The sequence below is a fragment of the Pituophis catenifer genome, unplaced genomic scaffold (assembly GCF_029215685.1).
Source record: "Pituophis catenifer annectens isolate HBS135680 unplaced genomic scaffold, rPitCat1.0.hap2 SCAF_2, whole genome shotgun sequence".
Classification (NCBI taxonomy): Eukaryota; Metazoa; Chordata; class Lepidosauria; order Squamata; family Colubridae; genus Pituophis; species Pituophis catenifer.
Window position 1 is genome coordinate 180,785,936 of NW_027256882.1, and position 144,179 is coordinate 180,930,114.

General features: G+C 38.9%; 5 protein-coding genes across 16 annotated transcripts; 2 read left to right on the forward strand and 3 right to left on the reverse strand.

The window, feature by feature from the left end:
- The first annotated feature begins 7,175 nt into the window (after window positions 1–7,175).
- On the forward strand, window positions 7,176–63,027 carry SMARCA4 (SWI/SNF related BAF chromatin remodeling complex subunit ATPase 4). Of its 5 annotated transcripts, XM_070938232.1 has the most exons (34): window positions 7,176–7,397; window positions 10,838–10,970; window positions 11,601–11,993; window positions 12,129–12,227; window positions 14,268–14,526; window positions 15,127–15,253; window positions 16,527–16,700; window positions 17,568–17,741; window positions 17,849–18,016; window positions 18,474–18,524; window positions 21,556–21,686; window positions 22,187–22,244; window positions 23,275–23,393; window positions 24,835–24,985; window positions 25,130–25,293; window positions 26,296–26,362; window positions 27,069–27,179; window positions 28,229–28,471; window positions 29,329–29,442; window positions 34,044–34,151; window positions 35,041–35,127; window positions 36,559–36,605; window positions 37,962–38,128; window positions 40,951–41,114; window positions 42,127–42,354; window positions 42,568–42,666; window positions 42,914–42,991; window positions 44,916–45,134; window positions 55,413–55,666; window positions 57,680–57,788; window positions 59,452–59,553; window positions 60,628–60,760; window positions 61,811–61,950; window positions 62,266–63,027. In XM_070938232.1, exons 1-34 carry the CDS (start codon window positions 7,176–7,178, stop codon window positions 62,296–62,298), a joined length of 4,926 nt encoding a protein of 1,641 aa, XP_070794333.1. In that variant the 3' UTR covers window positions 62,299–63,027. The 5 variants fall into 5 exon arrangements, with proteins under 5 accessions (XP_070794333.1, XP_070794334.1, XP_070794335.1 ...); XM_070938233.1 differs by lacking the exon at window positions 42,568–42,666 and having other exon boundaries at window positions 44,916–45,143; XM_070938234.1 differs by lacking the exon at window positions 42,568–42,666 and having other exon boundaries at window positions 44,916–45,143; window positions 57,683–57,788.
- A 175-nt stretch (window positions 63,028–63,202) lies between these two features.
- Window positions 63,203–68,813, reverse strand: DNASE2 (deoxyribonuclease 2, lysosomal). 2 transcript variants are annotated; one of them, XM_070938237.1, is made up of 7 exons: window positions 68,736–68,813; window positions 67,635–67,747; window positions 66,552–66,729; window positions 65,993–66,074; window positions 65,649–65,813; window positions 64,486–64,683; window positions 63,203–64,350 (listed from the first exon to the last, which is right to left on the reverse strand). In XM_070938237.1, the coding sequence occupies exons 2-7, from the start codon at window positions 67,727–67,729 to the stop codon at window positions 63,992–63,994; spliced, it is 1,077 nt and encodes a 358-aa protein (XP_070794338.1). In that variant the 5' UTR covers window positions 67,730–67,747; window positions 68,736–68,813; the 3' UTR covers window positions 63,203–63,991. The 2 variants fall into 2 exon arrangements, with proteins under 2 accessions (XP_070794338.1, XP_070794339.1); XM_070938238.1 differs by lacking the exon at window positions 68,736–68,813 and adding an exon at window positions 68,371–68,548.
- A 4,010-nt stretch (window positions 68,814–72,823) lies between these two features.
- LOC139312988 (protein KASH5-like) lies at window positions 72,824–95,966 on the reverse strand. Of its 4 annotated transcripts, XM_070938244.1 has the most exons (13): window positions 94,643–95,966; window positions 93,379–93,502; window positions 93,155–93,205; window positions 87,843–87,977; window positions 86,642–86,759; window positions 84,710–84,760; window positions 83,215–83,292; window positions 78,481–78,537; window positions 77,137–77,196; window positions 75,879–75,943; window positions 75,207–75,288; window positions 73,850–73,908; window positions 72,824–73,082 (listed from the first exon to the last, which is right to left on the reverse strand). In XM_070938244.1, the coding sequence occupies exons 2-13, from the start codon at window positions 93,426–93,428 to the stop codon at window positions 72,884–72,886; spliced, it is 1,005 nt and encodes a 334-aa protein (XP_070794345.1). In that variant the 5' UTR covers window positions 93,429–93,502; window positions 94,643–95,966; the 3' UTR covers window positions 72,824–72,883. The 4 variants fall into 4 exon arrangements, with proteins under 4 accessions (XP_070794345.1, XP_070794346.1, XP_070794347.1 ...); XM_070938245.1 differs by lacking the exon at window positions 93,155–93,205; XM_070938246.1 differs by lacking the exon at window positions 78,481–78,537.
- An 88-nt stretch (window positions 95,967–96,054) lies between these two features.
- KLF1 (KLF transcription factor 1) lies at window positions 96,055–101,364 on the reverse strand. Of its 4 annotated transcripts, none has more exons than XM_070938240.1 (4): window positions 101,295–101,364; window positions 101,026–101,134; window positions 97,690–98,539; window positions 96,055–97,324 (listed from the first exon to the last, which is right to left on the reverse strand). In XM_070938240.1, the coding sequence occupies exons 2-4, from the start codon at window positions 101,110–101,112 to the stop codon at window positions 97,149–97,151; spliced, it is 1,113 nt and encodes a 370-aa protein (XP_070794341.1). In that variant the 5' UTR covers window positions 101,113–101,134; window positions 101,295–101,364; the 3' UTR covers window positions 96,055–97,148. The 4 variants fall into 4 exon arrangements, with proteins under 4 accessions (XP_070794341.1, XP_070794343.1, XP_070794342.1 ...); XM_070938242.1 differs by lacking the exon at window positions 101,295–101,364 and adding an exon at window positions 99,090–99,130 and having other exon boundaries at window positions 101,026–101,111; XM_070938241.1 differs by lacking the exon at window positions 101,295–101,364 and adding an exon at window positions 99,090–99,136 and having other exon boundaries at window positions 101,026–101,108.
- A 9,660-nt stretch (window positions 101,365–111,024) lies between these two features.
- GCDH (glutaryl-CoA dehydrogenase) lies at window positions 111,025–123,914 on the forward strand. Its single transcript, XM_070938248.1, has 12 exons — window positions 111,025–111,146; window positions 111,655–111,769; window positions 111,925–111,960; window positions 113,020–113,163; window positions 114,849–114,911; window positions 115,845–116,015; window positions 119,397–119,526; window positions 119,846–120,062; window positions 120,632–120,735; window positions 121,614–121,739; window positions 122,951–123,111; window positions 123,241–123,914. The coding sequence occupies exons 2-12, from the start codon at window positions 111,667–111,669 to the stop codon at window positions 123,312–123,314; spliced, it is 1,329 nt and encodes a 442-aa protein (XP_070794349.1). The 5' UTR covers window positions 111,025–111,146; window positions 111,655–111,666; the 3' UTR covers window positions 123,315–123,914.
- The last annotated feature ends 20,265 nt before the right edge of the window (window positions 123,915–144,179 follow it).

Here is a 144,179-nt window from a genome sequence, read left to right on the forward strand (position 1 = left end):
GGAATCTCTAATCAATATTGGTATAGTCTGAAATAAAAATAACATTCTAGGTCAGGGGTGTCAAACTCAAGGCCCATGGACTGGATCCGGCCCATGGGGTAGTTGGATCTGGCCTGTGGGGCCACTCTGGAAACAACAAAGGACCAGCCTACGGTGCCTCTGCTAGCAAAAACGGAGCTCAGGAAGGCTGCGTGTGACCCTCCCGGGCCCCGTTTACAGCCGGGATGGCCTGCTGCAGCCCTTTGCCAGCAAAAATGTGTGCGTCCACCCTGAGCTCCGTTTTCGCTACCAGAGTGCTTCAGAAGGCTGACACGGCCGAAATGGGTCCAGGTGGGCCGTGTGCAGCCCCCCAAGCTCCGTTTTCACTGCAGAGGGTTTCAGGAGGCTGTCGCGGCTGAAAACAGGGCCGGGGGGGGAGGGGCAAAGTTAGCAAAACAAACTAAAAACTAAAAACAAAACAAAAAGAGAAATGTTTCCCCTTTTGCATTTGAGCATGCAAGAAAGGACAAGAAAGGAGAAAGGGAAAGAGGAAAGACAACGAAAAAGAAAAGGAAAGATTGGAAGAGAGCAAGGAAGGAAAAATAAGGAAAGAGGGAAAGGGAGGAGAATGAAGAGGGAAACAAAAAAGGAAGGAAGGAAGGGCAGAAGAAGGAAGGAAGGGAGATTATAATAAGAGTGAGGGAGGGATTGAGGGAAGTCCTGCCTTAGCACTTGGCCACCACAGGGTCAAACACAACCCTGATGCAGCCCTCAATGAAATCGAGTTTGACACCCCTGTTCTAGGTAAAACATTAATTTTAATTACTGAAATTCTTCCTATTAATGACAACTGTAACTTTTGCCATCTATTTAAATCCAGTTTTATCTCTTTCCATATTTTACATTATTATTTTTGTAAAGCTTAGCATTTCCCTCAGTAAGAGTAACCCCCAAGTACTGTACCTTTTTCATAACTTTAAAATTTTTAAATTCCAATTTAAATTCCAATTTTAAATTCCAATTATTTCTGATCTTCTACATTTATGTTCTTAGTCAGTATTGTCATCTTTGATTGATTTATTTTTAAATTCACCATTTCTCCAAACATTTTGATCTTCCTCATAACATATTCATTGATCTCTAGTGGGTCTTGTACAATCAATACCAAATCGTTGGCAAATGCATGTAATTTGTAATTATGTACTTTAATTTGTAGTCCTTTTGCTCTGTTATCTTGTCTAATAACTCTATTTAACAGTTTCAAACACTAGAATAAATAATAAAGGGGATAAAGGACACCCCTGTCTTGTTCCCTTTTGGATTTCACATGGTTTTGTAAAATCTCCGTTAACCAGGTTTCTGGAGGGTATAGATGGGACTTCAGATCCTGTATGAAGCCCAATCCAAAATCTATCTTTTCCACTACTTTAAACATAAAGGCCCAGTTTAAGTTGTCAATTTTTTTTTTTTTTTTGCATCCGGAAAGATTAATGCAACCTGTTTGTCACTACATTGTTAGAAATATTCAATTATATTCAGCATTATCTTACATTATCTTTTAGCTGTCTTTTAGCAAGAAACCACACTGTATATAATCCTGTAAAACTTTTTAAAGTCTTTCAGCTAGAGTCCAAAATTTCTGTTAATAAGCAAGACATTTGTCAAGTGATTTTTGCCCCATTTTATGAACTTTCTTGTCACAGTTGTTAAGTGAATCACTGCAGTTGTTAAGTTAGTAACATGGTTGTTAAGTGAATCCGGCGTCCCCATTGATTTTGCTTGTTAAAAATTCCAAAAGATGATCACATGACCCTAGGACACGGTAACCATCATAAATATGAGTCAGTTGCCAAGCATCTGAATTTTGATCACATGACCATGGGGATGCTGCAACAGTCGTGTGAAAAATAGTCACAAGTCACTTTTTTCAGTGCCCTTATATCTTTGAATGGTCCCTAAACAAAATGTTGTAAGTTGAAGGCTACCGGTAGTATATGTAACTGGCAGAGCAAAGGAAGCAAAACAAGGCTAGTCTTTCACCCTAGAGAGGTTACCATCTAAAATTGACAAGTGGGATGATATCAACTCTCTGTACTGTATTATCTGAGTGTGAAAATAAAGAGGCCACTGGAAAGACATTGGCTGGGAGAATGATTTGTACAAGGGATAAATGTGATAAATGAAGAGTGAATTATAGGAAGGACATTTCTTGCAAACTATTTCCAATCAACTTGTAGTGAATCCTTCTTACGTTGTAATTCCTTCCTTTTGAGGAAAGATTTTAAAAAAGAGACAAAGATGATATTGCAGTAGTATTCTTATTTTTAATTAATTTTTTTATTTTTCAATATAATAATTCCATCTTCAATTAAACAGTGTGTCGTCCGGGTACAGATATCTTTATAAAGTAATAATCAAAATTTACAGCAATATTCATTACTTTAACATTAATTCTATAGTATTAAAATGATAATATTAAACATAATAATCATAATATTTGCTTCTCTCTCTTAACATATCTTCTTTATTTCACTAATCTTGGTTAAAATGGTCTTTTGTTTCCCATTGATAAAATAAGTCCCATGTGAATGTAATATTCAGTTTGTTCTTTTTCCTTGATTGCTAGTGTTAGTCTATTCATTTCTGCACATTCTAATATTTTCCTAATCACATTTTCATCTGTGGGAATCTCTTCACTTTCCCAATTTTGTGCAAATACAATTCTAGCTGCAGTTAATATATGAATAATTAAATATGCATTCACTTTATTATATTTTTCAGGTAAAATCCCAAACAAGAATATTTCTGGCTTTAAGTCAATGTGCTGCTTTATCATTTTTTCCAACCATGTATGTATTTTTGTCCAATACTTTTTTGCCTTTGAACATGTCTACCACATACCCCTCCTGTGCGAGCTGCACTGGCTCCCAGTGGTCTTCCGGGTGCGACTCAAGGTGTTGGTTACCACTTTTAAAGCGCTCCATGGCATTGGACCTGGATACCTTCGAGACCGTCTTCTGCCACCAGTAGCCTCCCACCGGCCAGTCCGCTCCCACAGAGAGGGTCTCCTTAGGGTGCCATCGGCCAAATTATGTCAGCTGGCGACACCCAGGGGGAGGGCCTTCTCTGTGGGAGCCCCTGCCCTTTGGAATGAACTGCCCCCAGAAATTCGTAAGATCTCTGATCTCCGTGTATTTCGCTGTGCCCTCAAAACCTTGTTGTTTCGCCAGGCCGGGCTATCAATGTAAAGATTTTAATTGGTTTTAAATAAGGGATTTTAAATTTGGGGGTTTTATAATTGAGCCAATTATTTAATAATTTAAATTATTTTTAAATTTTGTCTGTCTTTGTGCTTTTAATCAGGCTGTACACCGCCCTGAGTCCTTCGGGAGAAGGGCGGTATAGAAATAAAATTAATAAATAAATAATAAATAAAATAATATGACCCAGGTATCTGGTGGCACTTCCAACATTTAGCTGGTTTAACTTTAAACATCTTTGCCAACCTCGCTGGTGCAAAATGCCATTTATAAAACATCTTATACAAATTTTCTTTATATGCAGTTGATATTGTTAATTTATAGTTCCTGTCCCACAGTTTCTGCCATTTAACACTATTGTATAGCCAAAGTTTTTTGCCCATACTATCATTGTCTCCTTCACGTGTTCCCTTTCCAATTTAATACCCGATAAGTAGCTATACATTTTCTTTATCAATTTTCTTTCACCCCCTGTTAATATCTTATCTAATTCTGTTGGTTCTTTATAAAATCCATATAATTTAACATCTTTCTCATATCTAGAATGTATCTGCACTTGTGAGTACCATGCCATATCAATCCCTTGATCGCTTAGTTCTTGTTTGGTTTTGAGCTCCCCCTTTTCATTCAATATATCTTTGTATCTAACAATATTTTCCATATTAAGAACATTTGGGTGAATCACTATTTCCATTGTTGAAAGCCAGACTGATATCCTCAAATAATGTTGTTCTCTAGTTTTTTCCCACACTAACAATAATGCATTCCTAATATAATGTCTTTGGAAATAACTATGTATTTTATTTTTCCCATACCACAAGAAGGCATGCCAGCCCAATTGCAAATCGTGCCCCTCCAAAGTCAGTAGTCTTGTATTCCTCAATACAATCCATTCTATATGGGTGAACCATATAAAACCGCAGCCTGGTAATACAATTCCCAATTTGGTAGCCCAAAGCCGCCTCTATTCTTTGCATCTTGCAGCATTTTTAAACTTATTCTTGCTTTTTTCCCTTGCCAAATATATCTTAATATTACTTTATTGAGTTCCTCAGTGTATTTTTTTTCCACTTTTATCGGAATGGTTTGCATTCCAAGCAAAATGGGACCTATTCTGATCACTCATCTTGGTGAGATGGTCTGCTTGGAACCAAAACTAAAAGAAACTTAACAAAAGTAGAAAGAAATGTAGCTGCCACTCTATTCTATATGTGGAATGTGAATAAACACAGGAATGTGTGGTTTCTTTCAAAATAATATTTAAGTGATGCATATAATATTATGTTTTTCTTCATATGAATATTACTTGTCTAGTCCAGTATAGATTCTTATTGGGTGTGCCTTTGAGTTAATCTTGACACGTGGCAGTTGCCTGCACAAGTCCTCACAATTTTTTTTACAAGAGTTTGGAAGCAGTTTGCCTTTACCTCTTTCCTTGGGCTGAGAGACAGTGACTCGCCCAAAGTCATCCAGCTAGCTGAAACTGGAACTCATAATCTAGTGGAACTGGAACTCATAGTCTAGTTTTTAGCTTGATTCGTTTAACTGGCTGTCAGTAGAGATACTAGAGCGGGGTGTCTAACTCGATTTCATTGAGGGCCCTATCAGGGCTGTGTTTGACTTGGGGGGGGTGGAGTAGGCATGGCCAGAATCGGCGTAGCCAGCTCGATGTCACGTGTGTCGGGGGCACCTGTGGTGGCCCGAGCACTCTGCCAGAGAAAATGGGCTCCTGAGCTCTGTTTTCATCTTCAACAGCTTCCTGCAACCCTCTGCCAATGAAAACATTTTCACCGGCAGAGGCACTGTGGGCCAGTCCTTCGCTTTTTCCAGAGCGGCCCCGCAGGTCAGATCTAAGCACTCCACAGGCCAGATCCGGCCCCCAGACCTTGAGTTTGACACCCCTGTACTATTTAAATTCACCCTTTCCCAACCAGATAACCTCCAGTTGTGTTAATTAACAACTCTCATCCTCCCTACTGCTAGAAGATGATAGAGTTTATTCAGTACTTCAAAGAAAGGATTGTCTTCTTTCTTTTTGGACTGATGTTGCAAATATATTTCAAATGGTATATGTGTATGTGTACTGTTACTCCCTATTTTGGGTTCATCAGGTTGAATGAACTGATTTTCAGAACTGTAATGTTGTAACCTTTAGTGTTGGGCATAATCCTGGACAGGCAGATGGTGACTGTTTCACAATTTGAAACTGACAGATTGCAGATATTTTGAATAGAAGAATAAGTACAGGTTTTTCCCCCCCAACAGAATTGGAATAGGTACTGGGAAGAGGCAGAGACCTCGCATCACTATACGGGACTGATGTTATGAATTAATTGACACATTGACTTTCCCAGGTACGTGAAAGCAAAGAATGCCCTGTTTCCAATTTTTTTAAATATAAATAGAAGGTATTTCAGTGATATATTTTGTGTAACATCAACAACTTAATGGGTTAAAATTGAAAAAAGTATTTATTAAAATAATGGAAAGAGCATATTTAGATAAAATTTTAAATGCTTAGATATCTAAATTTTAGATATAATGTAATTGATCTTAATTTGTTTCACTTGTTAGCCACTTTGAATGATTGAGATCACTCAATTTTTTACTCAAAAGGTTTTACTTTTTCTTATAAATACAAGCTAATCATTCTTTCACCTGAAGCTTTTGATTAAAATATAACATTTGGTCTATGTTTATGTTTTGGAATGGGATGTTTCTGGGCATGACTGCAAGTGGATTTTGGCCTGAATGAGAGAAAATGCAATAAGAAAACCAGGTAGAAATAGTAGAATGGAAATAAAGACCACCACCTAATGTTTTGGTGCAGTGGAACACTTTCGTTTAATATCCGAAAGAGATATATACCATGATTTCTTTTGCAATAACTTACGAAAAGTGTAAGCAGGAGCTTGCATTAACCATCATACAGTTCTGGCCTGTTGTATGCATCCCTGCAGGGAACTAGTCTCCAAGTATATCACAAAATATCCATTTCCATAAGCAGGCTGCCTTTAAGCAGAGGAAGCCTGCTGTTAGTGTAATATATGGAGGGACAATGTAATTCAGCTGCTGGAGTTCAGTTGTTCATGGAAATACAGCTCATTTTGGTTCCCTGGAATTTCCTTGGGTAGCCTGGGTGGGTTGGAATTTTTGTTAAGATTTAAAATTGTTAAATGTATATAAGACCACACTTTGCTCAGAAACAAGCAGAAGGAGATGACTTAAAGCATGGCATAAATAGCTTATTTTGGAATTATTTATCCACTTATAAGTGGATGATCCAATAGAAGTTAGTTAAAATTGAAGTAGTATTCAGTTAGAGAAATTTCTCTTCTTGCTTATATTTGGGAAGCATTTTGCTTTTTAATGCAAAATTAATTACTTTTTAGTTTATAAGTAAGTTACAATTTTTTTATTCTTATTTTTTTTTAATGTGCTTTATTTTTAACTCTTTGCAGTCTGTGATTGCAATAAACTCTTATGTTAAAAATATAGATAATGAAAAAGCTGGAAAAGTGTCTGGGTTACAATAAAACATTGGAATTTTCTGTATCTCTTTGCTGCCATCTTGTCATCCAGCTTCGTGCAGTTGTACTTTGAAATACACTGAATTTGCCATCAATAAATAGTAGATGATTTTTGAATTGATACTTGGGAGCTTGACAACACAGTCCTTTATTTTCCCCAATGTCCCAAGGATACTTATTTGAAAGGAGAGTAAGTTCAGTTCAATACTGTTCAATACAGTCCTTGAAAGATTTCAAATACTTATTTTTAGTGCTTTCTTTTCCCTGACAACAGGTGGTGGTATCTTTAGAAAAATCTATATTATGATTATTCCATACTGTTAATGATGATTGCATTTAATTAACAGATACTCCCCCTAATAATAAATTCTCTTTCACTAGGATATTATTTTGAACATCTCTGAAAATGTCTACTCCTGATCCTCCAATGGGAGGGACACCTCGTCCTGGGCCTTCTCCTGGGCCTGGTCCTTCTCCTGGTGCTATGCTGGGCCCTAGTCCTGGGCCATCCCCGGGTTCTGCACATAGTATGATGGGCCCCAGCCCAGGACCACCATCAGCAGGGCACTCTATACCACCACAAGGGCCTGGAGGTTATACTCAGGATAACATGCATCAGATGCATAAGGTAATCGAGGTTGATATTCTTTCATCTGTCTACATCTTCAACAAGATGAGTTTGCTTTACTCAAATAGAAAAGGAAATGGGGAGGATCAGTTACTTTATTATTATGAAATGTAGCACAGCAGAATGTTTTGTTTAGTGTTAAATTTCAACAAGGGGAGGAGGGAATGTTGTATTTCTGTGTTATATTTTATTCAGGAGTTTAGCTTGCTGTACATAGAACTCTCTCCTATTTTTCCTTCCAAAAATGTTATATGTAATAAAACATATACAATTAGTCCTCAATTTTGAGCCCAAAATTTCTGTGGCTAAGTGAGACATTTGTTAAATGAATTTTGCCCCATGTTGCAACCTTTCTTGCCACAGTTGTTAATTGAATCACTGCAATTGTTAAGTTAGTAACAATTATTACTAAGTGAATCTGGCTTCCCCGTTGATTTTGCTTATCCAAAGGTTGCAAAAGGGGATCATATGACCCCGGGACACTGCAACTGTCATAAGTATGAGTCAGTTGCCAAGCATCTGAATTTTGATTGCGTGACCATGGGGATGCTGCAATGGTTGTGTGAAAAACGGTTATAAGTCACCTTTTTCACTGCTGTTGTAACTTTGAACAGTCACTGAACATACTGTTGTAAGTTGAGGACTATTTGTAATAAGAGAAGGTGACAACCTTATTTTTTAAGATGTGCAACCAGCAACCAAGTAGAAGTCTTGTAGAATAGGAGACATTCATGCCTTTCCACAAAAAAGGATTTTGCAAAGAGAACAGTCTTCATTGGAATCATTTTCAAGGAGTAGCTGTGTTAGTTTTGTGTCGTGGAAGCAAGAAAATATTCTGCAGCACTGTGAGATTAACACATATATCACCACTTACATATATTATCACTTGTTTTGATGGATCACAGTCCAAGATAATGAGGCACAGGTAGTCCTCGACTTATGACCATAATTGGGACTTGAAAGTCTGTCACTAAGCAAGGCGGTTGTTATGTGAGCTGATTTTACAACTTTTACCATGGTAGTTAAGTGAATCATGGGCTTGTTTAGTGAATCCGACTTCCCCAATTAAAACCGCTTGTCAGACACTGGCTGGGAAGATTGCAGACGGCAATCATATGACCCTGGGATATTGCAACTGTCATAGATACATGCTGGTTCTAAGACCTGAATTTGTACAGCATGGAGTGCTGTGATTGTCGTAAATGCAAGGACTGGTTATAAGTCACTTTTCAGTACTATTATATTGAAAAATCATTAAATGAATGTCATAAGTCGAGGACTACCTGTAATAGGATTGTGAGTGTTACAAGTTGCTTTTGTTATATTACTTTGGACTATATTTTATTGATTTCTTTGGCTTCTATGCTACTCCATAGAAGCCAAAGAATGGTGATGCATCAGAGCAGTGATTGTCTTAAATATAGTTCTTAATAAGTTGCTCAGTGGTTTCAGAAATGCTACTCCATTTCTGAAACCACTGAGTAGCTTATTAAGAACTACATTTAAGACAATCACTGCTCTGATGCACCACCATTTTGGGGAGGGGGAGCCATTGTGATCTTTATTTGTTCCCAAATGCCTTTCTGAAGTTCTTTAAAATATATATATAATAGGGAGATAGTGTTCTGTGATAGAAACAAGAGCCATCACTGAGAAGGGTTGTACAGGTTTATGTTAGGGCAGTAAGAGTGAATATCATAATAATACTAGAAGCTATTAACAAAATGCCAAGCCAAATACTTTAACATCCTGTGAGAGATAATACTGGTCTTGGGATGCAAAGTTATATGAAACCAGCACACTAAAGGTGCACATATGTACCATATTTTGGACTATAAGACACATCTGGCTTTTGAGGAGGAAAACAAGAAAAAAAAATCTGCCTCTGCCTCCCAGCAATTTGACTCCTTGCAGCAAGCAGCAAACAGCCTGGTCAGATTCAGCACAGCCTGATTTAGCACTAGCAGCTGATTGGTGGTTGGATAGGCCTTCCAGAATACCACCGATTAGCTATTCCAGGCTGCGGGGATCACCGCTGCAATCTATTACCGCATCCACATGCCCCATTTCGGCCTCCAGGCATCCTGTTTTCGGGCTCCGTGCACCCTGTTTTCGGCCCAAAATGGAGCACGTGGAGGCGGCAATAGGCGGCGGTGATGGGCAACAATGATCTCCGCAGCCTGGAACAGCTGATTGGCGATATTCCGAGAGGCTGATCCAACTGCCAATCAGCTGCTTGTGCTAAATCAAGTTGTGCTGAAGCTGACCAGGCTGTTTGCTGTTTGCTGCAAGGAGGCAAATTGCTGGGAGGCAGAGGCCGAAGGGTGGGGGCTGGTGGGGAGGGGCTTCGTTAACATTTGATCTATAAGACGCACAGACATTTCTATTCATTTTTGGAGAGGAAAAGTGCATCTTATAGACCAAAATATACGGTAAATGAAATAATATATTTCCTGGAGTGAGAAAGGCAGAGGAAAGAGGTTGTATAAAATACATGTTTATAAATAAGGCCTTTGCCGTCTAGTAATGTGCTATTGAGAAGGTAGTCCAAAATCTCACATGCATGATATATACAGTGGTGGGATTCAAATAATTTAACAACTGGTTCTCTGCCCTAATGATTTCTTCCAACAACCAGTTCACCAAACTGCTCAGAAAGTTAACAACTGGTTCTCCCGAAGTGGTGCGAATTGGCTGAATCCCACCACTAGATATATACATATATCAATTTTCCACAATTTAGTATTTGTGAATTCTGGGAGCTAGATAGTGAGTGTATGTGCACAATGTATTAAATCACCCTGGTTGGTTAGTGTGAATGCCTCCTTATTGTCTTTTGCATGGCTCCTTAACCTAGTCAGCAGCTCTCTTGTGGTTTACTGTGACACGTTTATCACATGTCAGTGTAAACCATAAAAAGGATGCTGAGTGTAGTTACGAAGACATGGAGGACAAGAGTAAAAAATGTAACATGTATAATAACGAACTTTATTTAAAATATCACACAAATGTAATTTGAGTTGAATATGACTTGGATCTACAATATATTTTCATTTATATATTGGATTTATTTCATTCATTATGTGCCTTCAAATCTATGTCAACTCTTAATCACCATACAATCTTAAAAAATGTGTCCATTTCAAGTTTATTTAGCAACTGCTGATTAATAGTCAATACATTTATCATGTAAATATAAATAGGACATTAAAAGTATAATCTCATACATGTCAGCTAAGAAATAAATGCAGTTATGTTTAATGAGACTTACTTCTAAGGAAGAGGGCATGGCATTTGAGCTTGGTCTCTCTAGTTTATTTGAGTCTTGTTTAACTCTCGGGTCATCTGAGTATTTGCTGACTATTCTGTGGATATTTAGTTCTTCCATTGGAACAAATTTGTTTAGAGGAGTTCTTTATGTGGGCTTTGTATTATTGCAGCCAATGGATTCCATGCATGAAAAGGGAATATCTGAAGATCCTCGTTACAGTCAAATGAAGGGCATGGGAATGAGGGCTGGTGGGCACACAGGAATGGGACCCCCACCAAGTCCAATGGATCAGCATTCTCAAGGTATGGTATGCTTTCAGGATTTGTGTAAAGCACATTGCTGGTTAAATGTAGCATTTGTTCTACAATTAAATCCCCTTCTTCTACCCTTCTGGTTCTTCATAACTTAACTTCTACAAGAAGCTTTCTCTGTCTGTAAAGAATTTTTGTGTAATTTAGAGCCACATTTTCTAAGCCTGCAAGAAGGAGGTTCTCTCTGCTGTAAATACTGGCCCTCAACATATTGAAGGTAAGATTCAACCTGAGGAGTGGTTTCCTTATTCTCATAAGTAAAGTTATATCCTTTTGGAATGACTATATAGTCTTGTGAAAAAAAAAGTACACCCTCTTTGAGTTCTATGGTTTTGCATATCAGGACATAATAAAAATCATCTGGTCTTTAGCAGTTCTTAAAACTAGGTAAATACAACCTCAGATGAACAACACATGACATATTACTCCACGTCATCATTTATTTTACAAAAAGAAACCCAAAATATACCATCCTTCTACCAACCCTTGTCTACTAAAATGCAAGCAGGTGCTCCAGATAAAATTGATTTATCCTTGATTGTGGAAAGTACAAAGCAAATTAAGCTTTCTTTCTCTCTCCCATTTTCATTTCTTTTCTCCTTTTGTCTTGCCCTTTTTCAGGTTACCCTTCTCCACTTGGTGGTTCCGAGCATGCATCAAGTCCAGTTCCAGCTAATGGCCCTTCTTCTGGCCCCCAGATGCCATCTGGCCCTGGTGGAGTCCCATTAGATGGTACTGACCCCCAAGCATTAGGGCAGCAGAATCGAGGCCCAACTCCTTTTAACCAGAATCAGCTGCATCAATTGAGGGCTCAGATCATGGCCTACAAGATGCTTGCCAGAGGGCAGCCGTTGCCCGACCATCTTCACATGGCTGTGCAGGGAAAAAGGCCAATGCCTGGAATGCAGCAGCAAATGCCAACTCTACCTCCACCTTCTGTATCTGGAACAGGACCAGTGCAAGGACCAGGGCCTGCACCTGGACCAACACCTCCAAACTACAACAGACCTCATGGTGAGTTACGCTGAAGTCTTTGAGACCCATCTAGGGTGAGGTTCTCCTAGGTCTCTTCTGGGATGTCTTTCCTTTGCTTAGATCAGAGGAGTGAAAAGCTTAATGGTGTTCCTATTCTTTCCCATGACTTCACAGGTATGGGAGGGCCTAATATGCCCCCTCCTGGACCCTCAGGAGTTCCTCCAGGAATGCCTGGGCAGCCCCCTGGTGGACCACCCAAGCCCTGGCCGGAAGGTAAGGCTGTGGATTGGGGGACTTTTCATTGCTACATTGCTTCATTCGCATCTCAATTATTAAAGGCTTCCAAGCCTCAGCCTGGCTTTTGCTGTAAGAGGCTACCATGTCACCTTTTTTCAGTGATACCCATATGACTTTTAGTGCTTGAAAATATGTCACTAGTCTGAAAATTGCCACAAAAGTTACTGTGTTTGAGGACAGGTGTCTGTCAGCCTTGCAAAATAATCCAGGCCATAAGTACTTCTAGATCATTGGTTCTCAACCTTCCTAATACCGCGACCCTTTAATACAATTCCTCATGTTGTGGTGACCCCCAACCAGGGGTGGGTTCTAATTTTTTTTACTACCGGTTCTGTGGGCGTAGCTTACTTTGTGGGCTGGCTAGCTGGTCATGTGACCGGGTGGGCATGGCTATGTGTATAGGGACTACTCAGAGAGCTGAAAAAAGTCATTTCTGACAGGTCCTTGCACTTTTGACTGGTCCTCACACTTATGACCATCCTCACATTTATGCCCGTGCAGCATTCTTAACAACCATGTCACTCATTTTACAACTGCTTCTTTTCACCATGCTGATAAAATAGGGCAAAAAACGTAAAATATGAGGATAGTTGTAAATTCGAGATCTGGTCAAAAGTGTGAGGACCAGTCAAAAATAACTTTTTCAGCCCTCTGAGTAGTCCATATGCACAAAAGGACTACCCAGAGGGCTGAAAAAAATGATTTTTGACAGGTCCTCGCACTTTTGACCGGTCTTCGCACTTATGACTGGTCATCATTTATGCCCATTGTAGCATTCTTAACAACCGTGTCACTCATTTCACAACTGCTTCTCTTCACTATGGTGACAAGATAGGGCAAAAACGTAAAATGTGAGGACAGTCGTAAGTTCGAGGACTGGTCAAAAGTGCGAGGACCAGTCAGAAATAACTTTTTCAGCCCTCTGAGTAGTCCATATGCATAAAAGGATACAGCAATAGAGAGGGATGAAGGTAGGAGTGAGGGTAAGAGAGGGAGGAAGAGAGGAGGAGAAGGAGAAAGGAAGAGGAAGTAGGGAGGAGAAGAAGAGGGTGAGGAAGTAAGAAGGAAAGAAAAGAGAGAGGTGGTAGGTTTGAGGAGAAAGATTGCTGTACAATAAAAAAGATGAAAGGGAAGAAAGCCAACCCCAAACACATATAAAGATATTAAGATAAAGAATGAATTGTTAAACTTTAAAGAATAAAAGAGAACAAATATGAATAAATAACAATAATTAGAAACACACATACAAACATACAATGTATTTTCTTTGAACAGAGTATTTGGCCGGTTCATAAATTTAAACAGTGTTTAGTCATTTCAATTAAATTTACAATTTCTATATTTCCTTTTTGCCATATTTATTCCTCATCTATTTTTGTAAAAAACCAATATTACCCTTCATCCTCATCTCTAATCTTAATCAAATTCAATTTTTCCCTTCTATTCTATATTATACCCCTTCCCATTGTCATCTATTTCTATATCCATCCTCACATTGGTTAATTATGTAATATTACAGTTGTTTAATATAAATTCAACATTTTAATATAAATCACTTAGTTATATAACTACCTTTTTTGTATATTAATCAATATGAACATGGATATTCCAATTATTTCCATGCAATCCAATTTCTTACAAATCAATTAATTATATTTACCAATAATAATAAACCAAATAATTTCCCCCATATATTCCTCCAAACCACAACTTAACCATTTCTGCTTTCAATACAATATACAATTAATAGTATCTCAATTATTACAATTCCCTAGTTAAATAGAGCTTTTTTCTTTTGTGTTTTAAAATCTTGAACTCTCCTCTTTTTCCCTAAATTTCCCATTGTTTGCACCTACCTTTTTTCGTGAGGAAAAAGAAAAGAAATCTGCCTGCCTAATTTTCCAACGTTGCAGCAACAGCAAAGCCAACAGCCTGCTTTATTATTTTGCATATATGCCCCCAGGTTTGTATATGAAGGAACCCCACAAACATCTTCCTAACATTGTTCTTTAACAGGACCAATGGCAAATGCTGCAGCCCCTACTAGCACACCTCAGAAACTGATTCCTCCTCAGCCAACAGGCCGTCCTTCACCAGCACCCCCAGCGGTACCTCCAGCAGCATCCCCTGTCATGCCTCCCCAAACTCAGTCACCCGGGCAACCAGCCCAACCTGCCCCAATGGTGCAGTTCCATCAGAAGCAGAACCGTATCACTCCAATCCAGAAGCCAAGAGGACTTGATCCAGTTGAAATCCTTCAAGAGAGAGAATACCGGTAAAACTATGGCTTTCAATAGCAACATTGCTGGTTCTGCCCTGATAGGACATTTGGGTGACGTTAATTTGAATGAATGGTCTTGTTGATGTTATGGTTAGCTTTCATGTTAACTGTATTAAGTAACCAAGCTACAGGGAATAGGTAAATCCTGTTTGGCACCAAGACAGCATTATAAATTTAGCAATTTATTAAAAGCTATCTGGTTGCCGAGGGTAGATTCTATTACTTGGAACATAGCCTTTCTGCTGTATCTAAGAAAACTTGCTATGTATGTCCCTGGCTACATTCAGGGATTTTGGGGGCGGGGAGAGGGGGTTTGTTATTTTTAGTCTTTCATGGAACCCCCAAGTATTCAAGGAACCCCCAAGTCCTGAACTAGTGTCCCTTGTCTCACCTTTAGCTATTGGACATTAAATGTGACCTTCTCAAAGCAGTGCCCTTCAAATGCTTTGAATTAAAATTCCCATCATTCCTAAGGCACCGTATTGGGAACAAGTGTTTTCGGAGATCAGCACTGGATTTCTTGGATATCTTTTGTTTGATGTATACAATCCTTCACGCTGAAGCTCACTGGGTGTCCTAATCTCTTGTCTACAGCTTGCAGGCTCGCATTGCTCATAGAATCCAAGAACTTGAAAATCTTCCTGGGTCCCTGGCTGGAGATCTGCGAACCAAAGCAACCATTGAACTTAAAGCCCTACGACTGCTAAATTTCCAGAGACAGGTTGGTGATGCACTGCTGAAATTTTGTTACTCAGGACACCTTTGAATGCTGAAATTAAATCAGTCATCTCCAGAGTTAGCATATATTGTATATGCAGAATGAAGCTTATGCTTGAGTAGCTTCCTTTAAATAAAATTCTTATAGAAACTCTTAAAATGTTCTCCCCTTAATGGGGCTTACCTAAATAAGTGCCAAGCGGCTTTGCAGATAGTTCTTCTCGTGAGACTGAGTGATCCTGTATTTTCAGTTGCAGCGGAGTATTTTCAGTTTCACATGTCAGTGGACCATCCTCTTCGATCTCAGCCCTCTGAAATGATCCCTACTGAACGGGTGGGGTAATTTCACAGGCATTTGGAATATAGAAAACAACGGCATGCATAAAAAAATCATAGTGGCTTTGCTGGCCCAGAGGGTTTTGTGTTTCATTTTGTTCATTAAGCTTTTGGTACATTTTGACATGAGTAGATCTTCGCAGCAGCGTGAGTCTAGAAAAGCAAGGACAGAAGTGAAGTAGATTTTAATAAAGAAGCCCCTTTGCAACTCAAGCTAGAGAACATGTCTAGTCCTTCTGTAGTGGCTTTGGCTGGCTGGTTTCTCTGTAATAGCCTTCTTTTATTTATTTTATTAGATTTGTAAGGCCACCCAATCCAAATAATGTGCCTCTGAGAAAAGGAAAGTAAATTACATAAAATATACATAATATTTAAATGTAAATGTTCTTTTAGCCAGAGTACAGCGGTAGCGTATTAACAATGCCAGGTTTCACATAAATTGTCTGAGTGTTGTTTTAGGGACCGAATTGGAACTGAGACGTGTTCCTATTTCAACACTTTGCTACTTTTTGTTACTCTCTTTCCCCCACATACATTTTTAGAATCAGTTTTATATTTTTGTCTTATGTTGCTTGTCAGTACCCATTCTTGTTCTACTTTTCAGAAGGATAGTTCGATGGGTGTTGTGTTTTTCTTTTGCATCCAGGCAGAGTTCAGTACACTTAATTAGTTTAAATAGTTTAAACTATGGAAAAGCAACAGAAAAAATCTGTTCTCAGAGATGTGTCAGGTATAGTGAACTCTTTTTCAGAAGTATTCCTCATTATCTTTGGTGATGTAAAATACAGATGTTTAAATTTTAACATTGATTCCAATATTTGACAACAAACAGAGACAACATAAAATGTTTCAGTTAATGTATACAGTAAGCGAAGCATTTGATTGGACCACACTTTATTCTCAATTGGCATATACTTTTCTTTTAAAACTTTGTTCCACAGCTGCGACAAGAAGTTGTGGTCTGTATGAGAAGGGATACTGCCCTGGAAACAGCACTGAACGCTAAGGCATATAAGCGTAGCAAACGGCAATCCTTACGGGAAGCTCGCATCACTGAGAAGTTGGAAAAACAGCAGAAGATTGAACAAGAAAGAAAACGTCGGCAAAAACATCAGGTACCTATGGTTTCTACTTTAATTTGAAAAAGTGGCATTTATTCAGATAGCCTCAGCTTGCAACCACAGTTGGGACCACAGTTTCCATGGATTAAGCAAGGCAGTTGTTAAGTGAATCATGCCAGGTTTTACAAGCTTTTTTTGCCGCAGTTGTTAAGTGGCTCACTGAAGTTGTTAAATGTACCTTGCAGTTGTTAAGCAAATCTGGCTTCCCTCATTGACTTGTTGGTCACACATGGCAATTGCATGACCCTGGGATGCTGCAACCATTGTAAATTCAGGCTGGTGCTAAACTCCCAAATTTTGCTCATGTGACTGTAAGGATGTTGCTGAAGTCGTAAGTGTGAAGACCAATTGTAAGTCACTTTTTTCAATGCCATGGTAACTTTGAACAGTCGCTAAACAAATGGTTGTAAGTTAAGGACAACCTGTAATAGGATGCCAGAGTGGATAAATAATCAATGTAATATATTTATTATTAGCTTTTTAATAAATATATTATAATAAATACAGGATACGAAGATGTATATTTGGACAATAGCTAACCATTGTCAAATGTGGATGAGCTAAATGTGCCTTAGGCTGTGGCCAGTGAAACACCTTCCAAATCTTTGAATAAGGATTTAACACCAGCATACTGTGTAATTACTGATACCATGCTTGTGATACAAACAAGCTCTAATCCAGTGTAATCTCAGCAACTTTAAACTGCGTGGACCTCAGTTCCCAAAATTCCCCAGTCAGCCATGTTGGCTGGGGAATTCTGGGAGTTGAAAGCCACACAGCTTTAAAGTCGCTGAAGTTGAGAAACACTGCCCTAACCCATGCATGGCTCATTCATTAAGGCAATAATTGTTCTTTTTATAGGAGTACCTCAACAGCATTCTCCAGCATGCCAAGGATTTCAAAGAATACCATCGATCAGTCACCGGCAAGATTCAGAAGCTGACAAAGGCTGTGGCCACTTATCATGCAAATACAGAACGTGAACAAAAGAAGGAGAACGAGAGAATTGAGAAGGAGAGAATGCGCCGGTTGATGGTATGGATTTTTCATGTCCGTGTGTAGAATGAATCTGACTGATTGTTTACATGAATGCTCCCAGTATAATTTCAGAAAATTATAACTTGTGCCTGTGTATTTTACAGGCTGAGGATGAAGAAGGGTACCGAAAGCTTATTGATCAAAAGAAAGATAAACGCTTAGCCTACCTGCTTCAGCAGACAGATGAATATGTGGCCAACCTCACAGAACTGGTGAGACAGCACAAGGCTGCACAGGTGGCAAAGGAGAAGAAGAAGAAGAAGAAAAAGAAGGTAAGTGAGTTAAATCAACCTGTTCGGATCAGTGAAATCACTCAGAGGCAACCCCTGCGTAAATCTTTGATTTGAGATGTGTCCCATGTCAGTCTTCCAGCGGCTGAAATTTCTGCCACATTTAATAATACATCTTTTATGTTTTTATTTGTAAATGTTGGCACCAATTTGAGATGTCATTAAACTATGGTGTCTACTGATGCTGCATTGCCCACCTACAAAATTTATTAGAAAACTGAACCAGAGCACTTCCAAATGAAAATAATATATTTAAATAAACCTCTCTACATTAATGATATAGAAGTCCAAATATCTAAATTAATGCCAGAAAGAAAATGTTGGTTCTTTGTGCATTAAAACTGGAAAAAGTAACCTAAATGCCTTTCAAATACTTCTCTGTTATAAAATACTTATCTCCATTGTAATAGATGTTTTTCCTGATCTTCATTTCTTTTAGAAGGCTGAGGTTGCGGAAGGACAGACTCCAGCAATTGGACCTGATGGTGAAGTAAGATTCCCTCCTCCCAAACTAATTTAATTGTAGCTATAAAATTGTGTATGGATTTTATTGCACAATGAGTACCTGCTTTCTTATGGTAGGGAAACTGCTTGTATTTGGACTAGCAAGTGGAATGGACTGATACAAGCAGCTGGCATTGAAGATTGCTTAGAGGCTACAATTGGTGGATCAAAATTTCACCAATTCGTGGATTCTCCTCAACGTTTCTTGTAGGAATACATCAGAGGTGGTATTCAGCTGGTTCAGACCAGTTCAGGTGAACTGGTAGCGGAAATTTTAACTGGTTCGCCAAACTGGCAAATACCACCTCTGGCTGGCCCTGCCTGGCCACCCTATATATGTTGCCTTTGCCATGCGGCCCAGTTAATTGCCTTGCCTCCACACCTCGCCCGCTCTGCTCACCAAAGGTAAGCATGCCGCCCGCTTGCCCTTCGCCTCGGGTCGGACTCGGGGATGCGCCATTCCCCGAGGCCCTGGAGCCTCTGCCCGGGTCGGGGAAGTGGTGCGCATACGTGGCAGCACTACATTGCCAGACCTGGCCAGGAGAATGGCCTACTGCACTGGAGGGACAGCATCACAGTAGAGCTGCTCGGAAGGTAGCTGTACTGCGGTGTCCCTTTAAGGTACTTCGACACGAGGGGGAGGGAGGGACCATAAAGGGGCAGGCCGCAGGAGCTGCCTTTTCTGCTAGTTCTGTGGGCATGGCTTGGTGGTGAATCATGTGACTGTGGGCATGGCCAACTCAATGTCATTCACAGCAAGTTGCCCCCCCCATGACCCACCACCACCAAGCCACGCCCACAGAACCAATAGTACAAAAATTTAAATCGCACTATGGGAATACATATTTTCTAGTCCAGTTTATATCATGAATATCCTGACAGTTAAAAATTACTGCATTCTGGCAAAAACTGTGATACTTCATTTACTCATCAGTATTATCAGCAAAAATAGTGGCTTCAACAAATAGGACTGCCCAGTTACACATTGCCAGATAGAAGGAAGGTAGTGTTCAATGTGTGAGTTTGGACCATTCATTCTCTCTCAATCTAGCCTACCTCACAACAGTGTTGTTACGGGGAAAAAACTAGAAGGAGAACTGTGGATGACACTGTGAATTCCTGGAACAAAGGTGATAGAAAAATCTAAGGAAGAAAGGAACATTTGCATATGTTTGCAAGTATCTACACATGCAAATAAAGACATTGATTGGAACAGAACCATAATATACTTAACTACCATAGGAACATTTTTGAAGCAGTCAGTCGTGCCCAATTAATCTGTTCTTTAAGTGCTAACAGGTTGGCTAAGGTTGGTGAAAGCTATGAGCCACTTTGATAAACAGCATGCCCAGGTTATCCTATGTACCAGCTTAGCCAGCCAATGTTTGTAATGTCTGTTCAGATGTATTGGCAAGTATTTGTCCTATGTTAAAGATAGATTCTTATTGAGGTCAACACTGTTGTCAAATTTGTAACCTGTGCTGCTGTCCCATTACTTTATCCATCCCGTATGGACAGTAAAAAAAAAAATCTTCAGGAAGGAAAGATGGAAGAGCCACATTGTGCCTTTGATTGCAAGTGTATTATTCTCCCACCTTCACAGGCATAAGCTCCCCTGGATCTAGTTTGCTCTGGTAATGTCATATTCTTAATACTTAAGACAAGTTCTAAAAATGACCGCTTATCATTTTGATAACTCCTCACTTAACAAAGATGTATTAAGGTTTGCACTCTGCTCCCAAATTTTACCAATATAATCTTGGGGTTGGAGACAGCTTCAGAGGACAAAAAGTGCTTACCTTTTGTTTGTTTGTTTACAATTAAGCAATGCCATTTTTTCCTCTGCTTCCTCTTATAGACACATTTTATTCTTTTAAAAATATTTTAACAGATATTTGGAAATATAGTATATAAAATAATACTGCATATAAAAATACCTATTGAGCACTTTTAAACCATTATTCAGTCCAGTCAATTTTGTAATAACAAAGCCACTGACAGTCTTATTTTGAGCATTGCAGCTTTTAATTAATTAAAAAAAAACTTTTAATTAATAAATAAATAACTGAATATGGTAGCTCATATTATTTAAAAAATCAGTCAGAATAAGCAATTAATAGAATTTTCTCTCTCAGAAAGTCTGGCTGTATTATAATGAACCAGGCAAACATTTGCTATGGAATAGGCAAAAATTTGGTATTTTAAAGCCTTATGTTAACAAAACCCAACTATTCTGATGTTGTATAAGTCCATATACAGAGTTATAATCAATAAATATGCCAACAAAACATTGTGCATCTGTTTTCTCCTATTATGAATTTCTCCTCACAGTAAATTTGATACTTATCTTCCACTGATAGTCCCACTGTTGCATATCAGTTGCCCTGTTTAAATTGTGCATCCATTTAATTGTTCAATCTCTGCTTCTGAATCATATTTTGGTAATAACTTATGAATAAATCCTAGCAGGTGTTCTGAATGTTCTGTTATAAACCTTTCCAATTCAGTCGTGGTTTCTGAAGGTTTCTTTTTCTTTTTGTCGTTCTTTTGAACTGAATGAGTGAAATTGCAGTTAATTGAAACGATTTAGGCATTTCTGACCAAGGACAAGTATCAAAAGATTACATTTTTATTTTATTAAAGATTAAATAAATCATTAAATAAATCTTGCAATCTATACCAGTTATTATTTCTCTACTGATGAAATGTTTTTGCATTCATTTAAAAAAAGCAAGGGATGATACATCTGATATACATTTTTTCTGTAGTCATTCAGTAATCACTAATAGAGAGTACAGTTTTGTTTGTACCTCACCGAAGATATTCATGCAAGCCTTCTGACAGTCCTTTTATGCAGTGGCAGTAACCTCGCCATACGGTTAACCATTATACAATCTTTTTTTTCCTTCCTCCTCCATTTCCTGAGGTCTAATATTAAATGAGATTAGAATTGTACTGCTTTAGAATCATATTTTATGTGAAAAATACATTTTAACATTTTTTTTTTATTTCTTCAGCCTTTAGATGAAACCAGCCAAATGAGTGACCTCCCTGTGAAAGTGATTCATGTTGAAAGTGGGAAAATTCTTACTGGCACAGATGCACCAAAGGCTGGACAGCTGGATACCTGGTTAGAAATGAATCCTGGGTAAGTTGCTTGCAGAATTCACTGTTATATTTTCCCTAAGAAAAGCGACATGCAATATGTATATTCTGTGCATTTTTTCCCCAAAAAATAATCATAGCAATGCAGTGAAGTGGGTGCCCTCAAGCTTGTGAAGACTGTAGCCTGTATGCGTTGCTAAAGAACTTGCTGAAGTTGCAATGGACTCTTTGTCTGGAGTCAAAGCAAGTTCACCTGTTATCAAAGCAAGCTAGCAGCTCAGATGAGTTGGGCTGAGAGAATGACTGGCCCAAGATCACCCAGCCAGCTTTCCTGACTAAGTTGGGACTAGAATTCATATTTTCCTGGTTTCTAGCCTAGTATCTTAACCATTAGACCGAACTGAATTCATCTTCCTTTTTCCTTCTTCCTTCATCTTTCTCCCAGTTTCCCAATGATTCTGAAGGAAGGAGTGATTCTAACTGACTTGGCTTGTCAGAGGTATTTCTCTATAATAATTCACAATGTCATAATTATTTAAATAGATATGAAGTAGCACCAAGATCTGACAGCGAAGAAAGCGGATCAGAGGAGGAAGAAGAGGTGAGGAGGAATGTTCTCTTGATCCATTTGATCTGTTTAGATCAAAATAAGACATATGTGCTATATTTGAAGCATTTTTTATCCTGAATTGAAAAGAATTTTGATAAGAACCATTTGATGTATTTTATCTAATCTTACCTATATTCAGATAGAGCCTTCTTGTCATCTTGTCTTGTCATCATGAAAACAGAACTTAACTAGCAGTTCCTACTTCCTATTAAATTTTGCTTTTTTCACTTAAGTATAGTGTAAATCAGCAGGATTAAACTGTATCTTCAATGAGTTATTCTTTTCCTTGCATTGTACCATTATAAGCGGAGATGCATGTGAAAAATTACATGGGAAAGGAGTAAAGAAGACACAATATTCTAGCAAACATAGCTGAACTTTAAGCAAAGACAGTGCAGGGAGCCAGTACTAATTGCCTATCTGTATTTCTAATCACAAAAAATAATTAGACACACACACACAATCTAAGATACATCCTTTTGTGTGAGGCGGAATGTAATGGTATAAATCCTTCTGCAGTCTCCTTTCTTAATTAAGACTATATTGTTTCTAATGCAGGCATTTAATGCCTTGTTATTATTTATGTAAAGTGTTTTCCCTTTTGTTTGGTTAATGGTTGTATAGTGAGGAGCTAAAAGTGACTTGAACTGTTCTCAGTTTTTACCCCAATCTTCATCCCAAAACAGCCTGAGAATTTTTTTGAGATCAGTTACAATTGGATGGTCCCTATTTCCGTCTAAAAATGTCACAAAAGAAAAAAAAGGAATGATGTGGAAAGAGAAGAAAATGCATATCCAGGGACAAAATGTTAGAAAATTCTTATAACAGACAGCTTAAAAAGAAACATTTTAAGGGAATGGATAGCCCTGGAGCCCCCCCTCCCCCTTTTTTTTTTTGCTGCTGCTGCTGCTGCTAACATCTTGAAGGGACTGAAGGAGAAGGCAAATGAGCAGAACTGATGGGGTGATCCTTCAGTGGCAAGTTATTATAAGTTACATTAAGTTATTTTGGTTTGTGGCAGGAGGAAGAGGAAGAACAGCCTCAGCCTGCTCAGTCTGCTCTGCCTGTAGAGGAGAAGAAAAAGATTCCAGATCCAGACAGTGATGATGTATCAGAAGTGGATGCAAGGCACATTATTGAGTAAGACTCATATAGTGGTGGGTTGTTGTTCTTTTTGTTTTTGGTCAGCTGCTTCTTTTGGCATTCTCTTTAAACAGAGGTAAAAAAGGAGGGTGGGTGCATATGGAACATCTCCCCTAAGTGAAGGAGGGCAGCTCACACTGGAAAAGGCCCATCTTCTGCCTTGGAAAAAGTAGGATTTGGAAGCCAATTAGGGGTTTGCATTCCCCTTGGTTCCCTAGGAGGAATAGTTCCTAGGGGATTATAGCCTGGCAAAATACAAAATAGCAGAAAAAGAAAGAGATAAGGTAGATGATTCTCTCTTTCCCTCCCTCCCTCTCTCTCCCTCCCCGCCCCCTCTCTCAGTCTCTATTGCAAAGGAGTAGCAAAATGGCTAAGCACAATTGCATAATTACTGTAGTAGGGTAGCTGTTAAGAAAGATGCTATACCAGGCATTGCTCTTCTTCTTCATCTTCATATTAATGCAAAAATAGATGCTGCTGTGGATCCTAGGTTCTGAAATTAGAACTATTCTTTATTATAGATGCCTTCTTTTGCTTGACAGCAATTCTCCTTAGCAATTAATAATAAATGAAAAGTTATGTAATTATACATAATAAAGGACTGTTGATTTGGGAAGGCTTGAAGAGAACAAGAAAAAAAATAGTCCATTCTGTCTGTCACTCTTTAATGGTTCCATGGTTACCATAAGGAGAACATGTGCCGCCTAGCAACAAGGACCAAGCTTTGCTTCCTTGAAGTGGAGCAGCTCTCACCAAGACCATCTGCATTCTCTGGTTCTTCCCCAGGCCTTTCTGCAAGAAAGAACTAGGAAGACTGTAGTAGACAGTGATGGGAAATATCCCCAACTTTAGGTATTATTCAGAGGTTCCAGGCACAATCAGTCTGGAACCGAGTAACTTCACTGGAGATTCCAGTCAGTCACTCAGCAGGAAAACAGATTCCTGAATGATCCTGAAAGAAAGAATCAATAGTGTAGTACAGTATTTAGCTGTTAACATTCCCCATTATGTTACTGACACCCCTTTTCCTTTCACAAAGCTAGAACTTTAGTCATATTCATCCCAAACCAGAGAGGACGAATCCAGAGCAGATCTGAGCTGCCAGTTGTCCAAAGGCCCAAAAAAAATTTTTCTAAGAAATTGAAGCCTCAGAACTAAAGTAGAGAATGTAAACCTCCATGGCTCTGCCCCTAAAATAGATAGTAGCGAGGAGGGATAATCTGTCAAGTGATTTTTTAAACTGTAAGTATTTCCAAAAAAACAGCATACTTACACAATCAAACCCTAAAAGATAAGTCAATCCTTGTGGGGTTTTTTCTGGTCTCCCACACATAGCAAGAATTAATCTCCTTTGAACTCGTCTAAGACAGCAATTATACCAGCAGTAAAATTAACACTCCCATTCTATCTTTCTGATTCCCTTAAAATCTTTTCTTAGAAATGCCAAGCAAGATGTTGATGATGAATATGGTGTGTCTCAGGCCCTGGCAAGGGGGTTGCAGTCTTACTATGCTGTGGCTCATGCAGTCACTGAAAGGGTGGACAAACAGTCATCCCTCATGGTGAACGGTGTCCTCAAACAGTATCAGGTAAGAGTCAAGAGAGCAGGTCCTTACTGTTTGGCTGAGCCTAGATGTTAAAATTCAGTCTTTTGAGCTGCTCTGTAGAACAAGGCCACCATTTTCTTTTTGTAGGCTCTCTAATGTTTTTGTGTTTCTTTTTCCTGTCCATAGATCAAAGGTTTAGAATGGCTGGTATCATTGTACAATAATAATCTCAATGGCATCCTGGCTGATGAAATGGGCCTGGGTAAGACAATCCAGACCATTGCTTTAATTACATACCTCATGGAGCACAAACGAATCAACGGACCGTTCCTCATTATAGTACCTCTGTCGTAAGTATATCTTGAAGACAGGTGGGCAACTTTGAGATATCTGTATCCGTGAAAAAGCACTGTTACTGTGTGCTGATTGAAGTGTTAGTGGGATGCAATTTAATAGGAAAAATAAATAAAGCTTTCGGAAGTCTGTGGTCCAAGCACATGTGAATGAAACATCCAGGGCAACAGAAGCAGTGTGTGATGTGCTGCAGTAACTGTTCCAGAGAGTGAGAAATAAAAAGATAACGAAGTATTTTTTATTATGAATGAGTAAATTTACAAGTTTGGTTCAGGCATTATACATGTTGGTATTCACTGTCTGGATGAGAAGCCTACCCTGACTTGTCTGCCCCATTCAAGTGTGTGTGGTTTTTTTTTAATGACTCAGTTTTAAAAGGGTGGTTAAAACTTTTGAGAAATAAAAATCTTTTGGACAAATGTTTTACTTGAGAAGAAACTTAACTACCAAAAATTGGCAACCAAAGATTTTAAATAACTTAAACATTTGTGTTTCATATAGATATTTAATGTATATTAATTTTGTAAGAGACTGAAATAGTTTAATTCATTTAGTTAAATGATAAAAACAGCTGCATGGGGAAAAAAGTATGGCACTGGTAGGTTCCACCTGATCAATCAGCAGATATGACTACAGTTTTGTGTTATACTTCTAAAAAGTTGCTTCTTTTTGGAAGAATGACAAATAATGGTGATGCCAATATTAACTTTAATGTTTACAGCTTTACAGAGTTTTTAGCTATTTCTTAAAATGATACAATGAACTTAGTTGTGTACATTAATTAATTAGTGAATTTTAAATTCTATAATTGTAAACCCTTTGTTTATTGATATTTGTTCATCTTGTTCCATCTTCTATTGAAATAAATTATTAACTTAAGATAAGTGCATAAAATTTGAGTGCACAGTTTTTAATCATTAAACATATGGTTTTAATTCTTGAAAGAAATCAGAAGATTTTTTTTATAAAATAGAATTTCCACTGTTTTTCTGTTTTAGAACTCTTTCAAATTGGGCCTATGAATTTGATAAGTGGGCTCCTTCTGTGGTTAAAGTCTCATATAAGGTAAATACCAAGATTGGGATTTTCATGTTCTTTCTCATGATCTGAAGTGCCATTTTTAGTGCTATCCTCTGTCCTTGGATGTATGGATAAAAGTATCTCATTGCTGTTATCACTCCTGTGTGTAAGGCCTGAATGTCTTCATCAGATCTTCCACCTCCAATCGCTTTTTAGTTCCTGACCTCTGCTTCCCTTTTCTCCTCAGATTTTCCTTTTCTTATTTTTCATGTTTCTGTTTCTCTTCAATTCTGGATGTTGCCTCTTAGCTTCTCAAACTGTTCAGCTAGCCCCACAAAGCTTATTCCTCTCTAGAAAACTGTCAAGCGCCCAGGAAATGAGATTCAGGCTGTTCAAATGTGTATGAAGATTTATTTCAAGCTTAAACTCTCTACAAGAATCTGGCCAACTGACGGTTAAGGGAAATGTGCTGGAGATAATAAGAGATGCATTCAAGGCTAGACTTACTGTAGATCTCTTGGGGTTGCGCAGGGACGTGTTTGACCCATCCCTCGAGCTCAGCCTGGTCTTCTACAAAAATCTGTGAAGTTTAATTCCATGGCCTTCTCTGGGCTACTGATTTGTTTACCTATCATGTGGAAAGTTTATAAAGTAGGTCAGTCAATTCATTTCATGGCCGTACATACAATAAACAGTATAGATTAAATGTCAAAACATATACTTAGTTTTTGTATGTGTGTGCTTTTTTTAGGGCTCTCCAGCTGCAAGACGGGCATTTGTACCTCAGCTTCGAAGTGGAAAGTTTAATGTTTTGCTTACTACATATGAATACATCATCAAAGATAAACACATTCTTGCAAAAGTGAGATTTCCCTGTTCCTATATGTTTTTATTTATGTGGTTCTATTTATAACTTTTTTTTCTTAAAAGGCAACTGAGAAGAAATTGATTTAGAACAGTGTTTTTCAAACTTGGCAGCTTTAGAATATGTGAACCTCAACTCCCATGCTGACTGAGGGAAAAAGTTGTAAACTTTTGACAAACACTGATTTAGAACAACAGAAAAATACCATAAATATATAAACATACAATCATAGAACAATGGCAGCCAGCAGTAAGAAAATAGCATTAATGTGCATTGTCTGTGAGTTATTCAGGCAAACAGTCCTAAATGTAAGTATATTTTATATGTACTTTTAAGATTAACCTAAGAAGTTGTGAAAACATTCTGAAAGAGATCAGTTCAAATGAATTCCAAGAGGAAAACATGGGCGTGTTTGTGTAATCATCAGGAATCAAGCAGATTTTATTTTTTTTACTTCAGACTATTCAGTTTGGGGCTGGAGGGTGGGAGGAGGCAGGAAGTAATAGAATGTGTGTATGTGTGTGTTGGAGGTGCTTCTGCTGATTTTCTGCAGGTTGCTTACTAGCATTCCAACAAATTTTCAAAGATTGGTTTGTAATAACTGATTCACAACTTCATGGCTGTGATTAAATTAAAGGAGCATGTGATATCTCAACTAAGCCTAGTTTTGGCAAACTGTGGAACTGTGGTTGTTTGCCAGTCTCAAAATCTACCAAATAATAAATGAATAATCTTTATGAGTTTGAGTTAAATGAATTATTCTAAAAATAGTGTTTCTTTATAGCCTGTATAAATGAAATGATTTTATTTTTCCTTATTTAATATTTTTGGTAGCATCTGTGATACAGAATAAATAAATTAATGGCATGTTGAGGACTGGCATTTCTCAGAATATATACTATTTACTTAATAACATTTTTAAGCCAAAATCAGTAACAACCTAACTCAGACAGTCTGTGTCTTTACACTGAGAATGTGTCCTGGAGAAAGAAGCTTGTATTCTGGAATTCAGGCAAATCCTTACAGCTGCCAACTTGTATTGTCAGATTCGTTGGAAGTACATGATTGTTGATGAAGGTCACCGGATGAAGAATCACCATTGCAAGCTAACCCAGGTTCTGAATACACACTACGTAGCCCCACGTCGTTTGCTGCTGACAGGAACTCCACTACAAAATAAGCTACCAGAATTATGGGCTCTGCTCAATTTCCTCCTTCCAACTATCTTCAAAAGTTGTAGCACGTTTGAACAGTGGTTTAATGCTCCATTTGCTATGACTGGAGAAAAGGTAAGTGCTGAAAGAAGCATCTAAATCTTTTCTTCAACCAAGGCCTTGTGAAGTTCTGCACAACCCTCCACTGAAGAACAGAATTTGCTTACTCTTTGTGGTGGATTCCCCAGTGTATCATAATAACCTATTGCACACAACTCTAAATAATCTGATTATAGTACTAAAGTATAGCATCGCCCAAATCTTGGGATTTTATGATTGATTTTTTTAAAAAAATGAGTTTTGTTTTTGAATAGATTGTTGATTTTTTTTCTGAGAAGACTACCCTCTTAAAGGATCAAATTTGAAAGGTGGAAATGTTCTTGAATTGTCTGAGCTCAAATGTCACCTGTCGCAATCTAAAGAATTTTAACGTTGCTGTTAACAAGATTGGATATTGGTTGTGCTAGTTACCCAAAGCAGCAGTATTTTAATCATTTTTTAAAGTATTAAACATGGATTTATTCTAGCCAAATAAAATGTTCCTTATATTTGAATTTAATAGTTTCTCAGATACAAACCCAAGTTTCTGTTTCACCTAGAATGCTAAACGAATTATGGGCAGAGTATATGTGTTTATCATACCTGTATTCCACCTGGTCCCAGTAAAGCCAACCAAAGCCAGCTGTATCGGTTGGAGCTGTTTGCTGGTACATTGGGCACTTACTCATATTATCCCATAGTTCTAATGTGGTTTGACACAACTTTTCTGTGAAATTAATTGGTCATTCATTGTTGTAGGCAATATGTTAAGTTTAGAAAGCTGGAGTGGAATCAATGAAATAATATTTTGTTTTTTATAAGTGTAGATATATAATTAATGAAAGATATTTTAAATATTGGTGTTTCCTTGAATTTGTTGTGTTTTGATACAGGTGGATTTGAATGAGGAAGAAACTATTCTAATTATCCGTCGTTTGCACAAAGTTTTGCGCCCCTTCCTACTGAGAAGGTTAAAGAAGGAAGTAGAAGCGCAGCTACCTGAAAAGGTAATTATATACACTGGAAAGAATCTGGAACCTGTTTGGCTCATGGAAAGTAGTGTTTTATCATTAAGTTGATCTTTTGAAATCTGATAGCTGCCACTTCATTTTCTTAGAAAAGATTCTGTTGGTCAGGAAAAGTGCCTGGTTGCTGTGATATTCAAGAAGGCACATGACTTAATAGAAGAGTTGATGTTCATTACTACTCAATGCCCATAAAAAAAGGCTTAGAATAGCAGTGCTGAGAAGGACATGAATCTGGAAGGATGAAGAATATTGCCACGCTAGATGGTTTGTTGGTTCTGGTGTTTATGTAAATGTGTGTGGGGGGGGGGACAAAGAGATTGCTGCTAAGGATGTCAGAGGTAAGCAGCCCCTTCATGTGCATTTGATTTCTCTGTCAGCAATCTTGGGCCTTTTTTTGCTGTCAAGTGTCTACATAGAATCCCAGTTAATAGTGGACCAAAAGAGCTAGAGCTCTGCCGATAAATGTTTGACCTCTCATTTTCAAGAAATGCTCTACTGCTTTTTCTGTATACACCTGCAAGAGATAGAGAAAGACTCGTTTCGGCTTTGATCTATATTTTGATAAGAGATTTAAGATGAAAAGACAAAAGTAGCTGATACTTATAACAACATCCCCCCCCCCAAATTTTAGATCTCTTCGACCATAGACATTAAAGGACATTACTATATATCAGAATACCAAAACACACTGCATGAAGTTGTCATGTGACAAACTAACCCGTATGTATTTGTATGCAGTGTTGCAACACACATACAAAAGAGGCAGAGTTTGCATTATGATATTACAAATATGTTTGTTATTTACCTCCGTAACCACCCACTCACCCCAAAACTCAAGATTTTTAAAGCAAATTCTCATCAAAAAACCCATTGTAACATTTAACAAGAATTGGGTTACCCTTAGTCCTATGAAAATAACCAACATTACCCAGATTGTTCACAGTGCCTAAAAGTTTGGTATCTTTTTTGAATAGTTTGATCCTCCAAATATGAAATATCATTTTTTAGTGATATTAGAGGAATTTCCAATCAGAAAATTTTGTATGATTCTGTAATTCTTGTTAAATGTTTGGGGGAAACATTATTTTTTCAATGTTCAAGTTCATAATTGTATTGGTCTGACATCTGCAATCCATATGTCATGTTATATAAAAATAAAATAGCAGAAATCCAACAGAATGGCTTCAAATAGATTGGCAACTAAGGTTTTTTGACCTTGTATGGAATCTCATTTTAGAAATGCCTGCAAGGATGATCAAATCAAGTGGATTTGGGATGACCAGCTACTATGGTCCATTGTGATTATTATGAAAATGGTGTCGTCTGCTGCTTGCACAGCTGCAAGAAATTAATCTGAATAGATTACACTTTCTAGAGGAAAAAGTAACTAAAGTGTCTCAAAATTGATGCACCTAAATCTTCTCAAGTTTTTTTTATTTTGCTTGCCCTGCTTCAGAATCAACTCAGAAACATCCTCTGCCATATTTGTCTAGGAGTTCACCAACAATACATTAATGTTTAAAATATTTTACTATACTATTTTACCTCAACCGATTTCAAAGCTACTCATAAAGCTTTTGTTGAATTCATTTTTATTATTTATTGCAGTAGTGGGTGCCCCTGGTCTGTTCCCAAATATCCATGGGGCTTACCATCTAGATCAGCGGTTCTCAACCTGGGGGTCGTGACCCCTTTGGGGGTCGAATGGCCATTTCACAGGGTCGCCAAAGCCCTCTCTTACCCCCCTCCCCATGCCTTCACTCACCCTCACTCTCTGCTCTGTTGGATTGCCAGCCGTTCGTTTACCCCGCCCACTCCCAATCTATTGCTGCCTCCGATTGCTAGAGGAAAAAAAACGGTTTAAATTCTTGCCGCGGGGCTTCAAAGGGCCGCCCTATAGCCAGTGGTGCAGCCAAACCGTTTGTTAAATTGCTGGCTTGCCCCGCCTCTCCGCACCACTATTTATTGCCAATAAATAGTGGTGGGCGAGGGGCAGGGGAGCCAGCAATTTAACAAATGGTTCGGTGTTTTTTTGTAATTTTATTGGCCCGCGGAGCTTCAGCATAGGCTAATTAGCCCTTGATTAGATCGGCTCCCGACCCTCAGCTGATTTGCTCTCAGCTGTTTTGCTCAGGGCTCTGCTGCTTGCTTGCAAAGAGTGCAGATTTTTCCCCCTAGCTATGCTGAAAAACGAAACTGGAAGTAAAGCAGGCTGTTGGCTTTGCTGTAACGTTGGAAAATTAGGCAGGCAGATTTCTTTTCTTGTTCCTCACCAAAAAAGGTAGGTGCAAACAATGGGAAATTTAGGGAAAAAGAGGAGAGTTCAAGATTTTAAAACACAAAAGAAAAAAAGCTCTATTTAACTAGGGAATTGTAATAATTGAGATACTATTAATATTATTTTTTTACAAAAATAGATGAGGAATAAATATGGCAAAAGGGAAATATAGAAATTGTAAATTTAATTGAAATGACTAAACACTGTTTAAATTTATGAACCGGCCAAATACTCTGTTCAAAGAAAATACATTGTATGTTTGTATATGTGTTTCTAATTATTGTTATTTATTCATATTTGTTCTCTTTTATTCTTTAAAGTTTAACAATTCATTCTTTATCTTAATATCTTTATATTTGTTTGGGGTTGGCTTTCTTCCCTTTCATCTTTTTTATTGTACAGCAATCTTTCTCCTCAAACCTACCACCTCTCTCTTTTCTTTCCTTCTTACTTTCTCTTCCTCCCCCTCTTCTTCTCCTCCCTACTTCCTCTTCCTTTCTCCTTCTCATCCTCTCTTCCTCCCTCTCTTACCCTCACTCCTACCTTCATCCCTCTCTATTGCTGTATCCTTTTATGCATATGGACTACTCAGAGGGCTGAAAAAGTTATTTCTGACTGGTCCTCGCACTTTTGACCAGACCTCGAACTTACGACTGTCCTCACATTTTATGTTTATGCCCTATCTTGTCACCATAGTGAAGAGAAGCAGTTGTGAAATGAGTGACACGGTTGTTAAGAATGCTACAATGGGCATAAATGATGACCAGTCATAAATGCGAAGACCGGTCAAAAGTGCGAGGACCTGTCAGAAATCACTTTTTTCAGCCCTCTGGGTAGTCCTTTTGTGCATATGGACTACTCAGAGGGCTGAAAAAGTTATTTCTGACTGGTCCTCGCACTTTTGACCAGTCCTCGAACTTACGACTGTCCTCACATTTTACGTTTTTGCCCTATCTTGTCACCATGGTGAAGAGAAGCAGTTGTGAAATGAGTGACATGGTTGTTAAGAATGCTGCACGGGCATAAATGTGAGGATGGTCATAAGTGTGAGGACCAGTCAAAAGTGCGAGGACCTGTCAGAAATGACCAGCTAGCCACACCCACCCAGTCACATGACCTCCAAGCCATGCCCATAAAATAAGCCACGCCCACAGAACCGGTAGTAAAAAAATTTAGAACCCACCCCTGGTTGGGGGTCACCACAACATGAGGAACTGTATTAAAGGGTCGTGGCATTAGGAAGGTTGAGAACCACTGATCTAGATTATGATCTCCTAGTTCAGCTTTTTCTCTCCTCCCTTCTCCCTGTCCTCTTTGCATGCAGTTTGGTCATTTCCCCCTGTGGAAACTTCTGTCACTCAATATTGCACAAGGGAAAGGATGTCACAATTTGAGAGAAACTAGAGACAGAAAAGTTAATTTTCCTTTTCTTAAACCCTATGTCCTACTTTAGAAGATACTTGAAAAAATAATGTTCAAGCCTAATTTTGGCATTAAGAATGAGTATTCATGTGAGCATACATGCATATCTTTATGAGTATTTTTAAGAAATGATCATAGAACTTCTCTATTTTACTTCTTCTTTGACCCCTCTATTAACCTGTAGCATCTACAAAGGTGGTCTTGAGGAATACGGCATTTAAGGTTGAAAAGGATGCTTATCCTGACTGAATGCATAATTAATTGACCTTCCTGACAAAATCTTTACAAATTGTCATCTAGATACCAGGATCCTATTCTCCACATCTACTCACACTGGAAAAAAATAAAATGAGAATAATTACAGATGTACAAAGGTGCCATATACAAAGCCAGTATATCAGGAGTGAAATCCAAAATTTTTCCCTACCAGTTCTGTGGGTGTGGCTTGGTGGGTGTGGCAGGGGAAGGATATTGCAAAATCTCCATCCTGCCCCACTCCAGGGGAAGGATACTGCAAAATCTCCATTCCCACCCCACTCTGAGGCCAGCCAGAAGTGGTATTTGCCGGTTCTCCGAACGACTCAAAATTTCCGCTACCGGTTCTCCAGAACCTGTTAGAACCTGCTGGATTTGACCCCTGCAGTACATTGATCCAATGTACATTTTCAGCTCTGCCTAAAAACTATGGAGATTTAATACATGCACAGTGTTCTACACAAAGCTGCATCCCTAACCAAATAAATTTTAAAGGTGCTGCTTAAATATGATCAAAAATTTGAAGAAGTGCTAAATGTCAACCACCAACATAATGTTGGATTCCATGCAGTATGAAAACAGTTTGCGTTTTAATGAATCCATGTGTCTTCTCTCTTCCAAACAGGTAGAATATGTTATTAAGTGTGATATGTCAGCATTACAAAGAGTGCTTTATAGGCACATGCAAGCAAAGGGAGTGCTGCTTACCGATGGATCTGAGAAAGACAAAAAGGTTTGGAGAGCGGATTTTTTACACTATTGTGAAAAAAGGGTGGCCATTCTTTTATTGGACTGATTTATTACATTCCTGAATTGGAATGCAATCTTCAGCATCCCTAACCAGTCAGATTACTTCTTTTTTGGAGCTCAGGACAGGACATAATGGCTGGCTTCAGCTAGTTCACAGGGGGACTCCACGTTAGGTAAACAGGCTTGTGATCCCAACCTGGAAAGGGGCAGCAGATAGGAAATGGAGCCAGCATGGAAGGTTTAATTTTCTAATATGTGGAGTGTTCTGTAGATAGTCGGAATGAGGCATAGTCAAGTGCAACCAAATATTTGGATTAGTAATAACACTCCATTGATGTACAAATCATTATATTGGATTTCTGATCATAACAGTATTTTAAAGCACAATGGTCAAAGCATTCATTTGCTCCCAAATTTGAAGCTGTATCCAAGTGGTTGGGTTCCCTGCTGTAGCATTCATTTTTTGAGATCTTCCATGAAATCCATTTCAAATGATGTTGCTGGATAGAGTGCGCAATATGATAAGAGATGGTTACCAGTAGAAGAAATTTGTGGACTTTAAAAAAAGTAAAGATAGATTTTTACACCTTCCTCAATACTTTATGTGCTTAGTTTATGTGTTGAGAACTTAAGCTGCACCCAAATAATAGCAAAACAAGACTAAACTAAAACAAGAAACTTCAGGGAAATGAAGCTTAATACATTGAATGTCCCATGTCTGGTTCCTTTTTCAGTGTCCTATTCATATAGCTATAACTATCCAACATTTGCTCTATGGTTTGAACAGTGTGGAAGAAACAGGCCCCTGACAATGTAGGTATGCTATAAATAGTTTGCCTACTTTGATATTTTTGACACTCTTTTTCTTGCAGGGCAAAGGTGGTACAAAAACTCTCATGAACACTATTATGCAGCTGCGGAAGATTTGCAACCATCCATATATGTTTCAGCATATAGAGGTAAAGATGTAGCATTGTTAAAGAGGAGACTAGCAAAGAGAAATGTGCTGGAGCAAATGTGTTGAAGGATGGGTTAATGGGAGCGTGTGTGGATAAATTACTGCCATGTCTATTTAACCATTTCCCAGACAGACCCAGCTCATAATCTGGGGGTTCCTCAAGCAGCAGATGGCAGTTGTGGCCAAGAGGACCTTTGCTCAATTTCATGTTATGCACCAGTTGTGCTCTTTCCTGGATCAAGAAACTCTTTTTTCAAACTCTCATGCCCTGGTCATCTCCCTTATGGACTACTACAATGTGCTCTACATGGGGCTACCTTGAAGAGTATCTGGAAGCTGCAGCTGATGCAGAATGTTGCCACACAAACAGTTTTGAGCATCCCAAGGGTTGTGCATGTAACACCTTTGCTGTGTGAACGACATTGGGTGCCAGTTTGCCTCTGGGTTCAATTCAAGATGTTGGTTATCATCATTAAATCCCTTCATGGCATAGGATCAGGCTACCTAGGAACTGTCTTGTCCCAATTACATTGGCCCACTCCACCTGGTCTCGCTGGGAAGGGCGTATTACAGACCCCGTTGCTTAAACAATTTCAACTGGCAAGGTCTGGGAAGAGAACCTCTGCTGTTGCTCTCACCCTATAGAACATCTTGCCCCCAGAGCTGAGACTCTTCTGGTCTTCTGGAAGAGCATGAAGACCGGGCTCTGCCAACTGGCATGGGAATCTAAGAGTGGTACGCAGTTGTATATGTTTTATTATTTTTGTTCCTGAAGCAAATAGCTCTCAAGGAATATTTTGTAGCAGTTGTCTATCCTTTTTCTCCTCACCCTGGCATCAAAAATGTAGACATTGTACTCTGTTGTCCAAAGTGATATATACAGAACTCTGCAAAGAAGAAGAGAAATCTTCAGTTTGTTTTATTAGCTGAAGCTTTCCAAAATGTCATAATTCATGACTTTCCCTCCTTCCTCCAGGTTTATTCCAAAATTAGAGAAGCTCACGGGTTAACATTTGGTTCCTCAATATAGTATTGTATTTAAAACCTCAAAATGTGTTGACTTCAATAGTTTCCTGTTAGTTTTTTTGGAGAGCACCCAGTAGAGGAAGGCTGATTGTGAAGAACTGTGCAACGTTATAAACCCTAAGTACTTGGAAGTTTGCATTCATGAAATAAGCAAGCAAAAATCTCCAGCTGCTTTGAAAATAAACTTAACTATAATTGAAACATCTGTTTATTTGAAAAACTGTTCAACTGTATTAATTTAAATGTTAAAAAGAATGGCTATCTTAGTTACTAGCCTAAGATGTGCTCTACAAGCCTTCCAGACTATTAACTATCAGAATGCCTTTTGAAGGCGAGAAAACCCTCTATTGTTATATTTGGCATCATTTCTTCATATTTATGTTGGTTTCCATACATTTTGTTACAGGAGTCCTTTTCTGAGCACTTAGGCTTCACTGGAGGCATTGTGCAAGGGTAAGTTGCATACTCTAAAACTTTGGGACTATGTCTGGGGTGTCAAACCGGCAGCCCACAGGCCGGATGTGTCACATGCAGGCCACCCCCCGCCCCAGTTCCACGAAGGGAAAGAATATAGGGAAACGTCACATGACAGCAACGTGACGCTGAGGGTTTGATACCCATGGACTATGTGTATGTTTTCTTTGTGAAGACTCAACAGTCTGAACCAATAATGATTTCACGCTTGGCTTCTTAAATTCCAGAGGCATCTCTTACCTGTTCTTGATGGACAATCCTGGCACTAGGACAATTTCTAATCATATGAATTACTGTTTGGGAATGTGATGCTTTTTAAGGTCTTGGGCTCCCTTAAAAGCTTCTCTGGATTTAATTAATTTAAGATCAGTACAGATAGTTCTCACTTACCGACCACTTGTTCAGCGACCATTCATAATTGCAATGGTGCTGAATGAGTGGTACAGTTCTCAAAGCTCCAGCCGCCCCAGTGCCCCTCAGTCACGTACTTGCAATTTGGGTGCTTGGCAAGGAGCTCGCATTTATGTTGATTGGCCATCATAAAGTGAGCTGGCAGTCACATGATTGCCATTTGTGACCTTCCCTGCTGGTTTTCCACAAACAGAGTCATTGGAAAAGGCTGGCAGGGAAGGTCACAAGTCACTCTGGTAATTCCCCTTTGCCTTCCTGCACTTGCACCCCATTGTACTGTCCATGCCCCACTCTTCCTGTGCTCGTGCCCCACTGTATCATCTATCCCTGAGGCCTTCCTATGCTCATGGAGCACCACATCATCCATCCCCCACCATTCTTGCACTTGCACACAGCATGTGCCATACCTCCCAAGCTCTCCTCCGGCCTCCCTCAAATTAAGTCTAGCCTGTATCAGCCCTTCCAGAGTCTCTCCTGGTCTCCCTCACTCCCTGGAGCATCCCTGAATTGTTTACCTGGGATTCCTTCCAATTTCCACTTAACAACCTGCAGATCTTGGGGTTACAGCATCAACCAAGACTGTTGAGATTGTTGTTGCTAAGCAATATGATGACATGACATGTTTTATTACCGCCCTCCTTAGCAATGGAAATTCCAGTTCCGGTTCTTATAACCTGACAGCTATCTGTAAGAATAGCTTCTATTCATAAGGCAACAGCAAAGGCCTGGTTTATTCATAAAAACAACTAGAATATCCTAGTTTTTCAAACTTAAGAATATAGGACTTCTGTGGTTTAAAAAGAAAAGAGAATTGTTCTGTATATATTTGATATAGAAGGGGAATCCTGAAGTTAAAACATGTGAATCTGGTTGTTTTGGTGAGGAGAAAAATCTTCCTTTTTCTCTTTCTCATGCATAACCTAGTCTTGATCTCTATCGAGCTTCTGGGAAATTTGAGCTTCTAGATCGTATTCTTCCCAAGTTGCGAGCTACCAACCACAAGGTATTGCTCTTCTGTCAGATGACCTCCCTCATGACCATAATGGAAGATTATTTTGCCTACCGTGGATTCAAATACCTCAGGCTAGATGGTAAGTTTGTCAGTAAGTTTTGGGCAAATTTTGTATTGGGAAGTAGCAATTTGACTTGATTACAGAGTTTGCTTGAAGAGTTACCTAAGTTATGAAGTTTTGAGCTTCATATAAAAAAAGTGGAGTATAATTTTCCTGCATCAAAGATAAATAAGTGTAGGTATGTTGTGCATACCTACATATCTACACATACATACATACATATGTATGTATGTACTGCATGTGCAAGTTGCCATGTTAAGCCACTGTGTTGGCAGTGGCCATGCACTAAGAATGCAGCCATTCTTTTTCATGTTCTTTTTGCACAAACATTTTCTCAGGCCTAAGGTCTGGATCATTTATGTGAAGAGCAGAATGTTCTTCTTCAGAGAAAAACAAGAGTGATATGGTAATGGCTACACCATTCAGTATGGGTGGAATCAAGCTGGGTGGTTCCTCACAGTGTTATTACATGCAAGCTGCTTAGAAGTGCTCTCTTAAGATGTAAATCCTTTAAAAAGGATTTAGTTGTTTTCTAGGTCCATACCTTTGCCCCATAAGGCCTCTCCTGGCAATATATTATAAGCCACATAAAAAAACATTGTACTTCCAATGTGAGTGTGGAGCTGCTTTTTAAAAGTAGAAATGGCTCATTCTCTTTCAATATGGGCAAAGGGAAATTCCCTTTAGTGCTGGTACAAGCCATTTGAAAACATGTGTCAGGTGTGCCCCAGTCAGGTCCCTTATGAAAGAAAGACCTTCAATTCCATTTTGGTGAAGTGATAAATTCTTTTACTAAAGGTTGCTGGCTGCAGTAAAGTCAGGCTAGAACTAAGTTTCCCATGTAAAAAGCAACAAATGTTTTTCTCTCATCCCAGTTCTCTCCCATAACCAGTTTGTCTTCAGCCAGTGAAGAACCGCATAGGTGTTTTGAGAAACGCTGAGATGTTTGGGGCAGTTCATGTTCCATTCAAGAGTACATGGCCTTGAGCGCTGGCACAAATTGATTCTGTGCTTCCTTGGTCTTCATCAAGCTGTAATCCCCCTCCCTATTTCCATTGCATCCCCACAAATGTTTATTGCCCATATTCTCTCCCGGTGTGCCCTCCCTGTGATGGCAGGATGCCAGTGTGATGCCAAGCCAAAGAAGGCAGACCTGACAGTATGTAATACTTGAGACTTAGAAATTATGAACTCTGATCCACCAGCTTTGCAGTGAGAGATCCAAACTTGAACTAAGGAGAAATTTCCTAACTGTGAGAGCTATTAAGGAATGTAACAGATTGATTCTTGAAGTTGTGAGGTTTTCATGGGAGGTTTTCAAACAAAGGTTGGATAGCCATTTATCCTGCATAGGCAGGAGGTTGGACTATAAAATCTCCAAGGTCCCTTCCAAACCTCTGATTCTGTGATACTTTTCCCATATTCTTTTAAACATTCTGAAATATGGAGCTCAAGCTTACAACAGTTGCCTGAGAATATTTTGTAAACAATTTCCCTTCCACATAAGTGACATTTGTATTAAGACATACCTGATTAGTGGTAGTTGTGGTGTTTGAAGGATGCATTTATTAAAAGAAATACAAATTGTTCTTTCCATTTCTTCAGTGGCCCATCAGGTTCTTTCATTTGGCTAACTTTTCCATTTTCAACTTGCCATTTTGTTGTCTCAAACCACCATATAATGTATGATCGTTTTTCCAATGACTATTTTTGTTAATGCTGTCCTGAAATTATAAATCTCTTTTGGATAAGAGATATTTTGAATCTATTTCTGATCCTAAAATAGCACTGATTGAATAGGAAGCCTGTCATATATTCTGGTAAGTATAATCTACAGTGACGTATTTGTGATCTAGTTCCAATAGATTAGTCCGGTTTAGCCAAGGCAAAAGTTCTTTCTCTCTTTTTAATTTTTCTTTTTCCACTCTCGATTAAGGTTTTGTTCTTTAATCCAGCTTTAATTTGCCCTTCTGTAAAGAAAGAGATCAAAAGTGGATACTGAACTTTTTCACTCTCCCCATAACACTTTGTGCAGAGGAATGAAAAGAGGCATTTATAGAGTAACTATAAATGGATGCCATGTAGTTTGAAGTATTTGCAGTCTAGTGTATTATGTAGCCCTGTGGCATAATCTGCTAAAGTTTGTGATTAAACTCCTAACATTGCTCAAAAATGATGGTCAGGTTATATTGAACTGACTACCAAGAAAAGCTTAGGAAAGAATAAACATTTTTATTTTAAAAAATATGCACTTCTTTTTTGTTGCCCACTTATGACTATAATTAACAGCCATAGTACTCTGAGAGATTCATTTGTTTCATGTGGTCATTACTGGCTTAGGTTGCTGATATCGAATGAAGGTCTAGATGTTAATTAATATTATGATCTGGGCATTATAGGCCTGTCCCAATAATTTTGGGAATGGCATAGAGGAAAATTCCTGGTATCTGTTAACTGCAGCTTCTCTTGAGTGTTCAGTTTTAGCTTATTCTTCAGCTGTTGTAAAGTTCAGAACTGAAAGGAAGCAAGTTTTATAAAGTAGTTAACAAAATGCAATTTCCATGTGTTATCATGATGATTCTGTCCAAACAGTGTCTTCCAATCCAAACCACCTGATTTATCCTTATAAATTCTCTTAATATTGTTAAGAATTGAATTCTTCAATTGTTATGTAACTTCTCCATAGGTAATAATTCTAAAATGTCATTTTTGTCAATTTTGTTGAAATATGTTTTTTCTCTATGACTTCTTCTGAGTTTTGGAATTTTTGTAATAGCTTTTATCCTGAAGTAAAATATTGTAGCACTAGGGGAAACCCTCTCTTTTCTGGGCTTTTAAAGGGACCACTAAAGCTGAAGATCGTGGCATGCTGCTGAAAACTTTCAATGAGCCAGGCTCTGAATATTTCATTTTTCTTCTGAGCACCCGAGCAGGGGGTTTGGGATTGAATCTGCAGTCTGCTGATACTGTGATTATTTTTGATAGTGATTGGAATCCTCACCAGGTAACAAAAATGTTTTTACTATGATTCATAGTAAAATATGGGAAAATATTTATAAATAGAGCATTAACCTTTAATGGTGAGATTAAAGTTTGTAATGCTACATATATAGTACTAATGCTAAAGAAAGGACTTTTTATATTTCATCAAGGGTTGTGGATTATAAATATAAAGCATATTTATTGTAGTTTGTAGTTTCAAGAATATCTGGATCTTTGGCATTCCCCTTCTGCCTACAATCTATAACGAGATTTCTGGCAAAATGGGTGATTACAGTTTTAAAATATTGTGATAAATAGTTCTTCTGTGCCCTTAGGAGAAAAACAAAAAAATGATCTCATCTGATAATAGATCACTTCAGGAGCTGATAGTATAAACTCTCATCCTAGTCTGGTCTTTCTTCAGGGCACAGCCTTAACTATCTTGAATCAAAGTTAAAGAGGAACCTTTAATTGCTAGTTAAAACCAAAATTGTACCCATGTGCCAAATCAAAGGACTGTCATGTGAAACCAAGAAATACTTATCAATTAAAATAATATCTCTGTGGGAGATGGATGGTAAAAAGTGTGAAATACAAACAAGCAAATGAGCAAGCAACCAAGCAATATAATAAGGATTATTACACCAATAAAGATTTAGAGACCAAGAGCATCCCTTGATGTTGCTGCTGTCCTCTAAACATTACCTGGATAACTCTGAATGATGGGTTACAGTACAGAGCATTTGTCTTCAGTTGGTAGGTTGGGACACTCCACCAGTTCAGAAGTCAGCCAGAGACCTAAAGAGCAGAGAGTTAGACAGAAGCATTTCCTCTGATCTATGGGATTAGAAATGGGTCTCCAGATGCTTGTTTTGGTCTTAAGGCATGAATGCTGCTTTTATAAAAAGGGAGAGCTATCCAGTTTTGGGCCCCACTGCTGGTACAACATCGTCCCTTCTGTCTTTAGGATGTAGCTGAAAGAAAGCTGAGCGTAGTTGGTGGACAGTGAGGAAGGTTTTTGTCTACCACTCTAGGACTTGCAGGCACAGGATCGAGCACATCGCATTGGGCAGCAAAATGAAGTGCGAGTGCTGCGCCTGTGCACTGTGAACAGTGTGGAAGAGAAGATACTTGCTGCAGCCAAGTACAAGCTGAATGTTGATCAGAAGGTGATCCAGGCTGGAATGTTTGACCAGAAGTCCTCCAGCCATGAAAGGCGAGCTTTCCTGCAGGCTATCTTAGAGCATGAGGAGCAAGATGAGGTAAGAGGCAACGAGGGGTGGCTTTCTCCTTCTCTTGTGCGTGACTGAGGAATGTGTTGCCTCGATCCTTGCTCTCTGTAATCCTGAGGCCAAGGGACTGTGGGCTGGAAGGAAGTGGCATGAACCCTTGTCACCCTAGGAAGTGAATTTGAGTGTCAGTAAAAGGTGCTAGATTGACAGCCCTGGAGACTGAACTCCTCTATCTATCCACAGACCAGATACAGCACGGGCAGCGGCAGTGGCAGCGCAAGCTTTCCCCACACTGCCTCAACCCTGTGCCTCAACTCCGACTCGGAGGAGCCACCTTTAAAGGTGAGAGGGGTAATTCAGTCGCCGCGCCCGTCCAAGTCCTTAGTCCTCACTGTTTTAAGAATGTCAACAAAATTGTCAACGCTGATGGGGAGCGTCTGCCACGTGGCTACTGTCCACTGAGACCACCAGATATATTTTCAGACAAGTAGCCAAATCAAACTTGAGATGGTAAAACAATCAGTATAAAACTCCAAACACACGAACTGCCATGCGGGAATTAAATGGGAAAAACTTTGAAATCTTTCAGGAAGAAGATGAAGTTCCAGATGATGAAACGGTTAACCAAATGATTGCCCGACATGAGGAAGAGTTTGATCTTTTTATGGTGAGAGTGGTTAATTTGCTTGTTGTATTTCATAAAGGTCAGGTTTATTCTTCTAAGTTCAGCCTATTACTTGAGGTACATTAAGTTAGCTAAATTTTGTTTAGGAAGTCAGTAGTAGATACACTCATGCCAGAGGAAAGCAGGGCATACATATGTGCTAAAGAGAGAGGAAATACATGTTTAAGAAACTTTTGCAGATCCTTTGGATTTCATAATACTTGAGAAAAATAGTTCCAGGGCATTAACAAAATATCACCTAGTTCAATATAAGTATCAGGTTCCTTCACATGCACACACACAAGAAGCTTGTTACTTTGTGCTGTTTTAAGGCTGTTTTGAGAACCATGGGAAGCCTCGTATTATTGGGGAAGAGAAGATTGTGGTTATTGATAAAAATGTCCTCTCAAAAAATGAAAGAGCAAGCAAGAACAAGCAAGATCCTGTCAAATCATGTATATTTCATATAGACACTTATGACTTGCTATGGAATTGGGACAAATAACACTCTACAGCTGTTTCACTTTAGGCTACCTCCAAATCTCTCCAAGTTGCAGTTTGCTTTCCTAGGAAAAATTCCCTCTTCTCTCACCCATTTCTGTCCCACCTCGTCCAATAGTTTTAAGTCCTTCTCCTTCCAAGTAGAGAAAGGAAGTTGGAAAAGGAGGGAAAACAGCAGCCCCCTATCTTCAGTGCTGGAGGAAAGTGAAGTCTCTTTGAGTCAGACTTGACTCTAAGGGGCTTATGGGCACATCCTTGTTGAGAAAAGTGAGCATTGATGCCAAACGTGAGTATCCCCTGCCTTCTTCTGTTTTAATTTCCCAGTCTAACCTGTATTCCTGAGAGACTGGTGGTCTCATCCAAGAACAACCAGATTGACTCTTGCTGTACTTACTGAGATGAGTCAACATCAATTACTTGCCTAACTATTTATACAGGAAGTGATGAGGGACATAGGCAAGCAGGCGTCGTCTTCTCCATTCTCAGCTATTGCATGGGGAAGAAAATACTAGCCAGACTGGGCAGCTTACTTTCCAAAAAAAAAAAAAAGTGTATTGTAGCATATTGAAATTGTATATATATCAATATAGCAGTGTTAATGTGAGACCAATACAGTTCTCTGCATTCTTGAAAAAAGTATACCTGCTTTCAAATCTGCTTTCACATAACTGTATAAATCTATTTCTTTAAGAAAAACCTTTGGAATATACTTGAAATAATATTTCAGGTTTCAGAAATCTATCAAACCAAGAAATCTGGAAAAAAATCTTACTCATTTTGGTGACGCCAATAAGATTACAGTCCATCTTCATCCTCTTAGATCTCAGGAACCACTTTTTAAATGAAAAGCCAGTTTGTTGTCCATAGTTTTGATTTATTTACATTTTCCCAGCCTGATAGTGAACTTCAAAGTGGGGCTAGATGGAAAGCACCAATGGGTCATTGCATTCTCTTTCTGATATTGTTGGGTTTTAGAGTCTAGAATAGAATAAAGTGGAAAACTGAAAAATTCTTCCATTCTATGAAAAAAGATAATCTCACTCTAAGGCAGAGATTGATGGATGGATTGATTGATTTTAAATATTTTCATATTCTGGCATGTTGCTTAGTAGTGATGAACATTTTACTCCATCATATCTGAATGTTGAAACAATATTATAGACTTTACTCTTCACAAAAAATTGTGTATTTAGTTATTCAAAATCTCTTAATAGTTTGTCAACTGATTTGCAAAATTAACTCCAAACATTTAAGATTGATGGTTTTCCTGTACCTGATAATTCCCCTCTAATTAAGATTGAAGGGACTTTGTTATGTTGAAACGGTAGACTTGCATCTGTTCCCAATAAATGACTATACTGAGCATAAACTTAGAAAATCCAGTGCAATACCACATGTAGTTTAAATTGCTGTTCTCCTTCTGCAGCGCATGGATTTGGATCGCAGGCGAGAGGAGGCCCGCAATCCTAAGCGAAAGCCGCGATTGATGGAAGAGGATGAGTTGCCCTCTTGGATAATTAAAGATGATGCAGAAGTAGAAAGACTAACCTGTGAGGAGGAGGAGGAGAAGATGTTTGGTAGAGGTTCCCGTCACCGTAAGGAAGTGGATTATAGTGATTCCCTGACTGAGAAGCAATGGCTCAAGGTATACATGGTACAGCATCGTTCTCCAATGATTTTCTCAAATTTTATTTCTACCTATCTCTGTGTTGTCTGTGTGTCTGAATGTTGAGAAAATACCCAACACAAGAAGTTTTGAGGACTAGCTGAGTTTACGCAACCAAATTTCAATTTGATCGTTCTTTTGACGATTTCTAGCCATGAAACTCTTCCACTGCTAATCCTTACTTTTTTGTATTAAATAGGATGGATTGTTTTAAAAGTACATTTCTTCAGTGCCATCCAAAACTTCTGTTGGGTATTATCAACTCAACCGTGTGGAACCATGTTGCTAAACTTAAATTCAATTGATCTCCTTGACAGATGTCAAACATTTCAGATGCAGAAAGCCTACTTACTATGCAGCTGAGTGTGCCCTCTTCTTGCCTGTCCCAGCAAACATTTCATCCTATTTGTTGCTGGGCAGTATCCAGAGATTGGATGTTCTCCGTCTTTGGCCATTAAGAGGCAGACTGGGGGTGGGGGATGGGGAGAAGAAGCTGTCCCTGAGCTAGACTAGGAGGCATCACCCTTCCTTCCGTGATCCAGTCACTACTACTGCAAGAGAAAAGGGGAGGCTTAGTTAACTGTGATCTTCTAGGACACTATTCATTTGTAAAATAACCCAAAGATTGTTGGTTTGTGCTTTACTTACACCCCGATCCTTCTGCTCTGTTTACCACCAAAGTGTGTTAAGAGGAGAGAGTGATGATTGAAGCTAATAAGAAGGATACGTATGCAAACATTCTCAAAATTTTGTGCTATAATTCATCTTTTGAGTCTTGGAGCTAGACAATCTTGTTCTTCTGTCTTATTATCAAATGTTATCCTGGTAAGGGCAGGCTTCCAAGCATTTATGTACACTTCTAAGGATAAACTACAGAAAGCATCCCTGCTTAATGTGCCTGCTCCACTCAGCACTTGTTCTTTGTTCCTGAGGTACTACATTCTTACTCATAGAGGGTATTAACTCATTCTTGCTGAAGTTCTGTAAACTGGACCACAGGAAAAACAGTGTCAAATTAAAAATTGGAATCTTTTTCATAGTAGTCACTAAGAAGACCTCATGTGAAAAATTATCTGTCTTAAGAAATCAAAGAAGTCAAAGTAATCTGCAGTTTGTTTCCTGGCATTTTTGTGCTAACTTCCTTTGTTGTCAGGGCAGAAATGTATAACTTCTATTATAACAATAGTTATACTTTTCAGTATAGTTCATACTTTTTCTGAGATAACAGCATAAGGCAACCTATAAAATAGCAGTTGCTTTTCTGCTTAGCTATGTAGGATACTTACCAAGTTTGTTGTGGTGATTATGATGATTTCATCAATAATGGCCATACTTTTACTAGACTCTTACCCAAGTCTAGGGCAGATATTTCAGCAAGCTTGCAACATATCAGGCAACTGAGCCTTATTTTCACTTCTATAGTTATTGTGGACATGAAACTGCTACATTGATGGTTTTATGAAGATCAGCATTCATTCAACTTCCTCATTCAAAAACATCTGATTCTGAAACGGATGCCTGTTTTGGTGAAGGAAAGGAGATTAATTGATGTTACAGAATTTGAAGCGATGGTTCCTAAATTGCTGGTCCCCATAAAACTATAACTATGTTGACAGATACAAGGCTACAAGACTGGGAATCCTGGATTTCGCCTTTACGCTTTCAAAATACACTTGGGCATTATAACTTCAATTCATACAAGATATAGAGTCATCCAGAATTCCTTAACTTTCCTATCCTTAGCAGAACAGCTTGGGCCTCTGTCAGCAGGAAGAGATCTACTTACTGGATTAATTTGGATTGGCAGTGAACTTAAAGCATTGCTGAAGATATATTTGAAAGTCTGGGCTTTTCTCTTTTTAGATTTTTAAAAAATAAATTTACATGTAGGCTCCAGTTTGTGGAAACAGCAGTTCCTTATATGGCTGAAAAAGCAATGAATATGCATTACAGATTTTTAAAAAATTATGGCCTTAATGCTACAAGATAGTTGCTGATTAAAAGAAAAGTCAACATACAACCAGCAGTTTTTATGGCTTCAGTTCAATATTTAAAATTAAAAGGCAATAATTACATTTGCTTCAATAATAATTTTTATGGAAAGAAGTTGACTTCTGCAATCAAACATGGAATATTCCAAATTAGTGTTTGTCAAGAAAATTGATTAATTTAAACTTGATGATATTACCAAATCAGCCTTTGAGCATTGAAGGTAGAGATCGTATGTGTGGGTTTATGGAGGGACACCCTGCCTATTCACTTCCTAAATACTAATTGGGAACAAGAAGAGCATCAACGGATCAAGATCAAGTCCTATCACAGGATTGTGTGATATTTGCAAATGACTTTCTGATACAGGAGAGAAGCTTCTTCGGGTGCCTTCTTACTGAGGCATTCAACACCTTTATTTAACCAATGAAATAATTCTAAGAACAGAGCCTAAAGCAAAATGGTGACATCATTTGTATGTAGGCAAAGCAATGGACTTCTTGAATCATTCCAGTGATTGGACCACTGCCCAGCAACAAATAGAAAAGAAAATTTGGTCTTAACTATTAATTTTCCTTCTGTTTTTTAATGGGCAGTAATCCAGCACTTGCCTGTTCTAGGATACCTGTTCACTATGGAGCCTGTTGGTGGTTGGGCTCCTTATTGCTAGGCTAAGAGTGACTGGTTGTCCAGAGGAAGAGGTGGTGACCTTTTAGTCCAGCCCATTTATATTTTCCTTAGCATCTGCCCCCATTGACTGGGCAGGGAATATGCCTTCTGTCTGGACTGCTACCTATCAAACAAGTAGAAACAAAGAAGGTAAGACCAAGTTTTCTGTTTTATGCCATGTTTGAGGGTGGCAGGGAGAAAGATAGCCTAGCCTTTTTTTGCTTCTACACAAAGATATGTCAAAAAGTAAAATGTTTTAGCAAAGGGTAATGGCGATCAACACTTTACCATAGAGACATAAAGTAAAATCAGAATGACCTGCCAAGCAAGGTTTTTGCCTCTACTTCTTTTATTGCAGATCTCTCTGTTATTTTTTGGTGGATCTAATGTGTTCATTTTTTAATCTAAAAATTGCACAAAAGTAGGCAAGTTAGATATAAAAGGTTAATCAGGTGCTAGTATTATGCTACTGTATTTCCCTGAAAATAAGACCCCATCTTATTTTCTTTTGGGCCCCAAAATAAGCACCAGGTCTTATTTATTTTTGAGGGATGTCTTACCTGCTTCCCTTAGGACCACCGCAACCAGGCCTCACATGCTTTGACACCTGTTGTACTGCTGCTCAATTTCTTCTGCAGCCGCTTGCAGCCAGACACCACATGACTCATCGCACCGGTGCTGCCATTTGTGTAGGTGCGTTGTGTGCACAAGCAATGGCACCGGCATGACATGCCACACGGCGTCCTGCCACGAATGGCGGCACCAACACAACAAGCCTCATGATGACCTGCCACAAGCGGCAGCACCAGCACAATGCGCCATGTGGTGGCTGGCCACAAGTGGTCACAATACCCGCAGAGAGCAGCGGTATTGGATATGGGGTGTGGGAGGCCTGGCTGCAGTGGTCCTAAGGTAAGTGGGTGTGGAAGACATGGGACAGCTCCATCCCCACACACCTGCCCTAGCTTGATTTTTACACATGCACTCATCCCACCTCGTACAAATAGATGGTGGGTGGGGCTTAACTAGGGCTTATTTTTGGCATAGGGCTTATATTAGGCACAGATGTGAAAATCGGGCTAGGGCTTGTTTTCAGGACTGGCCATATTTTCAGGGAAACACAGTATGTAGATTAATAAAAGGAAATTTAACCGGGGAGCAGGGGGACAACAGGAAGGGCTGTGAAATTGGAATAATGAGTGGGAGGAGCAGGTATGACGGGCGCAGGGGGTCATATCAAGTGTTGGAGGTGCGCATGCGCTGTCTCCGAGCGATTGCACACTCCGGCCCCCAATGTGTGACTCGTGTCCTGGGTTGTGTAGAGTCTCAGGCCCAGGGTCCGCGGCTGATGTTGTGTAATGCCAGGTCCGTGGTTAATAAAGCCCCCCTCATTTGTGATCTTATTTTGGAGGGGGGTGCGGACCTGGCAGGTATTACGGAGACCTGGTTGGGCCAGGAAGGGGGGGTCCCCCTCGTCGAGATGTGCCCGCCAGGTTTCCGTGCATTTCATCAGCCAAGGGCCCAGGGGAGGGGTGGGGGAGTGGCGGTGATTATTAGGAAAAGTCTTTGTCCGAGGGAGACCACTGTACCTCAGATAGCCGGATGTGAGTCCCTTTGTGTGAAGTGGGGCCGTGGGGTGCAGATGGGTTTGCTGACTACGTACCTGGCTCCCTGCCATGTGGCAGCGACCCTGCCCGAGTTACTCGACGTCGTTGCCGGGGTGGCAGTTGATACCCCCAGACTTATTGTCATGGGGGATTTCAACCTTCCATCCACGGGTGAGGCGTCAGAGGCGGCTCGGGAGTTCATGGCTTCCATGACGGCCATGGACCTGACCCAGTTAGTTCAAGGCCCCACTCACATAGGGGGACACACTCTGGACTTGATTTTTGTCTCTGGTCAGTGGTTGAATGATCTTGGTAGAGGGGACCTAGATATTAAACCCTTGTCATGGACAGATCATTCACTCCTTCAACTAGACTCTCCTACCGCCTTCCCCCGCTGCAGGGAGATGGAACCGACCAGATGGTTCCGTCCCAGGCGCCTGATGGACCCCGAAAAGTTCCTGACGGAGCTTGGGCCGTTTCCTGAGACTAACACACGACTCGACTGAAGAGCTGGTGGCCGCCTGGGAAAGGGCGGCCGCTGGAGCTTTGGACCGCGTCGTGCCTTTGCGGCCTCTGACCCGATGCCGATCTCAATTGGCACCTTGGTTCTCTGAGGAGCTGAGAGAGATGAAGCGTCGGAAAAGACGCCTAGAGAGCATTTGGAGGACTAGTCAATCCGATTCCGACCGGACACAGGTGAGGTCTTATATCAAGACCTACCTAGTGGCGATAAAAGCGGCAAAATCTAACCATTTTTCCGCTCTTATCGCATCTGCAGAGAACCGCCCAGCCGCCTTGTTTAGGGTGACCCACTCCCTTCTTCGGGGGGGAGTGCGGGAAGATCCCTTGCAGGGTCGTGCTGAGGATTTTGTGCAATTCCTGCACGATAAAGTCGCTCGGATTCGGGATGGCTTGGACTCCGACTGGATGAGTCCACGGGAGGAGACGAGGGCAGGTCTTGAGAATGTTATCTGGGAGGAGTTTGATCCTGTGACTCCCGAGGATATGGACAGGGTTCTGGGTAAGATTAGTGCCGCCATGTGTTTATTGGACCCATGTCCCTCCTGGTTGGTGCTGGCCTCCCGGGAGGTTACACAAGGCTGGCTCCAGGGGATTATAAGTGCTTCTCTGGGTGAGGGTGTCTTTCCTGCCGCCTTGAAAGAGGCGGTAGTGAGGCCCCTCCTCAAGAAGCCTTCCCTGGACCCGGCTGAATTAGCCAACTATCGTCCAGTCTCCAACCTTCGTTTTGTGGCGAAGGTTGTTGAGAGCGTGGTGGCACGACAGCTTCCCCAGCACCTGGATGAAGCTATCTATCTAGACCCGTACCAGTCGGGCTTCAGGCAGGGGTACAGCACAGAAACGGCATTGGTTGCGTTGGTGGATGATCTCTGGAGGGCTCGGGACAGGGGTTGCTCCTCTGTCCTAGTCCTATTAGACTTCTCAGCGGCTTTTGATACCATCGACCATGATATCATGCTGCAGCAGTTGAGGGGATTAGGAATAGGGGGCACCGTTCTGCGGTGGTTCTCCTCCTTCCTCTCCGACCGCCTGCAGTTTGTGTTGGCAGGTGGGCAGAGGTCGACCTCGAGGCATCTCGCATGGGGAGTGCCGCAAGGGTCGGTCCTCTCGCCCCTCCTGTTCAACATTTATGTGAAGCCGCTGGGTGAGATCATCTGTGGTTTTGGGTTGAAGTGTCATCTGTACGCTGATGATACTCAGCTGTACATCTCCACCCCAGACCACCCCAACGATGCCCTTGATGTGATGTCCTGCTGCCGGGAGGCCGTGCGGGTCTGGATGGGGAGGAACAGGCTCAGACTCAACCCCTCCAAGACCGAGTGGCTGTGGCTTCCGGCGCTCCAATATAGTCAGCAGGTGCCATCGCTGACTATTGGGGGTGAATCTTTGCCCCCCACAGAGAGGGCTCACAATCTGGGTGTCCTCCTGGACGCACGGCTGTCTTTAGAAGAGTATATGACGGCCGTGGCTAGGGGGGCCTTTTATCAGGTTCGCCTGATTCGCCAGTTGCAGCCCTTTCTGGACCAGGACGCCCTGCGCACGGTCACTCAAGCCCTTGTTACCTCCCGGTTGGACTATTGTAATGCTCTCTACATGGGGCTCCCCTTGAAGAACACTCGGAGGCTCCAACTGGTCCAGAATGCGGCCGCGCGGGTGGTTATGGGTGCAACTCGTTGCGCCCACGTGACACCCCTCCTGCGCAAGCTGCACTGGCTCCCAGTGGTCTTCCGGGTGCGATTCAAGGTGTTGGTTACCACCTTTAAAGCGCTCCATGGCATAGGACCCGGGTACCTTCGAGACCGACTTCTGCCACCAATAGCCTCCCACCGACCAGTCCGCTCCCACAGAGAGGGTCTCCTCAGGGTGCCATCGGCCAAATTATGTCGGCTGGCGACACCGAGGGGGAGGGCCTTCTCTGTGGGAGCCCCAGCCCTGTGGAATGAACTGCCCCCGGAAATACGTAAGATCTCCGACCTCCGGGTGTTTCGCTGTGCACTGAAGACCCTGTTGTTCCGCCAGGCCGGGCTATCAACATAATAATTTTAAATTGGGGTATTTTAAATTTCTGGGATTTTAATTGGAGCCTAATCTATTTAATGATTTTAAATTTTAAATTATTGTTTTGTTGTGTTTTTAAATAGGCTGTACACCGCCCTGAGTCCTTCGGGAGAAGGGCAGTATAGAAATAAAATTATTATTATTATTATTATTATTATTATTATTATTAATAATAATAATAATAATAAAAAAAAGGTTTTTTTTAAAGAAACAAGACACTTTCCACAAATTGGCAAAACTGTTAAAGAAATTAGGGGAACTGTAAATCTCTGAGTAACATTGTGGCTTTACTCTAACAAAAGAATACTAATAAGAGATGTAGCTAAGAGGAACAAAAGCATTTCCGATAACTGTATTGAATCATTACATAGGTTTTGCTGGGAGGATAACAACAATTGCCATAACAGAAAACAGAAAGTTAATCATTTTGTAGGAGGAAAATTATTCAGACTTGGTTTATTATATAACGGAACTGTGTGCCTAAATTTCCTTTCTCCAGTTCTGTTTCATGTACCAGTGAAGGTCCACACCGTGTTAAATCAAGAGCCTTGGCTTCTCTCTGCAATTTGGCAAATGCTGGCTGGCAAAAGGGGATTCAAACATTTGAATGGGGTGTTGCAAGAAGGCTCCACAAAGCAAATTCAGTGATGGCAGTCATCTCTAGCAAGGGCCTTGCTAACAGCTCCCATACCTACCTTTTATACATTATATGAATTACATGGTCTAAACCTCCTTTATGGCTTTTCCTTTTCTTTTAGCCCTGAGAATTCCTGCTTGCAAAAGTATTCAGCAACTCTGAATAGCTGAGCTATGAATTCAAAGAGAATTGTGTTCCCAAATGGACCACAATATGGTGCCCTGTGGGTTTCAGACTACAATTCTACAAGTTTTTGCTGTTGGAGAGGCTAGCTATTAATCAAAAATATCAAGAAGGTATCAGGCTGCCTCATTAACAATAGAGACTTGCGAGTGAAATTAGTTCTGCTTCAAAAGAAAGGAAAGCTTTTGTCATGTGATAGTCATGAGGAAGGAGGTTCTAGTTCTGTCCCACAGAGATATTTTTTTTAGACCCCAGCAAATTTTTATTGTTTTTCTGTTACCCTTATATAACTGGAGCCTTTAAAAGTATATGACACCTTCTGCAGGCCTAGGCAGCATCCTCGGGAGTAAACAATCAATATATACAGGACACTTCTCAAGATTCCAGTATAGCTCCAGCCTATTTATATTTTACTTCAGCATATGCCAGAACAGTATAGCCAATGGCACCAGCAGTATTTCACATCTTACAACTTTTCTGGCTATCCACAAATTAGTCACTAATAGACACAGAGACACCAGGAGAAAATGGAAGCTACGATTGTTCATAGTTCCTTGATTAATTACATCCCATTCTCCTTTCTCTGGAGGAGACTTTGGCTGAGCCAAGGGGTGAAATGCTGGGACATTGGATGGAACTAATGGATGGAACTAAATATCATGTAAAGCAGGAAGAGCTTTGCCCATTCTTGTATTTTTGTTCCAGTTGTAAGAGAAACACAATGACAAGAAGTTCTGTGTATGTCAGGTTTCTGCATTGCTCTGTGTATTAGCCCGTGTTGAAATATGTTACTTGTAGTTTAATGAAAGGGACTCGTTCCATTAATTCACGTATAAATTCACATTCTTACTGTTTTGAGGAATTGAGTAAATCAGAGATGTTGTAGCTGTCTCCCAAAGGCCAAGCCTTAAAAAAATAAAACAAAAAGAGATTTCTGAGCTAGTATTTGCTTACATTCACTCAAGAGTCTTCTCATTCTATTAGATTTATTCTTCACAATTTTCCAAATTTATCATACTCCATATAAGCCCCAAATAAATAACTACATTTCAGTTCTTTAACAGCTAGCATCATGATGTCCATGGACTAGTTTTTTCTAGGTCAGAAAACACCTCATGGTTGTACACGTGTGTTGCCTTGTTGCAGGGAGGGTGGCTGATGCTAGATGTAATGAAAAGGGACCCTGGAATTTCATGCTATAATTTCCATTTCTGTTCTCTTTGATCCCTCCAAACTAAACATAATTAAATAGATTGCTTCCTTTTTTGAAGCTGCCAAGAATAGTTCATTAATATATTGAGTCTAATATTATATATTTGTCCACCAATGATTCTCTCCTAGGCCTATATATTTCTTGGGCAAAAAGAAGCATGAGTCTTGAGGAACCTTGTAATATATCTCACTATCCAAGATCAGAAAATCAGAGCTGTCACCTATTCATTAAAAAGTGAGGTTTCAGTCATAAATTGAATGAGCCTTGAGTTTAAAACCCAGATGTTCAAAATGGAATGAACAATCATTGGACCTATTTACATATATATATCTTAATTAATTAAATTATCATTCCTTTTCCCATATCTATTTTCAGTATGCCATAATTCCCTATAGGTTAATCAACCAGTTTTCTGTTAGGGTCTGAACTAGCAGATTATGGATAGAATAGGAGCCAAACAATTATTTCAAAGAAAAAGTGTAGATAGTATAAAAATAGTGCTGGGATTAAGTGCTTCCTTCTTCCAGGCTCTTAGAAGTTTGATGCCACCAATTAAGAATTTAAGGAGTTAATGCTTTTTATTTCTATATTGCAATATTAAAAAATGGTCTTCTTGATTTCATTTTTTTTCATAAGGTACATATCAAGAGGTCCTGCAAAGCCATTTGAGGTCAGGAATCTGTTTGCTTTAAATATCATGTAAGGAACAAATAATGAACAAAGTACAGTAGAACCATGTTGGCAGGCCATTCTCCACGTAAAGACTTTCCATGATTTGCTGACATTACAGAGCTGTCGCAGTTTCAACTCTAGGTTCCTTTGCTCTGACTGTTGAGTAAGTGAGATCCTGTAGCCATGTATGACAATAAAAATGAAAGATGGGTAGTTTTACTTCTGAGTTTTCCTACTTCTGTTATACATGGCCTTCAGTCAACTTGCTTCTTTTCCTCTCTTACTGTGCAATCTGAAGCATAAAAATTTATGGCTAACGGGTGGTTAGTAGCCTCAGGTCTCCTTGCTGCTTTGGAAGAAATTGCAACAGAACTGGCAGGAAGGGGCATCCCCACAACCTGCTCTGCATGGTTTCTACAGAGTCTTCTGCCTGTTGGCCCTGTTTAACATGAGAAGAAAAGCTTGTAGGTAAGAGAACTAGCTTTCCTTCCCACCTTTTAGTGTTGCAGCCTTCCATGATCCATAACTGACTACACTGGGAAGTGATGCCTTTGGGGAAGCAGCCCATGTAGACATCCCATTCCTCACTGTGCTTAGGTGGCTCGGCTGTGTGTGAGTGTTCCCGTTCAGTCATTTCACAGTGTGCTGTTGTCCCACTGTTGTCCCACTTTCATTGTACCTGGCTGACTGACTGCTGCTCTTATCTATAGGCCATAGAAGAGGGTACCCTAGAGGAGATCGAAGAGGAGGTGCGTCAGAAGAAATCCTCCCGCAAGCGCAAGAGAGACGTGGATGTCAGTTCTTCCACCCCGACCACCAGCACTCGTAGCCGGGACAAAGACGATGACAGCAAAAAGCAGAAAAAGCGTGGCCGGCCTCCTGCTGAGAAGCTCTCCCCGAATCCACCCAACCTCACTAAGAAAATGAAGAAGATTGTTGATGCTGTGATTAAGTATAAAGACAGGTAACCGAAAGAAGAGATATTTCTCCTGTATAATTTTACACTTCATATCCTCAGCCATCAGTATTTCTCCTCTGGACAGATGCTTGTTTGGAAGTATCTAAATATTTATTGTTTCTGCTGCCTCTGGACTTTGAAGGGGAATCCAGCATGATGTGAAATACTGGGATTTATGTGAAAAACCGAGACCACAGGTGGTCCTCTGCTTACGATCACAATTGAGCCCAAAATTTCTGTTGCTAAGTGTGACAATTAAGTTAGTTTTGTCTCATTTTACGACCTTTCCTGCCACAGTTGTTAAGTGAATCACTGCAGTTGGTAACGCAATTGTTAAGTGAATCTGGATTCCCCATTGACTTTGCTTGTCAGAAGGTAGCAAAAGATGATCATGTGACCACAGGCCACTGCAACGGTCATAAATGTGAGTCAGTTGCCAAGCATCTGAATTTTGGTCATGTGACCATGGGGATGCTGCAATGGTTCTAACTGTGGAAAATAGTCATAAGTCATTGTTTTCAGTGCTGTTGTAACTTCAAATGGTCATTAAATGAACTGTTGTAAGTCGAGGACCAACTTCTACATGTCAGAGAGAGAGATATTGTTGAGAAGTGAAAAACTAGAATGGAGTGGTGTGAAGTGAGTATGAGCGTCATGCTGGAACAGTGAATATATTGGTTGCTTTATGAGAAAAGGTAAAGGTTTCCCCTGTCCGGTCATGTCTCATTCTAAGGGGCTTATCTCCGTTTCTTAGCAGAAGGAGCCAGTATTGTCCAAAGACATTTCTGTGGTTATGTGGCTACCATGACTATACGCCGAAGCGCACAATATGCTGTTACCTTCCCATTGAAGTGGTACCTATTTATCTACTTGCATTTGCGTGCTTTCGAACTGCTAGGTGGACAGGAATGGGAGCTCACCCCATAGTGTGGCATTCGGGTCCAGGCTGTCAGCTTTCCAGCTGATAAATTCAGTGTCTTTAACTACTGAGCTGCCACACCCCCTGCCATATGAGTACAAAAGCTCGATTTTTCACAGAGTCAGAGATGGTAGCAGCAAACCATTCACAATGTCTTCCATCCCCTGCATGAATCTTCTGCACAATGTCACTTTCCACTGAATTGGAACTGCAACTTCCAGAATTACTAGCCAGTTTGATGTCCCAGTATATCCCCAGTATATCTGGAGGGCATCATATTGGAAAAGGCTAACATAGACCCATTCTTCTTAAACTGCTCCCTGCCAGAGCCTCACAGCTCTGAATTACCATTATAGTAAACATAATTGTTGCCTAATTGTAGATAAAACTATTAAACTTGATAAACCTATGACAAGCAGGTCACTCCCCTCTCCTCTATTGTGAAACGAAGCTTTGGTTTTAACAGATATTGTTTCTCAGGTCTGATTCACCCCATTGAATCAGTGTTCAATGTTCAGTGTTGCTCTCCTCTATTTTGAAAAGATTTGTCCATTGCATGCCAAGGTTTCAAATTCCTCAGCTAATGTAATGCTTCAGAGCCACATCAGACAATATTTGTATGATTAAACTTTAATTCTGGGGGAGGAGAGCAATTTTCAGTAGGAAGATAGCATGCCAGAATATGATACCACACTTTTTCTCTCCAACCATAATCCCAATGAAATTAAAGTATTGAAGGAAGCAGGGGGTAAATTTCATTTTTCAATCAACTAAAAAAAACAACAACACCAATATGACATGAACTAGCAGGAGAAAACTATTTTCCTCAGATTCAGAGTTTGAAGTAGGTTTAGATTTAAATTTTCCTACACATTGTATAAATAAAAATTGATTTGCTGTGTTAATTTGTATATTAACCAATACACATTAATCCTGCAGCTACTAATCCAGCATATCAGCCATTAGTATATAAAACAAAACAGTCTTCATATTTCACTTCACTTCTCAGTCCATGACAGCCAGAGTAGATGCCACTGAACTGACCTGCTCTGGGAAAGACACGCCATGTTTTAGATGTTTTCCTTCATCTTGTCTTGTAGCAGCAGTGGACGTCAGCTTAGTGAAGTCTTCATTCAACTGCCTTCTCGAAAAGAGCTTCCAGAATATTATGAACTCATTCGCAAACCAGTGGATTTCAAGAAGATAAAGGTACTTTAGGAGTTATTTGTCTTTCTCTAATTCAGAGATGGGCCCAATGTTTGTTTATTTCTTTACTTGATTTATATCTCGTCTTTATTTGTGCAACTCAAGGCAGCATATAGAATGTTCATACCTATTTTCCTCACAACAACCACCTTTAAAGTAGATTGGGCTGAGAAAAGGACTGACCCAAAGTCACCTAGCTCTGCCTCCTATGCCTAAGGCGGGACTAGAAAGTTGCTACTTCAACACTTTAATACCAAAGTGGCTCTTGGTAACAGAAATGGTAAAATAAGCCTGTTGCCCATCTTAAGCAGGATGCAGCACCTTGGATTTGAATCAGATCGGGTACTTTTGCCTCATGTGAGAGAAAGCAGAGTGGCCTATAACCACAGCAGATTTCATTTCCCATACCCACTCAGCAGATGATATCTAGTCAGGTTGAGAAGACTGACTTGACATTGGTCATGTGATGGAAAACCCACCTACTGCAGTTTTCTGACAATATCACATGCCTATTTTTTGTCCCCTTCTTTAGAAGAACAGGCTGAGCCCAGTAGTTTAATGCCTACAACAAGGGTAGTGAACTGATTTCTCAGTGCAACGTAATTAACATGTGCCTCTGCAATTTCTAACTGTGGGATGCCCATCATTCTGCATTGTTTCGGAGAACACTTTCTGATGAAGCTAAGTGACTTGTGTTGCACATAACTATAACTTTAGTAAGGTATATATAGCCCATTTGAAACATGGAGATATTAGCCATCAATATTGCATTGTACCTTTTTATGTGTTATAGAGTATGTCTTAAATAGTTCTTAATATATTTTAATGCATTAAAGTGTATACATTCAAAGGATGCAACAGCATGCTGGTTTCCTGAACAGGATGGTGGAAGTCTTTGTGGTAGCTTGTAGTATCTCTGATTTACTGAATGAAGCCATTCTCAGTTAGCGAAGGTAACCTTTTTAAAACTTCCAATGAATCTTATTCACTTGTTTAGATAAATTTAGATTTTAAGTCTAATCGTCTTAATATAGAAATTTCAAAATGCCCTCTCTTTAACAACAGAAAGATTCATGAGCATGTTAGATCCCTTTGCATTTTAACCTTCTAAGATAGCATTACTTCATTTGAGGCTTTCAAACTAGTTACAGGACAAAGGGGATATAGTGTGGATTGCCAAAGATCCACCTAATCATCAATTGAGTGGCACAATTAGTGATTTCCCTTGAGGCCTTTTAAGGGGCCAAACATCAGATAGCCATCTTGCTCATCCAGTTGTTCATTTGTTCAACAATCAAGAGTTTCAGTCAATACTTCCACAAAATCAGTACTATTGAAATATTGTATAATTGTGTAAAAATATTGTATAATTGAATATAATTGTACAATGGATGTTGTTTCTACATGTCTTCTAAGTGAATTAACAGCACAGATGTCCTACAGAATCCATACTGATGTACTAACTATCTCTGTCCATGTTCCTAATTTTAAAAAAAATTGTTGAGGATAAACCCTTTTAGCTTTAAGAATTGCTCCTTTTTCTCCTCTCGATTGCTGAAAGATGCATACAGCTAAGGGCATCATCTCACTCTGATGACAAGTGAACGAAGGCAGGAGTAAAACATTGTTTTGTTTCTCCTCTGCTGCCCCCCCCTTTCACTTTTAGGAGCGTATCCGGAACCACAAATATCGCAGCCTGAATGATTTGGAGAAGGATGTCATGCTTCTATGTCAGAATGCTCAGACTTTCAATCTTGAAGGGTCACTGGTAAGATCTCCCTGCAGTTAGAGAATGTTCTTGACATTAAAAAAAATGTATGGTTCCCCCCATCTTGTGAATTGAACGAGTTCTCCTCTAGTTAAATAAATTAGGACAATTAAGATGTGTTTTGAGAGATGCCTAGTTTCCGTGCTGTGTAAGCAGACGGATTCAGTACAGAGAGTCCTCGACTTACACAACAGATTGTTTAGTGACCGTTTGATGTTACAATGGCCCTGAAAAAAGTGGCTTATGACCATTTTTCACACTTACGACCGTTGTAGCATCCCCAGGATCATGTGATTTACATTCAGATGTTTGACTCACATTTATGACAGTTGCAGTGTCCCAGGGTCATGTGATCCCTACTGATAAGTAGGGGAAGTCAATGGGGAAGCCAGATTATTTTAACAATTGTGCTACTAATTTAACAACTGCAGCAATTCACTTAACAAATATGGCAAGAAAAGTCGTAAAATGAGGCAATACTCACTTAACAAATTTCTCACTTAACAACATAAAATTTGGGATCAACTGGTTGTAAGTTGAGGACTGCCTGTAGTTTTTATAATACCATGGTTGTGGGCAGAATACATATAGCAAGAATTCCTTTGCAGAGGTATGACAAATCATTAGTCATAATTGATGGGTAAGAATTATCAGGAGATAATGAGTTTTATGAATCTCTTAAAGCTCTTTTCTATTATCTCTCACATCCATAACCAAGCTTTAGAAACTCCCTTCAATTTACCTGTAATATGTATCTGATGCTGTTTCAAATGCTACTGCAACCAATTGAGTAAATGGTCTTAGGGCAGCCACTTTTTTCCATTCTTCCCAATTTCAGTATGGAACACAAAGTTGTTGGAAGATTACAACAAGCTATATGATAGGAGCAGTAGACACTCAAAAGTGTTCTATAAATCCCCAGTAGGATTAAGAATGACCCTATTTTTTTAAACAAAACCTTCATAACAATTAAGGGCATGGACTGAGAATAAATATAGAATTTAGCCCAGTGGAATGAAAGGATTAGATCAATCACGGTTTCTGCATCTTCCTTTCTTCTATGGTTTCCTGCAGATTTATGAAGACTCAATTGTACTACAGTCTGTCTTTACTAGTGTGAGGCAAAAAATTGAAAAAGAAGAAGACAGCGAGGGAGAAGAGAGTGAAGAGGAGGAAGAGGGAGAAGAAGAAGGATCTGAATCAGAATGTGAGCTTCATGAACTTCATGGACACACCTGTGTCATTTTCTTGGTAGCAATACAGAAGTAATGTGCCTTTCCTGGGATACTTTTCAACTTCAGTGATAGAACTGTAGAGTTGGAAGGTACCTTAGAAGTCATTCAATCCCCTACTCAGGGCTAGCTCTATAAGAGAATCTCTGACAGGTGCCCATCCAACCTTCCATGAAGAGCTCATGTCCTATGGCACTGTTTTAGTAGCAGACAGCTTGTAATCAGGAGGTTCCTCCTGATATTTGCCTCAAATCTCCTTTCTTGCCGTTTTAACTTGTTGGTCCTCATTCTTTCCTATGGCTCAGTAGACAAGAAGATGGCTATTGTATCTTCCTTTAAGTCATATTTCTTTAAACTAAAGATATCCATTTTTCATAGGCTCGGTTTTCAAACATTTCACATCTTAGTGGCCTTTTTATGAACTTGCTCTAATTTGTCTCTTGGTGCTCAGAGCTGGATATAGTATTCCATGTTCCTGATATTTCTGAGTGCACATCCACTTGTGATGCTTTTTGGGTTTTGGAGATAGCCAGACCTGGCTAGGTACTTCTTGTTAAATATAAGGAAAAAGTACAAAAATTATGATGGGCAGATGAAAAGGTATCTGAAAGCCTGAAATTAGAGCCATCCGGAAAGGCTGACATTTTATAAAAAAAAGAGGAAAGGCTGACATTTAACAATTAGGATCCAGAGCTTGTAAGGAAAGCCTCATCCTGCCTTTTTTGCACCATAAAAGGCTGTTTTGTACATAAACGGCTGTTTGATTTTTTCATAAGAAGAAAAAGAGTTTTTGGTGTGGTTATTTCACAAAACAAGCTAGATTATTAGATTTAGGAATACAGTGAAGCAGATTATTGGAGCATTTGGAAATAGATATATAAGTAGAATTGTGTCTATTTCTCGTGTAATGTGTATATGAAAATCAGGACAGATTTCAAACCTGTTTCAGTCATAATTCATAACGGCACAAGAACATAATCTCATAGCCAGTTTTGCAGTCTCACTCTGTCTTTTCTTCTTCCCAGCTCGTTCTGTCAAAGTGAAGATTAAACTGGGCAGAAAGGAAAAAGTACCAGACCGAATGAAAGGCCGCAGACGCACCAGCCGTGGGTCCCGAGCTAAACCTGTAGTTAGTGATGATGATAGCGAGGAAGAGCAAGAAGAGGTAGGTAAAACAATAGATTTTCCCCCAAAGTGTCATCAGTGATCCCAGGAAAGTGTTTTTGTTGGAGACAGATGGCCAAAGAAAGAAAGAAGAGGGCCTTTTCCACTTAAATAAGCAGAAAGGAAACACAAAACCAAGTTCGCCTTTTCAGAAAGCTACATGGTACGACGAGTAAAAATTTTAGACCTTGGTTCATCCATGAGACTTCCTGGATGATTACTGCTTTTCTGCCTGGCTACCTACTTCCTAGGACAGTCAGGAAGACACCCGATACATTAAGGTACAACTAAAAAGTATTTTCCTCCTCTCTCCTAGGATCGCTCAGGAAGTGGCACAGAAGATGACTAGGTGACATTCCGTGATGGAGACCTCAGGCATCAGTTTTTCCAAAGCAGAGGTGCTCTAGTCCTTTAGCTGCAACGGGTAGCAAGAAAAGTAGTATTGGATGTGGGTAAACTGTATAAATTCTTCCATATTTATACTGCAGTGAAGATGTAGGACTTATTTGTGTCTTGCCTTGTCCTCACATCAGTAGCGTTTGTAACAGCATTAACTGTTTTTTAAAAAGATTATGACTGGGGGAACACTTGATTTTTTTTTTAATGGCAGTACTATTTTCAGTTGCAGTATTGAATCACTGTAGTTTTAACCTGTGGGTGCATGTGTGTGAGCAGTCCACTTCCTAGTACTGTATTTTATGAAACAGGTCAAACAGCCAGCTGCTCCCCCCCAAAGCAAGGAGAGGGTGGCAGGAGTAACTGTGTCAGCGTCACTGGATTTCAAACAGTAATAAATTAAGCAAAACAAACACCCCACCATCACCGTGCTGCGTTTGTTAAATGTGCTTCTCGTTTACGGTAACATCTGGAAAGCCCCTCCCATCAGCTCAGTAAGGTCTGATATACCCATCTTCTGATCCATTCAGAGAATACAGAATATCAGAGTTGGAAGGAACTTTGGAGGTTTTCTAGTCCAACCACCTGCTCAAGCAGGAGACCCTGTATCATTTCAGACAAGTGGCTGTCCAGTCTCTTCTTGACTATGATGACCATGATTAGGGCCTGCTTAGAATAATTGTCCAGAAGTTCGTAAATTCCCATCTGGCTTCTCATCTGTAGTATTATTCAAAGGAGATGGCAGCCCAGGTTACAATATCTTTTACCATTCCAGATTGCACAAGAGATTTTGACCAGGCCTGTTTTTGTAAAAGAGATATTTAAAGAATTTAAAGATGAAAACATCAAAACACATCTTTAAAGCATTTTAGCTTTTATTCATTTTGTCTCTGGTATTTTTTTCTCATTCTAAAAGACTCTGCTTCTTTTATCCACATCTATGTTTGTGGGAGATCATCTTCCATGACCGGCTGGGTGATGAAATTCATTCATGGGCTAGCCAAGAACAACAAGAGAGGGGAGCAAATTGCTCTATTTCAAACTGAGTTACTTGAGTAGAATTGAGTAGGCCATGTATTCTGTAAATATACAGACTTATGATACACATGTGGAAGTTACTAAGTAAGTTTGTGGTTACTGTGGTTTAAGAGATGCTGTATTTAAACAGGCTACCATGCCCTTGTGACAGGCTTTCCCGTTAGAAGGGGGCAGGGAAGCTAATCCTCAGATCAGCCTATTTCTCTCACACACATAGAATTTGCTACATAAAAATATTTTCCTTGGAATACCCAGATTTTGGGAAATTATACAAAATAAACATAGTATACATTTTTATTTCAGGAAAAGAATTTCCTTCTGTATTTTTCCATATAGCTCATGTAACCCCTTGGAAATGTTACTATGTAACAGGAAAAAAGTAGTGTTGGAAGCAGTTCAGAACACAAAGGAACCGTTGCTGGAAATTAACTTTCTGAAAAATGAGAGCAAAGCAACAGCTCAACTTACCTCACTGCATTATGCTATGCAGGGAGTTAATATGGTGTGAAGAAGACAGGCCTGGACACTCTTACTCCTTCAAATCATCCTTAGTCCTCTTTCCCAATTAACTGAATTCTGCTCCCCTAATAACAAACAATCTCAGCCAATTAGAGTCCATATCCTGTTGTATCACAATCGGTATAGTTCTGTACCAAGGAGTGAAAGCTTTTCCAAATTGTAACATCACGGCAACAGACGGTACCACCCCCACGGTGTTCTTCTGCATGATTACGGTTCATGTCTCCAACACAGGCCCACCCCGAATCACTCTCTATTCCAACACACCACTTGGAATGGTCAGACGTGGAAAAGAAGGTGGTAGCTGGGTCTCGGAATGCAAGTTTCTCCACATTGTAGACTCTGTACTGTCCAGAGCAGTTGGATGCCAAAACCCCTGGAGACTTGAGCCAGAACTCAACATAGAGATCAGTAGCAAGAGCCTGGGCCAACCAGCCAGAGTACAGATCTGGGGAGATGAAATAGAAAATGAATGTATGAGGGTAGTTTTGATATAACTCAGTGGCCATATTCCCTTACTCTCTCTAGTAACTCCACTGCTTTCTATGCCTATCCAGACTAACCATCCCCCATCATTACTTACCATCATCAAAGAAACTGAATTTTGCAAAGCTGACGAATTCCTTGCCCCCTTTTGATGTCAGAGTCACTTGGGAGTTCCATGGCTCCTCCCGAACATGTTCTCCCTCAGAAGCATTCAACAAGGCAGGCAGATCCCGGGCAAAGGCCCCTTGCACCTGGTAATCGTAGACGTGGGGCTCCGTGAAGAGCAGCTGATTCCCTAAGGCAGAAATACAGTGTACAGTATTAGATTCATTGGTTGGGAGTGCATTATCATCATGCCAGGGGGAAAAAAACATTTTGACACCTCTGTGGTCCGAGAACAGCTAAGGATATTTCTGAACTGCTGGGATCTACATTCTCCAGTCTCAGAAAGACCCTTTGCTTTCCCCATTTGCACTTCCTTCAGATGGCTTATAAGAGGATGCTACATCCCCATTCTCATCATGCTTGTCTCTGTAATGAAGCTTTAAAAATAAACACTACTAATTGATTGGCTTTCCAAGGCAGCTTGACGACTGTTAGGAAGGGGAGAAGGCAAGGAGACAGGGACTCTTAAAAACAAACTGCAATCCAGAATTTTGGGATCTGGAGCAGCTAAATCCAAATCCCAATGTGGGAAGCTAGGAATATAGCACTACCTTGTGTGGAATCTTCCTCAGTTTATCCATAGGAATAGTGTGCTTCTTGAAATGGAATCATGTTGAGAGATGGTGCTACTTAGTGAAGGTCTCCTGCTTATGCATGTGCTATTCCTTTGTGGGGACAAGGGATGGACTGTCCTTCCATTTTTGTGGGAAGGCTTGGCATGGCATGGTTAAATGACTGGATGATATATTGACACATGCCTTTCAGGGAAGCTAGTGTCAAAATATTTGGCTGGAATTCTTCCTCACAAATTTTTGTAGCTCTTGAACAATAATTTTAGAAGTTATGCTTCTTAGGAGCATGAACCTACCCATTCCTCTTCCCTTCATTTCCATGGTAATAGCTCTTGTCTTGACTATCCTAGCTACAGCTTCATAATCCATTCATTCTCTTGTTGAAGCCACAAATTCAGGAAGATTTTAGTTTGGGAAAGACATTTTAGCACTTCCTAGCCAAATGCCCTGAAATAATCCCAAGGTTTTGATTTTCAGCATGAAGTTTTTAAACATCCTAACATTCCCCAGCCTTCGCACCTACCTATGGCTTTGAACTGGCTATAGGGGTAGGTGACACACAGAAAGCTCTGTCCGTAAGTCAGAGCAGTGTGGGGCCATGCATACTTCTTCTCATCCAGTCTGGGAGGAAACCGAGGTGTGCTGTGAACAAGCCAGAATCCTTGACTTCTGTCCAGGAGGATAACCCCTGAGGGGGAGAAAAAAAACAAAGCATGCAGTCAACCTCTGTCCAGCTATCTTGAAGTCCCAGAAGTGCAGTACGGGGTGGCTTGTCTGCTCCACCACAGACTAAACTGAAGAAAAGTCCAAGACTGCAGGTCACAGCTAGCCTATTTCTTTGAATACCATTTGATGCAAGGGCACTACCTTTTGTATGACCCTTAGAATCATAGAAATTCTCCTTTGGAGGCTCATCGTTGTACAGGACATAGGCCATCTCTTCCTCCCTCTGGAGGGAAAATAAAACACAGGTAGAGCAGGGTTTTTCAAACAGAACTTGAATAGCTTCATGAGATGAATAGCAAAAAGAGATTCACTTGAATGGTATCCACAGCAATTTTCTTAAGGGGAGGCTTATTTGGTGACATTTCAAACCCTTCCCTCCAGGGGGCATTTATGTTCATGACTTGACATATTGTTTTACTTCTTGACCAGAGGGTCTGGGATTTTTTTAAACTAACAAGTTCCACAGTCTGAAAAAGTTAGAGAACCTATGGCAGCCTGACACCAGCCTCAGCTACTGTGGCCTTTACCACAATTTAGCATCCAATCCCTTTCCTGGTCAGATGGATCTACTTGTGATGGACAAGTAGTCACTGGTGTGATTCAAGGGAAATCTTGGTCAGTAGAAACTGAGAGCCACGTTACCCCATGACCATGATTTTTAATTTGGAACCATGAGAAACTGCTCTTTCTGCAGACTCACCTGCCTGTTTGCTGCCTCCAGGTATAGCTGATTCAGTGTTCTGCCCACAGCTCCCTCAGTACTGTTCATCAAGCTCCTGCCTTGCACCCAGCCCTGGGTACGTCCATCTTGATACATGTACCGCATGCCTTTTACTGGGGAGCTGTGATGGGACTTCGGCAGCTTGTAAACAATAAACCTGTAAAAGAGGCCTTCAGAAATCAGCCCATGGATGAGAAAACTCTATTTAATTTCCACTGAAGTATGCAACATGACTTCATTGTAAGATTAAGAGTTACAGACTGAAAGGAAATGAGCTAGAGCAGGGGTGTCAAACTCGTGACGTTGCAGCGGTGTCACATTATGTATCGTGACTTTTCTCCCCTTCACTAAACCGGGCGTGGGTGTGGCCAATGTGTGACGCATCCAGCCCACGGCCCGTGAGTTTGACAGCCCTGAGAAAGAGCATATTAGGGATGCAAATTCCCGAGGCGATCTAGGGAAGTGGTGAGACTCACAGGATTTCAAAGACAGCTTCACTGAGAAATTCACTGAGAAATAGGTTGTTTCCCAGCAGTGGCACTAAATTAGAGACCAATCTTCTGCCAGAAATCCAAATGACTCAAATCACTTCTGATCTTTAGAAAAACCTTAAGAGGGTAGGGTACAGTCATCAATACATCCATTAGGAATTTTGTTTGTAGTAATTTATGAAAATTTTGGATAATTTTAAGGATTATTGTTTCATTATATGTGTACTTCTGTCTTAATTGTACACCACCAAGAGTCCATGTAGAGTGTGATTGTTGATAAATACAATAAATAAATGCAATTTCTGACTAAAAGGCAGCCAGGATAGAGTGTACTGCTTGCATCTCTTACACAAGACATTTCAAATACACCTCTTGTTCATGGATGGTTGCAGGGAAGGAGTTGGGGTAAAGCCTACAAACTGCCAAAGAAACAGGAAGGCCAAGGAAGGAAAGGGACAGGGAGAGAATTTAGTTTACTTTTTGTAAATTGCTCTAGAGACTTTGACGAAAGGCAGGAAAGGAATCGTTTTTGAAAAAACAAAAGATAAAGCCAGGTAAAATAGACACATACCAGTCCACAGGCTTCCCAGAGTCGTCATAGCAGGAAATGCTCCCATACACAACATTGTATGTAAGAGCCAAAGAGAGTGCCAGAATGAGCAGCATCAGGATTCTGCAGAATCCCTGCAAAGGATGTAAAATCAAGGCTAAAAATAAAAGTCAGGACAACAATTGCCACTTCCACCATTATCCTACCCATGAGGTTCCCATTTTTTTATTTAACTGAGGGCAGTTTTCTAACCAAACATTTTTTTAGAAAAACTGGCTTATGGTCCAATGTATTTTCCCCTTTCCAATATGCCTATCTCAGTTGTTGATTCTCTTACATTTACTTCCCAACTTATTTTCACTTCTCCATTTAGCAAATGGGGTTTGTAATTCTGAAATACAAATGAATTTGTCTTGCATAGTCCCTGGAGGTCTCTACTTAAAACTGTGTTCAAAGGACACATTCACACTGAAGCATAAAGCAACCACATGTGCTGGATTTACACAACGGAGAACTAGTCGGCTTACCCATCACTCACTGTACCAAAATGCAAAAATGCTTCTTTCGTTGGGGTGCAATTATTACTTCTTTTCCTCCCAATAACTCGGACTCAGATTAAGACAGCCATGGCACAGAAAACTCAAAAGAGGAAAAACCAACAGGCAACCCAGAATCGGACTAACCAAAAAGAGATTTACATCTCCGTGCATCTCATTCTACTCCAAGGACTAACGCGGAGAAATTAAATCAATCTTACCCAACCTGATGATCTCCACTTATCTTATACTGCAATGCCACATTCCCTGCACAGCATAATTATGGAAAATGGGAGTTGAAAGAAACCCAACGCTCCTGAAAGGCGTCAGGAAGGCCGAGTCATAATCCCAGACAGGGAGTCTCTCCTCCCAGCGTTAAAGCTCTCCGGGGCGGAAGACGCTGAAAGAAATCACAGAGAAGGGAGCGAGCACGCACAAAGCGCTCGCCCGGCGCTCTGCAATCCGCGAAGGCGAGCTCTCCCCTCCGCTTGCGGACCCTTTTCTGACTCAACTTCCTGGGCGCGATGCCCCCCGCCTGTCGAGGGATCTGCTCCTCCTCGCCTCGCCTGTTACTAGGCTGACTCACTTGACCGTAAGAAGCTTTTTCGGATGCTCCGGAGGACGTACTACTCAGGTAGTGCAGCCGCCGAACTGGACGCTTAAACAGCTGCCTTAGCAGTGCCCGCCTCGCTCCAGGTGAAAGGAGAAAACGGCGAGCGACCTTGCCAAAAGCTCAGCCAGCAATACTGTACAGTACTTACTTCCCCACGGGGAAGAAAATCATGTGTCTCAGCTCCACCCTTCCCACTTGGCGGCGGCGGGGCGGCTCTTGCAGCAAACCCCGGGCAGAAAGCGAAGGCGATACCAAGCTCAGCGGGCGCCGGGCGGGGGTGGCGGAAGGCATTTGGCGGCGCTTGCCTATGCCCAGGCAGCTGCGCTTATGAGAAGAGGGAAGATGGTCATTTGAGTGCACCAGCCGCCTGCTGTAAATTGCAGGCTAGGTGGAAAATCGTAGCTACTCGGTGGTTTGTTCGGAAAATAACAGTAGGGAAGTTTCTTGTAGTTGTCAAGGCGCCTTAGAACTGACTTGCTCAATTACACGGACACAACCCTGCGGCTTTGCTTCCTCATTAAATTTACTGCCGAGGAATCTCCTGGCGATCTCCTATCCTAGCGCCACCAAGTGCTGACCCTGGTTTAATTCCCTAGAGATGAATCAAGATCTGAGATCTCGGTAGATGTTAGCTCATTGAGGTAATCCAGACAAGAAGCACAACGAATCGGACTTTACCTGTTGGTTGTCCTACGTGTTCTGCTGTCCAAGTGCTGTTTTTTTTATCAGCCTGGTGTGACTTGGTGTCTTCTGAAGCTGATATTCCATAGGTTCCATAGGAGCAGCTTCTTCAGATTCAAAATCTGAGTTATGAGCCTGGGTCATGACCCTTTTTCCAGCACTAGCACACTGTCTGCATAGTTTAAATCACTTGTTTCTGTATCTTTAAAGGCTTTAGAGAAGCAGGATAGAAAGAGTACTGTGATTTCTTTTAACTTTGGTGATGGAGAAGACTTATGAGAATATTGTGGACAGCCAAAAAAATCAACAAATGGATCATTGAACAAATCAACGAAAAGTTCTCACTTATAAATGACCATAAACTATTCTATTTCAGACAAAGTATGTGAAGACACAACTCTCTGGAAAAGGCTTTAATGCTGGGAAAGTGGAAACAAAAGTAAAGGACAACCAGGAGCAAAGTGGATGGACTTGATGATAATGGCAATGAGTGCACCATTGGGAAACCTAAAGGAAGAGACTAGGGATAGATCAGGGGTGAAATGCTCCTGGTTCGGACCGGATCACCTGATCGGGTAGTGATGGTGGCAAGTGGTTTGGAGAACCAATAACAAAAATCCCTGCCCCCCCCATGCCCAGCTGAGCCGCGTGATCATCAGAAACTTTTTTTTTTACTTTTAATAACATTTTTTCTATAACCTCTTTGGCCACGCCTACCCAGTCACACATTACCACCACTACCCACCAAGCCACGCCCACAGAACCGGCAGTAACAAATTTTACATTTCACCACTGGGATAGACTGTTACCCAGAAAAGCTATCTGTGAAAGCTAGGAGTCAAAAATCATGTAAATAAATAATAAATTTGAATACCACCTAATAAAGTCCTAGAACAATGCTTAATTATTAAATAACCAGAGAGAAAGGATGATTGGACACACCCTAACACACTTTTAAAGACTGAAAACTTCTCTGAAAGAGATTCTTTCTTTCTTTCTTTCTTTCTTTCTTTCTTTCTTTCTTTCTTTCTTTCTTTCTTTCTTTCTTTCTTTCTTTTTTTTGGAAGAAGAATCAGCTGTCAGGTAGCCCTTTGAGCAAAATATTTGGTTTGCATTTGAAAGTAAATAATCAAGAAACATAACAATGTTTATAATGTTAAATGCTGGCAAAAGATTAAAAAAGAGGAATCCATATCTTGCTTAGGATCAATTGCAATCATTAAAATAAATGTATTATGCAAAGTAAATAAACTATTTCAAATGGCATCAATTATAATTTCTGAGATAATTCTACACAGATGGCAAGAATCTATCAGTAACTTCATATGGAGTGTGACTACTGTTAAACAGACTAGTGTTAAGCAAAAATTTCTACAAGATTCTAAAGAAATTTCAATATTAAGTTATTTAGCCTAAGACCAAAACATTTATTACAAAACAAGTATCTTGATATAATGTATGCTCTTCCTTCATCTCATCATTTTCAATGTTATCAATGAGAAAGCCAAATAATCATAATACTTGTAACTTTAATATTTTAAACTGTAACTAGTATAGATAAAATATCCTCTTTTGTATGGATATAATTTTTTTCTTTTTTTTCTTTTTCTTTCCTCTTTTCTATACTTATTAGATTTTTATCCCACTTTTATTTGTGTTTTTACATATATTTATATATTTCATGCTTATAGACGACCATCTCCCTCAGTGAGAGACTCTGGGCAATGTACAGTATAAATATATTCATCACTTTTATAGCAATAGCACTTAAACATTCCTAATACTCCTTCCTTTTCTTTACCCCAAAGCATGAGGTAGGTTGGGCTGAGAAAGGGACTTATTCAAAGTCACTCAGCCAGCTTTCATGCCCTGAAAGATGGCACGTGGAGCATTTCTGCAGGCACGCAAGCCATCACCCTAGGTCAGCTCCACTGCATATGCGTGCACACTTCCCACCAGCCAGCTAATTTTTAGGTCTCTGCCGCACATGCGGGAAATGCGTGCGCATGCCCATGCCAACCTGCCTGTCCCAGGAGTTTCCACGCAACCTGTTTTGGATGGCAGGTAAGTACAGGACTCGCATGGAGGCTCTGGGAGGACGAAAAATGGGCCTACTGGAAGTCTGGAAACATGCCATTTCTGGCGTCTGGAGGGCCAGGGGAGGCCGTTTTTGCCTACCCGGAGGCTCCAGGAAAGCCTCCAGAGCCTGTGGAAGATGAAAAACAGGCCTACCAGAAGTCCAGGAATGGGCCGTTTCCGGCCTCTGGAGGGCTGGGGGAGGCCGTTTTCACCCTCCTGGAGGCTCCAGGAAAGCCTCTGGAGCCTGGGGAGGGCGAAAAATGGGCCCACCAGAAGTCTGGAAACGGGCTGTTTCCGGCCTCCGGAGGCTTCAGGGTGGTCTGCTAGGCCCAAAACGGCGCGGGGGGTCACGTGCTTGCACAGGGGATGGGGGAGCATTGGAGGAGAGGTTTTCACATGCACGGGGCAGGGTGTGCATGGGGAAGCATTGCATTATGGGTGTGGGCACACGTGCTATCACACGCGCATGTGTTTTTAGCACCCAAGAAAAAAAGGTTAGCCATCGCTGCCCTAGGACCTAGAAGATACTAGAACTCACAGTCTCCTGGTTTCTGCGCCAGCACCTTCACCACTATACAGGACTGACTCTATTATCTACAGTACATTCAATAGGTAACCAAAAAGAAGAAGAAGAGGAAGCAGAACAAGCAAATGGAAGAGGAAGAAGGAGAAGGAAGAAGAAATCTTCCTTCTGGTGGTTGTACCTTCCTTCTATTGGTGGTTGTACCAATAGTAATAGGAGCCCTTGGAGAAATCTCCAAAGGGTTGCCTAGATGCTTGGAAATTTTGAATTTATCAGAACTGAATATTCTGATTTTGCAACTCAGAACCCTACTCAGAACTGCATATATACTCAGACACTGCACTAACAGCTCTTAGCTCCTTGGTTAGTACTTGGAACTGTTACGTTTTTACCAGTCCCAGACTATGAATCAAATTGAAGATTAAATCTCAAAGAAGAACAACAACAACCATTGGCATTGACAAATTTGCCATCAGTCAATTGCAAAAGCGGTTTTACTCGGAACAGCTTCCATCCTGCAACAATATCTGGAACGCCATCAGACATCCACATCTGCCTATCCTAGGTCCTTGGAAAGGATTCAATAGGTAGACAAAAATGCCAAACCCAGTCTGAATATCTGGCTGACTGTGCGACGAACCATAATAATAAAGTTGTGGTTCCAAATTGAGACCAGATATTCTAGTCTGGCTATTGTAAATGAAAAACAACAACCACATCATAAAGAAAAGTTGCACAATAAACATCAGATCTGGTTTCAATTTCAGGTAAACAGAAGTTTGTAGTGATTGTTATTCAGTTTTATTAAAGGTCATTAATGATGGGTGCATTAGTGCCTTCAAGAAGCTAAAGGGGGAAACAACTGCTTGGACTGAATGTAGAGCAGGGGTGTTGAGTGCAGCTGCAAGCATGGCTGCCTGGAATACCCGCCATGAAAGAAATGGAGAGGCAGAGCTAACAGCAGGATCAGAAGCAGGACTTTGGCTGAGGCCCACAGCAGCCTCCAAGCAGCCTGGAGAGTTGGACGTGGGAAAGAGCTGCACAAAAAAAGGAAAGAATGACATGTAAACAATGGCATAAGAACAGGATCAAATACAGCTGATGGTTCCTGGTGGAACAATGAAAAGGTGGATTTACTTTGTCTTCATTTTTTTAAACAAGTCATTGATTTAATATTGGAATAATGCTAAGAAGGCACCATTTCTTTTTGTTCACCAGGTGAAATTGAAAAGAGTCATCACTTTCTTCTAAATTATAGCCAATGGATAGAAAAGATGGTAAAGTATTGTCTTTTTTTTTTAATCAATTCAGGAGAAGTTTAAAAGGGGGGTGGGGGTGGGATCACCAATCAGAATAACAGGCCACAATCATAGCCAAAGCAGTCGAAGGAACTGAAATCCAGAATGGGATTTCTTAAACTAGCTTTATTTCCATCTGGTTTATTCATGGGAGATTAATAGCTTAAAGCTAAAGTATAGAAAACACCTAACACAGTATTGGGGAGAAAACAGTTTAGATTAAGTAAGTTTTACACATCATGCAATTCAGTTTTTGGTTTTCTACTAATCTGGTTAAAGTTTATGTGAATACAGCCAATGCCCTTTCCTTTTTTTCCATTTCCCCCACCTCCAACTCTTCTGCTTTGCATCTACCTATTTTACAGTACTTGCATGTTTATTTTTTAGACTTATATGCCACCAAACTTGCCAAGGCAACTCTAGGCAGCTTACAGTCAGACAATTAAAATATTGTACAAATGTTAAAATGTTAACAAATCATCTCTGATAGTCCATTGGTCACTTACATGGATGAGCATTTGCCTTTGGAAGTACTTCTGTATAGTTCCAGACTTGGAAGTCTCTTCTGAGAGAATAGGAAAAACAAAATGTGACATGCAAGAATTCCACTAAGCACATTGTTAATAACATTGTGTGCTTTATTTCAAAGAACAGAGCATGCAGGTAGTCCTCAACTTATAACCATTTTTTAACAACACATCAAAGTTACGATTGCCATAAAAAAAGTGGCAATCCATCCTTAGAATTATAATAGTCTCATTACTCCCACAATTAAACGATTGCAATTTGGGCACTGGGCTACCGCTTGCATTTACATTTGTTGTACAGTCTTGCGGTCATGATCATGTTTTGCAACTTTCCCAGCAGCCTTCTGACAAGCAAAGTCAATTGGGGAAGCTGGATTCACTTAATGACTGCATATTTCACTTAATGATCACAATTCAAAAATTGTCATAAAATCGGGTCCAGTCACGTGGTGACTCAATGACTGCATTGCTTGCAGTCCCAATTGTGGTCATAAGTTGAGGGCTACCTGTAGTGGAGTGCAAATAAAGAGTATCCTTTGACAGTTTCTTTCCCCTTTAAGAAGCAAGAATCAAACAGAAAAAAAGTGGCAAAGATGAAGGCCCTCCAAAGATAGGATTTGCAGGTGTCCTGGGCTGGTTCTACAGCTGTGTGATCAAGGGCAATTGCCAGTCTTGTGGACGCAGAATGGGACAACTCGCAGTGGCCAACTCACCATGGCCAATTTGTCAGGGCCGACTTGCAGCCAACTCGCCATGGCTAACTCACCATGGGTTAACTCAACAATTCAATTTAATTATTTAAAATAATTTTTAAACATATTTTAATTTTTGTCATTCACACTTCATTTTGTCCTTCCTTTTGCATCCTTTCTTTAATTATTCTGTTCCACCATTTCTTTGATGTTAATGTAACTCTTGTCCCATGGTAAGTTATCCTGCGGCAAGTTGGCCATGGGGAGCTGGTTGTGGCAAATTGTCCTAGGCCCTTTTGGACAAGTATTAACTTCCAGCTCTGCTCCAACGTACTTAAAATCATTGCAACCCCCGTCTATAGTGTGCATGTCAGAATGTCAGGGTTCCCATTGATACAGACTCTTGCTTTATCCCATTGGCTCTTCACTCTTGAAATCATGATCCTGTGCCATCATTTTTTTAAAAAACAAGAAAGATGGCAGCATTACAGCCCCTTTCATACTGACTGGTCAGAGGAAAATACCAAAGTATCTCAAAGCAGGGGACTAGTTGGAGAAGGCACTGGCCAACTCATCCAGAATTTTGTTTTTGAAAGAGGATGGCATTAAGAACAATTGCAACCACACAACCACATACTTCATACCATCTGGTCACACACTTGTTCCTCCCAAAGAAAGCCCCCTGCCAAGGTCATCATTTCTCCAGACAGTGCATCTTTCTGCAAACTAAAATAGAACACAGTAGTAAAAAGGCAGGCTATGTTTTCCCTATGCATAACAAGCTTAGCAGAACAGGAGAGAATGCAACTTTGGAGAGAATATTTTGTGATTTGTAACTCTGTAACCTATTCTTGCTTTACCTAATAGGAAAATATGAACTTGCCTTCTAGGTCTTTTAAGATGCTGATTAAACTAAAGTTTGAAGTCTCCAAAAATATCTCCTCTCTTATGTATGCATGCATACACACACAAAAACATAATGTTTCTTGCAAATAAATGCAATTCCACTGTCAAATATAGGAAACTCCAATACTAATTCCATCACAGGATGTTTTCAATGAGAACATGTGCTAAATCTAAAAAAATTATGGGAATCTCTCTCTGCTTTTGTTTATTTCAAGCCTACATTCCCAAGGCCCATTTGTTGAGATACCCTCAAATGGATATTATTGCTATTCCTGTTTTACAGATGAGGCACTAAGTCCAAGAAATTGTGACCATACTATTTTTGGCCAAGATTTGGTCTAAGTCTTTTATGCTCAGCTCATTAATTGATCATCATAGCCAACTAAGAGGATTGATTAGGTCATCCTTACAGTGCTATTTCCTGTTGAACTTCCACCACATTGTCTTCCAAGAAGGTGATGTGTCGGTGCAGCTCCTTCATTGATTTAGAAAGAAAACAATATTGCTTTAGGCTTTCTTTTTTTTTTATCTTAAGTTTTTACACTAGTTCAGCTAGGCTTCAACTCTCTTGAAAACCCTAAGATGGCAGGATACGGGAAGAGAGATTAATTTGAAGATCTCTAATCCTTGATATTTTATATTGGATTCATTATATGCCATCTAATTCTAATTGAAGATAATCTAAACCTGAAATCAAGCATAAGAGAGGATTTTTCTAGGAATTTGGCAGACACAATTTTCATCATAATCTTCAACTTTTATCTATTGTTTCAGCACTTAGATTGATGTGGCAGCTATAGGTAGTCCGAAACTTATGGTCTCACTTCGGACCAGGATTGCTGTCATAATCACTGTGGTCATAAAGCAAGATGTCACATGACCACATCAACATATGATGGCAATCCCAGCGCTCCCCATTACAGTCATTAAACAGGAATTGCAGTTTTTTACGCAACTACCCACTCCAAGCCATTCCAGGTTTGGTCCCTCCCACCCCCGAGCCTCAGTAAGATAAGGGACAGGCTCCAACTCACAACACCGTTGATCCCCCCCATCTGTATTTTGGCCATCCTGCACCCTGTGTTGAGAGGTGGCAAGTGGCCCCAGAAATGTGTGACTGGAGCTGCTAGCCATGTCCTGGGAAGCCTCAGTCACCAGAGTCTGTCCCAGCAAGCATTTGCTTGCCCAGCTGCACCAACCTTTCACCTTTTGCACCAGCCATCACAGCTGAAGCAGAAGCATTTCAATGCCTTTGCTGTTTCCTTTTCAGACCTTTGGCCGCTTACGCTACCTTGTGTGCCCCAGCTTCTCTGGTTTCCTACACATGGCTCCCACACCTGCCCTAACAGCACCAAGCCATAGTCTCTATGAAGCCCCAACAAGCTTTTGTTCACCCAGTTGCCTTCTCTCCCAGTTTCCTGCACCAACCTTCTACCTTCTGCATCAAGCCAAAGCAGAAGCGCCTATCTTTGCTGGGGGTTTTTTGGACCACACTTCTCCAGTGTTCATTTTCTAAGTCTATGTCTTATTATTAGAAGACAGTGCAGTGCCTCATTTGTGTTCACTTTTACTTTGTGATTCCCTTTGATCCTGCATAGATTCTGTTAGCTTCATATATGTGACATTTCTGTTGCAGGCAACAAAGTTTGGGCCTAAAGGGAGTCATACCTGGCTCTTCAGAGACAGCCCTTGGATTACTGTGCTCAGTTTCTCAATATGCTGCTGTTTCTAAAATGCCAAAAATCAGAAGACTTTTATTTTATTCCTATGTAGAAAAAAAATGAGCCATGCATACTTTGAGGGCATGAACTTGGAGGTGCTTCCATGCTAAAAACTCATAGTATTAATATATAATTACTCTTCTAGAAGCTACAGGGAGAATTGCAATTGCTTTGTGAACAGGCTTGTATTATACTTCTTTAACGTTAATATACGGTATTATACAAAACTAAAATATTTAGCTAACCACTAACCAGTTTGCTAAAATATATAACTGAAAAGTGTAGGTTTTGAAATTATATTAACATGTATTTATGTTCTATTATTCTTTCATCAAAGTGGTATTTTGGTATTTTGGGAATCGTAGAATCTTTGAGTTGGAAGGGACTTTAGAAATTATATAGTCCAGCCCTCTGCCCAGTGCAGGTTCCCCTAGAAATGTCACTGACACTGACTGTCCAGCCTCTGCTTAACCACTTCTGGTAAAAAAGAACTCAACCACATCATGGCAGCTTGTTCCATACAGTGAGGAGGTTGGTCAGATATTAGGTGAAGAAAGGCTTCACCCAGTCTTTCTTGGGTTTGAAGGAGAGTGCATAATGAACAGTGAACACAGGGGAGGAAGGTACGTATTGTTTATTTCATAATTCTAGAATTCAGAATGATCTGGTGAGCCTGAATGTTGAAGATGGAGAGGAAATCAGAAGATAAGGCAGTGATAGTTATGAACTTGGACTGCTTTGAATGAATTTGAGACAACTTCAGAGGAGCTGGGGCGGCTGGGCTGATACTAGTTGTATCATTAGTTGTAATGGCTGTATAGTGTATAAGTAGGCCACCCAGTGCCTATTTCTGGGAAAAAGCAGTGGAAGAAACTATTACATTAATATTTGGGAACTTCCCAGAAGCATCTGGCTGAGCTTTGTGGGAAATTAAAATTATGTACTATCAGAGCCTTTGTCTCTAATTCTTATATTCAATATTTCCATAATGCTGCTTTTATTATGAATAAATGGACCTTTTACTCTTAGAAGCTGCTTCTAAGCAATGACGTATCTCTCAAATTAAAGTATAACTGGAAGGATTCAGGAAGTAGCAGCTGAGATAGCTACTGAACAATAACCCTGTCTGCTGAATAACATATATAGGTTGTGAACTTTGACAAAATTGGCTATTATAGAGACCTGAAAAAAAATCACCCTGCCTTGACTCACTTTTCTCAGAGACCCTTGAATACTTTAGTTTGCTATAAAAAACACAGGAGCTTTGAAACCAAAAATATAATTGATTTACCTGCCTGATCCTGTCATACATTGTCTGCCACTGAGCTTCCCATTCAAACAAGTGCCTCTATGTTGGTGGAGAAAAAAATATAATAATATAGTTGCAGCAACTTCCAGTCTTCAAATGCAAAGACACAGTCACAACTATATCTTGAGTATTCAAGATTATTTCTGTCCCAAACCTGGGACAATTGTGGAGCTCTAGTTTCAATACAGTAGTTCTCTTTTGTCTTCCACAAGTGAGTAAGCTGGTGAGAAACTATATTCTCAGAACAGCCAGAATGCATTCAATTTCTTCACATATGAAAACTTGGACATATTTTTTTCCCTAGTAGCTCTAATTGCCCTACTAAACACTGTACTTTGCAAAACAAAAATGTTCCACCTCAACAACACATTTTAATGTGCTGTAATGTATTCTGCTTCAGTGCTTCACCCTACTTCTCAAAGCACTGAGATGCACATCTCTGGCACTTGATTGACAACTCATACCAAAGGAAATACCCAGGGACTACATTCTTGAAGAGCAGAAAAACAGGGTAGCCTCTCCAGTGCATAGAAGCAGGGGCTTTGCAGGTTTACTTCAAAGCTTAATCAGAAAGAGGTGGTCTTTAAACTTTATATATTCCTAGTAGGGACATTTTCCATTGTTATACTTTGGGAAACAGAAGGGAACCAACTATGGGCACAATATTGCTGCTCAGAGGACTCTTCCATGCTCAAGAAAGCTCATTCTTTTCTCCCCATGAGGAAACATACAGAGATCTATCTCCATTCAGATTTTTCCCACTTCCTGGAAAAGAATAAAAGAGGAATTAGCAGACTTCTTATTTCCCATGCTGGTCACTGCCCAACAGCTACAGCATCTAGTTGTAGGGAATGGGGCAGCAGTAGAGTACTATTAGTTTAATAACCTGCTGCATATGAAAATCTTACCTCGTCTTAATAAATCTAGCAGCTGTAGCATGTGGCATAATAAATAAACACATAAGGAGAAATAAAAGCTAAACAAATATATGTGGATCCTAAAGGAAGAACATTAATGGTGGAAATAAAGAGAGGGTTTTTATCAATTTTGTTAGTAGTTATTTATGCGCCTAACAAAAACCAGGGGGATTATTATAAAAAACTACACGAAAAGATAATTATGATAGGCCACAGGAATATTTGTAGCATGGGCAATTATAATGGGATAATACTATAGAAGTTAAAAAAGATTACACCAGCAGTAAAGACAATAAGAAGAAAAGAAATACACTACCCAAAACATTTTTTAATATGGCAGAGGAACTGAATTTAATAGATATATGGAGAACTTTTCATCCTAAAGAAAATAGATACACTTTTTATTCTAATCCCCATGCATCTTGGTCCAGAATAGACATGTTATGAATGAACAAAGAATTAGGACTAGAAATAGAAAAAATTGAGATTCCCCCCCAAACCCGTGGACAGATAATAACCCCCTTGAGGTAACATGGAAAGGCCCCAAAAAAAGATGGGTGCTAAATCCACGAATATTAAAAGAAAAAGTGTATGTAGAAAGGATAATGAAAGAATTAAGATTATTTTTTAAAGAAAATAAAAAACAGCATACCTCTTTAACTAATTTATGGGATACTATGAAAGCCTATATAAGGGGAATAACAATAGCCTATAACGCAAAGAAAAACAAGGAAAATGGGAAATCCACAATACTCTTCTGGAAGAAATTGGTAATTTGGAAAAGAGATTCCAAATAAAAACAGGAGACGAATCAATCAAAGAGAAGCTGACCCTACTGAGACATAAGTTAAATTTATCAGAGCAAGATGAAATCACAAAAAACCTAAAACACTCTAAACAATTCCATTTTGAACATGCCAATAAGACTGGAAGGTGGTTGGCCTACAAATTGAAAAAAGAAAGAGAAGCCCAGATTATTCAACAATTGGAAGATGTGATGAGGAACATTCAGAATAACAAGGAAGAGAAAAAGAAAATAGCACAAGATTACTACACAGATCTTTATAATAAAGAAGATATATCAATGGAGAAGATCAATAATTACTTAAGGGAAAAAGAGATTATACCGTTAGGGGAGGATGAAAGAGAACTGTTGAATAAAGAAATAACAGTAGAAGAATTAAGAGCGGCAATCTCAAGACTCAAAAATAATAAAACACCAGGTCCGGATGGTCTCCCAGGAGAAATTTATAAAAAATTAGGTGAAATTATAGAACCAACTTTATTGGAGATCTGTAATGAAGCATTATTTGAGGTGAAGATACCAGAATCGTGGAGGGAAGCATATATTACACTACTCCCGAAAGAAGGTACAGATAAAAGTCAGATTAAAAACTACAGACCGATATCCCTTTTAAATGTTGATTACAAAATATTTATGAACATAATTGCAGAAAGGCTGAAAAAAAAATTAAACGCAACTATACATTCAGATCAAAATGGTTTCTTCCTGGGCAGACAAACAAGAAGCAATACTAGAATAATCGTAGACACCCTGGAATACTATGAAGCCCATCCAGAAAAACAAGTGGCTCTTGTTTTTCTGGATGCCCAAAAAGCCTTCGATAATCTGAATTGGTAATTTATGACTAGTCAAATTAAATTAATGAAATTTGGAATTAAATTTGAGAACATGATAGAGGCAATATATAAATCACAAGGGTCAAAGGTAATAGTGAATGGAGATACTACAAATTCAGATAACAAAAGGGGTACAACAAGGGTGTCCGCTGTCACCATTATTATTTATTTTAACATTAGAAACCCTATTAAATAGAATTAGAACGAATTGTGAGATAAAAGGATCAAAGATTAGAAGAGAGAAATGTAAGGCACAGGCCTTTGCAGATGATGTGGCATTTATTATTGAAGAACCTCTGGAATCTGGCCCAATTTTATTGCAAGAAATAGGAATGTATGGGGAAGTAGCTGGATTTAAAATCAATAAGGGGAAAACTAAACTGCTGGTCAAAAATTTAACAATAACTCAGAAAAAAGAATTAGAAAAGGAATTAGATTTACAAATTGTTAAAAAAATTAAATACCTAGGGATTTGGCTATTAGCGAGATGCTCATCTCTAAAAGAAGATAATTATGTGGCCTTGGTCCAAAAAATAAAAAGGGATCTGGAAAAATGGGGGAGATTACAAATATCACTTTTAGGCAGGATAGCATCTATTAAGATGAACATCCTGTCTAAATATTTATTTCAAACGATACCGATTCCATTAGATTTTTTTTTTTTTACAGAACTTAATAAAATTACCACTAAATTTGTCTGGGCGGGGAAAAAAGCAAGGATAAAATTACGATCGTTACAGGATAGTAGATGTAGGGGTGGTTTCGGTCTTCCGGCATGGGAAATGGCTGCCACTCTATTCTGGATAAGAGATTTTAAGGGATAAAAGAATCTTAACCTTGGAAGGACATGACCTACAAAGAGGGTGGCATGCTTTTATGTGGGACAAAAAGAATAAGACACAAACATATGTTTTTAGAGATAAGATTAAAGAAGCACTAATACGAGTATGGGAAGAAGTAAGGAGGAAGCAGTATTTGAAAATCCCAAGCTGGTTATCAACCATGGAAGCCATGATCCATCCCAATACAGTAGAGATTAGTAAAATGATTAGATTAAAAAAAAATTAGACAAGCATGGAAAACTCAAAAGTAATCAGGTTTTAAAAGAGCAGGGAATATCTATCAATTGGTGGCCATATTTACAAATACAGTCCAGATACAAGAATGATATGGAAGAATTTGGTATTGAGTTAGAATTAAATCAATTAGATAAATTATTGATGGGCCCGGAAAGAAAATTAATATCTAGACTATATAATTACTTATTAGAATTTGATAGAGCGGAGGAAGTGGTAAAAGAACCAACGATCGCATGGGCCAAAAATATAGGGCACAATATAAATTTAGATGAATGGGAATTTATTTGGAATAAAAACTATAAATTAATAAAATCGGCAGCATACAAGGAAAATCAATATAAAATGCTATATCGGTGGCATTTAGCACCTGCAAGATTGGCGAAAATATATCCGAATTTAAGCCCTAAGTGTTGGAAGTGTAATCATCACCAAGGTACCTTCTTTCATATGTTGTGGCTATGTCCCGAAACGAAGAGGTATTGGAGGAAAATACAACATTGGTTACAAGAATTAATTAACAGTAAAATCAAATTAATCCCAGAAACTTTTTCCTGGGTGTACTAAAAACTAAATACCATAAAAAAAATAAGATATTTGATTTTACATATACTTACAGCAGTGAGAATAGCTTATGCGCAATATTGGAAAGGAAATAATGTACCACCAGAGGGATTAATTATTCAAAAAATATTCAAATGTGCCGAAATGAACAAATTAACTTTAGAATTAAAAGAAGAGAGGATTCAGAATACTAGAATCACATCCACTAGATTCTGGGCTTTTTTCTTTTCTGGCAGCCAGCAAGTTTTTCTGCCAGGTAGGAGACTTATATAGATCTATTTCCAGCTCCTTTGCTTTCATCAGTAAGCCACACCCACATCTTATGTATCCTCCCTGTAAAGGTATAGTATCTATTTTCTTACTTCTTCGTAGGGTTTATGTGTGTTTTTAAAGGTATAGATACTAATAGAATTTCTATTACACTACTACCAAATTCTGTGATCAGTTTTACATTAATTGTATTGATTTCCTAATCTAGTAGGTCCTTATGACAAATATATAAAGCATGTGAAAGTTACCTTCAGTTCATTGCCTTCTGATCTGAGTTCCTTCAGAACATCTTTGTTGGACTGCTCATCCAGCTGTTGCTTGAAGACCTATGTATGTATGTAATTATTGCAAAAAAGAATCCAAAGTTTTCATAGCTGAGAAGAAGGCAGTGCCATTATGTGGGCTCACAGATAGATAGTTACTATTGTAGGAAGCAGGATACTAGTTTCTTGTTTGATCTTGCATACATTTCCACATCAGCCTGCCCTCTCAGAGATGAGCCAAGAACAGATTCTCCTAGACTAACATGTTTTTTGCATCTGCTGAACTTTCACTTTCTGAAGAATTAGCAAATGAAGTATCTTGTATCAAAGACAATTCCTGCTATGTTCATATGCTTGTTCCCCCATTTGTTTCAGAAAAGGATCCCTATGAACCAGAGGTGGCCAACCTTTGTCCAACTTAATATGATTTGGAAGAATAAGAACAGCAGTGGGTGGAAAGAGATTTTCCAGATTTCTGAAATCAGCAAAGATCCTGAATCCTATATAAGGCAAGAAATTTAACCTTATCTTTATAAATCGAGCCCCTGTGGCTAATCATTTATTCAGACTAATGCATTAGCTTTTCTGATCTGAATTTTTGGATTCATTTGAACTATATTTGAAGCCAGATTAGATTTATAGTGTCATACAATTCCTATATGTGCTATCACCATTAATTATGTAATCACAACTGTGAAATAATGCTAGATAAGCAACATACAGTATATCCAAAGATGTTTAGCCATCTAAGTACAGTTCTGATACATATTTAACATGGAGTTGGTGTCTTTTTATTGACATAATGAGTCTTCCTACATGCTGAAAATTGCCACCCCAAGTAAGCATTATCTCAAATTCAGGATTGCATTGCTGACTTATTCTCACCATTCTTACCAGGCTATAATTGGTTTCTTATTTAGCATTTGGTGTTTTGCTAAGGTTTGTTTCTAAGGTTTTACCCTTCCCCACTTCCCATCAAAAGAGCTCTTCATTTATTTTTCCAGGTTTCCGCATGATTATCGCTGCTATCACTGCTAAGTGGCAGCAACTAACCAAAATTAGCAGATCTTCAAATGCATATCTAGTTAATAATTGGATGGGAGACTAACAGGAAATCTCGGAGCTGAGATTTTTTTTTTTTTAGGAGGCAATAAGAAACCACTTCCATGAAATTGCTAAGAAAACTACATGGGTTTATCCCATAGAATCACCAAGAGTCAAATGGCAGGTACAATGCCCAATTTCTATTTCAGGTTGCAAATTAAATGCTGCATATTCAAATGTTGGTTAATGAAATTTGGCATATTTGTAATGTCAATCTATTTCATCTGGTATGCCGCTGTTATTTTTCAAGTTTATGATTTATTGTACTTGGAGCATAAAGTGATAACCGTAAGCCAAAGTAATTATTTTATAGTCAAATGAAGTCTAGAATAAGGGCAGCAATTTTTTTGAACTCTGCCCTTTCTTAAGTACTCACCTTTTTTTCCAGTTCTTTAACTATCTCAGCCATTTTCTGATTTTCCTTTTCCTGCAATTTAGCAAAGAAATGAAACAATCTAATCCCTCTGCTCAGATTTTTTTTGTTGAACAATTTTAGTTTTGTATTTTTTTTATTATCAGCACTATTAACACTTAAAAATCATACTCTGTCGCACTTTAGAATATTCAGCATGCTTTATGCAATTTATGTACAGTAAATCAGCATTATTATTATTGTTATTCCTATCCTGTAGACATGGGGACTGCAGCTAAGATTGCCACTAGAGTGGGGAGGCAAGGAATGTTGTGGGTTCCATCCTCCTAGGGACCCAGAAGAAGGGCCTTCTCTGTGGTGGCTCCCCTCTCTCTGCAACATCATTCCCCCAGAGATTAGACTATCCCTGACTCTAACATGCTTTAGGAAGGCGCTGAAGACCTGGTTCTGCCAGTGGGCCTGGGGAAGAGTGGGATGGAGCTAGTGGTGAAATCTGAACCAGTTTACTACCAATTCGCTGGCTGTGCATGCACAGTGCATACCATGCACCAAATGCGAGGTGCACGAATGCAGTGCACGCCAAAAGGAGGCATTCAGTAAGTAGAACAGTGTGTGTGTGTGGGGGGGGGGGGTGATCAGCTGTGGCGTGCAATCTTTTTTTTTCTTTTAAAAGCATTGTTTTTAAAAGTAAAAAAAAAAAGCCTCTGACCATCACGCTGCTCAGCTGGGATCATTAGAGGCTTTTTTTTATCTTTTAAAAGCATTTTTTCTACAACTTCGGCCAAAGAGGTTGTTTAAAAAATGCTTTTAAAAGCCTCTGATGATCAGGCAACTTAGCTGGGATCATCAGAGCCTTTTAAAAGCATTTTTTGTACAACCTTTTTGGCCGAAGACGTTGTAGAAAAAATGCTTTTAAAAGTAAAAAAAACAAAACCCTCTGATAATCGCACGGCTTAGCTGGGCATGGGGTGGGGGGGAGGGCAGGGATTTTTGCTTCTGGTTCTCCGAACCACCCGCTGCCATCACTACCAGATTGGGTGATCCGGTCCGAACCGGGAGCATTTCACCACTGGATGGAGCCCATTAAATGGCTTGTGTGATGTGTTGTTGCCAGGGTGGGGGGCTATTATTTTATTATTTTCTTTTATTAGTTTTAATTTTTATATTTGATGTTTTTATGTTCGTGTAAGCCTCCTTGAGTCACCATGCGTGAATAGGTGGCAATATAAATTTTCTAAAATAAAAAAAATAAATGAAATTAATGAATTCAAACTTTTATTAAACTTAGCACTATTTTCTTTATCTGAATGGCCTTAGTCTGAAATTCTCAAAAAGAGTAGAGTTTTTTAAAGAATCCAATTTCTATTGCATTTGCCATAGCAATCATATACAAAAGGCAGGTTTGGGATTCTCATCAGGAAGATGGCATGACGAATGAGAAAGAAGTATCAAAACTCTTGTCCAAAACATTTAGAGAGCACCAGAATGCCTGTCTTTAAAGACACTGTTTTTATTTATTAAAAATGTTACATATCAGATAGAATCATGAGTAACCACATACTGGCATGAATACTTTTCTAGATGTGATCAATTCACTCAAGGGTATTTTTAAAAGTTGTTGAATGCCTAAATGGGAAGGAGAAGGTGTATCATTGGCCATCAGAAATGAAGACTAAAAACAGAACATTGAAATAGCAATTACAAAAATTACCAAAAAAACCACACCCTTTATTGGTTCCTGTCAGTTTAAAGAGCCCAACTTCTTCCTCCCAGAATACAAATTGGCCAAGGTTTCTAGAAAACCATGTCATATAACCAATTCTCTTATCTCCACCCTGAGGGGTAAATACAATAGGATAAAGGAGGAAGGAGGGGAAGCTGAGGACAATGAGGAGAGAATGCAGAGCTCTTAAATTAGTCCCCTGAGGGGCTCACTTGCTTGTGGATATGCAGCTGGCGTTGACGGCTTCGGTTCTGATATTCCTGCAGAACTCCCTGGATTTCTTCCAGCTCCTCTTGCAATGCTCGAGTTTTCTTCTCCAGGGGCTTAAGACTGCAAAGGACAAAAGGGAAGGTATCCTCACCATCTCCTATGCCAAAAATTTAATCCCAGACGCACCTTACTCAGAAGAATCCTGACCTTGCTTCAAATTTGTGTCCCTTCCATTTACAGTTGTCAATACATTGAGCTGAGCCTAACAGCTAACCTTTGCAAATCCTTGCAGTATTTTTCGGTTAGAAAATAAAGAAAAACCTCTACAAAAACTGCTTTCAATTTAGCCATAACAGATCTTCTAGTCTAACTGTTGCTCAAACTGGAGACCTATTCTATTCCAGATATGTAAGTGGCTGTCCAGTCTCTCTTTGAAAGCTTCCATTGATGGAGCACCCACAACTAGGCAAGCTTGGTTAATTGTTCTGTTAGGAAATTTCTCCTTAGTTCTAGATTGTTTCTCTCCTTGATTAATTTCCATCCATTGTTTCTTGTCTTGCCTTCTGGTGCTTTGGAAAATGGATTGACCCTCTCTTTTTATGTTGCAGCCCCTCGAATATTGGAACGCTGCTATCATGTCCTAGTTCTTCCTTTCACAAGACTAGACATATCCAATTCCTGCAACCGTTCTTTATATGTTTTAGCCTCCAGCCCCCTAATCATCTTTGTTCCTCTTTTCTATATTCTTTCCAGAGTCTTTATATCTTTTTTATAATATGGTGAACAAAACTGGATGCAGTGTTCTAAGTGTGGTCTTACTAAGGCTTTATAAAGCGGAACTAATACTTCATGTGATCTTGATCCTATCCCCCCGTTAATACAACCTAGGATTGCATTGGCTTTTTTGACTGCTGCTGCACACTGTTGGCTCATTTTTAAGTGATTGTCCACCTGGACTCCAAGATCCCTCTCGGAGTTACTGGCATTGAGCCACATTTCACCTAATCTATTTTTCTTGCCTAAATGTAAAACCTTACTTTTCTCTACATTTAACAAAGGATTCCTGATTGTTGACTAAATAGAAAAATGGCAGGCTGAATTATGAATAAATAATTTTCAAGGGTGCCCATTTTCTCTCCAGCTTTTTGAGGGATCAGCAATTGCCAGAAAAAATTGGGGAGAAACCCCATGACAGCCTCTCACCTCTTGGTCTGTAGCAAGGTACAGAGCTGGGTCTGATGTCTTAACAGTGCCTCATATTCCTTCTGCCAGACTTCACCATGGGCAAGTTCTTCATGGATCCATTCCTGTAGCCAAGCATTCTCATCTTCAAAGTTCCTGAGTTTGTAGGGGAGAAAGTTGATGAGGGGTGAATGTGGGACATTCTGGTAAATCTAAGAGGTTGCAGAAATGATACTTCCTTTCCAACTGATAAATGTGAAAAACAAGAACTAGATGTTCCTCCAAAATTGATGAAAATACAACAAGAAAATAAGAATTGCTGCTAAGAGTCCTCCAGCAATATTAAAGGAGCTGTAGGAATGTTTGGCAAGTACTGGCTATGTACTATACAGGCAGTGGTGGGATTCAATTTTTTTAACAACTGGTTCTGTGGGCATGGCTTAGTTGGGGGTGTGGCTTGGTGGTCATGTGACCGGGTGGGCGTGGCTAGCTGGTCATGTGACCGGTAGGCATGGCTATCTGCATAGGGACTACAGAGGGCTGAAAAAAGTCATTTCTGACTGGTCCTTGCACTTTTGACCGGTCCTCGCACTTATAACCATCCTCACATTTATGCCCGTTGCGGCATTCTTAACAACCGTGTCACTCATTTCACAACTGCTTCTCTTCATCATGGTGACAAGATAGGGCAAAAACGTAAAATGTGAGGACAGTCGTAAGTTCGAGGACTGGTCAAAAGTGTGAGGACCAGTCAAAAATAACCTTTTCAGCCCTCTGAGTAGTCCATATGCACAAAAGGACTACCCAGAGGGCTGAAAACAGTGATTTCTGACTGGTCCTCGCACTTTTGACCGGTCCTCGCACTTATGACCATCCTCACATTTATGCCCGTTGCGGCATTCTTAACAACCGTGTCACTCATTTCACAACTGCTTCTCTTCATCATGGTGACAAGATAGGGCAAAAACGTAAAATGTGAGGACAGTCGTAAGTTCGAGGACTGGTCAAAAGTGTGAGGACCAGTCAAAAATAACTTTTTCAGCCCTCTGAGTAGTCCATATGCATAAAAGGATACAGCAATAGAGAGGGATGAAGGAAGGGAAGGGAAATTAGAGTAGGAGGGAGGGTAAGAGAGGGAGGAAGAGAGGAGGAGAAGGAGAAAGGAAGAGGAAGTAGGGAGGAGAAGAAGGGGGGGAGGAGAAAGTAAGAAGGAAAGAAAAGAGAGAGGTGGTAGGTTTGAGGAGAAAGATTGCTGTACAATAAAAAAGATGAAAGGAAAGAAAGCCAACCCCAAACAAATATAAAGATATTAAGATAAAGAATGAATTGTTAAATTTTAAAGAATAAAAGAGAACAAATATGAATAAATAACAATAATTAGAAACACATATACAAACATACAATGTATTTTCTTTGAACAGAGTATTTGGCCGGTTCACAAATTTAAACAGTGTTAGTCATTTCAATTAAATTTACAGTTTCTCTATTTCCTTTTTGCCATATTTATCCCTCATCTATTTTTTAAAAAAACCAATATTACCCTTCATCCTTATCTCTTATCTTAATCAAATTCAATTTTTCCCTTCTATTCTATATTATACCCCTTCCCATTGTCATCTATTTTTATATCCATCCTCATATTGGTTAATTATGTAATTATGTAATACAGTTGTTTAATACAAATTCAACATTTTAATATAAATCAATTAGTTATATAACTATCTTTTTTGTATATTAATCAATATGAACATGAATATTCCAATTATTTCCATGCAATCCAATTTCTTACAAATTAATTAATTATATTTACCAATAATAATAAACCAAATAATTTCCCCCATATATTCCTCCAAACCACAACTTAACCATTTCTGCTTTCAACACAATATACAATTAATAGTATTTCAATTATTACAATTCCCTAGTTAAATAGAGCTTTTTTTCTTTTGTGTTTTAAAATCTTGAACCTCCTCTTTTGCCCTAAATTTCCCATTGTTTGCAGTTTTGCACCTACCTTTTTTGGTGAGGAAAAAGAAATCTCTCTCTGCCTCATTTTGTCACGTTGCAGCAAAGACCCTGCTTTATTTTCGCTTTCGCTTTTTCAGCATAGCTAGGGGAAAAAATATCTGCTCCAGCTCTCTTTGCAGCTAGCAACAGAGAACAGACCCCTGCGCAAAACAGCTGAGAGCAAATCAGCTGAGAGTCGGGAGGCTGATCTAATCAACTTGTGATAATTAACCAATGCTGAAGCTGAAGGGGGCTGTTTTTTCTATTTTTGCAGGCACCGGTCTACTCATTTGTTTTCTTTTAACACTGATCAGCTGTAGGGCGGCCCTTTGAAGCCCCGCGGCAAGAATTTAAAGTTTTTTTCCCTCTAGCCATCAGCTGGGACTCAGGAGGCAGCAATAGATTGGGAGTGGGCGGGGTAAGCGAACAGCGAACGGCGATCCGGCAGAGGGTGAGGGTGAGTGAAGGCATGGGGGGGGTGAGAGAGGGCTTTGGCGACCCCTGTGAAATGGCCGTTCGACCCCCAAAGGGGTCGCGACCCCCAGGTTGAGAACCGCTGCCCTAGTTAAATAGAGCTTTTTTTCTTTTGTGTTTTAAAATCTTGAACTCTCCTCTTTTCCCCTAAATTTCCCATTGTTTGCACCTACCTTTTTTGGTGAGGAAAAAGAAAAGAAATCTGCCTAATTTTCCAACGTTGCAACAACAGCAAAGCCAACAGCCTGCTTTACTTTCTGTTTCATTTTTCAGCATAGCTAGGGGGAAAAAAATCTGCTCCAGCACTCTTTGCAAGCAAGCAGCAGAGCCCTGAGCAAAACAGCTGAGAGCAAATCAGCTGAGAGTCGGGAGGCCGATCTAAGCAAGGGCTAATAAGCCTATGCTGAAGCTCCGCGGGCCAATAAAATTACAAAAAAACACTGAACCCTTTGTTAAATTGCTGGTTCGCCCGCCCCTCGCCCACCACTATTTATTGGCAATAAATAGTGGTGCGGAGGGGCGGGGCAAGGGGCCGGGCGAGCCAGCAATTTAACAAAGGGTTTGGCCAAACCCCCTAGAACCAGCAGAATCCCACCACTGTATACAGGACAACAATCTCCTATATTCTTCATATGTCTGGGCTATGGGGTAGGGTGACAAGATGGAAGCCTTTTCTTACAAAGAAAAACATCCAAGCCTGGCTACATTTTCCAAAACCTACATCAAGTCTAACAAAAGACTGTGGGAAAATGCGTTATGGTCTGATGAGACCAAGGTTGAACTTTTTGGCCATAATACCAAAAACTATGTTTGGTGCAACAGAATGCATCACCAAAAGTACTCCATACTCACAGGGAAGCATGGTGGCATTATTATGCTTTGGGGCTGCTTTTCTGAAATTGGAACTTGGGGCTTTAGTCAAGATAGAGGGAAATAAAGAGTTCCAAATATCAGCCAATTTTGCACAAAACTTTCAGGCCTCTGCGAAAATGCTGAAAATGAGGAATTTCTCCTTTCAAGATGACTATGACCCAAAGCATGCCTCCAAAGCAACAACAGAATAGCTTCACCAGAAGAAGATCAAAGTTTTGGAATGGCCCAGCTAAAGCCCAGACCTCAATCCAATTGAAAACCCCAGGTCACGGGGTCACCTGAAGAGGGCTGTGCACAGGAGATGCCCTCACAAACTGACAGATTTAGAGCACCTTTGCAAAGAAGAGGGGCAAAGATTCCCAAGGCAAGATGTGCCATGCCGATAGGCTCCTACTCCAAAAGTCTGGATGTTGTCATAAAATCAAAAGGTGCTTCCACAAAGTACTAGTTTAAGTTTGCATTATTGTAAGTTTTTTATTTTCATTTCCCCCCCTAAATGCCCTGGAAATTTTGTGTACCTTTCTCCTGACTGTTGCCTTCCAGCAATGAGATCCCTTTGATGCTTTGAAAGCTCTTAGCAGACCATGGCTTTTGCTGTAAGAGGCAACTGAGTAACTATCAGAAAAATCTTACTACAACAGCTGAACTTTATAGGTCTTGATCAGTCATTTTAATTGATGGCAGGTGTGCATTACTATTTAATATCAGTTTGAATGTGATTAATTCAATTTATTTATAAGAGGATGTGCATTCTTATGCAATGTTATTGTAAGATTGTTTTCATTTTCCCCCTTGTAGAGTTTACAGTATATGTTAAAAGAGGAAAAATTCTGAAGTGATTTATCTTAGTTTGATTTTTACATCTCAAAAACTTTCGATTTTAATAGAGGTATGTTCTTTTTATATCCACTGTATTTCCTAAAAGCTGAATTTGTTCCTTCCTTTCTTATATACTATGAGAATGTTCCTTCTCGTTCTGATTTAAACTTATTGCCAATCTTTTCTGTTGGCTAAAAATTCAAGGTTCTGTGTTTATCTAAGCATTTAGATAAACATCTAAAGCATCTGTCTGTAACTTGTTAAATACATACTGTCTGCTCATTCAGGGAAACAGCTGGTTATAATTAAAACTGACCATATTCACTCAATTACAGAGGGTTTTTAAAAATTTGTTGTGTGAAGATGAAGCCAACATATTTTGCCCATGCATATTTAATATTTTCTTTAAGAGCCCTGGTGGTGCAGAGATTAGAATGCAGTATTGCAGGCTAACTCTACCCCCAGTCAGGAGTTCGATCCTGACTGGCTCAAGGTTGACTCAGCCTTCCATCCTTCTGAGGTCAGTAAAATGAGGACCCAGATTGTTGGGGGCAATATGCTGACTCTGTAAACGGCTTAGAAAGTGTAGTAAAGCACTATGGGGTGATATCTAAGTCTAAATGCTATTGCTATTCTTTATATAAAGAGAAGATAAGAGAGGGTGGGGTAATTGAAATCAAAAGGGAATAATGTGAATCAAGTGTTCCTCCCCATATTTCTAATATGATGTGTAGTGGGATAAAAGCTTCTTTGGCTAAACAGGGAGTATATATGGAAATGAAGAGATTGTTTTATTGTAATTTGTCCAAGAGCTGTAGGCAATATACATCAAACATCTCCCATTTTGTCCTCAGAAAGGTACTGTTGGCTCATTTGGTCACCCAACTCCACGGTTGAACGGGACTCTGAGCCTGAACCTGGATCTCTCCAATCTCAGTCTAAAATGGTAACCATTATACAAAACTGGGTCTAGATTCTTCTACCTCTATGAAAAGCCCCAGATGGTTCCATTGTACAGCTTACAGTATGTTAAAAGAGGAAAAATTCTGAAGTTATTTATCTTGGTTTGATTTTTACATCTCAAAAACCTTGCATTTTAATAAAAATATGTTCTTTTTATATCCACTGTACTTCCTGAAAGCTGAATTTGTTTCTTCTACCTGTATGAAAAGCCCCAAATGGTTCCATTGTTGGTAATGGTATTGCTATTCCTGTACAGGGAAGAGACAAGTGTAAATATCTAGTTTGATCCGCACTGCTCTCTATTCAGTATGCTAAAGATATCTGTTTTCCGTAACATATTTCCCATGGCCTGACCAAATCCCATATTTACAACTAGCTCTTGCTCACAATCAGGCTGCAAAGAAAAGTTGTTAAAACACACCCAGGACTTCTTTGCTTGAGTTTGCTGCTTCGACTCAGCGCCATATTCATGTTCCACAATGCCTTAGTTGGGCAATTTCTTTCTTAGAGAAAATCAATACATTTGCAAGCATGGATTGGAGACCCTGAAAAAGAAAAGATCAAGCTATTCAAGCATTTAGAAATATTGAAGACACACTACATTAGAGGACACCCCAAAATTTCTGTGCATGTGATCCAATGCATATACAAACATGTTACAAAAATAACAAATGCAGTCTGGAAGAATTGGCCAGATATATGTCATATTTTCGTATGGTCAACTTGCATGTTTGTCTGTGCGTTGTGAAACTGAGGCCTTTACCTGGTACCTGCCACTCAGGGTCAGATTCATCAGGACATCCGTTAGTGACCAAATCAGCCAATCAAATATACCTTCTACCTAGGCCAGTTGCCATCACATAGGAATATGTTGCTTGGCAACCAACTGCCAAGCATTACCATTCTACCCTCCAATGCATCTCAAACATAAGGCATGCCCTAATCCCAGAGCCAATCCATCCTGGCAATAGGTTTTTCATTGGCCCCAGGGGACATTGCCTCCATCTCACATCCAGCAGACCATGAGTGAAACAGTTTTAAATGCTTAAGTACACATATAGACTGGGTGAAACCAGGCTTAATAGCAATAACTGAGAGGGATCTTGGCGTCTTAGTGGACAACCAGCTAAATATGAGCCAGCAGTGTGCAGCAGCAGCCAAAAAAGCCAGTGCAATCCTAAATTGCATTAACAGAGGGATACAATCAAGATCAAGTGAGGCACTAATACTACTCTATAGTAAGACCACGCCTAGAGTATTGCATCCAATTTTGGTCACCACACTATTAAAAAGTTGTTGAGACTATAGAAAAAATGCAGAGAAGAGCAACCAGGATGCAGAGGTGGGTTTCAGCAGGTTCTGACCAGTTCTGGAGAACCGGTAGCAGAAATTTTGAGTAGTTCGGAGAACTGGTAGTAAAAATTCTGACTGGCCCCACCCACATCTATTCTCTGCCTCCCAAGTCCCAGCTGATCGGGAGGAAATGGGGATTTTGCAGTAACTTTCCCCTGGATTGGGGAGGGAATGGAGATTTTACAGTATCCTTCCCCTGGAGTGGGGTGGGAATGGAGATTTTATAGTATCCTTCCCCTGCCATGCCCACCAAGCCATGCCACCAAGCCATGCCATGCCACGCCCACCAAGCCACGCCCACAGAACCAGTAGTAAAAAAACTTGAAACCCACCACTGCCAAGATGATTAGGGGACTGGAGACTAAAACATATGAAGAATGGTTACAGGAACTGGGCATGCCTAGTCTAATAAAGAGAAGGACCAGGGAGACAGGATAGCAGTCTTCCAATATTTGATGGGCTGCCACAGAGACGAGGGGGCCAAGCTATTTTCCAAAGTACCTGTAGGCCAGACAACAAATAATGGATGGAAACTGAACAAGGAAAGATTCAACCTAGAAATAAGAAATTTTCTGACAGTGAGAACAATCAACCAATGGAACAGAAGTTGCCTTCGGAAGTTGTGGGAGCTTCATCACTTGAGACTTTCAAGAAGAGATTGGACTGCCATCTGTCAGAAATGGTGTAGGGTCTCCTGCTTGGGCAGGGGAGGGAGGGGTTGGGCTACATGACCTACAAGGTCCCTTCCAACTCTTCTTAATTTGTAATTAAATCATTTTTAGTGCTTCAGTTAACATTCCCCTTTTAGCCCAGCACTCTAAGGCAGGCAAAATCTATTAGGCTTTTTCACCTATTATCTTGGAGGGAATTCTGGAACTGTAGCAACAACTACTTTGTGGCATTTCTTCCTGAACTATGGGATAAGCAATTTCATATTGAAGTGAACCCCAATGACATGCCAAGGGACTCCAGGAATTTTTCCTTACCCCACCTCAAAACCCAGGTCCCATATGTGTTGACACCATCAGATCTCTCTTTAGGAGGGAAGATATAGATTAGTTGAGCCCCCTTATGGTATCCTGCATTGCAAAAACAAACCCAGAGTGAAAAGAAGTGGCAGAGTGCTTGCTCAAATGTCTGCGCTCCTATCTCACTGACCAGGGGTCCTCCCAAGAGTGAGACTATTAATGCTCATAACTACTGCGGAGGGTAAGAGAGGCAAGATGAGCCAGTATTTGGAGGTGTCCAAAAGTAATATTTCCATGATTATTGTTGTTGAGGAAACCAGTGACTCTGAAGTATTGGCTCAGCTGCAGCTTCTTCAAATTCATAGGAAAACCTGTTCCTTCTTAAAAAAAATAAAAAATAAAAAAGGCTGCAGCTTTTCTTTTGATGCAAAGAATAAGACTTTGTTGCTGTAGACCTGTGGCAGCTCAGAACAGCTAGTAAGTTTTGTTCCTTCTCAAAATGCCAAGTTTACAAATGATGATCAGTCATCTTGGAGCTACATCTAAGCTGAGATCTTTTGCATAGCAATTTCCCAAATGTGTCTTGCTTTTCACACCATATCAGCTGAACAGGATGAGCAACTATACATTGGCTGGATTCATGAAACACAACAGGCAATAGCACTTAGAAAGTGCTTTACAGCCCTCTTTAAGCGGTTTACAGAGTCAACATATTGCCCCCAACAATCCAGGTCCTCATTTTACCAATCTCAAAAAGATGGAAGGCTGAGTCAACCTTGAGAATGAGAATGGTTTATTATGCATGGTTTACTGAATAATATACATAATATACTAAGCCATGAGCCATGGAAGTCACACCTACTGGGTGGCATAATATTATGCCAGAAATATGTAACTCATATTTTGACTTAGCATTGTGAACCCACAATTAAAGTAACAGAACCAAGGCTCATTTGACATTGAGTAGTGGCTTTTTCAGCTGGTCTAATTTGCATTACACTCTTCAGCACACAACTGTAAAAAATGAGCTGTGTTCTCCTTTGCATCATAGTTGTTCACTTTGATAGATACAAAAACATAATAAAAAGGAATAACAATTTGATATATGCAGATGTGCCCATTTTCACTTATGAAACTGCCAGATACAATAAAGGAACTCCTTTGTACCCTTAATTTTTAGCCCAGGGGAAAAGGACTACTCCATCAGCTCCTTCAATATTTGATCCTAATAGAAGATAAAGATAAAACTCATTTCCAGGATCTGCCAATGATGGAAACTTCAATGCATTCGTTGTAATACTGCTAGCTATAGACCTAGTCCTTATCCCAATTTCATTTATTCAGAAAATATATCCAAGAATGCACTAGACCAATTGCTTTGGCTCCACTGCTGCCTTAGATCCCTTCCTCATATCTCTGGCATTAAACTGAAGTAGACCATACCTTCAGGAATGTTTTAGACTATGGAAAAATGATTTCTTCTTACTGCAAGGACAATGAAATACAAAAGGTTCTTATATATCCTACAGTAGATGACAATATCTTTGTAGTCTGGAATACTATTTAGTAGGAAGAAAAAGACATGCAAGTGCCCAATTTAGGTTTCAAAATATGATTATCATATAAATGAGTTTTTAGTAGCGATAGAATAATACAGCTGAGATTCCAAAATTCTTCCATCTGGGAGCCCAACCAGGTCTAGTCTCCATTACATTCTCTTGGCTTAATACTACCAGGGGCAGAGGCAGGTGTGACTTCTTTGGAGGAAATGGAAACATGCAGAGATACCCCCCTCATCCCATAATCACTATCCCACTATGATTCCCTTGTGAGTTAGACCATCCATTGCAATCCAAAATGTTTATATTTGTCACACATGTCTCTTCAAATGCAGAGAGAGGTGATCCGAACGGGAGAAAGCACGCTGACAGAGGCGACACTTGAATGGACGCTGTCCTGTGTGTTTACGATAATGGCGAGTCAGCTCATCTGAACGGGCAAATTTCCAACCACATCCTTCCCAAGTGCAGTGATATGGTTTCTCTCCTGTAAAACAAATAGTACCACTATGTCCTTGTGCTACCACTGGACCCAAGGAGGGTTATTATTTTAAGTTACAGTTAACATCCATGCACAGAATTTTGAAGAAATAAGCAGCCCCAAATTACAGGATTTCCCACACCTCCCTCCCCAAGTCTCAGGGTAAGGGGGCCACCACATAATGCAACATCCAAACCTTCGATATTCTGCTGGGTCTGCTGAATATCGAAGGTTTGGATGTTGCACTATGTGGTGACCCCCTTAGAGGTAGACTCAACAGGTGAGCAATTTCTAAGGCCCCAGAGCAGAGGATAAAATGCCCCAAGATCCAACACCCAGCTGCACCCAGCCTCTATATCATTCTTTCTTACCTGTATGTGTGCGAAGATGAGCCTTGAGATGGGAGCTCTTGGTATATGTCTTCCCACAACTGGGATGACTGCACATGTGACTAGCAGGCCGCTTGTGGGGCCATTGTTTGTGTCCCTTCTTTGGCTTGGCTATAGCTTCTCTAATAGGTGAAGGTGGTTTCCTGAAACCAAGGAGTGGCAGAGCATGGAGAACAGAATCTGCCTGGTACATTTGAACTCGGGCTTGATATGGACTATGGGAGAAAGGATGGTAACCATTCAGCAGACTGCAGTGTGGCAGCTGGGAAGCCACTGCAGTTGGTGGAAGCTGATTGTAAGAAGTATGTTTGCCTAGCAAGTGAGGACTTGGCTGTACAGGGGTTTCATAGGTTAAATGATAATATTGCCCATGAGATCTTTGTCTGGGCTCCCTGGGCTGTTGCCCTGCTGCGGCAAGAGCCATAGAATCTCCCTGTCCAAAGTGTGACAACTGATTGTTGGAAAATACTAGACCTTTATTGGGCTCTATTATATCCTGGAAATAACCGGGTAGAACCGGGGTACAGTTCACAGAGTTCTCTTTTAGCAAGAACGGGACTTCTGAGCTTGAAGGACCAGGAACTTCTGGAACCTTGAGGCTTCCTGGGAGCTTTTCTCTGACTTCCTCCTCAACTGACACTGTCTGAGAGGTAGCAGACATCGAGATCTGGTCCTCTTGGTCAACTTGCCCAGAGGTAGAAAAATTTCTTATGAGAAAGTCGAGATCCCAATAGGCTTCCTCATGCTCCTGCTTGACTTGCTGGATCCCCTCAGGTTGGTTCTCCAAGAACTCCAGAGATGGAGTTTCAGGGCAGTCTTCTGTCTTCCACCACTAGAAAGCAAGTAAATTGCTCATGAAATAAATTGCGTTCCAGGTATGAAATGCAGGTAGAAGCTGGGGGGAGAAAAAAGCACTCTTGGTAGACTTCTTGTAGTAAGTGCCTTTCACTATTTGAAAGACAAAAGTAGGTCACAAAAGTTGTGATGGATTCAGAAGCCAGGGCAGGCACAGGCTGGAGTTAAGGTGGAGATAAGAAGCCCACTATCACAGAGCTGCATAAGTTTCTGCCTTGCAGTTGGGAGAAGTTGTATACTACTTATCTCATCGGCCCTTAGAAACAGGCAACAGAAACATTCACTACTCAAGAGGCTTTTTCAGGCTTGGACAGCATCCTATGGCTATTCTACTCTAGACTTTCAAGGACTACAGATTAGAAGAGTAGAAAACTTAACATTTGTTCTTTGAAGAGTATCACATGATTGTAAGACGGATTGAATAAATAAGGTAGAATAAAACTATTTATGATGTGTATTATTATAGCAGGGTAATCAATACAGAAGCAGCAATTTATTTTATTTCTTCCCAAAATTGGATCTGATACCATAAATGCAGTATCTCCATTGCTTGTATTCAGGTTCTGACCTGCAACTACAAAATGTATGATAAAGTATCACTTTAAATTTATTATGACCCCTGACCACCATTTTATAAAATTAAGAGATGCTACAAAGGAGAAATTAAAAGCATAGACACTATGCTATAAATGCAGATAACATTAGGAAAACTTAGTATTAAAAACTAATCGACAAGATTATAAAACTATTTTGTGGATGAAAACTCTACATACTAAATATTATGAAGTAATATATATATCCATGTATATGAAGTAATATATATATCCATGTATATAATCTATTAAGGTTAAGAGTATATAATATAAATATATTATATATATGTATATAAATAATAGTGTTTATTAGTAGTATTAATATTAATAGTATTAGTAATATTAGTTTCCTGTGTGAAGCAATGGCAGCCGAAAGAAAATCTGCAACTCCTCTAGAGATATTAAGAGCTCCTTTACAGTAAGAAGCAAATCAAACTGTTCATAGAACCACAGATACTACTATTCATAAGTAGAATTACAGGAGTAGGGTGCAAGATGCTAATCCAAGAAATGTGTGAGCTAGAGTTTTTGGCTTCTCCAGGTCAGAGGGACAGATTCCCATCCTATTTTTTAAATTCCTTGTTTTCCTATTTTTTAAAAAAAGATCTGCCTCAAGATGAATTCTGCACACCACATGCCACATTTTATTGGGCCTAAAATATATTTATTACTCAACTATTATTTTGTAAGTATGTAATATTTTTCTTTATGGATAAACTACATTTAAAAAAATGGGTTACTGTACAAAAACGTAACATAAAGCATGTGTGCGCTTTAATTAACATTAGCATTTCAATTAACATATAAGAACTGTAATACAATGGCTTCTGCTTGGAATTTGGCCATTTCAAACTATGTTTTTTTCTTCTAACTTCTGCTTTCCTAGTGCAACAAGGTCCCTTTTCCTCCCTATTAAAAACTTAATCCCACCATAAGGACAGCTTATAATTCCTTGCAATTTAGGCAGTCTCCTCTTCTATATAGTTTGATCTAATAAAAACTTGGAGAAACTGACTTTAAAAATAAACTATGATGCATAATCAATGTAAGGTCAATAAAGCTGTGCATGAATTGCAAGTTAGCATGAAGTGTGAATTCAGCTCCTACAATTAGTTTGTAGTTCAGCCAGTGTGGCTACAGTATTTTATTCAGTTAAAACATGGTTTAATCATGAATACATTTGTCTTACAAACAATAAATACAGGCAATGGGAGGAGGGCCATTTTGCTCCTTTCACATTGATTACAAGATTATATCAGGAGTTCCAGAAGACTTCAGGAAAGTTCCTTCTGAGAAACATTATATCCACTGATGCAACCCACTGACTCTAGAGACTCTAGCTCTAGCTAGTTGTGTGGGTCTTATCTACCAGGTCTGCACACACATCTCTTAATTTAAGGTGGGAAAAACACACTAAAATTACATAACATTATCTCTCCTCATCATGAAATATGTTCTAAACATGCAAACAATTCTTCACATTTTTGCACTTAAGCTTAAACAAGCATAAGTACCCCAACATCACCAACTTCTATTTATCTATCTATTTAATCAGCATTATATCCTGTCTTTCCTTCAGAAGGAAAACTTGGTGCCTCAAACTTTCTGTTCTACTGCTTTCTTTATAATGGAGTAAGACCAATAATGCCTTCTACTCTTTCCACCATCTGGCTAAAGGGAACTCCTAAAATGCAAAGGTTTAAAATACCTTGTCACATCTGTTCTGGAAATAAACCTTGATCTTGTAAGAAACAGACTGGGTCCAGCTGGGAGCCTATACTTATTACCACCTTCCTTCCCTTCAGACATTTTTAATTCTTATCAGAGGACACCTTCAACCAGCCAGCCAGTATCCCCCACAACTTCTCACCTGGAAACTTTCAGATTGTATATCCTGGAAGTTGTTAATTCCCCCCAGGATACCAGCTGGGGGTAACACAGCCTCCACAAAAGCCATGGCTTATTAAAAAGCTATATCCCTGAAAGAAAAGAAGGAAAAATTAATAGGGTAGCATCACACCTTTCAAATCTTTGCTTACTCCTAGCTACACACTTCTTAGATGTAAAAGTTTGCTGTTACTCTCTCATATAAACATTATCCCCACCCAAACATCACCTCTTCCCTCTTTAAGAGCAAACCTTTCTACTTTAGTTGTCACCATCAATATTTTTCTTCTTTTAATTCTTTCCTTTCTTTGTCAGTTTGAACAAGACAGAAGACTAAATGAAGCTACCTAAACCAATCAAAAGAAGGGGGTGTGGCTAGCTGCAGCTGGATTAGGATTAATCAACTTGTTTGCAGCACATTTAGTAGTTACTTTCTTTAAATAAGAGAGATAAGGATGAATTCAGTTCAGTCGGTGATAACCTTTTGTTTATTTATATATTATATACTTACATACATACATACATACATACATACATACATATATGTGTGTGTATTTATATGTATGTGTGTGTGTTATTTATATGTATTTATTTACAAAATAGAATTATTACAAATAAAATATATTACCCCCTGAAAGGAATAATGTGGACCAAACAGTTCTAATCTGGACCGTTGAAGTAAAAAAAAAAGATCAAACTATAATATATGTTATATATTGTTATACATGTTATAAATATAAAGGAAGGCATATAATTTGTAGTTTTTGAGATGCTTTCAGCATTTAGGGTTATTAGTAAAAATACTTTTTCATAGCCATGTTATGGGGAGGGGGGGAAGATTGTTTAGTACCCAAAAATGGCAATTTAAAACCCATCAGGGATTAGCCTGCAATCATATGTATCTACTCAGAAGTAAATTGCATTAAATTTAGTTGGATTATATTTCAATAAAGATTATATGATTGCCTATGAAAGCCCTTTAAGACTTTGTGCAATACATAATGCAATTTTTAAAATATACACCTAGAATGCCTCACTAACTTCCAGGGGCTCTAGTTACAAAAAGGTCTTGGTAAAGTAAGAGCTTTGGGATGTCTCTTAAGAAAACTATCTGCAGATCTAACAGGGAATGAGTGAATCACCAGTTTTACATATGCAAATTTATAGTAGTCTGGTTTACTGAGTTTTGAAAGAATTTTTCTACACCCTCTAGCTCCAAATACCAGCAGACTAAGGTCATGAATGAAAGGGAACCTTGGAGAAACATTTATAATATAGAAGGCAATACAGTAATGTATAAGAAATAAAAATACATACTCCGTTGATTATAAGGGAAATGAACCTTCATGGCTCATATTGTGCAAGCTATCAGAAAAAGACTACAGGCATGGGGTGGGGTGGGGGGAGTTTTATTTGCAATGGTATATATCAACCACAAAACACCCATTTCCCTGAAGCTGACAAATGAGTTGTTTTCCACTATTTCTCTTTGAAGCCCCCAAAGTGCTTCCTACCTCCCCAGTTTAGTCATTTTTCTAAATAAATTGCATATTAAGTTTTCAAGAAAACCCAGCACTTAGACAGTTAATAAAACTAGTTAATGGATAAAAAAACCTATGCCCTGCCCCCCCAGCAATGATGGTCATTTACTGTATCTGTGTGCCTTACTACTTTTCATATGTTAAAGTCTTTAAAAAAGAGTTGATTTCTTTTCACTCCTACATGGAGAGCAATTCTCAGGATAAGATATATGATCCTAATCCCTACTTGCATATGGGGAATGGAAACTGAGAGATAATGGCTTCATGACTAAGCATGCATTTGGAAGAAGCCCTCAGTTCTTCTGGCATGGCTGACTCTAATGACGCCAGAAGCAAACGGAGGAGTCCTCCAGAAGTGTGTGTAGGAGTTAGACTGTGGACTCAACCTTCATCTTGCCTCCCTCAGCCACACCAGCCTCCAGCTGGTATTTTGGACTGCAACTCTGCTGTGCAAGGACAGGACAGCCGAAAGAGTGGGCAGCTTTCATCTGGGGAAAAGCATAAATACAGATTAACAGCTTGTCTTGGGTTTGTATCAGGAGGTCTCAGAGGGGTCTGGCAGCAGGCTGGGTTCTGATACAGTACTGAGGGCTAACGCTGTCTTGCCATTGAGAGGAGAGACACTTTGAAAAGAGGGTTGCATTGGCCCTTGCAAATGGGTTTGAAAGGAAAATCAGTTGTGGACAGGAATAAAAGTCTTAAGGCAGGGCTGGCTTAGACTAGCAAACTAATGTGATTCATTTATGATTTAGTATGAATGAAGAAACATGCAGGAATCGAGTAAACCATGGTTAAGCAAGGGTATGTAAACTCTGAACACAGCAATTATGTGAGGATGGAGAAAAGTTCCTAACTTCAAGCATGCACACTTGGATTGGATTCTGTGTCTTTAATTATTTTCAAGGGATAAAATAAATGAACAGGTGACATGCAGAATCCAACTGCTGTTCTTTAATAAAGAGATAAGCTGCAGGTGCTAAAATGTGGTCTGCCATGATATTAAAAACTCAAATTGGGGATGAATAGAAGTGTTTATTTTATACAAGGTGAATGTATAACACTGATACTTTTGCAGGATCCAATCTGGGTTGGTCACCGGTACCGTCTTCCAAGCTATTGGATTCATGCTGGAGCCCATCCTCAGGAAACTTATCTCTAGCAGAGTGTACTATTATCCTGGAAAACATATATTTGCCTTCATTTGTTGATACTTTCCTTCTTTGGATATGTTGACTTGCCAGACTGTGAGAAAGAAATTTAATTTTAAAAAATCATTACCTGAAAAATATGTCATTAAGAGGATGGATCAGGGGTGAAATCCAGCAGGTTCTGAAAGGTTCTGGAGAACCGGTAGTGGAAATTTTGAGTAGTTCAGAGAGCTAGCAAATACCACCTCTGGCTGGGCCCAGAGTGGGGTGGGAATGGAGATTTTGCAATATCCTTCCCTCAGGAGTGGGGAGGGAATGGGGATTTTGCAGTATTCTTCCCCGCCACGATGACCAAGCCATCCCCACCAAGCCACACCAAGCCCACCAAGCTACGCCCACAGAACCGGTAGTAAAAAAAATTGGATTTCACCACTGGGATGGATCAAATATAAGTCTGGATTTGGCCCAAAATGATTATTGCACAAAAAACTTTCTACCGAAGAAAAAAATAAAGAATGAAATGTGCTTATACTCTTTAGTATGACCAGACTTGGAATACTGCATCCAATTTTAGTTACTACAAAAAAATATTGAGACTCTAGAGCAGGGGTGGTCAAACAGGCAGCCCTTGGGTGGGATGCGTCATGTGCAGGCCACACCTACCCCAGCTCCGCAAAGGCAAAAAACATCACAATCATGATACATCATGTGACATGTACATCATGTGACATGATAGAGTTTGTGATCTGTACTCTAGAAATTAAAGCATACGAAGAATACTTGCAGAAACTGGGTATGTCTAGTCCAGTGATGGCTAACCTTTTCCAGACCAAGTGCCCAAAGTGCGCATGAATGCGCGTACACCCAACCCCCCAAAATACAATGTGTGTGTGGCCCCCCTACATGCATCCTGTCCCCGTGCATGCGCACACAGCCCCCTGCATGCGCCCTGCCCGTTCATGCGCTCCCATGCACCCTGCCCCCCACGCACACACGCACACACACATGGCACGCACACACACACACACCACGCATGTGCAGCAGAGATCCAAAGACCAGCTGGCCAGTGCGCATGTGCAGCAGAGCTGAACTGGGGCGACAGCTCACATGCCATCAGAGTGGGCACTGCGTACCACCTCTCGCACACGTGCCATAGGTTCGCCATCATGGGTCTAGTCTAACTAAAAGAAGGACTAGGGGTAACATGATAGCAGTCTTCCAATAGTTGAGGGGCTATCATAAAGAAGAGGGTGGGAAACCTATTCTCCAAAGCACCTGAAAGCAAGACAAGAAGTAACATATGGAAATTTACCAAAGACAGATTCGACCTACAACTAACAAGAAATTTCCTGACAGTGAGAACAATTAATCAGCGGAACAGTTTTTTTCAGAAGTTGTTGGTGCACCAACACCAAAATTTTTAACAGTTTGGACAACCATTTGTCCAGAATGATATAAAGACTCCTGCTTGACCAGGTGGTTGGACCAGAAGACCTCCAACTCTGCTATTGTGAAATGTTAACAATGGTTAACAGTTGAAGATTTATTAAGAAGAAATTAAGATGAAGAAAAAGGAACAATTAGCAACAGATGGACACTCTTTTCAATGATTTTCTAATAATCAAACGAAAGAGGTTTAACATAGATAGAAAAGTTGGAAAAAAATAAATTTGAAATAGAAAGATGTACAAATTATGATCTTGGCTAAAATGTACAAATTGTGACTAAGATTTGAAATGGGAAGAACAGGTTAAAGATTGGTAAAATGGGCTACACATTTTGGTTACAATATAAAATGGATGCAGGAAAAAATGTGGGGCATTGGTATTAAATTTACAATGTGTTATGGTTTAAGAGAAAGCTTAAATAAAATAATGTATTGATGTTATATGAAACCAGCCGTCTAAAATGTATAAAACAAGATAAAATTAGTGTTAGAAGTATGTAAAGGAGGAGGGAACTTTTTATGGTGGATTTGTGAAAAAGCAAAAAAAAAAAAAAAAAAAAGGATACAAATTCATATCATGATGCAAAAAATATTACAAATATTAATTCTAGAAATCAGAATGATTATTTGAATTTTATGGACAAGGAATTAGAAAAAATATAGGTAATTAATATTCTATACAGTAACTTGGCAAGATTATTATATGCAGAAAGTTGGAAAAGCAATGAAATGCCTACAGTGGAATACTGAATCACAAAATTAATTGAACTGGCAAAACTGGCCAGTCTAACCAGTAAGAAAAAAAGGGCGGAAGGTACCATTGTTTTTTTCTTTTCTTCAATTTCTTTCTTATTTCTCTATTTCCTATCTTTGTTTTGTATATTTTATAGTTTGGATATTCTGTAACAGTGAAATTTTCTAATTAAAAATATAAAAAAAGAAATTTGTGTTAGGTGACTGATCTATAAATATTCTTTTATGTATAGCATGCCTGCTAAAAATATCTGCAGGATACCCTGTTTTCCTTTTGCTTATCATGCTTTCACTTGAAGGACTTAAGAGAAAATACAATTCTGTAACCTCAGTGTTACTTGTAAAGAATTGAGACTATTTGGAAAATTCCTTCCCTATTTAATTTGTTATAAGAGAAATGTTGTTGGGTTGGACAGAAATAGGCCATCAGTTAGAATCAGCTTTACCTAATACAAGTAGTCCTCAACTTACAACACAACAGTTAAATTAGTGACCATTTGACGTTACAACGGCACTGAAAAAAGTGAGTTATTTTCACATGACCATTGCAACATCACCATGGTTACATGTTCAAAATTTAGCTGCTTGGCAACTGACTCATATTTATGACGGGTGCAGTGTCCTGGAGTCATGTGATCACCTTTTGCGACCTTCTGACAAGCAAAGTCAATGGGGAAGCCAGATTCATTTAACAACCATGTTACTAATTTAACAACTACAGGGATTCACTTAACAATTGTGGCAAGAAAGGTCGTAAAATGGGGCAAAACTCACTTAACAAGGTTTTCTTGCTTAGCAACAAAAATTTTGGACTCAATTCTTGGTAAGCTAGAACAATGTGGCATAGACAACATTACCAGATGGATTTGTAACTGGCTGATAAACTGTACTCAACAAGTAGTCCTTAATATTACTACATCCACATGGAGGAAAATAAGGTCTTAGGCTCCGTATTCTTCAATATCTTCATAAATGACTTAGATGAGGGAATAGAAAGAGAACTCGTTAAATTTACAGTAAACTGGCAGGAAATGCCAAAATCCCAGAAGACCAGCTCAGGATCCAAAAAGATCCTGAAAAACTTGAACAATGGGGCCTATGAAATTTAATGTGGAGAAAAGCAAGGTTTTATACTTAGGAAAAACTAAAGGTATAAGTACAAATTAGGCAAAACCTGGCTCAAAAACAATAACTGTGAGAGGGACCTTGGAGTCCTAGTGGATGATAATTTGAAAATGAGCCACCAATGTGCAGCAGCAGCCAAAAAAGCTAATACAATCCTTGGTTGTATAAACAGAGGCATAGAATCAAAATCACATGAAGCATTAGTACTTTATGCTCTTAAGATTCTCCTATTCCAGCAAGCCGGCCTGGCCTAATTTTCTCCCCCGTTTTAAAATTCTTTTACATCGAAATTTTAATTTGTTTTAAATTTTGGGATTTTTAATTGTCTTGGGCTAAATTATTTAATCTGGTTTTAATTATATCTTTTAACTTTTGTATTTATGTATTTTATTTTGTGCCTGTTCACCGCCCTGAGTCCTTCGGGAGTAGAGCGGTATATAAATCTAATAAAAGACAAAGACAAAGACAAAGTACTGCTTTATAAAGTCTTAGTAAGGCCATACCTGGAATACTGCATCCAGTTTTGGTAATCTCGTTACAAAAAAGATGTTGAGATGTTGGAAAAAGAGCAAAGAAGATGATTAAAGGCTTCAAGACAAAAACATATGAAGAACAGTTGCAGGATTTAGGTTTGGCTAACCTAGAGAAAAGAAGGACTAGGGTGGACATGATACCGTGTTTCCCTGAAAATAAGACCCTGTCCTATATTTTTTTGAATCCTGAAATAAGTACTTGGGATTATTGCCATGCACTCAAAAGCCTGATTGGGTTTATTATCATGGGATGTCTTATTTTGGGGGAAACAGGGTAGTAGTATTCCAGTATTTGAGAGGTTGCCACAAAGAGGAGGGGGTCAACTTATTTTCCAAAGCATCAGAGGGCAAGACAAGAAACAATGGATGGAAACTAATCAAGGAGAGAAGCAATCTAGAATTAAGGAGAAACTTCCTAACAGTGAGGACAATTAGCCAGTGGAACAGCTTGTCTTCAGAAGTGGTGGGTGCTTCATCCCTGGAGGTTTTTAAGAAGAGACTGGACAGTCACTTGTCTGAGATGGTATAGGTTCTCCTGCTTGGGCCGGGGGCTGGACTAGAAAACCTCCAAGATCCCTTCCAGCTCTATTCTGATTGATTGATTGAAGTCCAGGACTACCTGTAGTTAATTTATTTATTAATTTCTTATTGAAATGGAATCAAACAAAAAATGAAAGTTAAGCTAATAAAGTTTCCTCTAGCAAGTATCTAAAGCAGCCTGCTCTAGTCTAGAGTCCATGGGTTTGTTAGGACTACAAGTACCAGAATTTGTAACCAGCATGGCTATTGTGTGCAGGCTAGAATTCTGGCAGCTGTAGCCAGATTTCATCCAGAGGGTTTAGATGGCTAACCTGGTAGTCTTTCTTTTCCTACATAGCATAGCAGATCTTGTTGTAAAGTCTGTTTCTGAAATTTTCTTGTGAAGTGTCTCAGAATCAATCATGGATAAGAAAGACTCAAGCATTCTGGGGCCAGACTCTCCAAGGTTGCTGCGTGTTTTAATTAGTTTCTTTTTATACAGAAGACATTGAGTAAAATGGTATTACGACAGATCAATTTTTCTGTCTCCCCTCTCTCCTTTCTGCTTTGGCCACAGAGTAGTTCAGAAATGTATTTCAATTCAGTCGGATCCTATTCCACTCCTGCTACTTCCAGACCAGTAGTAGTCATCGTTCCCAACCTTGTAGAGGTCTTTGCCTTAAAGAGCAGGGCCTTGAACATGGGCTGTTCCATCATCAGGCCCTCCTTGTCCGACTTAATTTCATGGTAACTGTGATAGCTTGTGCCCTGCTGTGCATTGACTAAAAAAAAACAACAACTATTATGGCAAATACTTTGGAACAAAGCCATGGTCACATGAAGTCATGAAGATGGATGCATGGATAACCTTTATAATGAGAATAAATGACAGTTCAGCAGAGACTGTCCTGCATTGTTTGTTATAATTCACTGGGTGGATTTTCATGTCCCTTATCACAGGCCTTTAAAAAGTTATCTACATTTCAAACTAAAGCACATTTGTTCCTTTAATTGAGTGCTGATGTATGGTCCTCCTAGATCAAAAGAAGTCACAAAATAGATTTATGCAGCATTAGGCTAGATCAGCATTTTTCAAATTTGGCAACTTTGAAGATTTGTGGAGTCTCCCATAAAGAAAATAAAACACAACATAATGGACCCAGAGTCCTCATCTCCACATATCTGTATAATCCCCTTTTTAAACAATCACAACTAGGGCCATTATCAGTACTTGAGGTTGCGAATTCCATATGTTAACTATGTATGGTAAAAGAAGCTGCTAATTTGTTGTCCTCAGCAAGTGTGACCAATTATATTCTAGCACTATAATCAAGTCTGAGTCCTGACTGAAAGGGGTCCAAATGTATCCTTTTCTCCATGGCCTTCAGCATCTGCATCCCAACCAGTTTCTCAACAACCCTCCCTAAAGAAGGGGAAGTTGGAAGCAGGACAAAAATTGTCTAATACTGTAAGGTCCAAAGATGATTTATTGAGGAGCCCCCTTAAATACAGGCAAGCACCACCTATGTATATGCAGGTGGGATTACCTCTGAATTCACCACTGTTTAGGCCCAACTACATGTTGTCTCCCAGAATATCCTAAGCAGCCAAAAGGGACATAGATCTAAACAAGTCACTGAAGTAACAGCCCCAAGGATTCTGTCCATTTCCTCAAGACCAAGAGGCTTAAACACATCATAGATTACCAGGCGTCAATCAATTCCAGTAAAAGTGCACAGCCAGGGGAGTTCAAAGGAGACTTTAGTTATTTTAATCAGTAGACGCATGACAGTATTCTTCATATTGGCCCCCACAAGCATTTGCCTGCTCCCCTTCTTTCCAAGAGGGACTAGGTTACCTTGAAGAGCAACCAATCTCCAGACATGATAAGTGTAGAGAAGTAATTATATTTTGTTGCTCTTATTGTCATGAATAAATATTTAAGGAATCTTCATGCTACCTAAAGGCCCTGTTTATAGTACACTGCCTGGCTGATGTCTCATCTAACTTGTGATTTAAAAAAAAAAAAGTACTGTAGAGTCAGAAAACAATGGGTAAAGAAGGAATGTGGACTGAGTACAAAATGTATTATAACAGCACAAAGGTCTGGTTTGGTCATCTAGATTCTAGACAGAATAAAGATCAAACTGCAAACAAATGTATGAAGAGTAAAATGAGAAATGATGGGAACCTCGAGAAAATCATGACTGGATGAAGTTAGTGAAATCCTCAAAATACAACTAATAATGTTGGTGTAAACTAGGCTCTAATTAGATGTCATTAAAGGGTAAAGCAAGAGACCCAATTTGGTGTAATAGTCAAGGGCACCAGGCTAGAATCCCAGAGTTGTAGTTCTGCTTGAGGCACAAAGCTAGCTTGATTTTTGGGCCACTTATTTTCTCTAAGACCTAGAAAGCAGGCAAAGGCAAACAACTTCCAAGGTTTTGGCAAGAAAACAGCAGCGACTAGTCCAGACAGTCGCCAAAGTCAATAATGACTCGAAGGCAGCACACACAAACCCTTAGTTTGGAGGTCTGTGAACCTCCACACTATGCAAAGAAACACTCTTTTAAGGTGCATCGCTCTTACCAGGATTGATGCTCAGAAAAGGTGCAATTTTTGAACCTTTTGAAATATGTTATATGTGTGTTAAATAAGGCAAACAAGCAAAATAATAAACAGCAATACAAGATTGAGTGGGGAAAAAAACCTGTCAAGGTACGGATCCACATCAGCAGATCCCGAGCACTTGCCCGCTTCGGGACTCCCTCCCTCCCCTCCTTTTCCCAATCACTGAGTTCACACACACACACACCCCGCCGCCTGCGTCGTGGCCACACGCCTCCTCTGCCTGGCCAATGGGAGAGGAACGCGCCGCCTCTCCCGGAAGGAAGGGCAGGCGAAGTCCATTGGCCTCTAAGGAGGGGCTGTGGTGAACCCGGGAGGAGACGTCACTTCACCTGCCGGCCTGTCAATCTTCCGCGAAAAAGCTGGGAGCAAACCGTGAAGAAGCAAAGCCTTGATCAGCCCCAGTCACGGTCAGTATTCTTTTAAACTACGGGTCGAAGTGCTGACTCTGAAATCAGTGGCGCTTCCAGCACTTGTTGGTAGGAGAAGGGAAATCCCCGACCGAATCCCTTCTCTTTTCCCCCGAATGGAGAATAGTTCCCCCAGAAAGAAAACCAGAAGGCCCCATTGCTCCTTCTGGCAATTTTGGATAGGATTCTTGGAAGTGGGCCTCGCATATCAATACTCTGTTTTCCTAATTTACAGGTCCCTGGTGTACTGCTTGAATACCTTTTCCCATTTCTTCCCCCTCATTTTATTTGGCTGTTTCTTTAACCCTAGGAACTATTCCGTTTGTTTAGTATGTGGTGCTTTAATTTAATTCTTGCTTCTGTGTTATAAACAGGACTGAACCGAGTTACGGGTATCATCATCATTCTTCTATTCCAGCATTTTGCTGGAGGACAATTGCTCTTAGTTGAACACTAGTATTTTTCACGACTTAGGATCTTACAGTTTTCTCCATTTGACCTTTTCCAGAAATTATCCTCCATGGCAATAAGGTTATCTAGCAGGCTATTTCTGCAATGCAGAGGCAGTGTAACAAACTTCTGTGATACTCGAGCACAGAGCACTAGTGCACCTGTGCCAAAAGGTCAGTGACTGCTTTTTGCTATCAGGTGAGGGTAGAGATAATAGGAGCATGGCTAAGAGATAGATAAAACTATTTAGGATTCTTGGATTTTATGGGGAAGGAGCACAAAAGACAGTTGGTTGAGAAATTGGCTTATTTTGTCGCTTGTGTTACAGAAAAAGAAGGGAAGCCTTTGGTGAACGGATCGAAAGGTAAAAAGATTCTGTCTTGCCAATTGTGATTTAGAGCTGCATATCTGAGCTCATAATCCCCAGTCACTCTTGAAACAGTGTTTCTCCTAGTTCATAGATCCTTCCATTGGGAAAAATTGAAAATCTGTTTGCTCTCTTGTATAAGATACACAATCACTGTTAATTCCTTGTCATTAATTTGGTGGGTCTGAGGAAGGATGTGAGTTTCTAAGGATCTATGCATCTATAGACATAGATTAGATTTTGATTAAATAACTAAGATTTTATTCCCTCAAAAATTGGTTCCAGATATTCTGTTCTATAAGTTACAAACCATTACTGCCACTATCACAATTGATAATTTTATAAAACTGCTGTATATGTGTGTTCCTAGAAATAAGACCCACCAAGCTGGCAACTTCAGTGTATAAATAACACTGAAAATATATTTCAGAGCCATATAGTATAACGGTTAAGGACTTGGACTAGAAACACATGGATTTGCATTCACTCCTTACCAGGGAAATTGACTGGATAACTTTAGGCAAGCTGCTGTCTCTCAGTCCAGCACACTTTTCAAATATTCCAAGATGAAACCAGATAGGTGAAATAGATTAATTAGGGCCACAAGTCAACACTTGAAAAACCTATGAATATGTATAAAAATAGCCTGTCCCTTATAAGGATTTTCCTCAGTATGTTTTTCTCTTTGAATCATGCATACTAACCTTTAAGGAAAACAAAGCAAAGACTCCAAATACAAAACATAGTTTCCAGAAAAATGAATTGTATCATTGCAGTTCTGCAGTTTGCCTGTATACACTAAAGTGGACAATAATCTTATCTGTGTATTTATCTCCGTATTTGTGTGAGAATAATCTGTAATGCCAGGCAGAGATTTATACAGGTTTGCACTTGTCAACTACACAACTTTTTAGTGGCGTTCATCTTACTTTCTGTAGGGAGAACTATTGGACTGTGTACTCCCATTACTTTAGCAGGCCTTATATGGTACCTGGTGAGAGAATTTCTTTATCAGTCCTTTGGTTCTTTAGGCTAGCTCTAGCTTTCTTCTTCCAGTTCCGAAAGCTCAGTTTGACTGGCGTGATGCTCTACAATTGGAAAGGCTCCTGACTCCGGAAGAAATAATGATGCGGGACTCATTTCGTGCCTATTGCCAAGAAAAGTTGATGCCCAGGATCCTCCTGGCCAATCGAAATGAAGGTAACTTCGTATTAAGAATGTGGTGTCCTTCATACTTTGAGGCTACAGTTTCTACAATTCCTTGGAACTGCTGGTTGGGCAGAGGCTGATGGGAATTGAAATTCAAAACATGTAGGGCAATAGATTGTCTATTATTGCTTTATGTACTATGATACATTCTCCCTTTAGAAATAGGGAATCTCCTGTTTGCCTTTGCTGAATGTGCCAATACATTAAATAGCTAAGTTACTTATTCAGCAGCCCTATGGGAGCAGCATATGGGGCAGTGGAAGAATTAGTAAATTGTTTTGGATCAGTTTTAAAAAGGGAGTGGTAGTATCTCTGAGTTACGCATACTTTAATTTCCTTTCAGATACTCAAGTTCTCAGAAGTGATAATGACACCTATCTAGGTATCAGAAATGAAAATATGTGTGTGTATGAATCAATGAGAGCCAGTTTGGTGCAGTGATGAAGGACACCAGGAGATCTTGCCTTATTTCTATCCTGCTTTAGGCATAAAGCAAGCTTAGTGATTTTGGGCTACTCTGCCACACTCATTCCTAGAATGATAGTGAAGGCAAACCATTTCTGAATTGTCGCCAAGAAAGCTGCATGAACTAATCCAGAATTAGGAGTCAAGGCTCACTTGAAATAATATACGTTGTGTGTGTATTGTTAAATATTCAGTATTTCCCTGTGGTGATGCAGTGATTAGAATGCAATAAAGGTAGGGGTTCCTGTGGATTTTACTCCACTAGTCGTTGTCGACTATAGGGGTGGTGCTTATCTTCATATCTTGACCATTGAGCCAGCACTGTCCAAAGACATCTCCATTGCCCTGTGGCTAACATGATGTCATGGAGCATTGAAGTGGTACTTGCATTTGCATCAGGGGTGAAATTCAGCAGGTTTTGACAGGTTCTGGAGAACCGGTAGCAGAAATTTTGAGTAGTTCCGAGAACCGGTAGTGGAAATTTTGAGTGGAAATTTTGAGTAGTTCAGAGAACCGGCAAATACCACCTCTTTTGCAGTATCCTTCCCCTGGAGTGCGGTGGGAATGGAGATTTTGCAGTATCCTTCCCCTGCCACGCCCACCAAGCCATGCCCACAGAATTGGTAGTAAAGAAATGTGGATTTCACCACTGATTTGCATGCTTTCAAATTGCTAGGTTAGCAAGAGCTGGGGCAAGGACGGGAGCTCACCTCCTCACATGGTGCTCAGATCATGAACCTGGGCTGCCAGCTTTCAGCTGACAAACCCAGTGTCTTAACCTCTGAACTACCATGCTGCCCTATAATGCACGATTGCAGGCTAACTCTGCCCACAGCCTGGAGTTCAATTCTCACTAGCTCAAGATTGACTCAGCCTTACATCCTTCCCAGGCTGGTAAAATGAGGATCCGGATTGTTGGTGGCAATATGCTGACTCCATAAAATGCTTAGGGAGTGCTGTAAAGCACTATGAAGTGATATATAAGTCTAAGTCCTATTGCTATTAAAATGGAATACTGATTTTCCTGTAAATTCAGTAATTGTGACTTTGGGGCTCTAGTAATTATCAAAGTTACTTATCAGTATTATAACATGCCTCTATGTTGCATACCAGGCTTCTGGAAAATATATTTTTATGCATATTTCTTACAATAAGGTTTGCTTACAATGTTGTAAATTATATTCTTTTATTCTCTCCTATTTTCATTCTAGTCTTTCACCGGGAAATTGTGTCAGAGATGGGGACCCTTGGTGTCTTGGGCGCAACCATCAAAGGTATTGTTAAACATTTTCATGACAGTGGGTCAGCCCATTATATCTGTAGCAGAAAGGGAGGATTTTTCAGAACTTTTTCATGTTTCCTGAGAGGAGAATTTCAGAATATATCATGTCTCCATTTCAGCTATACTTTAAGTATTTGATAAATCATTGCCACCACCTTTCTACTGTAGGTATTTGTATACTTCTTTTATTTGATTGATCAGTTCTTTTTTTCTGCTGGTTTGCATTTGTATTCAGTCAGTGACTTCAAAGTTTTATCTGCAGTTTAATTTATTACTTAATATTTAATTATTTGTCCTATAAGAGAAAATATACACAAAAATCAATGGCTGAAAGAATAATGGGAAGTATGTTTTGAAGTGTTTTGAAAAATAACAATATGTATTTTGGTTGTGCTATCTAATTATGGCTTATCTTGCAAAATTAAACATTAGATTTTGTTTTTAAATGCCCTGTTATGAATTGTGAAATGCTTGAAAGAGCTTATTAAGATAAAATAATATCTTAGGATAAGGTAGGATACAAAATTTTAAAATCCAGATTTAGAAATTGCCAATCATTTATCATATTTGAAATAATAGGGTTACTAGTTTTAGAGACTTAGTAAAACTTGATTTTAATTCATATTAGGGACTGTTGAAGATGTAACTATTACTTTGTGTATAGATGTAGATGTAGATGTAGATATACATATACATACATACATATATGTATATGTGTGTGTGTATATATAATACGTATATTATAAAATATGTTTCAGGCTTCATGTAGTATTAGCGCACTATTATTAAATTATTAATAAATTATTCTCTTTTTTTTTGTTTTTTTCTAAATATTTGACAAGTAGGATCTTTCAGAAGAGTTACCTAAGAGGGTTACAGTTGATTTCTTGACACAGAAGATTAATTCTCCATTCTTTTGCCTTAGGTTATGGCTGTGCAGGGACCACTTATGTTGCATATGGACTTCTGGCCAGGGAGATTGAGAGGGTGGACAGTGGCTATCGGTCAGTCATGAGTGTTCAGTCATCTTTGGTGATGCATCCTATATATGCATATGGGACAGAAAAGCAGAAGCAGAAATATCTGCCAGGCCTGGGTGAGTTAATAGTTTAGAAGACTGAATGCAGTCTTATGCATTCAGTCTTCTTGGTGTAGTTATACCAACACTGGTATGTTTTTATATCTTGTTTATTACTTTTGCACATACATGCATATCCACATTCACATCATATTTAAACTTGCCCTAACCCTCTTATTATGTTTATTTGCTATAACTTTTATTGTTTTATCAATGTATAAAATACAAAGAAAAAGAAAAATAGGAAATTAAGGGAAGAAAAAAGAAAGGAGGAAAGAAAATATGAGGTACAAGGGAAGAAAAAAAGGATTTGACTTCCGACTCTTTTTAGCACAGTACAGATAACAACATTACAATCTCAACTTTTTACTTTTACACATTAGTTTATACTTAGACATTTCTATAACAAGTAATCTATCAAATTGGCAAAACCAAAGTCAAAGTTTCTTTTTTTTTCATCACAAGCACAAAATCCAGAAGTGATATCCAAATAAAAAACATAAATATATTCTCCTCTTTAAATAGAACAGTCAATTTAACCATTACTGCTTTATCTTGTTGTTGTTGAAATAATATGTATTTCTATTTGCACTTAATAATCTTTATAAACTATCACCATTTATATTAACAAAATTCACTGTATTCTTTCAGATTCTTTACCCTTAAAGGGAAAAATATTTTTTCATCTATTTTAAAACACTAAGCTTTTCTTTAAAAACATTTCTAAAATTAAAACATTCTAATACACCTTTTTTAAACTTCATCTTAGGATACATACTTTAAAGTTCACATTCACCAATTCACAAATTTAACTCATTAAATTTAGATCATTCCCTCCAAGTTACCATAGAATAATTTTTTTTCTTCTATACATTCTTTTAAAACTCTAGATTTTTATTTAAGCTAATACATCTTTTTCTTTTTTTCTTAACATAGATATTTTCAAATATACTTTCAATAATATTTTACTAACTTTAGGAATTACTTAAGCATTATATATAAAGGAAAAAATAGATTTTCAAACTTTAGATTAAGATTTTCTTTCAATTACAAATATCAAACTGATGAAAATCCATCCTAATTCCAATTGACCCATTACGTTTAAGTCACTCCTTCCAGCTTGTCTTTATGGAATATTTTTTTCCCCTCTGAAACGTTTATCAAATTTTTATAAACTTCTCTTTTTCTCAAGGATTTTACAACCTTGTTAATATCCATGAGGAAAAAGTCCCAAACATGTTCTTTTAAAAGTAGCAAATTTTCTTGGAACTCTTCTTTCAATTGTGTTGAGGCTTCTATTTAAAGCATCATAATAAAAATTGGTGACAGGTTTAAATTCCAAAATTACAGTTGACTCCTCTGCATTGTCAGCTACTTGTGAAATTACCTCAGTGGTTTGGTAACTTTCTACACATATTTGCATCTTTGAAGTAGTTTGAGTAGTCTTTTTAACATCCTTGGAACATAGCTGTTCTATGAACTGATGGATTTTATTTAAAGATTTTTCAAATACATCTTTAATAATTTGCTCCTCCATCTTCTCTTTAGTTAAAGAGTAGCTTTTTTGTAAGTCACTTAAGAATTGCTGACCAATCAGGAATCATAAAAATCAGTTTTAGCCACCCACAGCAAAGCAGACCAAACTACAAATTACTAAAAATAATAAATTAGAACCACAGCTTTGGCCCTTATATTTCTCCATTAATTTTTTAAAAAAAGATAGCCCACACTTTCTTATTTTAGCTGCCTTCTTTCTTGTTTAACAAGAAGAAATCCTCAACATGGTGCAGATCTTCAAAAAGGAATAATAGGCTATAGCTAGAGAGTCTCTTTTAGCTTAATAAAGATTAATAGTCCTTTAAAATGATGAAGAAATAAAAGGCACAACTTACTATCCATTTGAAAAATAAATTCCAAAATGGCTTCTTCTTCAACAACGAACTAATTGCAGCCCCACCCCCCAGCTTTCGGCACACAAGCTGCTTTGAAGCACAACACTTGAAGCTACTTGCAGACCTTGTTGTACAGGAGGATCTTGAGGGACTTTCCTTAACCCAGGAGAGTCATATAAACTAAAGGAATGCTGGTTCTTTCTGTTGATACTTGAGGCAACTATATTCCAGGGAAAACCCCCTCAGGGATCCTTCTCTGGGCATGTAGTCAGTTGGCCACCTTTTCACCAGAAGTAAACTTGTCCTAATCCTGAAGGGAACCAATTTTATCTTCTCCTATCCAGCCAGCTGATATCTCAGCATTCTGTATGTCCTAAAAATGTTTGCTTGCCGCAAATCATATTGATGTTCTTATATTTTATTTTTTAAAAGTATTTTAAAGGAGTTCTTGTTTGTACTAGAAATTCCCTCTTTCTTATCTATTTTTATTTTATCTTTTGTACTTTAGAAAATACCCTATTTACAGTGTTTTGATTTGCAAGCTTTGGAAATAACAGTTAAAACTTGCACAAGACAAAATTATAATTATCTCCTTTATTCACATAGAAGACAGTGGTGTTACTGTTTTGTTTCCTTGAGTATCTCAAATCTCTTCCTTTTTTTCACTTTTAGCATTTACAGTATCTAGTTCACTGTTCTGAAAAACAGTGAAGTAATTTTTTTCCAAATTCTCCTCATCCTTCAATTTAAATTTGGTTGAGGTTTTTTTTTAAAAAAAAACTTTTTTTTTAACCCTAATAATTTCATTTTTATAGTTTACCCATTCTATTTTACCTATTAAAATTACATTTTAATTTCATGTTTTAGTTACTTTGTTCTCTTCCCCATTTCCTAGTATTTTCTGTCCATCTTCTGGTTTAGCTCTGTAATTCAGACCAGCTTCAATTTTTTCTTTTTGGTTTTGCTGATTTTTTTACCACATTGTTTATTAAGATAGCTTCAGTTGTTTATTTGTTTAAATTATACTTCTCTCTTTTTAAAAGTAAATTATATAATATATATAATTGGGTTGATAGAATTTGTGAAATGTTTTGCCTACCAGAGTCCATAGTAGAATGGTAGCTTGGTTCTCATTGTTAATTGGTTCTGGGAGGCACAATGGGTACCAAAAACCCATAAGGAATAATTTCCCATAAGGAATAATGTGGTGAATCACAAACAGCCGAAACTGACAAGTTTGACCCTTCCAGCTCTATTCTGAATTAAAATCGAAATTAAGTTCTGGCTTGTACATCAAGTACCAAACAAAGGATGAGCACCAGGACAAAATGTTCACCTCAAAATGTGTTGTGTACCAAATTTGATGAGTTTCAAAACAGTTGAGTATCAAGGTACCACTGCAGATTTATCCCTGTGAAGTTGTTTGATTAACAACAGGACTTGTGAAGAAGTGAGAAGGATAATTTGGGAGTTGCGATACTCATCTTTTGATTTTTTTTCACCATAGCTAAAGGAGAGTTGCTGGGCTGTTTTGGGCTTACAGAGCCTAACCATGGAAGTGACCCTGGTAGCATGGAGACTCGGGCCCAGTATAACCCTTCCAGGAAGACCTACACACTTAATGGTTCCAAGACTTGGTGAGGTTTGCACTTGTCCTTATGTATGCGGATCAGGACAGGGAAGTAACCTAGGCTACTAGGATTATTTTAAAATAATAATAAAACTTTAAGCCTCCAATAATTATAGTGACAGATTTGAGGAAAGAGGACTGAATTAAATTTTGTTTCTGGAAGATTAGATACCAACTAAGCTTTGCTCTGTTCAGAGATGGTTTTTCACACTGTATTTTCTCCTGTAAAGTATGCCTTTTAGCTAACCTGAATTTTAACTTGATTTCTATAAGGACTGTGTTGAGTGTCATACCAAATATTGACAATATACTTGCTGTTCTTTTAGGATCACTAATTCTCCAATGGCTGACCTATGTGTAGTGTGGGCTGTATGTGATGATGGCAAAATACGGGGTTTTCTATTGGAACGAGGAATGAAAGGTCTTTCTACTCCAAAGATTGAGGGCAAATTTTCACTACGCGCCTCTCTTACTGGGATGATTATTATGGAAGATGTAGAAGTGCCTGAAGAGAATCTACTACCCAAAGTGTCTGGACTCGCAGTAAGATCTCTCCACAATCCATGTGATACTCATTGGCATGTGCAGTGGGACTACTGTATGTGAATGGTGCAGTGACCAGGAATGCTATAAGAGGTGCTAGCCCAAGTTTATTACCAGGGGATGTTGAGAAAGATTGAAAATACATTTTAGTTCAAGCTTTAAAGTATTTCTAGATGATTTAGCTATAAGGTTTGGGTTTATTTCATTATGAATGTGTAAATTGTATTGCAACAATAAACAGTAACTGTACAACTAAGGAACAAATATTAATCTAGTATTCCATGTTTGTTTATATTATGAGGTCCTGTCTTTGAACAACCTCCTTCAAAAGAACTTAGCCATATCAAATGCTAATTTCACAGGCAGAGTGATTTATGACATTATTTTAAAAGGGACTTAATATGTAAAATAAACTTTGGGGCACTCTCATTTGTAAGTTTCCACAGACAGCTAGTAGGCAAATGGTAGATGTGAATCGTGGATTATCCTTGGAAGTCAATATCTTTTTGGAACAGAAGGAATATTAATAAATTCCTTCTCTGAATCGTAATGTCTTTCTCTTCCCACAGGGACCTTTTGGCTGCTTGAATAATGCACGTTATGGCATCTCCTGGGGAGCATTGGGTGCTGCTGAGTTCTGTATGCATACAGCCAGGCAATATACTTTGGATAGGTAAAGTTTTGATATTTCTGGAGAGATGTTCTACAGGAAATGGCATGTGGTTACAATGATGCTTGCATACTAATATGTAGGTATCCTTAATATTTCATTTACATGAACACTGTGATTGTGATATGATCCCACAATGTCAGTCATGTGGAAGATATTGTGAGAGCTTTGTTTCAAGACCATGCTGAGCATCCTTGACTGAATTTAGATTTGAAAAAAGATACCCAGTAATTCCAGTTTTGCTAAGGATATATTGGATGAAAGGAGATCCCTAAAGTTATACTTTTTATTTATATTTCATGGATTCTTAACAGAGAATTCCCTAGGTCCCCAGGGTACTATTCAAGATTACTCATTGATGGTTCCCATTTGTACAGTTCCATGGCCATTTGTTAGAGGGCACATATTTAGGGTCACTGGATAATAGAAGCAGCTGCATTTTCAGATTTAGATGTCTCCATAATTTTCTATAATTCTTATTATTTTATTTAAACTATATATCCAGTCCTAAATCGCACTTCAGGCTGGACTATGTAGCCAGAAATTATTCTGTAAATTATTCTGTTGCTTCTCATATATCTACTTTGTTCGTTTGTATGCTGTTCTGTCCACTGAGTTTTTCTGAGTCTCCATCACTTTTTCCAAGTTTGCATATTACAGGATACAGAAATGACTTTATGCTATTTCATCTGGTCTTTGCTATACCTGTTATATCTGAATTCTTCTTTAAAATTAACTTGATGTGCTTAAAAGCTTCTAGTATGATAGAATCACCTTCTACATGGTGATCCTCCAGATGTTTCCAGTATTTTATTAACTTTTTTCCCCCTACTATACCTGTGCAATGGTTTTAGCTGAATTATCTCATCCATTCATCTTAGAATCCAGTTCAGAGCCCCCTTGGCAAGAAACCAATTGATCCAGAAGAAGTTGGCTGACATGCTCACAGAGATCACTATTGGCTTACAGGCTTGTCTGCAACTGGGGCGCTTGAAAGATGAAGACAAGTAGGCATATATATGTACATGTCATTAACGGCAGAATTGTGAATAGTGACCTTTTTTTCTTAAAGGGAGATTTAGTCAAATGAAAGATAAAATGTACCGCACTACTTCATTTTGTATCTGGGGAAATACTTTAAAAGATCAGTACCTCTCTGCTGGAGAGAGAGAGATAAAAGGGAGGATCAAATTGTTCTCCTTTTCTTAGCCCACAAATTGCATTTTTTTCAGTTTCTCCCAGCATTGCAATGTGTAACAATAAAAAAAACCATTTCTACTGACTTTGCTGCAGCTAGCACACATCTGTGACTATCGCAGTGCGTAAGGTAGAAATTAGAAATTATACTGTAAATATAGTAACCCATTACCATTTTATACTAGGCATGAGAAAAAGCAAGGTCTCTATTAAGCTACAGGAAAAAAGGGAGAAAAAGGAGCTAAATTTAAGCTTAAGAGAATATAAAATGGAGCTGTAATTTCATTTCTCAGAAGACAATCATCTATTAAATATGCTGGGTTAAGTGCCTGGGAAGCTGCAATCAAGCTTGAGCCAACAGAGAGAAAGCCTGACGCTACAGTGCTCAAGCCTGTGCTTTTAAAAGCAATTAATAGCAAGAATAAAAAAATTGCATGACAATAAGATGTGGTTAGTTATTGCCATTCTTTTATTTTTCATCATAATCCCAATGAAACTCTGGCTGTGGTGGTAACTGTAGAAAGAAAGCACTCGAAGTTGATAAAATTAGGACCAAGGTTGTTGGGGGAAATATGCTGATTCTGTATAGCTTCTCCCCTTGGGAACTGGGCTGTGCAAGTGGTGGGCAAGCATGTGAAGCTGCATTTGTGGAAGTGTCATTTTTGCGTGCAAAACCATCCCCAACACCACCGCCACAGCCAGTCTGCAGAGCTGGAAAGGCTGGGGACCACTGCTGTAAAGCACTATGAAACAGTATATAAGTCTAAATGCTATTGCTATTCATTAGTGCCACTGAACTTCATTTCCAGAATTAATGGGGGGAGAGAGGGAGATTCATGATTTTTAGGAAGGGGAATTCTCACCTCTTTATGTACCTTGGTTCTCCCATTCATTTTTTTTAAAGTGTTATGCTAAGAGTGATTTCTGTCACATCTGACTTTTTATCCATTTTGTATGAAAGCCTAGGGACCTAAGCCTTTTCAGTCCTTGCTTGATTTCAGCATTTGTCCTATGTTCCCAGGGCAACTCCTGAGATGATCTCTATGCTGAAACGGAATTCCTGTGGGAAAGCCCTGGATATTGCCCGGCAAGCTCGTGACATGCTTGGGGGCAATGGAATTGCAGATGAATATCATATTATCAGGCATGTTATGAATTTGGAGGCAGTTAACACATATGAAGGTAAAAAAGGATTATAATTGTGTCCAGCAAATATGTTATTTAGAAACATGTTCTATTATTTTGCTTCATTTATATATTAATTTTTTTAAAGAGATAATTCTAACAACATTTTTCCCTTTTTGCCTTCAGGAACTCATGATATCCATGCTCTCATCCTTGGTAGAGCTATCACTGGACTTCAAGCATTCACAGTTGGGAAATAAACACATTTCTCTAAACTTTAGCTTTCCTCTACATGATTCCAGTTGGGAAAATCGAGATGGTTTATGATGCTGGAATATCTTTATAAAATGAGCATGACTGCTTCTGCTCACCAGATTGTGATCAAATTATTCAGTTCAACTCAATTATTTGTAAGCTGAAAGAAATCAGGCACTTGAAAATTCTCTGTTGTTCACCAAGTATACAGAAAGAAATTAAAAGTGCTGCATTATGCTAAAGGAAAACCTTTTTCTAATTGTTAAAACACCGTGGTCTAGGAAATGTTTTGGAATTATCTAATTGTTTTTGAGACAAACTATTTTGGTATGTAACTGTAGGTAAAGCTGACTGCTGTTCCAGAGTCCAGTCAGAGCCTTGAGGTCTATACCAGAGTGGGTAATCTACAATTTATAGTTTTAAAAAATCCAGGTAAGATTCTCTTTTTGTGTAAGAGAATATTGTAATACTTGCAAACACAGAAGATGAAAAACAGAATTTACTACCTACTCTGTGCTCTTCCTGCCATGTGACATAACTAGCTGCTGTTTTTTAGTGCCTTCATCGACACTGTTAAATAAAGACTGATTTTTTAAATATTGGAACACATGTTTGATGGCGTGTTAAGGTATTTCAGCTCAGATCCTTGCCCCTTTGAATAAGATCCCCTTTGTGCTTTCAAAAATAAATTTAATGTGATGAATTTCCAACAGTAGTTTGTGTAGGATAATTACTTGAAATCTGATATGCTAATATTAGTGACCAAAGAAAATTGTCCTTTCCTGTGAGCAGTTCTTTCACATCTTTACTAGCACTTAAAATTATTTAACTCTTTGGATAGAGATTAAATAGAGAAAATAGTCCATTGCTACCCAAGGAGACTGTGAGTGTCACTGTTTGTCATAAGTATAGTGACAAAACTCAAAGGGCATTGAGTTTTGTCACTATACTTGTAAGAGAATATTTGAAGTTGTCTTTATTTAAAGCAGTAAAGTACTACTTGTAGATTTTGGCTGTTACACTTCTGCTGCCGTGGTTAAGAATTCAGAAAACAATGAGTGGGATGTGACAATTCTGAGTTCTTATTGGTTAGATAAAATGTAGTGATTGTGGCTTGAAGACTGATGCATGGTATTCCAAAATCAGTGATATTGGGCTATATTTTGCAATTGGTTGGGAACTTTATGATTTCATATGGTTCTTAACATATATATATATATAATTCAGCAAATTTTTCCCATCATCAAGATTCATATATAATGTATATTTGGATTCTTAATTCTCTATATTCTTTAATATGCAGTATGACTTTAAAGTGTTTCTCAGTATGTCAAGGGTTTTGTTTGTTTAATCTATATACTGTAATTAATAATTTAGTTTTCAAAACAGAAGTTACATTATGGAACAGTTAAGACTGTAAGACATGAGGTCCGATCTCTGAGTCTTGAATGTAGCCCCTCCAGAGACCACCAAATATTGCCACCACATTATAAGAAGGGGGGGAAATAATTATACTTAAAGAACTTAAATGTAATCTATTTTTTTTCCTGGCTCCACAACCTCCTTATCCCTGATTTTTGGAGTAGAACTCACAACATATCACTCAAAGTTGAAGTAAAGCTGTTAGCTCAAGAAAAGTTGTGTAATCATGAGCCAAGAAGTCGATTTCTAATACTTAAGCAGCACTAAATAGGATGCAAATGCAGAGACAAAAATGTAATGATGTTTCTAATTAAAAGGACAGACATGAAAAGTTTTTTTGTGATTTACCATAGCACGCTGTACTGTCTAGCACTGACATTAGTATATAGCTAAAAGGCAAAAAAATACATTCTGAAAAATAACAGCACAGAAAATAATAACCTGATTAGCTACTGCAAGAAGATCTCACAGACTAATAATGGCATGACAAAGTAGCAACAATGGTGCATTGGAAGATCTGCAAAAAATACCATCACTCCATGCATACGTGGAAACGTATGACTAGTTTTTCTTTACCCTCTCCCCCCCCAATTACTTGCATAGGGATTATTCTTTATACTATTTACGTTGTTTGTATTTTTTGTCATGGATTGCACCAGTGATGCTAAAACCAATTTTGTTGTATACATGATGTATAATGATAATAAAAGCTATACTACATTTGCCTACAAGCAAGAACTGGTGGGACCATAAAATAGATAAAGTAATGGATAATGAAAAAGCTAAAGTGTTCTAGGACTTTAGAATTCAAGCAGGCAGGCAACTTCCACATTATGTGTCAGACCTAACAATTGTCGGTAAGAAAGACAAAAAATTTTGGATAGTAGATGTGGCAGTACCTGGAGATAGCAAAATATAAGAGAAGGACATGGAGAAGGTAACAAAATACAAAGATCTGCAAATGGAAATAGAACAACTGTGGCAAATGAAAGCAAAGATAGTGCCAATAGTAATAGGCGCCTTGGGTGCAATCCCAAAACAACTAGAGCACCACTTGAACACCATTGGCATTGACAAATTCACCATCAGTCAATTGCAAAAGTTGGCTTTACCTAAACAGCTTACAACTTGTGATGATACTTCTAACATCACCAAACATCTGCCTATCTCAGGTCCTTGAAAGGACTTGATAGGTGGATAAAAATGCCAAATCCAGTCTAAACAACTGGCTGACTACGACAGACAATAATAAAAGAAGAAATACCAACAAATTATTTTTATTTCTGAAGTTTATGGTGTGTGAACATTTATGTTTAAAGTGTGAATGTTTACCAAGTTTTAAATAACTTGTTCATTTCTTAGTGAGAACACTGGATATCATCTTTGTCCTAAGCAATTATTCTTTACAGATTATTGGTATTTTTTCTTGTACTTTCATACTATAAATCTGAGACTTTCAGCTGAATACCTATAGATGTTTATCTAGTCAGTGATGACAGACTTATAGCACTGCCCTTATAGCACTTCATGTCCTTGATGTGATGACTTTCAAGAGATTGCACTATAGCAACATTCTGATTCCACTTAATTACAGTCAACAGACTAAAGGAACTCAGCCAAACAAGGATTTGCCTTGCTGAAAATGCCCATTTTATGGAAAGAGAAAGAGAAAACTGAGAACAAGTGAGTATCATGTTTGTACTGTGTTTCCCTGAAAATAAGACCCATGCACAATTTTTCAGGATGCTTGTAATATAAGCTCTACCCCAAAAATAAGCCCCAGTTAAGTTCATCAGCCCTTGGGGGCATGGCCAGCACAGGAGGTGGCGAATGCACAGGATCCGATAGTATCCAGCAGCAACTGAAGCCCCCTGGCCCTAGGCTGCACAGGTGAGTCCTAAATGCTGCGACTGCCAGCCCAGCCCTCCAAGCAGCAGGCGGTGGCAGACACGTGGGAGGGAGGCACACAATCTGGCCCACTGGATGTGTCACGTGGCTGCTCACCCACTCCGTACTACTATCTCTCTTTGTTTGCCCGCAGTTGTGACAGAACAGGTGGCCATACAGCACGTCTGGCAGGCCACATCACGGGCCTCCCCCTGCGCCTCTGCCTTTACCTATTGCTTGGAGGGCCGGTCCAACAATTGCAGTGCTTGAACTCACCAGTGCTGCGTGGTCTGTGCAGCCCCAGAGCGCACCGGCGAAGGGGCCAGCGAGATGCAGCTGCTGCCGGACACTGTTAGCCCCTGTGCTCTCACCACCTCTTGTGCGTGTGCTGGAGGGGGGTGGGACACTGGGCTGGGGCTGGGCAGCAGGGGCTGGTCCCTTGCCATCACCCTGATACTGTGTTTCCTGGAAAATAAGCCCTAATGCTTTTTGGCTCCCTTTTGGAGCAAAAAAAAAAAAAAAGAAAAGAAAAAGAATACGACCAGATCTTATTTTTGGGGAAATAGTATGTACTGACTACATTTGCTAGGACATTTATTGATTTTATACCTCCGTAAGTACTGATAATAGTTCAAATGTTTTGGAAAGAAAATAAATTACTGTATATTAATATAACTAATTTTATTGAGATTATGAACTAGAAAGTGACTCATTTGCAAATGAGTAATGAAGAAACAAAAGAGTGCTTGAAAATAAATTTACCTATGAACAGAATAGATTTGGATGCCATTTTGCAATTCAAAGAAGCCAAATTACTACTTACTGACACACAAATCTATTTAGGTATTTATCTATTCTTTTTTACTGTATTCTTTCTCCTTTATTTTTTCCCCATGAGATTACAACTCAGGTTGACCACACAGGTCTTTATACATCATCTCCACAGTATGACAAACCTGCTTGAGTTCATTTTCAATCTGTCTGATCTTCTCCATGATCTCAGAAAGCTCTTGCAGCTTATCCTGAATAAGCTTGTTATTATGGTCATAAACAGGAAACACACTTTCCTCCAATTTTTCTGCCAAGCTTGAAACCTTTGAAAGAAAAAGAAAGTTAAACTGAACTTGGCACACTTCTTAAATAGTAATATGTCCACTTACGATAAATGATAATGTGAGTAACTGTTCACAGAATAAACAAAAATCTGGTGAAGTAATAGGCAGAGTATAGCAAACAGGAACAACTGGGTTGTGCATGCTTCAAATAATCAGAAAGCTGGTATATTTCTTGACTTGGAAGCTGTGCGCTATGATATAATGTGACAATCATGTATTTGTACTAAGTTTGGCATCAATATAGTGATCACTGGGAAGCCAGGCTGCCCAAGGAGAGGTGAACTTGCTCAGGTCAAAGATTCCTTTGTGATGTGTGCACAGCCCTAATAATTATTAGAATTCAGATTGATATTGTAGTGAGCATGTAATTGCCCTTGCAGCTCTCCTGCTTTTACCACTATTGTGATGTATTTTTGCTGTTTATATCGGATGTTCAGCTATGCTTTAATAGAGAATAATATAAGATAAAATAACAGGGTTGAAAAGATTCGTGGAGGTCTTCTATTCTTGAAAACCTCCAGTGATGGAGGACCCAGAACTTCTGAAGGCAAGCCAGTCCACTGATCAATTGTTCTCACTGGGAAGCAATTCTAGATAGGATCTCTTTTTAACAATCTTCCACCTGTTATTCCTTGTCCTGCCCTCAGGTGCTTTGGAAAATAGGTTGACCCCCTCTTCTCTGACAGCCCGTCAAGTATTGGAAGACTGCTATTAAGTCATCCCTAAGTCCTCCTCTTCATTAAACTAGACATACCTAGTTCTCTCAACTGTTCATCATGTGGTTTAGCCTCCAGATCCCTTATCTTTGTTGTTCTTTCTGCATTCTTTCAAAGATCTCAACATTTTTTTAATATCATGGTGACCAGAACTGTACACAATATTCTAAATATGGACTCACTAACACAGTACAAAGCTGTTCTATCATTTCACATTATCTTGATACTATCCCTCTATTGATGCAGCATAGGCCTGCATTGGCTTTTTTTGGCAGCTGCAGCAAGCTGCTGGCCCATACTTAAGTGATAGTCCACTAGGACATCTAGATCCCTCTCACAGTTATTACTATTGAGCCAGGTACTTCCTATTCTATACTTGTGCATTTGGTTTTTCGTGCCTACATATAGGACCGTACTTTGAAGTTGAAATTCATTTTGTTGGAAAGGGCCCAGGGTTCAAGTCTGCCAAGATCCTTCTGAATCTTGAGTCCAAAGTGTTAGCTATTCTATCTAACAGTATCATTTGCAAATTTGATGAGTCCCCCTTCTATCCCCGCATCTAGATCATTTATGAAGATGTTAAAGAGTACTGGGCATAAGAGAGAACTTTGAGGTAGCTCATTGTATGATTCCATCCATGCAGATGTAGTTCCATTAAAGACTATATGCCGAGTGTGGTAGGACTGCAAATGCTTCTGCTGGTGGTCCTTTCTATCCCACATTGTTCTATTTTAGCTAGGGTGTACTTTCAGTTAAAGTCTAATGAAGTCTAAGTAAACTATGTCCCACAGCATTTCGCTGATCCATTAATATAGTCATTGTCAAAGAAGTAAATAAGAGTTGTCTGGCATAATCTGATTTTAACATACCCATGCTGGTTTCTGGAAATTGCCTTGCTCATTTCTAGATGCTCACAAATCTGCCACTTGATTATATTTTCCAGGATATTCCAGGAGAGCACTGCTATTTATTATTTACATATTTTTATTTTTGATTATTGAATTTTAAACTATGTTTTACTACATTGCTGCATACTGTATTATGTTCAGTGGAAAGGTGAGATATAGAATTCATATATAAATTACTTAAACTGAGGAACTATTGCTTAGCAAAGGCCAACTTTATTAAATCATAAAATTGAGTTGTAAGAATTCAGAATGTTAACAAAGAACTAACAGGGTTTAATACTGCAATCTTAAAGGGAAACCACATTTAAAATAATTTCTGAAGTAATTCAAACTGGTTATATAATATAAACAATTCACATCCTATTGAAGTTTATAACTATGGAAATAGAGGGGACAATTATATAAAAATATCTGAATCTTTTCTCAGGCTGTAAGAAGTTAAAAATAATAACATCAGAAAAATAGATTAGCTGTGATTAAGATTCTTTTGACAGGAAATATATCTAAACAAAAAAGCAAGCTCCTCTAATATATATATTTGTTAATTGAACTAAATGCTATTGATTTAATATTCTGTCTTTGAATACTTGAAGAGCCTTTATTTTAATATATATTATATGCATTTTTGCTCCAGCTTGCCTCTAAAATAATACACATTTATTAAAGCAAAATATCAAAATATATAACTGATATGTGAAGAAATGGGTGAAAAATAGAAGAAATGCACCAAATGGAATAAGTAGAAGAGTGAATAATGTGTGACAATGACTAGAAGGATTCCAGGAACAGGTAATAAAACATAAAATAGGTAATATTTCTAGCTATCTAAAATAACCTCAAATTTAGCTTGATTCTTAGGTGAGGAGTTCAGGTTGCTTTCTTGGCAAAAATACAGAAGTAGTTATTATTAATTTCTGCTAGGTTTTTTTTTAATAGCATCAAATGTTTTTAATTCAATTGTTTCAGCTGGAAAGAATAGTTGTGACTTTGCCAACAGTTCCAGAATGTTCCAAGTTCAAAAGAGATGCTTCAAGATTGGGAATACCAGAACAACTTCAGAAATGTCTTAATTAGATTGGAATTAGATTTATCCAAAGTCAAAATAGCTATTTTGAATATGAAAATGTTTATGACTTTTTTAAAAAGATTTGCCAGTCTAATGTACAGCCAGAGAATTTCCTAATTATTTCCTCTTCATGTTCTAACCAGATTAAATCATGCTTAATTTTTTCAAGTTTAGTCATGTTGTGATGGTGCTGCCATCATTTTGATTAAAAGCAGAAAGATAATGAAGAAATTAATAATTTGGAAAATTAAATTTAATAATTATTTTCTATTTCTCAAAACTTATGAATGTTTTCACCACCAAATTTGTTCTTATTTTACCTTCATCAGAAGACTTTCCCTGAAGTTGTTCATGAGTACATGGTCTTTCTTCCTATTCTCATTAATCTTATCAATTAGTTGCTGTGTTCTTTCCTGAAGACTTTCAATAGTTGAATCTAGGGCTATAAAGTAATTTGAGGCTTTGCTATCTGGTCTTCCTCCGCTTACATTTGCATTGGGAAGAACTGTTTTAGGAGAATCTTTCCTATATTTTCAGAAAAATAAAAAATGAAATATCTTACGGTATAAAATTAATAGTTTCTGTGCATAGGGATATGGTAGAACTGATTATATCATAAGTAAAATTATTTTCATAATGAAGTATGGAAATTACAATAATTATGGAGCTTCTTGAATCTATACGCAACTCACATGCCAGATCTAGTCCAAGAAAATTTGGTTTGACTCCCATTTCACTTCACCATATTCAAAACAATGGAAGCCAATGGATTGCAGAAAATAGTATTTCATATAATTTTCATGTTACTTCTTCAGTTTTTTTATTAACAAAATGATATTGTCCCAATACAACAATTAAATCAATTTTTAAATGTCATAAATAATTTCTTTCCATTAACAATTTTGTTTACTTTCATCTGTTTTTCCAGAGCCTACCTCTGACTGTATATGTTTCCTTTGAATTAAGTAGAGCTACATTCCATCAGGCATAAACTTAGTTAATTCATTTGATTTTATACTGTCCAGTAGATTTATGTAGTCATATCCCATTAAAAAGGGGAAACATTTTAAGGACCTTCTTGTCCTTACGATACAAAAGAAAAACGTGACCAATTCTCTCAATCCATAATGTTAAAAATTCTAACTTTCCTTTCTAGAATGCTACTTTCATTTGAGATAATAACTTGTTTGTGTCCTATGTCTGCTCTTTTATTCACGGTAGTATTTAGTCCTTATCCTATTTTTATTCACATAACAAATTGGGGGTAGACTGCATCACATCTTCATTTTCTTAAATTGTCAGGAGGATTTGGAAAGACACCTGTCTCTGTTATAGAATGCTATTGTCCAAATACACAAAATTGCATAAGAATAGTTATTCCAACTGCATTCATATTTCATACTAATCCCTAATACAGTCTGTTTGTAGCATACATTGGTTATGTGAAACTAACCATTGCAAATTATAAATCAGACTATGATTTAAATTGTTATTCAAACAACACATTAACACATATGAACAAGCTCAATATAAGACAGCAAGCACATCATCTCTAAAATGTCGTTTTAGTTGCATTGGGCACAAACCTGCATCATCAATAATACTTTAGGTGGTTGTAGCTACTATTACTGTTACATATTTCCTCATAGATGCAAGATTGTAAGTTTTGGTAAAAAAATCAACCTTTTGGGGGGAAATCTATTCATAGATAGTATGGGTCATGATATCCATTTTGGATTCACATTTGACTGTTGAAGATTTTAAAGCTTCACAATACTTTTTAAATCATACCTTAATGGATTATCACTTAATTCATTTCTTTCTGAATTAGTGAAGAATAGACTGTTTGATTTATCTTGTTCTTGCTCTGGCTCTTGGAACTGAAATTCTTGAGTAGACATAATAGCCTTTAAGGATGAGGAAAAGAGATGTCATCAGAAGGCAGTTAATTTACATTTTTGTTAATCATGCTATTGTATCAGTTTTTTGCAAAAGTCAAAAATAATTGATAAAATTTTATATAATCCTTTTAATGTAGTTTAATTATACCGTAACTTGATTTCAAATATGTTGAACACAATAGTTTCTGAACACATGTTGAGCTTTACATGATAGAAATTCCATTTCATATCAAAGGGTTTTTTATAATTGTGATTTTTTCCATTACTCTCTGAGAAACTGCTTCGATATTTTGACAACAGTCATCTTTATTTCTGTGACAAGGTTTCCACCCATTCACCCATCCATAAACACAAAGGGATGCTCTTAGAATTGCTGAAATTGACAAAATGGGCAGTTAAGATTATGAATTCTCAAATTGATTTCCAATGACCAATTTGTAGCAGTCAGTCTCCATCATTTTTCTAAAGACATCAGATCCTGTATACTTCAGGGTTGTAATAAAAAAACAAAACAGAGGTGTGTGAATGGATGCCAACGTAAGGGAACGTTATGCTGAGACAAGCATAAGTGGAAGCCCCCAGATTTTCTTCTTCAAAACTTGAAAATAACAACATAAAGTAGCCTAGTGAATAGCTAGTGGGATGGAATTGATAGATTTTAAAACTCAAAGGCATAGGAAATATCTGTTTAAACACTTCCTCAGTCATCAAACTGGGCAACCACTAACTTTCAGACTACCATTAAGCAGTATTAAATACCACTCTCCATTTTCTTAAAGATATGTCTTTTTTTAAAAAAAATCACACACTATTTTTTACTTAGAGTATTGATAATGCAGGTAGTCCTTATTTAGTGACTGCCTTGCTTAACAACCATTCACAGTTATGGCAGTGATGAAAAAATAGCTTTACAACCAATCCTTGCATTTACGAACTTTATAGGTCTGTAAAGCAAAGGAAAGCTGAAGTAAGTATAAGCACAGTGAGAGTTTCAGTTGGCAACTGCTTTGCTTAATTACTGTATTGCCAGATCTAACTGTAGTCACTAAATAAGAACTACCTGTAAATTCAGAAGAATATGTTACAAATTCATATTGTATAAACAGCTGTGTGTGTATATGTTTGCATGTCCTTGCGTGCCCTTTAACAATTCCTGGCAATTGCCTGGACTGGTCACTGCAGTTTTCTTGGCAAGATTTTTCACAAGGGCAAATTGTTGCCTCTTTCCTAGACCTGAGAGAGAATGACTGGCCCAAGGTCAGCCAGCTGATTTTAGGCAGGACTAGAACTCAAGGCCTCCTGATTCTAGCCTGATGCCTTCAACCACTATGCCAAACTGGCTATAATGAACAACTTGACCATAAGGGTTAAAATTTAAAACAAATAAAATAAAAAAAGTAACATAACATTCAGATAGACTCTGAAGAGGACAGAATTCCACAGAAAAATGACCTTGTACAACTTCTATCTCTCCTGTGTGTGCGTGTGTATGTGTGTCTGTGTGTGTGTGTCTGTGTGTGTGTGTGTGTAGATTTATGTTGGAGGAAAAGTTATGGTTTACCTTCTTTGACTTTCTGCCCTATTTTGAATAAGGTCAAACAGATTCTGCCCTGAGGAGAAATTATTCCCTTCCCCCTTTCCCCTCACAATAGTTGCAGATGTGGGAGGGGCCTGTGAGTTTAAAGAAATCAAACATCTGATGCATCTTCTAAGAAGGATGCCTCCATTAGCCTTCTTTAAGCTCAGTGTCTGAAGCCAAGCCTTTTGTCTCCATTAGCCTCCCTCAACCTCATGTCCCCCAGACATCTTAGACTCCAATTCCTATGTTCCCCAGCCAGTACTTCTGTGTGAAGATAGGTATTTGAATCCAACACCTCTTGAGGGTAGCTCCTTGGAAAAGTTGGCACATGTTTTCTTTTGAGAAATGGGCCTGCCTCAAACAAGCAGGTTATGTACCTCAGAGAAAGCTGATAGTTGAAAGCTCCTTTTCCAACTAGAGTATGATGATGTTTTAGTGATAGGCATAAAGTTAAATTCACTTTATCAAATCAAATGGAATTGTAAAAGTATATGCCTTTTAATAAAACGTGTTACAGTAGCTGGAAGAGGGGCTACCAAACTCCTGCTTACTTGCTACCAGCAAGACCCCAGGCTAGAAATCAGGAGACAGAATTCTAGTGTCACAAGTAAATGCCTTATTCTCCAATATGTAAATAGCATATGAACGGGATATCAGGGGTTAATTTATTCTTCACTTCTTAATGTATTCATATTTCACCACTCCCATATCTAGCTCCACCCATTGTATATATAAGGAGCTGCACACACTCATTCCTTGCTTCTATCTGTGAATATTCAGTGAATATAGAATGCCTCATGTAAATAAAGAGAAATATATTTGAACTCTTAATTCTTAAATGATTTATTGAGTCTGATCCTGAAAATATTGCAACAAGCTGGTAGCAGAGGATGGTTGAATTGACTCAATAAAATAAACATGTATAAGAAAGAAAACTCCAAGAACGATAAAGAAATAGAAAGCAACAATCTCAGATCAGAGATACTGAGAATACTAAAAAAACAAAAGGATGACTACGATCTCATCGCGGACCTTCGAAACATCTTGAAAGAAAGCGGAGCAGCGAGAGAGAATAGCATCGAGACAGCTGAATTCAAAGAACCAAAAACGGTGAGCGAGCCATCTATAAAAGAAAAAATAACAAGAAGAAAGAACAGAGATCCCGCTCAAAATTTTGAATGGCAGCCATCTTGTTTTCAACCGGCCACTGAGACAAGCAAAGCAGAACCAATCATGATACACCATTCAAAATCTCTGGCGCGAAAAGAATCACACAGTACAAAAAATAGTAAAGAAAATCTTTATTTTTCGGAAGAATCAGATACGGACGCAGAAGAAACATCTATTAAACTGAAAGTCGAAGCAACCATGAGACAACTATTTAAAACATTTGATCCAAATTTAAAAATGGCAAAAAAATCAACGGAAGTCAACGATCCAAAAACAAAAAGAAGGCAAGCGAGCAAACAAACAAACCAGAACATATCCAGCTCAATTCGTGCAGAAAGGATGACAACACCTGAGCCCAGAGGGCCCTGCAGGTTTTCTCCCACGCCGCAGACGGTTCCAGAGGTGGAGAGCTTCAAGCGGAGCGACTTTGGCGAAAGAAGGCAAGCATCAGCTATTAGCAGGACGATCAAGGTAGAGACGGAGACCGAATCATCGGAGGAGGAACCTTACGAAGGAACTGCGGCGACAGAGGCTTCCCCTGGCAGCTTCGACAGAGAAATGAACAACGCACATGCGCAGATGAATGCAGAGAACTACAGAGGACATTATGAAGAGGAAAGACCACTCAGACTAATGCACAGAATACCCACTCCATCCTGTGACTTTCAACACTAACGAGACCATGGACTACCCCCAGTTGTAAGTAGTGGGGATAACAATACTGGGGACTTACCTAACGATTTTCCAAAACTTAGAATTGATGGCATTAATTTGCAAGAGTGGTATCAGCAGCTCCAGGTTGCCTTTATGAAAGAAAACTTGCTGTTTTTTATCACTAACCCCCCTAAAAGACCTTGGACCCTAAAGTTAGACTGCTTACACCATAGAGCATTTTTCTTATTAATTTCTAGTGTATCTCCTGCAATGTATCACAGCATTAAGCAAAATCTGACTGTTTCAGAAATTATTCAATGCATGTTCAATTTATTTCACAGTGATAGTGTAGCTACTACCACAAGAATGTCTAAAGATTTCTTTTCTTCTAGGATAAAACCAGGGGTTTCCATAAGTGAACATTTAATATCTTTAAACAAAATTAGAGCTGAACTGCATTTAAGGGGGGAGGTGATTTCAGACCAAACGATGAAAAGTGTTATCATCAACTCACTTGACCCATCATGGGATAATTATATGTCACATTTAGACACAATCAATCTAGGATACTTATCCATAGAAAGTCTATCCAATAAGTTAATAGCTGAAGACAATTCAAGGAGGAGTCGCTCTAACAACCACATAGAACACAAACCATATAGAAAGGTAGCTTTTCAAGAAAGATATCATGAAACATTTAGATGCCACAACTGTGAATCCAAGGAACACAATAGGAGAGATTGCCCCAAAATTTCAAAAGAAAGACATAGGTCAGAACACAGAAATAAATACAATTATAGACAGTCTTCCATTGATAGACATAGATATAGAAGCCCACCAAATTATAAAGAGCATAGAGGGGGCAGAGATAATTCAAAGGATAGAAAATCTGGTTCACTGAATGGACTAAACAAACAAGACAACACTAACATGCAACAAACTGAGAACAATAATTGGCTTATTGATTCTGGAGCAACTAATCATACCACTAATAATAAAAGTATATTATCTTCATTTGTAGAAGATAAATTTGTAATAAAGGTAGCTAACCAAGAAAAAGTCCAAGTAATAGGTAGAGGGAATGTAACCTTACCTGGCCTAGGAAAAATAGAGGGGGTATTACTAATACCTGAAATACCTCATAACATACTAAGTGCCATAAAACTAAGCAGAGATTCTGATATTAATATTGTGTTTTCAAAAGGAAAAGCGACTTTAGAGAAAAATAAAATAGATATAGGTACAGTAATGATTAAAGGAGGCCTACCTTATTTAATAACTAAGGAGAAATGGTTACACAACATTGATTCAAATATGGAAGATTGTATTGAACTAGATAATGAAAACATTAGTAACAGTGACAATGATGAATGTAAAGTAGCTCATAATCACAAGGATACTCATAATGAGAAAAAACCAAAAATAGGTAAGCCAATTCATGATGAGTGTGCTCATGTTTTACATAGGAAGTTAGGACATGCCAGTTTTCCTGTAGTACAAAAGATGACTGAACACGCAGAAGGTGTTAAAATAAAAAATTGTGAAAACTATTTGGAATGCTCAGTATGTAAGTCTACAAAACTAAAAACTAGTCCCAGGCCTAGAAAATCAACAAGGTCAACCAACAAAATTTTTGATTTAGTACACATGGACCTGGTTGGTCCACTAACTCCATCAATCACTTATAAAAAACGTTACTTCTTAACCATTGTGGACGATTATAGTCGTTATGGATTTGTTTACACATTAAAACATAAAGATGAAACTTTTCAGAAATTTAAAGAATTTTACAAACGCGTAGAAACACAACACAATATCAAAATAAAACAAATCATGACAGATAGGGGATGTGAATTCATGTCTAAGGAATTCTCCCAATGGCTGAAGGACAAAGGAATGTTACATTACACATCTAGCCCATTTTCTGCATTCCAGAACGGAGTTGCAGAGAGAAAGAACTCAACATTACAAACCATGATTAGATGCACATTGGAAGATGCTGGCTTAAGCAAACAATTCTGGTCAGAAGCCCTACAATATTCCAATTACACACAAAATAGAACTTGGTCCAGCATTGTAAATAAGACACCATATGAAGTGATGTATAATAGGAAACCAAAATTAGCACACATGCACATATTTGGAGTCACTGCAGACGTACACATACCTAAACAATTAAGAAGAAAAGGAGAAAATGTGTCTAGAAGACTTAGATTTATGGGATATGAGACAGGTACAAAAGGATACAGATTCATTGATAATAATAACAAATTTATAGTTTCCAGAACAGCTGTGTTCCATGAACAGGCCAACTGGTCTAAAATACATCTTAATGAAATATTCCCAAGCAACAACACAGGTACAAAACCCCAAGAGAAAAGAACTATAGAAAAGCAAAATGACAACAAACATAGAAACAAAACCAAAACATGGACAAACAGTCAACACAAAATAAAGACAGATACATTAACAAAAAAGGAAGCAAGATATTTGCATGATAATAATAGTAAACCTGAAAAAACAATTAGAAATACCAGAAATCAAATGCCATAAGTACAAGGATTATATAATGCATATGAATGGAGAATCAACGACACCTAACACATATGAGGAAGTGTTAAAACTTCCTCCTAAAGAAAAAGAAAAATGGGAATCAGCAATGACAAAAGAGATGGAAAGTTTACAAGGATTAGATGTATTTACACCTGCAATTGCACCAAAGGACAAAACTATCATTGGCACTAGGTGGATATATAAAATTAAAAATTTAGAGGGAGGCAATACTCTATACAAGGCTAGATTAGTTGCACAAGGTTATGCACAGAAATATCCCGAGGATTATACTGACACATACTCCCCCACAGTAAGAACTGAGAGTGTCAAAACAGCTCTAGTTGTAGCATCAGCACTCAATCTCGATGTATTCCAATATGACATACAGACTGCGTATTTACACGCAAAATTAGATAAGGAAATATATGTAAGAGCACCTCACAGTCAATACACAAACAAGAATGAGACTTGGTTATTAAACAAAAGTTTATACGGGTTAAAACAATCTGGTAAACGATGGTATGATTGTTTAGTAAAAGTACTTAAAACTATGGATTTCAGTGCTACTACTGCTGATAACTGTTTCTTTGTTAAAAAGGGTGATGATTCCATAGAATTTGTATTGATCTATGTGGATGACATTTTGTACATAGGTAAACATAAAGAAAGAAGAGAAACATTTGTAACAAAGCTAAATGAACATTTTTCACTGAAATCTTTGGGCAAAGTAAATAAGTATCTTGGTGTTCAAATTAGTAAAACTAGAAGAGGATTCAAGCTTTCTCAGAGAGATAAGATCATAGAGCTCTTGAACAAATGTAATCTAAGCGATGCTAAACCCTGTGACACTCCTATGCAGACTGATTTTCTAAGGAATGCAGATGAATCATCCCGAGTTCAAAGATAACACATTCTATAGATCAATCATAGGTTCCCTTCTTTACATTTCCAATTGGACCAGACCTGATATCGCTTTACCCCTCAATTTATTGTCCAGACATGTCAGCAAACCAACAATGTACCATTAGGAAGCTGTCAAAAGGATATTAAGATATTTAAAGAATACCTTAGATTTTTGTTTGATATTAGAGCCTAATAATGTCAAGGAGCCAAACCTCACATGTTACGCAGATGCGGATTGGGCTGGAGACACTTCATGCAGAAAAAGTACATCTGGTTATATATTCCTCCTTAACGGTTGTCCAGTTTACTGGTACACTGGTAAACAAGATTTAGTGGCCACTTCAACAACAGAAGCAGAATATGTTTGTCTATCTAAAGCAGCAAATAACCTTGTATGGTTTAATGACTTAATTTCTGACATTTGGAAAAAACCCACCTTGCCTTTTATCATACATGAAGATAATAAAGCGGCTATCGAAATATCTAGATCTGATGCCATTGGACAAAGGTCCAGACATATAGATATAAAATTTAAACATGTGAGACAGTTATCTCAGGATGGATTTATTAAAGCGGTGCATTGTGAGACATCAGAACAATTAGCTGACATATTAACAAAACCTTTGCCATCTAAACAACATAAATACCTGACTTCTAAGTTATATGTTTTGTATTGTTCTGAATCTGAATGTAATTGGTGTAGCATATCGAATCGGCATTTAGAGGGGGATTTGTCACAAGTAAATGCCTTATTCTCCAATATGTAAATAGCATATGAACAGGATATCAGGGGTTAATTTATTCTTCACTTCTTAATGTATTCATATTTCACCACTCCCATATCTAGCTCCACCCATTGTATATATAAGGAGCTGCACACACTCATTCCTTGCTTCTATCTGTGAATATTCAGTGAATATAGAATGCCTCATGTAAATAAAGAGAGATATATTTGAACTCTTAATTCTTAAATGATTTATTGAGTCTGATCCTGAAAATATTGCAACATCTAGTTCTGCTTGAAGCACAAAACTAGGTGGATGACCCTGGGGCAGTTTCTATTAGCCCTGGAAAAAAGAAGACAATAGCAAACCATTTCTGAAAAACCTTGTAAAAAATACCCTGCAGGGACTAGTCCATGCAGTTGTCTTTTTTTCAAGGCACAGGAACAAATGCTGACTAGAGGCCCCCTAGAACAGAATATTGTAGCTCAGGATTGAACTGTAGGGTCCTTGGTGCTCTCTGTGCACTGATGATGTTACCTAGTTTGGTAATGAAACATCTGCAAGAAAACAACCAAAGTCAGGGAGCACCAAGGTCCCCAGAGATACCCCTAGATGGCAGCAACAAGAGACAAAAAACAGAAAAGTCTGTGCTATCATCTGGTTGTCCTTTGAAATTTTGTAATCCAGACCTGATGCTGAGGCAACTTCCTGGCACTGCTTCTTCCCACTTGTTCAAGACAGCCTCCTGAGCTACTTCTGTTGCTGTCCTTTTTCCCCACAGCAATTTGTTTGTGTAGTCTCTGGCCATCAGAACAAATCTGTTTTCTCATATCTAGCCACTAGCTCTTCAACTGTTGAGTAACATTGGGATGGGAAGCTGTCTGCCCTGGGATCCAAACTCTGGGTTTCTTCATTTCAAAAACACCTGGCACCTTGGGCAGATTGCTAAATGGACAATGGTTTATAATGGAAAGCTGGAAAGAATGTAGTTTTAAGGCTCTTGTTAATTTAACCTTGCTGCCAGCCTGCAGGCACACTTCATCCCTGAGTGAGATACACCTGTCAGGCACATTGTCAAGTTAGCTCCTTATTTTGTTGGAGAAAGTCCAATTCTTTAAAAGAAAAGGGCAGAAGTTCACATAATAGCTGATAAAGAGTAGGCTTCTATTCCTCATTAGTCCCCTGATTAATACTTGAAATTCCAAAGACGCTAGAGAAGCAGGAATTTTTGCTCCCCCGAAATGCTTATTTCTCTAGAAATAGAAAATAGAAAATATCTAACCAATAATTTATGTTATATTTTTAAATTCTAGTTTGCTGTATTGTGCTATCCCACAGGTATAAATCCATTCATATGAAATTTATTCATATAAAAATGTGAAATATTAAAGTAAAATAATTTCCTGTGATCTTTAATTTGAAACCTGTAATATCTTTTTAGAGATACTGGCAGGAAGTCCTTCATTTGTGGTAAATTAGTGCTGTCTTGTGAGCTATCCAGAACACTGTACTTTCTTTAGGTTTTTCTTTCTTTTTTTTACTAATTGATCACCTATTATTTCTGTAATCTGAGCTTCAAGATTATAGTCCTTCGGGAGTAGGGCGGTATAGAAATCTAATCTAATAATAGTATCTCCTAGAGATGGAAGGAAGGACAGTACTATCAATATTTAAAGTTGACATATGAAACAATTAAATAAGAGGCGATAATAATCTATAGTAACACATTTAATTCAGAAGAGAAAGACTGAATTCTGTAAGATAAAGCAATGAGATCATAGAATGGCAAGGAAACAGGATGTTTAACAAAGTGATTATTTTCTTTGTCAATTCTACCATCTTTGGCTCCAAGCCTCATTGGCGTCCTCCCATCAATAGCCAGCGGGGTGGGGGGGAGAGGAAGCAAGGGACCAAATGGGCAATAAACATGTATTAGGCTAGTGCTGGGAAATTGGGAGGGGGGGATTGACAGTTGAGGAAGGCTAAGGATGCTTTGATCCAGTTCATGTCAGTCTTCATGGACAGCAAGAGGCCAGAGATTTGTGGCCTCTTGGTGTGGTTTCCAACGTCCTTATATAGTCAGTTGGTGCCATCACTGACTATTGGGGGCAAATCATTGGCCCCCACGGAGAGGGCGCGCAACTTGGGCATCCTCCTGGATTCACGGCTGTCTTTAGAAGAACACTTGACAGCCGTGACCGGGAGGATTTTTCATCAGGTTCGCCTGATTCGCCAGTTGCATCCCTTTCTGGATAGGGACTCCTTACGCACGGTCACTCATGCCCTTGTCACCTCCCGCCTGGACTATTGTAACGCTCTCTACATGGGGCTCCCCTTGAGGAGCACCCGGAGGCTCCAACTGGCGCAGAGTGCGGTCGCGCGAGTGGTAATGGGAGCGACATGGCGCTCCCATGTAACACCCCTCCTGCGCGAGCTGCACTGGCTCCCAGTGGTCTTCCGGGTGCAATTCAAGGTTTTGGTTACCACCTTTAAAGCGCTCCATGGCTCAGGACCTGGGTACTTGCAGGACCGCCTACTACCACCAATAGCCTCCCACCGGCCGGTACGCTCTCATAGAGAGGGGCTCTTCTGGGTGCCGTCGGCCAAACAATGTCGATTGGCGGCCCCCAGGGGGAGAGCCTTCTCTGTGGGGGCACCTACTATCTGGAACGAGCTCCCCCTGGAAATACGGAGGATCCCAGATCTGCGCACCTTCCGCCGCACTCTAAAGCCCTTTTTATTTCACCAGGCGGGCCTGGCCTAACTGTCTCCCTCTTTTTAAACAATTTTAATATTTTAATATTTTTACTCCTCAAAGTTTAAATTTGTTTTAAATTGATTGGGGTTTTAATCTGTCTGGGCCAAACTATTTAATTCGATTTTATTTCTGTTTTTTTTAATTTTTGTATGTATGTATTTTATTGTTGGCTGTTCACCACCCTGAGTCCTTCGGGAGTAGGGCAGTATACAAATCAAATAAAAGTAAAGTAAAGTAAAGATGCTTGGTAATAGAATGCCGATTGCTCCAAACACCGAACATTTCCAAAACACCTAGACATCCACCCATTGGCTGAAAGTGGATTGGTCAAGGGGAGAAGGTCAGATTGAATGGAGAAGCCTGTATGCTTTCATATGGGAATTTTAGTTCTAGCCTGATTGTACTACAGCCAGCATCTTCTAGTAAAAAAATAAATCACTTCACCCAAATGGAGTCCAGGGTCTTTCTTTCCTAAGGGTTCTGACTGAGGCAGGTTTGACAGCTCTGGAGAAATAAGCAGAGACAATGTTTTGAACTGAAGAAAGAAAGGAATCACCCTGTCTTTGCTGTTTCATCAGAGTTCTGGTTCTTGAAAGTCAGTGTCAGATGGATCTCCAACAGAAGGCAAGGAAGACAGAGGGTTCCTATCAATACTGTTTTGCTCATGCTCTTTAAATTCTTAAAATCATGGAGCTAGAGACAAGATCAAATGGTGCTTTCTTTGCCTAATTCTGGATGCAGCTGTTTAGATGTGTTTTGGAGACCCAGTAAGGCTGTGTTTCTAATTTAAGAAGGCAATATACTGGAAGGCTTTGAGTCATCTGTAACACACTAGGACCCAGCAACCTCCTAGGAGTTGTACTCCAAGTCTAACTCAGTGAAGGATTGTGACACGCAGCTGCCTGGATGAAGGTCACATTAGCTGGACTCAAGTCTAATTTCAGAGGTGAGGAAAGATTCTGGCTTCAGAAATGTCAGAGGTTTCTCTCCGAGATAAGCAAAATGTTGGCAAGTCAGGAGGAATAGCTCAAATCTGGGCAGTTCTTCTGAATGATTTCAGCTATGGGAGGAGATTAAAAAAAAAGATAAGAGGAGAGCATGGGCTGGCAAAACAAGAGAGGTAGCTTTTCCTTTTTATAAAATATTAATAAAACAGGTAATCCTATTTTGGAAAAAATGAATAGAAAGCAGGAAAAGGGAGAACAAAAAGAGAAGAAAGGGGGAAGATTGGGTCACGTGTCTGGGATGGCCTTTGTTTCTAGCTTGAACAATAAGAGGTATCACAAGATTTGATGATCCTAAAGATTTACCAGACTCTTTTATTAGGATAAGTTTAAAGGAATAGCTGATAAGTCTTGACAAACGTATGTCTATTGCTTTGACTAATAAAAGGAATGATTCATGATGATTTCTTGGGTCTGACAATATTATCTTTTGCAGATAACATCTTGCTACTCTACTATTGTTTTGCCACAACTCAGCAAACAACAAAGTACAAGAAAATATTAGCCTG

Coding starts and splice junctions, on each gene's coding strand:
- SMARCA4 (XM_070938232.1), top strand. CDS start 7,176: ATGTCTACTCCTGATCCTCCAATGGGAGGGACACCTCGTCCTGGGCCT. Junction 10,971..11,600: donor AATGGATCAGCATTCTCAAG/GTATGGTATGCT, acceptor GCCCTTTTTCAG/GTTACCCTTCTCCACTTGGT. Junction 45,135..55,412: donor CTGAGAAGCAATGGCTCAAG/GTATACATGGTA, acceptor TCTTATCTATAG/GCCATAGAAGAGGGTACCCT.
- DNASE2 (XM_070938237.1), bottom strand. CDS start 67,729: ATGCTGCTCATTCTGGCACTCTCTTTGGCTCTTACATACAATGTTGTG. Junction 66,075..66,551: donor TGGAGGCAGCAAACAGGCAG/GTGAGTCTGCAG, acceptor TTTTCCCTCCAG/AGGGAGGAAGAGATGGCCTA. Junction 64,351..64,485: donor ATTCAGTTTCTTTGATGATG/GTAAGTAATGAT, acceptor TCATCTCCCCAG/ATCTGTACTCTGGCTGGTTG.
- LOC139312988 (XM_070938244.1), bottom strand. CDS start 93,428: ATGAATATGGCGCTGAGTCGAAGCAGCAAACTCAAGCAAAGAAGTCCT. Junction 87,978..93,154: donor ATTTGGGGCTTTTCATACAG/GTAGAAGAAACA, acceptor CTACAAACTCAG/GAACTTTGAAGATGAGAATG. Junction 73,909..75,206: donor AACAAGTGTGTGACCAGATG/GTATGAAGTATG, acceptor CTATTCTCTCAG/AAGAGACTTCCAAGTCTGGA.
- KLF1 (XM_070938240.1), bottom strand. CDS start 101,112: ATGGCTTTTGTGGAGGCTGTGTTACCCCCAGCTGGTATCCTGGGGGGA. Junction 98,540..101,025: donor TACAATCTGAAAGTTTCCAG/GTGAGAAGTTGT, acceptor CTTGCTTTCTAG/TGGTGGAAGACAGAAGACTG. Junction 97,325..97,689: donor TCATCTTCGCACACATACAG/GTAAGAAAGAAT, acceptor TTTGTTTTACAG/GAGAGAAACCATATCACTGC.
- GCDH (XM_070938248.1), top strand. CDS start 111,667: ATGGCAATAAGGTTATCTAGCAGGCTATTTCTGCAATGCAGAGGCAGT. Junction 114,912..115,844: donor CTTGGGCGCAACCATCAAAG/GTATTGTTAAAC, acceptor CTTTTGCCTTAG/GTTATGGCTGTGCAGGGACC. Junction 120,063..120,631: donor CCAAAGTGTCTGGACTCGCA/GTAAGATCTCTC, acceptor CTCTTCCCACAG/GGACCTTTTGGCTGCTTGAA.